General features: G+C 33.6%; 1 protein-coding gene and 1 pseudogene across 4 annotated transcripts; one reads left to right on the top strand and one right to left on the bottom strand.

Moving 5' to 3' along the window:
- Positions 1-28,887: 28,887 nt before the first annotated feature.
- BCHE (butyrylcholinesterase) lies at positions 28,888-137,196 on the bottom strand. 3 transcript variants are annotated; one of them, XM_079154982.1, is made up of 5 exons: positions 100,833-100,878; positions 98,656-100,180; positions 38,380-38,546; positions 36,039-36,081; positions 30,605-30,741 (listed from the first exon to the last, which is right to left on the bottom strand). In XM_079154982.1, exons 1-4 carry the CDS (start codon positions 100,861-100,863, stop codon positions 36,071-36,073), a joined length of 1,734 nt encoding a protein of 577 aa, XP_079011108.1. In that variant the 5' UTR covers positions 100,864-100,878; the 3' UTR covers positions 30,605-30,741; positions 36,039-36,070. The 3 variants fall into 3 exon arrangements, with proteins under 3 accessions (XP_079011107.1, XP_079011109.1, XP_079011108.1); XM_079154981.1 differs by lacking the exon at positions 36,039-36,081 and having other exon boundaries at positions 28,888-30,741; XM_079154983.1 differs by lacking the exons at positions 36,039-36,081; positions 100,833-100,878 and adding an exon at positions 136,921-137,196 and having other exon boundaries at positions 28,889-30,741.
- On the top strand, positions 62,234-63,390 carry LOC306670914 (glyceraldehyde-3-phosphate dehydrogenase-like; annotated as a pseudogene). Its single transcript has one exon. The product of its transcript is annotated as a glyceraldehyde-3-phosphate dehydrogenase-like (transcript).
- Positions 137,197-144,179: the final 6,983 nt, after the last annotated feature.

Raw genomic sequence — 144,179 nt, 5'->3', positions numbered from 1 at the left:
AAAAAAAATAAAATTATGACATTTGCTGATAAATGGATGGAGTTGGAGAATATCATGCTAAGTGAAATAAGTCAATCCCAAAAAACTAAAGGTCAAATGTTTTCTCTGATAAGTGGATGATGATACATAGTTGGAGGTTGCAGGGGGAACTTCAGAAGAGAAGAGTGGAGGAACTTTGGATTGTGTAGAGGGAAACCAGGAGGGAGGTACTGGGGAAAGAAAAGATAGTGGACTGAGACAGACATTATTACCCTATGTACATGTATGATTACACGAATGGTGTGAATCTACATTGTGTACAACCTTAATAATGAAAAGTTGTACCCCATTTGTGTGCAATGAATCAAAATACAGTCTGTAAAAAAAAAAATAAAAATAAATAATGGTGATGAGATAAGATGGTTCAGGATACATGTGAAATCTCTTTAAAAAAATACCAGACAGAACTTTTAGAAGAGAATGTGCATAATATTTGAAATGAATATATTGGATGTATCGAGAATGGATAGGTGCATACAGAGAAAAGAATCAGGGTACTTGAAGATCAGTTAATAGAAACTATCTAATTTGAAGCACAGTATGATGATTAATTTTCGGTGTCAAATTTACTGGATTAAGAAATACCTAAATGGCAGTCAGGCATTATTTCTGGGTTTTCTGAGGATGTATCCAGAAGAGACTGACGCACACTTTAGTTAACTCAATGGGGAAGATCTTCCTTCAATGTGAGAGGATGCCATCCACTCTGCTGGGGTTCTGGATTAATGAAAAGGCAGAAGAAAAGAAAATTAACTCCTTCACTTCTGAAGCTGGGACATTCTTCTTCCCCCTGCCCTTGGATATCAGAACTTCAGATTCTTTGTCCTTAGGAGTCTTTGACTTACACCAGTGGCAACTGAAGTTCTCAGGCTTTGGGTTTTAGATTGAGAATTACCTCATCAGCTTTCTTTGCCCTGAGGCCACTAGATATAGACTGAGTCACTACCAGACTCCAAGGGTCTCTAGCCTGCAAATGATCTGGTGTGGGAATCCTCAGCCTTCCTGATCACATAAATCAATTATTCTTATCTTATCAATTATTCCATCTATCTATCATCTATCCATCTATTTATTTATCTATCCATCTTAGTGGATCTGTCACCATGGAGAACCCTGATCATAGTATACAAATAGAAAAATATTGAAAAGAATGAATAAAGTCACAATGACTTTAGAGATAATAACAAACTTAAAATTGATATCACAGTCACAGAAGAAGGATAGAAAATGAGGAAAAATAGTAATACTAACTAGAAATTTCAAATGTTTTAAAAATCATTAACCTGCACATCTAAGAAGAAAGAAAATCCCAAATTGAATAACTACAATGGAAATAACATCAGATAACAGCATGGTCAAACTATTAAAAATCTGATCACCAGATCATCTTGAAAGAAGCCAATAAAAAATAAGGAGGAGGAAGAGGTAAAATAAACAAAAGAAAAAAGCTAGTGAATTTCTCAGCACAATGGATGGAAGAAGGAAGTGATGGAATGGCATCTGCAAAGTACTTATCAAAAAAATTCCTATTTTACAAGAATTTATATAGAATGAAAATGTTATTCATGAATGAAGAAAGAATAAGGAAATTTTCAGCTAAAAAAAGCCCAAGAAAATTAATTGCTAGCTGACCAATGCCATAACACTTCCTATAGAAAGTGAATTGTTTCGACCAAAAATAAGACTGAAAGGAATTATGATTGATAAAATTTGAATTTTATATGAAATGGTATGATATTAATTCAAAATAGATGAAAAGTTAAGAAAGCATTTTGTAATCCCTGAAATAATTACAACAAAACTTGTTTAAAGTTAACAAAATTTCATACAGCAGATAAAATGAAATGGTAAGAAGAGTCCAATATTTCTTTTAAAAAAAGAGGGGAGGAGGAAGATTGGGACAAGGAACAATATTGAAAATTGAAGAAAAATAACAATAATATCTAATTAAATTCAAACAGACCAATAATAAATTTAAATAATGTTCAATGTAGGTGAACTTAAATATCCAAATAAGAATCAAAGACTGTCAAGTAGGATAAATAATATAGACACATTTATTTTCGGTTTATAAGAGATGCATTTTAAATATATAAACATAAAAAATTGAAAATAAAAACAGGAAAATATATGTAAACTCATTCTAATCAAGCTGATATAGCTTTAGATTAAAAAGATTAAATAGACTTACAGACATGGTATATATTACCAGGTATTAGAACCATTCTTAATGATATGGACCAATCAAACAATAGGATCTAAAAAGATGAACTTGCATATACATAAAAAACTGTATATTCACCAAAACAGGAAGTAATAGCTAGCAGAACTGAAGAAGAGAGTATAGAAATTCACAATTATGTTGATTCTTTTTATTATAAACAAATGGGATACATGTTGTTTCTCTGTACATGGAATAAAGGCGTACTATTTGTATAATCATAAATTAACATAGGGTAATGTTGTTTGATTCATTCTGCTATTTTTTTCCCTTCCCCCCACCCCTCCCACCCCTCTTTTCCCTCTATACAGTCCTTCCTTCCTCCATTTTTGGCCCCCTCCCTAACCTAACTCTAACCCTAACACTAACCTCTCCCACCCCCCATTATGTGTCATCATCCATTTATTAGCGGTATCATTCATCCTTTGGTTTTTTGAAATTGGCTTATCTCACTTAGCATGATATTCTCCAATTTCATCCATTTGCCTGCAAATGCCATAATTTTATCATTCTTTATGACTGAATAATATTCCATTGTATATATATACCACAGTTTCTTTACTCATTCATCAATTGAAGGACATCTAGGTTGGTTCCACAATCTGGCTATTGTGAATTGAGCAGCTATGAACATTGATAAGACTGTATCTCTGTAGTATGCTGATTTTAAGTCCTTTGGGTATAGGCCAAGGAGTGGGATAGTGGATCAAATGGTGGTTCCATTCCAAATTTTCTAGAATCTCCACACTGCTTTCCAGAGTGGCTGCAATAATTTGCAGCCCCACCAGCAATGTATGAGTGTACCTTTCTCCCCACATTCCCACCAACACCTATTGTTGCTTGTATTCTTAATAATCGCCATTCTAATTGGGGTGAGATGGAATCTTAAGGTGGTTTTGATTTGCATTTCTCTTATTACTAGAGACGTTGAACTTTTTTCCATATGTTTGTTGATTTCTTGTAGATCTTCTGTGAAGTGTCTATTCATTTCCTTAGCCCATTTGTCCATTGGATTATTTGCATTCTTGGGTGTAGAGTTTTTTGAGTTCTTTATAGATTCTAGAGATTAGTGCTCTATCTGAAGTATGATTGGCAAAGATTTTCTCCCACTCTGTAGGCACTTTCTTTGCATTGCTGATAGTTTCCTTTGCTGAGAGAAAGCTTTTTAGTTTCAATCTATCCCAGTTATTGATTCTTGCTTTTATTTCTTGTGCTATGGAAGTCCTGTTGAGGAAGTCTGGTCCTAAGCCGACATGTTAAAGATCTCGACCTACTTTTTCTTCTCTAAGATGCAGAGTCTCTGGTCTGGTCTTGATCCATTTTGAGTTGATTTTTGTGCATGGTGAGAGATATGGGTTTAATTTCATTCTGTTGCATATGGATTTCCAATTCTCCTAGCACCATTTGTTGAAGAGGGTATCTTTTCTCCATTGCATATTTTTGGCTCCTTTGTCTAGTATGAGAAAATTGTATTTATTTGGGTTTGTGTCTGTGTCCTCTATTCTGTACCATTGATCTACCTGTCTATTTTGGTACCAATACTATGCTGTTTTTGTTACTATTGCTTTGTAGTAGAGTTGAAGATCTGGTATTGCGATACCCCCTGTTTCACTCTTTCTGCTAAAGATTACTTTAGCTATTCTGGGTTTCTTATTCTTCCAGATGAATTTCAGGATTGCTTGCTCTATTTCTGTAAGGTACATCATTGGGATTTTAATTGGAATTGCATTGAATCTGTATAGCATTTTTGGTAGAATGGCCATTTTGACAATATTAGTTCTGCCTATCCAAGACCATGGGAGATCTTTCCATCTTCTAAGGTTTTCTTTAATTTCTTCCTTTAGTGTTCTGTAGTTCTCATTTTAGAGGTCTTTCACCTCTTTTGTGAGATTGATTCCCAAGTATTTTATTTTTTTTGAGGCTATTGTGAATGGGGTAGTTTTCCTAATTATTCTTTCAAAGATTCATCACTTATGTATAAAAATGCATTAGATTTATGTGCATTGATCTTATATCCTGCTACATTACTGAATTCACTTATGAGTTCTAAAAGTTTTCTGGTGGAATTTCCTGGTTCCGCTAAGTATATAATCATATCATCAGCAAATAGGGATAGTTTGAGTTCTTCTTTTCCTATTCGTATCCCTTTAATTTCTTTGGTCTGTCTAATTGCTCTGGCTAGAGTTTCAAGGACGATATTGAATAGAAGTGGTGAAAGAGGGCATCCCTGCCTTGTTTCAGTTTTTAGGGGGAATGCTTTTAGTTTTTCACCATTTAGAATGATGTTAGCCATGGGTTTAGCATAGATGGCCTTAAAAATGTTAAGGAAAGTTCCCACTCTCCCTATTTTTTCTCGTGTTTTGAGCATGAAGGGGTGCTGTATTTTATCAAATGCTTTTTCTGCATTTATTGAAATAATCATGTGATTCTTGACTTTAAGTCTGTTGATATGGTGAATTACATTTATTGATTTCCTGATGTTGAACCAACCTTGCATCCCTGGGATGAAACCCACTTGATCATGGTGCACTATCTTTTTAATATGTTTTTGTATGCGATTTGCTAAAATTTTGTTGAGAATTTTTGCGTCGATGTTCATTAAGGATATTGGTCTGAAATTTTCTTTCCTTGATAAGTCTCTGTCTGGTTTAGGTATCAGTGTGATATTGGCTTCATAGAATGAGTTTGGGAGGGTTCCCTCCTCTTCTATTTTATGGAATACTTTGAGAAGTATTGGAATGAGCTCTTCTTTAAAGATTTTGTAGAACTCGGCTGAGAATCCATCTGGTCCCAGACATTTCTTTGTTGGTAGGTTTTTGATGACTTCTTCTATTTCATTACTTAAAATTGGTCTATTTAAATTGTGTATGTCCTCCTCGTTCAGGTTAGGTAATTCATATGTCTCTAGAAACCTGTCGATGTCTTTGAAATTTTCTATTTTGTTGGAGTATAGATTTTCAAAATAGCTTCTAATTATGTTTTGTATTTCAATCCTGTCTGTTGTGATATTTCCTTGTTCATTCCAAATTTTAGTGATTTGGTTTTTCTCTCATCTTCTTTTTGTTAGTGTGGCTAAAGGTTTATCAATGTTGTTTATTTTTTCGAAGAACCAACTATTTATTTTGTCAATTTTTTGTATTGTTTCTTTTGTTTCAATTTCGTTGATATCAGCTCTGAGTTTAACTATTTCCTGTCTTCTATTACTTTTGGTGTTGGTCTGTTCTTCTTCTTCTAGGGCTTTGAGCTGTAGTGTTAGGTCGTTTATTTGCTGCGTTTTATTTCTTTTATTAAATGCACTCTATGAAATATATTTTCCTCTAAGTACTGCTTTCATAGTGTCCCAGAGATTTTGATATGAAGTTTCTTTGTTCTCATTTACCTCTAAGAATTTTTAAATTTCCTTCCTAATGTCTTCTGTTATCCATTCAGCATATAATAGCATAGTGTTTAATCTCTAGGTGTTGGAGTAGTTTCTGTTTTTTACTCTTTCATTTATTTTTAACTTCAATCCATTATGATCTGATAGAATACAAGGTAGTGTCTCTATCTTCTTGTATTTGCTAACATTAGCTTTGTGACATAAAATATGGTCTATTTTAGAGAAGGATCCATGTGCTGCTGAGAAGAAAGTGTATTTGTTCTTTGTTGGATGGTATATTCTATATATGTCCGTTAAGTCTAAATTGTCGATTGTGTTATTGAGATCTATCGTTTCTTTGTTCAATTTTTGTTTGAAAGATCTGTCCAGTGGTGAAAGAGGTGTGTTAAAATCGCCTAGTATTACTGTGTTGTGGTCTATTTGATTTCTGGGATTGAGAAGGACTTGTTTGACATACATGGATGAGCCAATGTTTGGGGCATAGATATTTACAATTGTTATGTCTTGCTGATTTATGCTTCCCTTAAGCAGTATGAAATGTCCTTCTTTATCCCTTCTGACTACCTTTGGCTTAACGTCCACATTATCTGAAATGAGGATGGATACTCCAGCTTTTTTGCTGAGTCCATGGGCATGGTATGGTTTTCCCCATCCTTTCACCTTTAGTCTACGGGTATCTTTTTCTATGAGGTGAGTCTCTTGCAGGCAACATATTGTTGGGTCTTTCTTTTTAATCCAATCTGCCAGTCTATGTTTTTTGATTGATGAATTCAGGCCATTAACATTCAGGGTTATTATTGCCATATGATTTGTATTCCCGGTCATTTGGTTCATTTTTTTAGAATTTTATTTATTTATTTATTTTTTTTTTTGACACGACTTGGTTCCTCCTTTATTTGACAATTCCTTTAGGATAATTCCTCCCTTTGCTGGTTTGCTTCTTTGTTTTTCATCTCTTCCTCATGGAATATCTTGCTGAGAATGTTCTGTAATGCTGGCTTTCTTTTTGTAAATTCTTTTAGCTATTGTTTATCATGGAAGGATTTCATTTCATCGTCAAATTTGAAGGTAAGTTTTGCTGGGTATAAGATTCTTGGTTGGCATCCATTTTCTTTCAGGGCTTGAAAAATGTTGTTCCAGGCCCTTCTAGCTTTTAGGGTCTGGATTGAAAATCTGCTGATATTCTTATTGGTTTCCCCCTGAATGTAATTTGATTCTTTTCTCTCACAGCCTTTAAAATTCTGTCTTTATTTTGTATGTTAGGTATTTTCATTATAATGTGCCTTGGTGTGGATCTGTTGTAATTTTGTATATTTGGAGTTCTATAAGCCTCTTGAACTTGATTTTCCATTTCATTCTGCAGATTTGGGAAATTTTCTGATATTATTTCATTGAATAGATTGTTCATTCCTTTGGTTTGTTTCTCTAAGCCTTCCTCAATCCCAATAATTCTTAAATTTGGCCTTTCATGATATCCCATAGTTCTTAGAGATTGTGTTCATGATTTCTTACCATCTTCTTTGTTTGATCAACTTTGATTTCAGGGTTAAATATTTTGTCTTCAATATCTGAGGTTCTGTCTTCCAGGTGTTCTATCCTATTGGTTATGCTTTCTATGGAGTTCTTAATTTGGTTTATTGTTTCCTTCACTTCAAGGATTTCTGTTTGGTTTTTTTTTTTTCAATATCTCTAATTTTTATTGAAATGATCTTTTGCTTCCTGTATTTGCTCTTTTAACTGTTGATTGGTGTGATCATTCAATGCCTGCATTTGCTCTTTCATCTCATCGTTTGCTTCCCTGATCATTTTAATTATGTACCTTCTGAACTCCCTTTCTGTCATTTCTTCTGCTATGCTGTTGTTGGATTTTATTGATGTAATATCTAGATTTGTTTGGGGCATTTTCTTTCCTTGTTTTCTCATATTGTTCAGGTATCAGTGGACTGCTAAGATATTGCAGATTTCCTCTATTGACTTATAATGTCCCTGAAGATTTCTAGTATATCCCCTCTTAGCCATCAGTAGCCTGAAGTCTTGGAGGAAGTTGATAATGCGGTGCTCCACAAGGAAGCTGCCTCTCTAGGGGTGGTGGCCTTCAGGTGGGGTATATTCCCTGCTAGTGGGCAGAGGTGCCTTCACTTGTTGACCAATGGTCATCCAAAGGGGAACTAGGCTGCAGACTGAGGCAAGGCCTGTTTGGGCCTGTGTCTCTGGTTTTACCGTCCTTGTGGGAAAATCTCACCCGGCAGGGAAGACTCACCTGGTGGGAGGTCTCGCTGGTCAGTTCCCTTCCTAGAGGTTCCCCTCAATCCCCAACTACCACCTGGGCTGGGTTGCCTTCTTCTGCAACGTTCCCAGGGGCCCAGACCTACCTCCTGGGCCTGCGAGCCTCACCCTTCGCAGATGAGTCTCCTTAGTCTGCTCCTCCTCAGAGAATCTGCCCGCAATCCTGGATCCTTCTCTGAGCCCCTAAGCATGTCTCTGTGCGGCTCTTCCACCAAGAAGCCTCCTAGGTCCTGGAACCCTGCTCTACACCTAATCGCCTGGCTATGTGGCCCCTTCTCTGAGCGGCCACCTGGAGCCCCATACAGTCGCTCCAAGTCCTAGCGACCTGCCGCACGTCTCTTCCTCCGGACAGCTGCCCGGTGTTCCTGTGCGGTCACTAGGAGTCCAAGCAACTCACTGTATGCCTCCTCTTCCTGCCAACTGCCTGTAGCCCTGGGCAGTCACTCTGAGTCCAAATGCCCTGCCCCGTTCCTCCTCCTCCTCCAGGTAGCCCCCCGGTATACAGGAGCGGTCGCTTTGAGTCCAAACAACTCACCACTCGCCTCCTCCTCTGAGCAGCCACCTGTAGCTCTGATGCAGTCACTCGGAATCCAAGCGACCCGCCGCGCTCCTCCTCCTCCTCCTCCCAATTATGCTGATTTTAAGTCCTTCGTGTATAAACCAAGGAGTGGGTCAAATGGTGGTTCCATTCCAAGTTTTCTGAGGAATCTCTTTACTGTTTTCCATAGTGGATGCCCCAATTTGCAGTCCCACCATCAATATATGAGTGTACATTTTTCCCCACATCCTCACCAACACTGTTTCTTGTATTGCTGATAATTGCCATTCTGACTGGCATAAGATGAAATCTTAGTTTTGATTTGCTTTTCTCTAATTGCTAGAGGTGAACATTTTTTCACACGTTTGTTGAACAATTGTTTTTCTTCTTTTGTGAACTGTCTGTTCAGTACCTTAGCTAATTTATCTACATCAATGTTCATAGCAGCTCCATTCACAATAAGGAACCAACTTAGGTGTCCTTCAACAGATGAAAGGATAAAGAAACTGTGATACATATATTTTTATGTGATATGTGTGTGTGTGTGTGTGTATATATATATATATATACATATATATATATATATTCACAATGGAATATTACTTAGCCTTAAAGAGGAAAGAAATTATGGCATTTTGCATTTTTGTTAATGGATATAGTTGGAGAATATCATGCTAAGCAAAATAAGCCAAACCCAAAAATCCAAAGATGGAATATTTTCTCTGATAAGTGGATACTGATCCATAATGGAGGATGGGTGGGGAAGAATGAAGGAACTTTGGATTGGGCAGAGGGGAGTGATGGGAGGTGGGGTGTGGGAGTGGGAATGAAGGTGGAATGAGATGACATTATAACCCTATATACATACATGTCTACAATCCTGGTATGACACTGCAACATGTAGAGCCAAAGGAATGAGAAATTGTGCACCATTTGTGTACAACATGTCAAAATGCATTCTACACTCATGTACAACTAATTAGAAAAAATTTTAAGAATTAGAATTAATTTTCAAGGTGAACACTGTATGACTTTATTCGCATAAATTTCTAGAACATCAAGTACCAATTCTATCTGTGGGAAATCTGTTTTTAATTTAAATGCATCTTTAACTGACACATGAAAACATGGAAATTGTACATATTTGTGAGGTACCATGTGATGTTAGGCTGCATATATGCATTATGTTCAAATCAGGGTAAATTATTTAGCTCCTCAAATATTTCTGATGTCTTTGTGATAAAAACTTTCAAAATCTTTTGTTTTACATTTTTGAAATAAATCAGTACATTTTAATTATCTGTATCCACACTACTGTGCAATAGCACCTCAGAAGATCTTACTCCTTTCTGACTATAACTTGATAGTCATTGATCAACATGAGGAAAGTCTTGGTACTTGCACTTGGTAGAGATGTGACTTCAAAGAAACAACATTTTCTCAGGGTGATGGAAATTTTTTTTTATATTGATTGAAGCAGGGATTTCACATGTATACTTATTTGACAAATTCCTTGTGCTATACACTAAACCCTGTGCATTTTATTGTGTGTAAATTCTATCTTGACAACACTTCAAGAGTGCCCTTTCATTACTCAGCATATTTAATATTGGATTATCTATATATTTATATGTATTATTTTCCCTGCTGTAATTTTAGTGTTCTGCTAAGCTTATTTGCCTTTGCAATTATGCAGTATCTTTCCAAATTTTGACAAATGATAAATATCAATTGAGCAAATAAAATAAACTATAAGTATTGAATCCAACATGTGAAATCCAATTAATTTTATTTTGTGTTGTAGAGCAGGGGTTACCAGACTATGGTCCATGGGCTAAATTTTTCTGGCAGACTATTTTCATGTGACTCACAAGCTACAAATTATTTTTTTCATTTGAAATAACTAGGATAAAATTCAAAGAAAAAAATACTGTGTGACATAAACATAAAATTTTAACAAGATTTCACAAAGAAAATTTTTTATTAGAATTCAGGATATTTGAAAATAAGAAAAATGTGAAAAAAATACAATGCCAACACTGAGCATAATTAAGCAAATATGATTATGCTCATACAATATAAATAAGGAGAATTCCTAAAGGTTAAAGTTGAAAGTGCTTCTGTCAGTGGAAAGATGAACACAGAAAAATGGTTGGTAAAATATTCTCTCAGATCCGTTATAACAGAACCTGCTAGAAATTAATTAAAATATCAAAAAATGTATTTATAATCATTAGCCATGCAAACAATCAACTATTTTATGTTATGCAAATTAGTAGATGGGAGTTACACTATAGAATTAGTAAGTGGAATGTAAGTTATTATCTAGGTGACTGGAATGGATGTGATCTGGAAGTCTGTGAGATAAGGAGATAATGGTTTCTGCCTACACGATTTCAGCAGTTTTGCAAAGATGAGATTTATAAATACTTTATAAATTAAAGAAATTAACTATAGCATCACTAAACTGAAAGTACCACCTACACTTCTTTCACAATGTTCTATTAATAGTCCTTGAAGCATTAGCTGCCAAGGCCCCAGAATAAATTATTATGGAATTAGAGCTGGCTGAGATGAATTATTGCCTCTCATGTGCACATTACTTGTAGCAAGAAAATGCCATATTTGGAGTCAATCTCTTGTAAAGTCCAAAAGCTATGAGCAGTTACATTGACATAAGAGCTTAGACTTACAGTCTTATTAATGTTTTATAGAAACAGTGTGGAGAAGATAAAGTGGATAATAATTTAAATGAAAGAAAGATCGTTCTTTAATAGTTCTTGATCCCTTTTTGGTCTCATATATACTTTGAAGAGTGCAAACTGATGTTTATTCTTTGTTTTGTGAGAAATCATGGTACTATTCTATGGTACTATTTCTTAAGAAGGAAGATTCTAATTAAAAAATGTTGAGGTTCACAAGTTTTAATATATTGCTGCAATGTAGAGTGAAAATATACTTAAGATCAAAAATCGAATTGATATAATAACTTTAGCTTTTACTGGTAAATAAATGCATCGGGAATTGCTTAATTGAAAAGAAAAATTTATTACAGGAATAGTATATGAGGTAATTCACAGATTCCAAGGGCTTCATGTGGCTGTTTCTCTGAAATAATGGGGACCACTAAGATGTCTCCTGCCAGGGATCGCTGGTCAGTCATCGCTTTAGCCTGCTTCCTTGTTCACTTGTAATTCTGACCTATTTCTTCTCAAGACTGAAAAGGTTACCTTTAGCATTGAAGTTTAGGCTACTGTGTTTTAGAGGGCTCTGTAATGTGGGCTAAACATCCAGAATCTTTTTAAGTAACTGTTTGGCCAGTTTGTGTCCGTTGGGTACCATTCCTAGTCTAACCACAACAGGTCCTAGTAATAGCCTACCTAATGTACACGGAGGGGAAAATTTCATTATTCTACTCTGATAGGAACTTACTTTTCAAACCAGAAAGTATGATGAAGGTCGGGTTTACAAATATGAACTATCTAAAAAAGAGTTGTCATCTATTAAACAAGAATGCTTTACCAACCCTCCGTAAAGTAATTAAAAAAAACCCTGCTTTATCTCAGTTTATTATGTGTAGCTACAACAAAATATTTGATTCTGGGTTCTTTTTATAAAGAAAAGAGGTATTTTAGTTCACAGCGTTAAAGGTCTAAGAGCACAGTTCTAACATCAGCTTCTGATGCAGGTCTCATGATAGATAGCATCACATGTTGGGAACATTTATAAGGGAAGTTGCACAATGAGAAAAGTAGAGAGACAGAAATAGAGGTAGAGAAACAGAGATAGACCAGAACACAACACTTGTTTTATAATAGCCCATTCAAAAAAGCATTAATTATTTCTAATGTCCCAAATCAGCTCTTCATTTAATTTAGTTTTAATTGATAACAAAAATCATAAATATTGTACATGTTCGTGGGGTGTTATGTAATACTTTTGATACATGTATATATTGCATGTTATTTAAATTGGATCAAAACTATCTATCTCCTCAAATATTTATTGTTTATTTATGCTAAAAATTTTCAAAATCTTTCTGAAGTGTACAGATTATTATCTTTACTCACCCTACAATATAGGAATGTACCAGTTCCTAACTATAACTTAGTACCTGCTGATCGACCTACTCTCTTCAGCTTCTGGTAATTCCACTTTTTATAACTGTACTTTTATGAGATCAACATTTTTAGCCTCTCACCTCATATTAAAGGCACTACTTCCCCACACAACCATAATGGGGACCAAATTTTGGTGGGTCTAAACCAGTTCAAGTCAGAGCATACAATTGGTCTCTACCCCAGTACTTAGCACAGAGCTTAAAACACCAAATCAAACAGAACAAAAACCTAGTAATTACCTGAGTGATGGGATGCTAATATTTGATCTCTCCTATTCCTGAGTTAGTTTTCCTAATACCGTTGTAGATAGGGATACTGAGAAACACTTGTTTTCTAATATTTAGTATTTGACCACATTTTCTGACAGAGATCCCATATTCCTTGGAATTTCCTGAATATCAAGAGCATCTTGTGTTCTAAATTGGCAACTGGGTGGGTTCTTGGATGGAGGCTGGTTACCAGAAAGTTTGACATGATTTAAAGATTGGATTTCTCCCAATTCTCCAGAGAGAGAAGAGGAGCTGGGAATGGAATAATAATTGATTGTGCATACATGTGGAGGCCTCCATAAAAATACCTGAATTTTGGGTTTTGGAAAGCTTCTGAGAAGGCACACACCTTCATATTCCAGGAAGATGGTGCATTCCAACTCCATGGAGGCAGAAGCTCCTGCACTTGGGGCCATTGCCCTATGTATTTCCATCTGGCTGTTCATCTTTATCCTTTATTAGTCAACCATTACCATAAGCATTTCCTGACTTCTTTGAACCATCTTATGAAATTAATGAAGCACAAGGTAGTATTCAGATTACTTTCATGATAGTATTTCACATTGCTTTGAACTCATTTACTTTGGAGTGTGTAGTTTGATATGTATTTGCTCACTGTTTATCCTAAGTCATCTTCCTTCCATGTTTTTTAATGCACAGTGAATAGATGTACATTTTAAAAACACAGAACAAAATTCTGAAATATAAATTATCTGTACACTCAGTAGAACAAGATATTTGGTGTACATTCTTCTACATTTTTCTGATTTAATTAATTCTCTTTTAAAGGTTGAAGAGACAAAAGCAAATAGATAAAACATCTATTATCTTCATCATTTAATTGATCTGGCCAGAAACTCTGCTTCTTGAAATCCAAATTTGTCATTTTCCACCTGAGCTTTATCATGATAAATATTTGTTTTGATTCTTTAGATTTTTCATTGACCTATTCCATGGTACTTTATGTTCTATTGATTTTCTCAGCTAGTACAGTATTGTACATGTACTTCATAATACAATATTATTGGATTGTACTATCTCAATAGCTTGGGGACTGAGATGTTTATCAGGTACTGCTTAATAGAAATCACTATGAAGAGTGCCACAAAAATGATATAAAGAAAAGAAAACTTCCCTTAAGAAATTTTAAGTAGGCTTCCCCACTTCTTAACACATATTCAGTACATTTAAAGACTCTGATTTTAACTCAGAAGCATATTTCATTTTCTAACCTGAACTTTTTTTTCCATTTGTTTGTTTTTGCAGTACTAGGCATTGAACTGCTGTACCACAAAGCTATGTCCTCAGACCTTTTTATTTTATTTTGAGACATGGTTTCACTAAGTTGGTCAGACTGGCCTTGAACTTATAATCCTTCTACCTCCATTTCCCACGTTGCTGGAATTATAGGCCTACACCACCACATCTGGCTCTTATCTGAATTTTTAATATTATCTTTTAATATTTTAATTTTCAGTATTCGACTTTAGTATTTAATGATTATTTTTCAGGCCACAGTCATTCAAGTCAAAATCATAGGTCACTTCTCTGAACCTCAGTTTTCTTAACAACTTTAAAAGAATTAAAATAAATTACTTGTAGCACCTCATCAACACACAGCACATGCTCAATAAATCTAACTCATAATTTGTACAGTATATTATTTTTGACTTGAATATATTTAGAATAGTAACAAGGCCAAAATATGCAGAAAATATTTTTCCTCAAAGTTCAATATTTTTCTGTAAATATTTTTTATATTCCAGATATTTTTTTTTTTATTAAGGCTTCTTTCATTGATAATGTAGTTTTATCTTTAGCTAAGTTCTCACATTATGAAGGAGTTTTTCTGAGTTTCACTTGAGATTTTTGTTACTTAAGTATCTAAGATAACGAACTTCACCAAATGTTTTGCATTGTTTGGTAAGACAACATTCTTTTACCTCTTTACTAGATATTATGGTTTAGATCTTTCTTGTACCCCAGAAGTTCATGTGCTCAGGCCTCAGTGCACCCATGTTCAGCAGAGTCTTTGGGAGGTGACTGGATCATGAGGGCTTTGATTTCATGAATGGAGTAGTCCATTTATGGTTTCATAGCTTACTGTGCTTGGAGGGAGGGGTTTTGTTGTAGAAACTCTCTCTCTTTCTCTTCAGTAGATACTTGGCTGCCTGTCATGAGGTGGACAGCCTCTTCTTGCACTCCACCACCATGATTCTCTGCCTCATTATAAGACCCAAAGTAACAGGGCCAACCTGGACTGAAATCTATGAAACTATTAGCCAAAACAAAACTTCTCTTCTTTTAAGCTGTTGATATCAAGTATTTTTCAGAGCAACTTAAAGCTAATATACTGGACTAGAGACTCTGGTACTCCAATAAGAAGTCATTAAAGGAAGTAAAGACTTTGTTCTTCAATTAGACAAAATTATTTCATTTTTCTTCTTTATGAATTAAAGAAGAATGGCAGCTATGTTTTAAGGCAGCTATGTTCTATTCATTTGTGAAATGATTGCTTTTCACCAAATCCTGCTATATTTTTATATCACAAAGAATTAATTATGCATTCATTTTCTGTCCTCCTTTTCTAATGGAATTTCCCTTCTGATCCACTGTATAGAATCAACTGACATGTGGCAAGTATCAGCCTCACAGATGGATCCATAATGGCAATCACACAGTTGCTGAGTTTTGCAACACAGGTGCTTGGACTGGCTTTGCTTCCTGCCAACAATAAGCAGGATTTTGGCAGACCCTATAGTTGTAAAAAGAAGCAGAGACAGAGAATGTACTTTCTTAGGAGTATGTTGCAGATATTTATCTTTGTTTACCATGACCTCTAGGGTGGAGCCACACCCACTGCCATTATTGCTTCTTAGTCCCTGAGTCATTGTCAGACACTTGACCCATCCCTGCAACTTGGGAGGAAGCCATTTAGTTTAATTACAAACGTGTAAATTTGACATGGAAGTAATGTGTCCCTTTCTACAGTATCATCTACCAACAAAAGAATGAAAGTTGAGAGAACTTTCCTGTTCAAAATGAAATATTTCTATATAAAAATAAACTACATCTAAAAGGATAAATAGCCACGTTGTTACTGGTTTTTAACTTATACCTTTGGTCTTCCAACTACGCCTTTGTCCTTCCTACTTGAAGTTATATCTAGAGAGAATGATTGCCACTTTTATATGGAAGTAGATCTTATTATTGAAATATGAGTTGTCCCTCAAAAGTTCCTATATTAATGCAGAAATGTTCATAAATAAAGTGATTGGTTTGTGAGAGGTGTAACCTAATCAGTGTTTCCTAGTTTGAATGACTCAGTGGTGACTACAGGTAGGTTGAGTGTGGCTGGAGAAGCTAATTCACTGGAAGGGTGAAACTTCCTTGTGGCCCTTCTTCGCTTCCTATCCTGCCATTAGCTGAGCAGGTTTCTTCCACTGGGCCTTTTCCACATGATATACTGTCTCACCTTGAGCTCAGGATAATGGAGTTAACCATCTGTGGACTGAATTCTCTGAAACTGCGAGTCCCCAAATAAACTTTTCCTCCTCTAAGTTATTCTTGTTGGGGGTTTTGTTCACAGTGACACAAAAGTTGACTAAAACACTTCTGAATATATTACTGTGAGCTGTGTTTCAGCATTAGTGCATAGGAGCTTCTCTTTAGTGAGAAGATTTGCATTGAGCTAGTTTACAGAAACTCTAATGTGAATTAGTGACACTCATCCTTGAAGAACTCACGGTAGAGATAGCAAGAATGTCAGTATGATGACTTCTACTTAAAGATAAGAATAAAGTAAAATAATACTGTTTTAGTCAGTTTTTTCACTGCTGTGACTTACAGATCTGACCAGAACAATTGTCAAGTAGGAAAATTTATTTGGAGGCTTATGGTTTCAGAGGTCTCAATCCACAGACAGCAGGCTCCATTCCTCAGGGCTCGAGGTGAAGTAGAACATCAAGGCAGAAGAGTGTGGCAGAGGGAAATAGCTCACATGGTGATCAGGAAGCAGAGAGACTCCATTCTCTAGATACAAACTATATACCCCAAAGTCAGGCCCTAATTCCCACTTCTTCCAGTCACCACACCCCACCACTTAAATTACCACTCAATTAATCCCTATCAGGATATTAATTCACTGATTGGGTTAAGACTCTTATAACCCAATCGTTTCTCCTCTGAACCTTCTTCATGGTCTCACATGTGAGCTTTTGGGGGACACTACATCTAAACCATAATAAATACTTCTGGGGGAAAATAATTGCCTGATGAGGGTCAGGGAAAGCTATACAAAGAAACTGACATATTCTTACAATTCATAGGGTGAATGGTATTTCATTATGAAAGTATGCATATAGACTGTGGGGATGTAGATCAGTAATAGAGTGCTTGTCTGTCATATGCAAGTCTCTGGATTCAAACACTAGCATGGGGTTGGGTTAGAGAAAAAGAAAAGAAAGAAAAGAAAGGAAAGGGAAGAGAAAGAAAAGAAAAAAAAAGAAAGAAAGAGAAAGAAAGAAAGAAAGAAAGAAAGAAAGAAAGAAAGAAAGAAAGAAAGAAAGAAAGAAAGAAAGGGAAGAAAGAAAAATATGGTGATGTAAGTAGTTTGGATAGATGAATAGCAGTTTTCTTTTTTTTCCCTAAAATGGGATTCATGTATATTTATTTGGGTTAACCAATGAGAAGTGGTTGGAGAGATAGTCTTAAACCAAAATTAAACTTGTAATAATTTTTCTTAAGAAGTATGGAGGCTATCTTAATAATATAACCAAGGTAAATTATAAGCATGTTGAGAGCAGAATACTTGAATTATACCCTCAGCTATCAAATTTAGTCTACTTCCTGAGCTACTGCATATCAGTTTTCCTATCTCATCTCAGTGTACCACAATATGCTGAGCTGATCCAGTCAAAAATTTTAGTCATTTGCAGATACTCATTTTCTTCATGGCCATAGTCAACCTATTAAAAGGCTCTGATAATTTTAACTCCAAAGCATATTCCATTTTCTTACCTGAACTTTTAATATTACTATTCTCTTTGATGTCACAATCAGTGTAACCAAAATTATGTTTAGTCTCTATCATTTCAATGACTTCCTTATGGGTATCTCTGCTTCTGCTAGGACTAACTTTCCCAGGAATCTATTTGCCACATAGCAGTCACTGTGATCTTTTACATTCTAGTTGTATTATACCATTCCCCATGCATGTTATCCTCTCAGCAGCTCTCCATTGAGCTTAGAACAAAATGAAAAGGCCTTATGTTCTTGAGAGACCCTACGTCATTCAACTTTTCCACTGTGACTCTTCCCATCTTTTCTAAACTCCAATCATTTCCTCAAATATAATGTTTATTTTTGCTTTAGGATTTTTACACTAGCCTAGAATATTCTTCTCCAAATTTCTGCATGGCAATCTTATTATTGTCATTTTCATCTCAGATTTAATCATCACTGATTTGGGAGGCATTTCAAAACTCCCCTCAGCCCCTAGCACTACCCTGTAGGCATACTTTCACAGCAATCTTCTAAGTAAAGTCTTCTCTATGATGATTTGGAAATAGAAATAAGGAATGTGAGCCAGAATGTAAAACAAGGTACTGCTTACTATAATAAGAACATCTTACTGTGTAACAAACACCATCAGCTGAAAATATATTATATCTTAGAGTTTATTGGTTTATTCAGAAACTACAGAAGTCAGTACGGTGAAAATTCTCCAGAGAGGTAGGTCTATCATGTTGTAAAACAGATCTGGTAATCTGATGAAGAATCTGTCTTGGCATGTTATTTCATTTTTTTTTTTTTTTTCCTTTTTGGCTTCTTTCTAGTCTATCTTTTAATAGGGAAAAGGGGGAGTATGAACAGGTAAAATGAAGTTTAAAAGCACAATGTCTGAATGTGTCAATGATTCTAAAATTCTGGTTCTTCTTTTTCTCTATCTTATGAGAAGCAAAAATATCTTGAGCTTTAGACAGGTCTGCACATCCATTAATATAGATACATTCAGTTACTGACTGAAGCAAACTGTAAGTGGATATTTTAATATACATTTATAAAAGTAAGAGAAAATTAATTGCATTTTCATTGAAGGAGTCCTATTGTCTGTGTTTCTTTCCAATAACAAAATATATTCTTTGGTTGAAATCTCAGAGATCTGCCCCACAGCATGTGGAAACTCCATTTTGGCCTGGAAATGTTAAGAGAAGGTGTTTTTCATTCTTGAAAAACTTTAATACGATTCCTGCCAAATGTATAGTTTTTAGTATCACTCCCTTCACTGATCCTCCAGGATTTGTGAGCAGCAAGGATTTCTTTGAGTTCTTTTTAAATTATTTTTTTAGTTGTAGATGGACAGCATGCCTTTATTTTATGTTTATTTTTATGTGGTGCTAAGGATGGAACCCAGTGCCTTACACATGCTAGGCAAGTGCTCTGCTACTGAACTACAGTCCCAGTGAGTTCTTGAAGATATTAACAAGTCAGTTGGTATTATTTAGTATTATCCATTATCATGTTGAAAAATCCCTGCTCAAAACCATACTGGCATTCAATCGTCAATACATTGTTTTCCTCCTGAGAAGAATGAAATAACACGTAGACTGCAATTATAAAATTAAATTTTATTATTTGTTTTGAATAGATAATACATGCACATGCTACAATATATAAAAAGAACTGAAAGATAGAATAAAAGTTATGATTTCCAATTCTATATCTGTATCAGTTGTCCAGTTTTCTTCCCAGAGGTATTCACGCTTATGCTTTTTAAATGTTTCTACAGAGATAATCAATGGATATTTAAGCATATAAAGCTTGTCATTACCTAGAATTACCTCATCTAAGTACTGCATGATATTCCATTTTAAGAATTAGCCGGATTAATCTCATTTTTTTGTACTGGTGGATATTTAGGTTATTTTCTAGTTTTTCTTAATAAAAAAAATGTTTGTTAGATTTGGTAGCATCCTAGGATATATGAACTACATTAGCAGTATTTGTTCTTTGAGGAATGTTGCTCTTTTTCAATTTTCATACAAAAGAATACTACTTTTTTCTCAAATTACATCTTTAATTCTTTCTTTTGTCCTCCTTTTGCAATTTCAGTTTTTAATGAAATGATTGGGCTTCATTTCCTTTTAAATATTTTTTTAAAAATTTTATTTTATTTATTTATCTTTTTCAAATTTTCTTTACTTTCACTTTCTTCATTTATTTTTAATCTTGTCATATTCTCATTGTTTTCATCCTTGATTGTTCTCATTCATGTTGATCCAAATGTGAACTTCATACCTGATTTAAATTTGTTTGCCTTCTACTTTTTTGGAAGGCACTAACTCTGTTATCTACAGCACCCTTTCCAAATGTTCATATCTCTGCTTTGAGCCTGTGACTTGTGTAATTTCTTGCTTTATTATTAAGAATTTCATTTTTAATAGCAATATAATTAGTCATAATTTTTATCTGATCCATGGATTCATTTTTCTCTTTTTGTGAGTATTTTGTGTTTGTCCTTTATTATCCAGTGTTCTTCCTTTATCCACTGACATTTTTCTGTAAACCAATGCTGGTTTCTTGGCTTGAATTGAGTCTGGAATGAATAGCTGGCAGAAATACTGTGTGAGTGGGATTTTTCTAAGAACATTATTGAATTAGAACATTGTTTCCTTAATTTATTCTTGAAATAATTTATTTGATTCTTTTTAAAATTTGCACTGCAATTACATATAATTTCAATTTATACCTTTTCATGATTTTAAGTTTTAAAATTCTCTGTCACTGTATGATAGTACATGACTGCATGACTCTATCATTTTGACTAATTATATCCCTAATACTGAAAACTGATGCAGGTGAAAGCAAACAGACCTCTGAAGGTGCATTCAGTGACCAGGACCATGCAGGCTGAAATAAAATGGAATAAAATGAATAACACAATGAAACCATACTGAAGTGGGTTATTGTTTAGGCAAATTTCTGTAATAGATGTGACAGATTTCATGGAAAAGAAATTTCTGCAACCTAGATAAATACCCCTTCTGTGGCAAGGCCATTAGCTATAAATTCCTCTCAACCCCTACAAAATATTAGAAGTCCACACCAATAAATAAAATTAATATTTTTAAAAAAAATGTCTTTTCTCCCTTTACCTATCAATGTCTGAGGGATTTGACCAGAAATTTTCACCAGGTTTTACTAAAATTTACTTCAGTACTTATATCACATAACACTGTTAGCATATATTTATGGAAAAGTAATTTATTTAAACGTGTTGACTACAATAGAATAAAATTTATTTCTGAAATTCTTTTAGTGCAAGAATTATAGGAAATTTTTGAAGTACTTATGAATATGTAATAATAAGTTATTTTCAAGGAATTTACTTTTAGATTTCTGAAATTTTAACAAGATAAAAGATAATGAATTGAAATAAAATTTAAGAGTACAAAACAAAATTATAAAATTAAAGGAACATAAAAATGTAATAATGATTATGATAATGATAGTTTATATATAAAAGACAAATTGAGAGAAAGAGCAAACTCTAGAGAGAAATTTTCCCAAAATATAATTCTAAGGAAAGGAATAAATAAAAATTAAAGTAAGGCTAAGTTGGGGCAGATTCAGGTAATATTATCATTTGAAATATATCAAAAAAACCAAAGACATATATCTGAAAATTTTTACCAGCAGAAGATATATTCAAAAACACAGACAGAAAACCCTTTGAAAATCTAGGCAAAATAGTTAGATAAATTATATTCAGATATCTTTATGTTAGATAAATAATATTTAGATATCTTTATTTAGATTTATCTTCATGAAATTACACACACACACACACACACACACACATACACACACACACAGGGTAGAAACAAAGGTATTAGCAAGGCCATCTACTTTCCATAGACTCTGAAGGAAAATCAGTTCCTCGCCTTGTCTTGCATCTTGGTGGCTACCAGAATTCCTCAGTTTGTGACTGCATCTCTGTAATCTCTGCCTATACTCACACTGCCTTCTCTTCCTCTTTTGGTTACACCTCCCTTTTCATGTGATGACATTTGGCACCCAAGTGAGTAAGCCAAAATAGGGCTCCAGCCACTATATTTAACTTGCAAAATGCTTTCTACAATAGAATGTTCAAAAGTTCCACTGTTTAGGAAGTGAATCCCTTTTGAGTGACCATTATTCAGCCTATTCAACCTGCACATACATATGCATGTATATATAAAGAATGCAAGTACCCAAGCAGAAAGTGAACATTATATGAAAAGGAAAAAAATCTAGTTGCTCTTGTACTTCAAAAATTCTGTAGAGAATCCTATAGAATTGATGGAAATGTATTTTTATAGTGGTTATAAATTCAACCAAGTGTATTTATTTATTTGTGAAGGCAATCAAAAGAATTTTTCACCTATAAAAAGATTTCGTTTACTTTTCCTGAAAAAAAAGTTCTTAAATTGCTAATGAATTGGAGATGTGTCAAGGTTAAAAACTTAAAAGGACACTGCTTTATAAAGGTCTGGCAATAAACACTTAAGGCTTAACAGAGACTTAAATAGCAAATTGAGTCTCAATGCTGGAGTGCTGGCTTTGCATGATCCAGCTTTACACTCAATCTCTAGTTAATCTCCTCCATTCCTACAGCTTTATATACCATCTTAACTCCTAACTATATCTCTAATTTAGAAGTTGTCCCTTAACTGTACTCTCAAGAAAATGTTTTCTCTTTCTTAGTTAACCTGCTCTAAACAAAACTCTTGTTTCTCAAGTTACGCCTGCTGAAAAAAAAAATTTCTCTGTCTCAAAAAATGATAACTCAATTCTACAAATGATTTAGGCAGAAAATCTTGCAAGAATTTTTCTACTCATACTAGGAAAATCTTGTAAGATCTTGCTTAGAAATATATCCTCCACAGCCATCACTTAGTTCAAGCCACCATCCTCTCTTGCCTGAAATAGTAAAAGAGCTCCCTCCATTTCCCTACTTGCCTCCAATAGTCTAGCCTCAAAGAGTCAACATGATTCTTCTAAAATAAATTATTAGTATGATGATGTTACCTGTCTGCTCTATGCTCCCCCGGAGCTGCCAATTTCCTCCTCTCCTCACTTCATGAGCTCATCTCCTACCAGTCTCCCTTGCTCCCACAGCCAGATCTTTTACTTCTGCCTGAACTGACCTTCCTCTATGTACTTGCATGACAAGCTGCCTCACTTTCTTCAGCTATGATGTGTCATTTGTCATCTTATCAGACTGGCCCTACCCCATTATAAATCTCTATTTGCTTGTTTTACAATTTTATTTTACCCATGACCTTGACATTATGCAGTTTTATAGCTGTTTGTTGTTTCTTTGGGCATCCCATACCACTGGAATATGATATCAATGAGAGTAGAAACATTTTATGTTTTGAACACTGCTGTATGCCCAGAGTCTAAAAGCATACATGAAACTGTGGTATATATATATACACAATGGAATATTACTCAACCATAAAGAAGAATAAAATTATGGCATTTACAAGCAAATGGATGAAGTTGGAGAATATCATGCTCTGTGAGATAAGCCAATCCCAAAAAACCAAAGGATGAATGATCTCGCTGATAAGTGGATGATGATACATAATGGGGGGTGGGAGGTAGGCAAGAATGGAGGAAGGAGGGACTTTATAGAGGGAAAAGAGGGGTGGGAGGGGTGGGGTGGAAGGAAAAATAACACAATGAATCAAACATCATTACTCTATGTAAATGTATGAATACACAAATGGTACACCTCATTTTCATGTACAACCAGAGAAACAATTTGTACCCCATTTGTTCATAATAAATATAAAATAAAATAAAAGCATACATGAAAATTAATAATAGCTGCTAAACAATAAAATAAAAATGTGTCTTGGTATGTCCTGTGTTACAACTTGAAATAATTTGTACTATGTATTTTTATAAGGATACATATTTTTATATTATATATCACATGCACCATAGATATATGTACATGTGTGTGTTCATATACATAATATATGTGTGTGTATATGTCTATATATATGTATATATGTGTATATATATGTGTGTGTATATATATATATATATATAATCAGCTTTTTTTGTCACTGTGACCAAAACACTGAACAAGAACTACTAAGGAAAGGAAAAGTTTATCTGGGGCTCTCGTTTTCAGATATCTCAGTTCATAGATAGTTGACTCCATTGCTCTGGGACCAAGATGAGGCTGCTGCCTTATGAGTGAAGGGCCCAATGGAGTAAAACTGCTCAGCTCATGGTGGGGTTAGGAAGCAGAAAGAGGGAGGAAGGAAAGGGCCACGGAGAAGATGCACCCTTCTAGGGAATGTCTGATCTTCCTACAGTTACTATCCGGTCCATTCAAAGTAGGAGGGAATAGTTAAGTTATAGCTCTCATAATGATATCATTTCATCTCTGAATATTCCTGTATTGATATGGGATATTTTGGAGGATGCCTTATATCCAAGAGTACCTTATATGGGAAAAATACACTGAATTTATTTAGAAGGGAGGCATGCCACACTCACTTTACTAGAATTAAGACTCTGCATTGGAATGATAATAGTAATGTGATAAACCAAACGCTGCTCCTTAGGACCTTAGTATATGGTATTTTTTTCTTCTTCTTCTAATGGATAGTCACAGTTGGGAAAAAAAAAAAAAAAAAAAAAGCTAAAAGAGGTCCTAGCAAAGTTTTCCAGGCACTGAAAACTTAATGTGAATTCCATATGACTGTACCACCAATGATCAAGAAACTTAGGTAGCTTGGGACTTGAGACTTTCCTTCTTAACTTCCATTCAGTCCACAATAAGTAAACGGTACCTTCTTAACTGGTTGTTATACCAGATGAAGAGGGAGAGCACTGTCCTCACTTCCTGTCTCTTAAAAGCTCTTAAAACCTGAAAAGGCAGGAGAGAAGGAATAGTATTCTGTTGGAATTCTCACTTAATATTTCAAAGAGACAACTCCAAGGGAGACTATTAAAATTTTATCTTTCATGGTTGTGTGAAAATGATAATTCACTTACCAAGAGAATGATGCACAAATTTGATTTAATATTGAAATGCCACTGTGAATGTTAGCATTTGAATTTTAACTCTCTTATTTCCTTATACAAAGATAGTAACTTTCAAATTATACTACAATGATGTAAAACAAAGAACACATTTCAATTAATAAAACTAAGAAATTGTCTTCAAGAGCAGAGGGAGAGGAATTATGCTTTGAAACAAAAAAATATTATGCTGTTTCTGGAGTTAAAGACTAATGGCAGATTCACACATATGTGGTGAAAGACAGCTAAACTGTGTTTTGTACATCTTGAAACTTATATTCTTTTGGGAAATCTCTTTAAGATAAATAATGTGAAATTATGAAAACAAAATTTTCTGCAGTGTTTTTAAACTGGTGCTTGTAAATGTGCCTGAAGTTTAGGTTACACTAGCTTCATGATATGTCTTTCTTTGGGATGATCTTATTTCCTAAGATTTGTTCCCAAATGCCTAACAGTATATTAAAAATTTGCCTTCAGATGTAAATTTAAATCAACAGTGGTTTCTATACTACCACCCAAGGATCTATAGCAATTCTTTGGCATTAATGGGGAAAAAGAAGAGAAAAAGTAGAAGACAAAGCAAAAACAGAAACAAACAAAAAAACACATCCCTATGTACAAAATAAAAGAATCTATTTGGAGACATTCTAATAGAAAAATTGTGTAACCATGAAAATTTTATTTGATTTAGCAAGGAAGAAGGAAAAATTCTCTGAAAATATTAAGAAATGGCAAAATTGAAAAATGGCAACAATATGAGATTTATAGAGGCATGCAAATTATCTACCTGAAATCTAAAAGATACTAGGAAGATCACTAAAATATTCAACACTTTTTACAATTCAAATTCTACTGCTTCTTCAGATTTTCAAGAGAAGCACTATTTATTTATTTTATTATTAGAAAATATACAGAGTAGTTAGGTTCATTTTGATAAAATCATACATGCATGGAAATTGATTTCTATCATTTCAGTCCCCATTCTTCCCCCTTCCCTCCCCTCTACCTTCCTCTTCTTCTTCCTTTACTGATCTTCCTATCATTTATTTATTTATTTTTTATTACTGCTTTCTACAATACATAAAGGTAGAATTCCCCATGGAATTACATATATATTCACATAGTGTGATTTTGTTAAATTAATTCCACATTGCTTCCTTTGAATTTCTATTCCACATTGGCTTAGGCCAATCAGTAATGTTCCTCTATTTTCCCCCCTTATGGCTAAAATCGGGAGAGGCTATCCTAAATTGTTTATTAATAGGTCAATGGATAGAGAGATGGATGGATGGATGATGAGTGAGTAGTTTCCTTGCATATATTTTAAAAATGATTTTGGAGTACTTGACATTCTTAAATACATCCTAACCTTATTAAATTTCTTTGATACCTTTTTTTTTTTTTCTTGTCTTCTTGAACTGTCGAAAGATATCAAAGCAACTGAAGGAGAATGGAAGGTCTCTTTTCAAGAAAATGAGGCAACACAATAATTCCCTTGAGCAAAAAAACTTGGTCTTCATAAAGAAAATAATTCTTAGTATTTACCTACTTAGTTCAATAATAATTAGGTAATTAATATTAAGAACATCTCTTTATGAGCCTGGCAAGAAGTTTTACCTAAAGTTGTGAGAGTTCACAGGATAGTTGACATTTTTTACATGAGAAATGTACTGGAAAAGAATATTTGAATTATAATTATTTATCTTAAATCTGAATTAATGCCATTAATTATAATCAAGTGAGCAAATTCCAGATTAGCTCAAAGCAAACCAATATCTTCTTTAATAACATTATATAAACCACTATAAAATATTGTATATGCTTATAAAATTTAATATTTCTTAATTTTCATATACACCTCTTTCCAAAACATATACTTATTGGCAAAAAGTGATATTCTGAAAAGATAACTTGCTAGTGTTCAAGTCTTAGGACAAGAGTGTGTACTTTTAGTACCTGTTTACAGTTACTTGTTCAGGGAAATACAGTAAGTTTCCCACCCTCAGTAATAAGTGCATTTCTTTCTTACCTAAAATTGCAGATTTTGCAATCATTTCCTTGTGAGTACTACAGCAATATGAGAATTCCCCCAGAACTTTAACCTCTAGGATGGGTCATGGGTTTCCAAACTTTGTCACACATTCGAACTAACTAAGGATCTCTACCTTTTCCCACTTTTCCATTGTAATTTAATTAGTATGAGTGGTAGCATGTCTCCTGGAATTTTTCATTTCCTCTCAGCTGATTCAAATATATAACAAAGTTTTGGAACTATTGATCTAGGACTTCTAATTCCTTCACTAGAAAAAGCATTGACTTCAGATATGTCAAGACAAATAGTGCCATCATGGAAAATTAAGTTAGAACCACCAGAGAACCTTTTAAAAGTACCAATTTTTAGGCTTCATTGCAAGAAATTCTAGTCTAACTGGCCTGGTGTGTTTTAGGTCAAAGTTGTACCCAAGGATTCTAGTACATGATTAAGATTGAAGTTTGGGGATCATTGAGCTAAATTCTCCACATATCTATGTGAATTTCTGATGCACTGAATATATCTACAATTCCCTATCTAATCTCCTCTTCTACACTGAAATCCTCAAGAGTCTGGATGGCACATTTTGACAAATTCAGTTCCAGGTGGCTACAATATTATGTCTTCCTTATCTTTCTCCTAGTCCTTTGTTTTTCATGCTTCTTCCTAGTTCCCAAAGATTCACAATGCTATTTTCTTCTCATATAGAATTAAACTCTGTTGCCTCTTACCCCAACTCATCTACTCAATCAACAAGCATGGAGTCATTGTGCAAGCTATTGCTAAGTAAGATTCTTCCAAAGATGAATCTCATGATAGCAAAGTATTGACAGTTAATTGCCTTGAAAATTCAGTTTTGTTCATCATTAGGGTAACCAAAAAAATTACACTAACCTAAGAGAATAGTCAATGTTTAGGGGAAAAATCAACTTCTTTTGATTGGGTATATGAGTATATGTTGTCTGTGCATGACTATTTTAATTAGAGTCAACTGGTAAAATCATTATACCAGTTCTTTTTCCTTTTTCTCTCACCTCTCAGTAACAGTAAAATTTTTAAGGATAAGAAAGATCAAGGTAAGCTAATTTAGGGAAGCAGGAGTTAATCATGGAAGGAAATTTTTCTTTCTTTATTTCCAAAATTTGTGATTTTTAGATGATCAATTTGGATGTTAATGGTAGATTTGAGGCCTGGCAGTATAGCGCTTTTATCATTCTTTGCCCTAAAAACCTCCAACACTTCTCCATATTTGCTTAACAGTATTTTTCACTCAATTACTAACAATATAATTGATCTAATATTTCCATCTTTCAATTTATAAAAAAATTTCAAATTATAACATCACATGGAAACAAAAAATTCCTATTGTGTTTATCACAACCAACTCTAGTATATGTTAACTATTTTTATAATTACACATGCATAAATGATACATTGTAGAATATATTTATTGTGTCTAACTATAAATAGTTATTTATAATTCATTTTTGATGCTTAGATACATCTTGTACTCTCTCTCATATTCTGATTTTTCTTCTGCATGAGGTTACTTAGGGAATTTCTTTACTATCATTATGGGCTAGATGCTGATAAACTCCTGTATGTAGAAATGTATGTAAGTATGTGTGTGTGTGTGTGTGTGTGTGTGTGTGTGTGTGTGTGTGTGTGTGTTTATTTTTAAATCTGGTGCTTTTGCTTTAATTTTCCATAGTCTGAAAGTTGATAGTGCCTCGTTTGATTTACATTAGGTAGATCTAACAAAAACTAAGTTTCTTTTTCTTCCTGCACACCTTCATTTTAAAATAAACTCTATCTGAAAGAGAACAGTTTAAACTCAGTATTGCTAAAGCTGTAGCAGGAAATTTCACTAACTGTTGTTTATTACCCTATAGAAGGTTACATTTATTAGAATACTTTGCAAAACATGTCACAGGAGAAATTATGCTAAGATTTATTCATGAAATTTAGTTTAAAATTGGCCAGAAATTAATTAGTTTACTTTTACAATTATAATCTTTTTGCAGAAAATATTCCATAGCCAATTTTTTGAAAACTAAAACTTAGTTATAATTTTGTTTATTTTAAGGTTTATGACTTGTTACCTTAGTCGTTACAAGAATGTTGAATACCAAACCATAAAATATGTTTTTCAGTATATAAATAATTGATCAAGCTAATGTTCTGACACTAATAGGATTTACAATACTTGCTTTGTTGCAGACAGTTATAATTATCAGTTTTTGAGGCATGTACCAAAATTAATCAATAACTCCCATGAGTCTGTGTATATGCTGGTAAAAGGACTTTACATTAACCTTAATATTTCAACTTACCAAACCTTTTATCATAAGCCAGCTGAAATATAAACATCCAAGGAGAAGTCAATGATTTCTATATCTTCATGAACAAGGTTCTATTTTGTCTTTGGAGTCCCTGAATTATAATCTGCATCTAAATTGCCCTTTTAATGGCCATCACTCAGAGTCACTCAGAGTTCATGTTACATTAAAGATAATTGTGACAAAAGCCAGGTTAGTTTTGTTATCATGTAAGTTATATGATAAATGGACATTTTTGCTTTATATTTCCTTCCTCATTCTGATAAGAAATAATCACACAAAGGGAAGTTGAATCATCATGCTTTCTATTCTACACCAAAATCGTGGTTTCAGAGGTAATTCTTCCAGGATTCCAGTATTTTTTTTCTGAATCATTTAGGTCTTTTGGTGTAGAATTTTCTGATTGATGAAATAGGATAATGCCTGTTCATTAGCATCAAAGGCCCTTTAAGAGGACATCTGTGAGATGGGTGATTAGGGAAACATCATTAACATGTGCCTCATATGACAAATCCTAGGCACATGGAATTATCCCATGAACCACTCCTCCCACTTCGGATATCCAGTTTATTCTTGAATTAAAAAGATGAACTCCTTGATTTTGTCTCTTGGTGGCAACAGTTTGCTTTTATAGTTGGTGTTTCCAAGATAAGATGCTCAGCCTCTCATTTTAAGATTCTCTTGTCTTTGTAACACAAACAAGAGGGGCAATTTTTGTCTGTACTTATTTTGATACCTCACATTGACATTCTTTTTTTTTTTTTTTTTTTTTTTTTTTGTGATGCTGGGGATTTGAACCCAGGGCCTTGTGCTTGCGAGGCAAACATTCTACCAATTGAGCTATATCCCCAGCCCTCACATTGACATTAAGCTTGCCAACTGATTAGAAGAAACAGTACTGTAAATTATAGTATCCAGAGTTTCAAGATTTTATTCATTTTAAAGAGTTGTTTTTCATGAATAATAATGAAAATATATATGCCATTAAAAACAGAATACATACTTTTTAGGAAAATACTTAGTTATTCAGGAAGGAAAGATTAAAGCAGCACATTATTTTAATGTGCATATAATTAATTGTCAAACTTCATATGGTGAAATTTAATTAAACGTGGTCTAACCATTTGGGTTTTGAAATGCTAGGTAAAATACTAAGTGAAAGATGTGAGGAATCAATATTATCCTTCTGGCATTTTTGTTTCAGCTATATAATAGCTTTCTTAGAAGGTATATAGAGAGCTACTGATATTTTTGCCTTCATCTAGAGGAAAATGAACATTCTCTAAAGGGTAAATCTATTAATTAGAGACCCATACAGCTCTCTTTCTTGCTAGTGTAATCATTAAATTGATTTTTCCAGTCCATCATGTAATTGTTCCAGCGATGGAATCCTGCTTTCCACTCTTGTTCTGCTTCATCAATATTTCCTGTAGAACATGGAATAGGTTGCATTAATCTAAATTTTAATGTGTTTACATTAATTGAAAAATAATTTTGATTACAGATGCCATTTTCTCCAAGTACACCATCAAGCAACTCTGTATTCATTATTTAATATCAGCTTCTATCTCTACCTGATAAGTTTTTAATATGATTTTAATGCATATGTGCACATGTAAATAACATGTATAAAATGTATATTAAAGTAAAATAAAATGAAGAAATGGGTTCATATATAGTAATGTGTCAAATTTTCTTACATATATTTTCTTTAGCCTCCAAGACAATATGTAGATATTACTCTCATTAATCAATCCTTTTCAATATAACAAAACTCTCATGTAAAGCACTTTTTTAAAATGTAAAATTATATGCTTCATGTGAGTGTTTATTAATGCATAAAGATAACTCTGTAATTGTCATTCCACACAGAATTTACACTCATTACATTATATTTAAATTCTAAACAATGTTTAGTTGTTGTTCCAACTACCTACCATGTGAAAGAAGTTTACTAATTTCTTTGTAAAGCAGAAAGATAACACAAATCTCTTTTTTTAAGCATTTTGCAAAGTATACATACATGTTTGGAGAAAGGAGGGTTTGGCCAGAAATAATGTGAGACAGTGAGTGAATCAAAAAGAGTTGTATGTATGTCAAGAACCTCAAAATCCTGATTTATTTAAAAATATATTACAGTTTGTGAACATTAGAAACTCTAAAATTACAAAATTTTCAATTGCATATTTCTGATATAAATAGACAAAACTACAATGTCTTTAAATTGTATAAATCTACATTTTTAATCTACATTTTTAATCTACATTTTTAAATGTTTAAGATGCTGAGTCATAACCATTAAACCAAAAACAAAATTTGAAGTAATTTCAAGAATGCTGAAGATTGGTACTGACAATTTCTCTTAATATATACCTTTTAGTTTGAAAACTTTGAAATTAATGGTGATTTGTAAGAAATTAATTTGGAGAAGACAATTCAATGATCCATTTTCAGTCTATATGAAAATCAAAATCTGTGAAACATTTGCATAGTCATTAAATATCCTTTGTATTTTAAGATATATTTAGGTTTGGAATATTTATAATGCTTGGACATTGGACAAATATTTGAGCATTTATATAAAATATTTCACTGTTATATAAAAATAGCCTTTAAAAGGTCAAAGACAATAATTTTTTTTGTGAATAATAGAACTTTTCTAAAGGGTCAAAAACACAGTAAATGTGAAAAAAAGATTTTAAATATCATACCAAATGATCCCCTTTTATTCTCTTTTTAATGATAATTAAATGCTGTTTTAAATGTTACTGACAAAATGAGAACTCCAAAGTTCAAAAAAGAATACAATTTTTTATATAACAAATAAGTTATTGGTAATTTAGCATTTAGGCCATGAATTTTAGTACTTATAGAAAGGGTCCTGGATCTGATTTTCTTTTTTTATTTGTGGAATGGTACAAAATCTAGTGATTCATGTAAATGTAAATGTAAATTTATTTCCTTATGTTTTGTAATCAAATATATATACAATTTTTATGTTTTGAAAAACTTTAGTGCACAAATGCTGTGTAAACCTGAATACTTTTTGTTTTGCCTTTAAAAATAGTGTTGACTGATAACAATAAAATATGAAACATTTAATTATGTTCCAGCAAAATTCAAAAGACACCATAAGAAAAAAATGAAAGTTTTGAGGAGGCTCACTTATCCTTAAGAACATAAAAATTTAGTCATGGGACATCTCCACTATTTTCAATATCAGTGATAACCAGTGACAAATCCATTTAACTTAAGTAGGGTGGATTGTCACGGTTAAGGATTACACTTGTTTAGAAATTATCAATTTATTCATAAAACATAATTGTTAGTATGCACCTTCTCATTTATCATATAAACAATAGAGCAATGCTATTCACCCATTATCTTGAACTTATGTCATTGTAAATGAACATATGTAAAATAAAGTAAAATAGAAAAGTGAAAATTAAAGGAGCAGGGACAAATCTATGGCAGAAATAAAAACAAAAGAAAAAAAAAGTTGCAATATGAATAACCGACATGACATCAGTCAAGGTCAACATCTAAGTAAATATTTATAAATAGCATTAAAATCTTAATTATTAATAAAAGGAACAATTCCAATGATTTTTTTATACAAAGGAGGATCACACTGAAACACAGGAATGAAGAGTGCTATTGAAATATTAAATATACATTAAGAAAAAGAAATTGTTGTAGAATTTTACTCATCTCTATTGTTTCTTGAATATAAATTTCCAATCAGAGGTAAATTTAATTTGTCATACTGAAACAGGAAAAAGCACTCTTATGATAAATTTTAAAGAATATATAAAACAAATATAAATAAAATATCAAGTATAAATGAATTAAATGAGTATAAGAGAAACTAGCATATTCTTGATGTGATCAAGCAAACAAAAGCAGCTATTCGGATACACAGTATTGCCTCAGAAATGAAATTATTATGTTGATGCCATATAATACTTCTAGAAGCTCTAAGTAGACTAGATAGAAAAACTTGCATGCCATGAAAGTTGTTAATACTTTCAGAAATTAATAACCAGAACATGTCAGAATTCCATTTAAAATTGCTAAATGGCTTTGCTTAAGATAGAATTTAAATTCCTTTGCATGACACACGAGACACTTCATCTCTGGTCCCCGCTTATCTGGCTTCTCTCCACTTAGCCTTGGGATTAAGATTCAGTGCAGGTATCTTCTCTTAAAAGCTTTCTATGATCACGCCCCCTGACTCTACCACCTCACTGTGAGTAAGCAGACTCTATGATTTTTATTTGTGTAGCTCTAGCTGCTAGTGCAATTCTTAGGACACAGCAGCAGACAATAAGCTCTGTAAAAATTTATCAAATTAACTGATGAAAAAATAGAAAAAAATAGACATCATATTTCTACCTGATATTTTGTTATGCATATCATAACATGTTCTAGAAAATGCTCAGTAATTAGTTAACTGTTAACTACCTAGGAAAGATAGTCCAAAAACCTCCTACACCATCTAATTGTTTAAAAATTATTTTCTATTTATAAAATTGTCAGTTTCAGAGGCAATATTGTCCACTCACCAGTCACCAGGCATCCCCCCACCCCAAAATAAAAGAAACCTATGTTGGCTTTAACAAAAATGTTAAGTAATATTTTGAGGAGCGGGCTATATAATCATTACTTATACTAACTTATAATTTGACAACATATTAATCTCTTCATATAGATACAGGTACATTTTATCCTTTACAGGCAAAACAACTCTTCCAAAATCCAGCAAAGAGCCAATGGTTAGGCATGCATTAATAAAATTAAATTCTGGAAGATTATGAATTTTTATTATGTGGCATGAAAAAATAATAGATAATACAGTTTTTGTTTCCTGAAATATAATCGCTTAATGATAAAGTGACAAACACAGAGAACATGAATATTTATGATAATAAATGCATAACTGAATTGAATTGAACTTATGATTTTTACCTGAAATTTCCTTGGAAAAAGAATTATTCTTTATATTTATGATGACAATTTTAGTGTGACTATCTAAGGCATATTAATACAACACAAGTGTAATGAGTTCATATCATAAATATAAATACATTTAAAAGTGTTTTTATATATTCATGTATATATATATCTTGATAAATATGACCTATTAATTTGCTATTATTAACTTTCTTATTATGCCTAGTATTAAATCAATGAAATTGTTTCATTTTTTACCATTTTATTTATATGAGTGATTAAACTACTTTATGATTATTTCAAATGACACAAAATGTTTTTTTAAATGTAAAACTTAGACAACCTGCTTTGTGCATGTGGGTTTTGGGGAATATAAAAGAAGAGGATAAAGTTTTTACTTGACAAGCCATAAGATGAGAAAGAAATAGCAGTGGGAGAGTAATGAGAAATAAGAAAGTAATTTCATAAACATATGGACATAATTTTTTGAATTCACAGTTTTGTAATCTTTGTTTTGCCCATGCTTTTATAATAATTGAAAAAAAAGTGTGTTTTTTTTTCCTTATGAAAAGAATACTAATGATAAAGTTTTTTGTCTTGCTAATAAAATTAAGCAAATTTGTCAGCAGAACTTAAGTCTGTTTATTTAAAGTTGAGGAATTAAAAGATGCTTTAGTTCATTTTTACTTCTATAACAAAGTGACACACACTGGGTGGCCTGTGAGCAACAGAAATTTACTTCTTACAGTTATGGAGGATGAGAAGACCATCATCAAGGCACCCACAGATTTGAAGTCTGGTGAGATCCTACTTCCTCATTCATAGATTGGCATCTTATCATGTGTCCTCATATGTAGGAAAACGGAAGTTTTTTCAGGCCTTTCTTATATGGGCATTAATCCCATGATGACAGCTGTACTCTCATAACCTTATCACCTACCAAAAGTCTACATTGTAACACCACACTACCTTGTGGGTTAAGATTTCAGCTTATGAGATTTAGAAGGACACAAAAAAGTGGATCACCTCAAATTGCTACTGGAGATAAAGTTAGAAGAACAGACTAAATTGATGTTGAATTGTGCCGAGCATGATAATTAAAACACCGTAATTTATGTATTTGAAATTTCATTAAAAATATATTTCCATCTCCCACCTTGTTTATTTCTTCATCACAGAACATTTATGAAAATTATTATGGAATTAACATTTTTTATGTAGTAGATCACAAACTTATTATTTTCCTATTTTAGTTTTAATGTGGGATGAAATGATAGAATGAAGTACTTTAAATTTGGGTTGGGCATTGTGAAGACTTCTTGTACAATTAAAGTTAATTTAATTTCATTATCAAGTTTCTCATTATCAAGTTTTGATTTACTTTTAATGATGAATGGACAATTCATACATATTAATACCATAAAATCAGTTTGACTCTTTTATCTCCAAATCATCTGCCTGCTCTCATTTTTGGTTGTCAGTCTTGCTTATTAATTAGCAAATGGAAGTAAATAACTCTACAAAGTGACCAATTCAAAAGCTATCTGAGCTTTTCAATTTTTTATTTGGTCTTCTTCAATTTTGGCAAGCAATAATATTCCATGATTTATTCAAAGGTCAGTGGGGGAGGAAAAATATCTATAATATTTGTCTTTATTGGGATGATATAAAGGTCAGATAACTTTTTGCTTTAAATACATTCACTCTTTCACTTTTAAATGAAGGAAACCAATATCACTGATTACAAATAATGGATAATTTCTCTACTTACCTTTCTTTTTTCAGATAAGCATGAAATATTATTCAATGACATTCTGTAAAGCAGAATTTGATACCACTGGAAACAAATACTGTAACTCTATTTCTTGCAGGTGCATGCCGTAGTATCCAAGGCATGAACTGACATATAGCCTGGAAGTGAAATGCTAGAATTCATGTGCTTAAACAAGTTCTAAGAATCAGTCTATTTGAGAACGTTTATTGCTCAAATATAAACTATCACTGAAGTGGTACTCAAAAAGCTTACTGAACTTCCATATTACGTGAAGTAAACATTTCTGCTTTTAAGAAAGCCAGTCAGTTGTTATCCTCTGAAATTTTCTTTATTTGTAGTACTGCCTTAAGAAAAATACCTAAAACCTTCAGTCCAAGCCATCTTATTGACACTAATTTTCAAAATATTAAATGTGAAAATATTCAGTTTTGTGGCTTGAAAAATAAGGAATGGCAAGAACATGTGTTCTTAATCTTTTTAATCCCATACACTGTTTATTTATGAAACCTAAAACATGTAACTTGGTTTCATTTGTTTAAATGTAACAATTTTTAATTAATGAATCTATTGTTGATTTTACTACAATCAAAGCATGTATTTACTTTACAACTTATAAAGTATATTTAATATGAAAAGTGTTTTGAGGGAGGAATTTTGTTTTAGAAGAAAAATGGTGCTTAAATACAAAATTATATTTCTAAATCACCTTGGAACTAACCTTAGTGTGGTACTAGCCCAGAGCAAGTCATGGTATTTCTATAGAGCTCAGTGTCGCTCAAGCTTTGATGTTGCCCAGCATTGTCGGAAGCAGCAGCAGCTGGTCCAAAATACTGGAATGTGTTTATTCAACCTGTTTTGTAGCAGATTAGTATATTGACACAGAGATTTTTGAAGACTGTTTTCAAAGTTTTCTAGTATTTACACTTTATATCAACAAATAAATTACCATAGATAACTTATGTTTGAAATAGGATTCAGTTTTTCTTATAAAAAATAAGTCATTTAAAATCACCATTGCTCTCTCCCCCTACTTATTTTCCTTCAAATTAGGATGCACTTATTTAAAAATATTTTAAATAAAGATCAATATGTAATTTGTGATATGTTAAATAGTATCTGTTTGGGTCTCTTGGCAGAGCAAATGGGTTACCTCATTGTTATTCACATGTGGAGGACACAAGGGCTGCACTGTTGCTCTGCCAAGAGAGGCAGAGACCCATCTCTGGGTATGTATTATGTCACAGAACATTTGGCAATGCACAGAGCAGTGGTATGTCAGAAACATATCCCAAACAGATGGAGTACACAATCATTATATTGGTGAGTAATGTCTGATAATCAAAAGGCATATTAAACAATCCAGTGCACCTCTAGGATGTCCACATTTGTCTGAAACTAACCCCCAAAGTCGCTAAACAAGAACATAAAAACATACTATGTTGCAACATTCCTATCTGTATAATAGGAAAATTGTGACAATCGGCATGGTGGCACTCATCAGGTATAGTTCTGATTGAAAGTCAATTACCTTTATTTGAAAAAATAAAATTGAAAAATAGATTTGAGGACCAGCATGAATTATAAATGACTAGGTATTTTAAAACTTGGCAATGAGTTGAATGTGGATTTCATTCTTCTCAGAAACATCAAAGTAGGATGATACATGTCTGATCACTCAATCTAATTAAAATTTTCTTAGTAATGAATGTTGAATTAATATGATAATCAGAACTGATTTTCATAGTATTTCTTTATATAGTTTTAAGCAATTATATCTTGAAGATTAGTTAGCTAAATTTCCTGTGTATAATATTATGAAATTTACACAAGTGTATGTGTTCTTAGTTAAATATTTCCAATCTTAGATTCCTTAAAACATTTTGATTATGTTTTTGAATATGTAAATTTTGGAGTTCTTCCATCCCAAGAATTCTACTACTTAACAAATTTATTTTACCAATTTTTACTACTTACATTTTAGTTCTAGACATTATTTTATATATCTATCCATATATCCATTAATTAATTCCACATTGATGGTTGAATAATTAGAGCCCAATTTAAATTTTACACTCTTCCAGGAGCAAAGTTATATTTTATTTATTTATTTAATGACTAAAATATGACCAAGGTACTATTTGTATAGTTAATGCTCAAAACATACATCTAAACATGCTAGAAAAAAGTTATAAAATCATGTACTCATCGGAATCAAATTGCTGTAAAGTCATACTACTGAATATTAACATCATCACATGAATAACGCTTGGAATAATAGACCTCTCCTTATTTACATAATTTCAATCTATTATTTATCAAAATGATAACAAACACATACCTGTCATTTCCAAGACCTTGGGAAAAAACAGTGTCCAGAATCGGCATTGTTGAGCACGTAGTTTAGTGTGCACTCTTGGCGATCCTGTGTTCAAGGTTAGATACTTTTGTTCAGTGCTTTCGAAGACTGGCCACCTTGTGCTATTGTTCTGGGTCCCATTTGGATGCCTAAATATAGACATTATATTTACTTTAAAATAATTTTTAAATAAAAAAAGAATATTACTCTCTAAAACAGTCAACAAGCACTTTGAATCAGTCAAAAATAAGGATTTATTTCAGCAATCTCAAACATAATAAACTGGATTCATTATTTTTAGTACCTTGAAACACTATGTTAGTAAAAATTATAGAAATTAAGATTTAAAGACAAGTTTATTGTGTGCATTTATGTGTAATATACAAGGGAAAATATTTTCAATTTCAATAGAATATTTTATTTACACCTAAACATATCCAAAAGAACGGTGTTATTTTGTTCCATTGTCTACCCAGACTGAAACTTTTCACCATGAATATGAATACCATCTACTTAATGTCTTGCATCTATTTTTTTCTATTAATTCTTATCAACTGCACCTGAGTTTGAGAAACATATCCATATTAGGCAGTGGCCTCATTAATCTAGGAAACTGCTTCACCTTACTTTTAAGATCATCTTATATTCTTATAGATCTAATTAATTAAAAATTCTTCAATTATTCCACGTGGGTTCAGATTAAGGCTAAAAATGTGGTGCAAACCACAATGATGAAAATTATTTTCAAATATTCTTTTCATAAACTAGCCAATAGGAACTAGGGGCCACTCTCTATAATTCTCAGCTCTATTTCATTTCCTTGCCTTTGCTCCAGATTTTACTCCTCTTGAAATTTCTTTATTTCCCAGTATCATGGGTATAAATGTATTCAGAAACTTCAGAATATCTTTTTGTTTATATTTCCATATCTATAATAGTGATTTCAATAAAATTTTTCTTTTTTAGATATTGTTATTTTTAGGTTCATTTATACCTTTCTAGTACTCAATAATGATTACCAAAATAACATAAATGGAAAATCAGAGTTTCTTTAAAAAAAATGACTCTAAGTAATTATTGGCAAGTATATGGGTTTCTTACAATATATCTTTATGATTTTATTATTAGTTAGATACTAATCTAGGTTATAATGGTACAAATAAATATGGGAAATATAGTTTTCATCAGGGAATTTATAAGCAAAGACATTCATGGAGAAAAGAACCAACAATACAAGGTATCCTAAACCAAGTTTAAACAAAGGGATACTAATTGTCAGAAGAAGAAGAAGAATTCACTATATTCTTTAAAGGAAATTATCTGAAAGAAAGGAATTCTGGTTGAAGTAAGGAGAAATAATAAAGAACTGAATAAGAAAGGCAAGTAGGGAAGACTAGGGAAAAGAAACAGAATGAACATAGACATAAATAACAAATTTGCTTCTTGGTTCAAATAATGATAAAACAGTACTTCAAATTCTAAGGTAAAATAAGCTACTCTTAGAACTAAAAATTTAGGATATTTTTGTTATCACATTAACATGGTAGTCTAGGTAAATGATTTAGACTTTAGCTTGCAGGGATTTACTACTCTTAAAGGATATTTGATGAAACTGCTGTTGTGAATGTATTATTTTGTAAATATTAATCCAAAGGTGGTCTTTATAGTAATTTTTAAAAAGCCTATAGTTTATAGTTCCTTCTACCACAAACAGAACACTAAATTAATAAAGATAAGCAATGCATTCCTTTCTCTTAAGTTTATTCTATCTTAAGCAAAAATACATAAGAACTCCATTTGAAATTTTTTAAGTTTAGTACCCCAAATTCTTCATCATTCAAATAGATATGTAGATTATTAATACATAGAAATCTGGCAGTTTAGTAAATACATGGTTTTGGGGGATTTGGGGGAAGTTATTAAGCAAAAGTCTATGAAATCAGCAGAGTATGGAAAGAAAAGCATTCATCCAGCATGGTTCTCAAGAGGCAGGTTTTACCATCAAAAACTTGCATTGAACAAGCACCATAAATTCATATTTTGTCATAGAAGCAGGCATATTCAACCGTGAATTCAGGAGCTTTAGAGATAAATAGCTTCCTGATGGACTAGTTGATTTTATGTAGCAATTGGATGATTTAATAAGGATTATTAATAACCATAGCTATTCAAGCTAAACCAATATCATAGTAGGATTGAAACCTCCTGCTTTAGGGTGTTATTTGAGAGAGGTCAAGAAGAAAATTTCTCCAGATCACAGATGGCACACTTGTCTAGGAGAATTATGTAGTCTTTTTCTTTTCTTTTAAAGCTGTAGAAACTAACAAGTACAGCTGCTCGAGGCAGGATATTAAACCAGGAGAACCATTGGTCTGATTCGGTACAGCAATTCTAATGTTCCTAAATTGCCCACTTTCCTTCTAATTCCACACTAATTAACTTATGGCACCATTTTAACTGCACATTCATTTCTGGCTTCTACAAATGTGACTTAAACAGAGCTGACTTGTACTTGAATTCAAGAGCAAAGCACTAATGGCACTGCCAGTGTTCATTTAACAAACTTTGTCCTATCAAATAACTCATGACATTCCAAATTGTAATTCAAAGATAATAAAACTCCTTTTCCTATGGATGCAGATATAGTTTTCAAAAAATGATTGAAGTAGCTTTTGAAATGATACAGCATTGTATTCTATAAATTGAAGAAATCTCCTAAGAATTGAAAACTTAATGAGATACATTTCTCTTCCTGTCTGTATCAATTAAAATGTTATAAAATATAGCAGTTTTCCAGCTATACAACTCTGAATTCTGATCTCAAAACTATGTGATAAATTTTAATATCTTGAATTGGCTATTTCTCAAAAATATTTTCTGCTTTTGCCACAAAATAAGATATCAAAGTGATTATACCTGAAAATTTTGAAGAAATAGTGAAGATTATGCTGTATTTTTACTCTCAGGTTCTTTTTCTACTTTTTGTTATGCCAAAATGGTCTAAAGATTATCTATTGATCTATTACAATTTGTCTCTTATGTAGGTTTAAAAGGTTGTAAGACGCACCTATTTAAGACTATTAAAAAAGGCAGACATTATCATCCGACATCTGTGCTATAGAAAATTACATGCATGTCTTTGATATTTAAGCACATATTTAAGAACTAATTTTATGAATAAAGAAAAAGAAATTAGTTGTAAAAGAAATGAATTGATATAGGAAGCCATATGTATTAGTTTTATGTATAAATTTTCTTGGGATGATAGTTATCTGAATGTTTCTACCCAATTCTAACACAGGAATTAAGATTTTTCTTGACTTAGAATTCAGAGACTTATAATTTATAACTTACTTAACATACTTAATTCTAATTGTCACAACATATTAATTTTAAAATGAATATATTTCAATGTGATTTAAACTCTAGTACAGTGAAACCAGGTTTGATAGTTGTAAATTAAAAAAAAAAAAACACTTGAAATTTTTTGCTATCATAGAAAGGTTGACCAGAAACAGTTTATGTTGAATAATAACTTGAATTTGCTAATATTCTTGGATTCATACGTTATAACATATAAATAAAAATTTACCTTAGGGAGTAGAGGGACTGCAAGAGAATTGGAATTTAGGAAATAAATTCATTCATTAATTCAACTAATATTTATTATGTAAAAATTATTGAATCACAGGAGATTTAACAGATAAAATGAAATTATTTGATATTTCAGTTTTGATTCTATGAGAAGATGGAAAACAAACAAGAACAAAAATGTATATAATAAGATGGTAAGTGGTTCTAGAGATGATAAAAAATGCAGAATGGGTATAATAGGAATGCAAATAAGTGTCAGTGTTGGGGGAAGTTGATGGTGGAGTACATAATATAGATTTTGGAGCCAGTTGCAGTGGTACACAACTTTGGTTCCAGCTACTCAAGAGGCAAGAAGATCACAAGTTCAAGGCCAGCCTTGGCAACTAGTAACTTAGCAAGAGCTTGTATATATATATATATATATATAAATAGGACCGAGATGTAGCTTATTGATGAGTGATGGAACATTTGCCTACAAAACTTGAGGTCCAGTGTTCAATCCTCAGTACCACAAAATAAATAAAGACTGGCCATTTAAATTTTTTGAAGATGATATTTAAATAATTATCATACATATTATTGAGGTGCTATGTGATGTTTTGATACATGTATACATTTTAAAATGTCTATATCAAATTAAACATCTCCTGAAACATCTATCATTGCTTCATGGGTTTTACGGTATGGATCTGTAAAGTCCCCTAAAGGCTTATGTGTTACAGGCTTAGTGCTCAATGCAACAATATCCAGAAGTGGATTGATTGGATCATTAGGACTTTAACATCATAACTGAATTAATCCCATGATGAATTCATAGCTGTGTAGACTACTGGGAGGTGGGAGAACTGTAGGATATGGGACCTACTTGAAAGGAGTGGGTCCTTGGAGCATGCCCTTGAGAATTTTATCTTGTGACCTTGTGCCTCTCTCTGCTTCCTGGATGCCAGGAGGTGAGCAGTTTTGCTCTGCCATTCACTCCCAGAAATGATATTCTGCTTCCCCACAGGACCAGAAGCAACAGAGCCAAGTGATCATCTACTTGTCACTTTACTGCACATATCACACGAGAACTTGTTACTTCTAACGGTAACTTAGTATGCATTGATCAAGTCTTCTCCATCCCTTCATAGCCCCTTCTCCCTCCATTCTTCGCTAATCACCATTCCATAGTGAACTTCTTTCTTTGAGATCACCTTTGTTATGTTCTGCACATTTGGTTTTGTTTCTGGTTCCTTTGATGTAACCTCTAAGTCTTTGGAATCTCACATCAACCTGATAGATTTTACTAACGAGGAGCCTCATGGTAGTCACCAGATAGTTTTAGCTAATGAGATAACTGAGGATTGAGCTGGTTGCACTGATCATCTTAGGGTGGGAACTGACACTGTCAGAAAGACCAACCACATGATTACAGAGTTGAGACTGCCTTACTATGATGTAGAAGGAAGGAAGGGAGGTGAAAATTGAGCTCAACAATGTGAACAATAATTCAATAAATCATGACTACATAATAATATACCAATAAATATCATACACACCAATCTCTGATCAACTTCCTGGAATAGTGTGACATGTGGGTAATACATCTCTGAGAACAGAGAAACTTTGCATTTCAAATCTTCTATGCAAGGCCATGCTTCATTTATTCTTTCCTTGTTCATTTTGATTGCTATACTGTAACTACAGTTGTAATTAGCTTTCTGAGTTCTGTGAGAAGTTTAGGGAATGAATTATCAAATCTGAGAGAGTCTATAGGACTCCAAATTTGTAGCAGGCTAGTCTGAAGTGAGAGAAGCTATAGGGATCCTGAGCTTGTGAATGATGTCAGAAATCTTGGGTTGGGTTGAGTTGGCAATATGGATAACTATGCTTTTAAAATTCAGCTTTGGCTAACTTTACATTGAGAAGATTTGCAAAGTTTAAGAGGAAAAGAACTTTTAAATAGAGTCATGAAGAAGTAGAGTAGGAAGTACAGCTATTTCAGGGGAAAGTATTTCAGTAGGATAGAAAAGAAAGACTGGGAGATAAGTGAGAGGAAAGCTACTACATTTTTGTGTACCCTGAAGTTCTAGTCTTAAAGGAGAAAGAATTAGAGGGTTTGAACAAAGAAAAGATAAGATCACATTTGCCTTATTTATAAGATCATTTGGTGCAGTGTTGGGAAAAAATTATAGATGGCTCAAGGCTAGAAGCAGGAAGACCATTAAAAGATTACTGAAATAATTTGGGTGAGACATGATGATTGTTTGGAATAGGGAAGTACTAGTATAAATCAAGAGAAGTAATGAGCCCTTGAATATATTTTAAAGGTAGAGTTACTTATGATAGGTCAATAGAGTAGATATTGAGATAAAGAGAGCTGTCAATTTTAATGCTTCCAAGCATCCTTGTCTGGAATAATGAGTGGACCTACAATTACTGCAATAGGTAAGACTATAAGAAAAGCATGTCTGGAGGACAATAACAATAGCTCACATGTGGTAGATCTATTTTGTGTTTTATTTTTTAAAGTTATTTTTACCTGAGACCAAAACATAAACATTGTAATTATTGATTGGTAATGTGATATTTTGATACATGAATACATTGCATAATTTTAATTATTTTCTCAAACATTTGTCATTTATTTATGGTGAAACATTCAAAATGCCTTCTTATTCTTTTTGAACTGTACAGTACATTATTACCTATAATCACCCTACTATGAAATAACTCAACAGATATTCTAGCTCCTAATTGTAACTTAGTACCCATCAATCAACCCTTCCCCATCCCACTATGCTCCCCACATTTCCTGGTCTCTGTGAACCACCAACCTATTCTTAACTGCTATAAGATCAACTTTTTCACATTGCACAGATGAGTCAATTCATTCAGCACTTGTTTTTCTCTACCTGACTTATTTTACTTAATGATCTTCAGTTCCATCTATATTGCTAAAAATAACAGGATTTCCTTATTTTTTTATGGTTGAACAGAATTACCTTATGCATATGAATCACATTTTCTTTATCCATATTTGTGCATAGTGCATGGACAGTTATATTGTTTCTATTCCTTAGCTATTGTTAATAGGGATACAATAAACATGGAAGTGTGCATATCTTTTCAACAAACCCATTCCATTTACTTTGGATGTATACCCAGTAGATTGCTAGATTATATGGCAGTTCTATTTTTAATATTTGAGGTATCTCCATAATGGCCATTTTCCATAATAGTTAATACCAATTCACTTTCTCATCTGTAATGTATGAGTTCCCTTTTTTCACATTTTCAACAGTATCTACATATTTTTATATCTATCTATTAATCTACCTATCTGTCTATCCTTTTTGATAATAGCCATTCTAATAGGGGGCAAAGTTATTGCACTGTCGTTTTGATTCATATTTTTCTAATGCTAATGATGAGCATTTTTCTTAAGTTTGTTGGTCATTTGAATTTCTTCTTTTGAGAAGAATCTATATCATCTTCCTGTTTTAAATTGGTTTGCATTTTGTTATTGAATTTTTTAATTCCTTACATTCTGAATTTTAGTCCTTTGTCAGATGAACAGTTTGTACAAAAAAATAAATAAAAACCTGCTTTGTTCTGTAGGTTTTCTCTGGACTCTGTTGTTTCCTTTACCATGCAAAAATTTCTTAATTTGACATAATCCCACTTGTTTTTTTTTTGCTTTTTCCCCCCCATGCTATAAGATGTCTTACAAAAAATGTTGCATATATTGATGTCTCAAAGTGTTTGCCTTATGTTTTCCTCTAGTAGTTTCATAGTTTCAGGTCCTATATTTAAGTCTCTGATCCATTTTCAGTTTATGTTTGTTTCAGGTGAAATAAAAGAAAGTGGTGAAGTTTTAACAGTCTATATGCAAATGTTAAGTTTTCCAAACACTAGAGACAATGCCCTAGGTTGAATGATTAGTTTTATGAAATTTCATATAATGAAGCATAATACGAATTTGTGTGTATATGCATTCTGCAAGTTCAATATTAGGGATATCTAAAACAACTGACAAGATATCATTTATGAAAAATTGAATTCATATTCTAATATCACACTAGTGGAACACACTGTAATAATAGTAAATTTTATGAATAAGAATTGTATTTGGATCTTCAGAGAAAATCACATTTTATTTATTTTTGCATGCTCAGTATCTATCATAAGACTGGGTAGAAATTATATGTTCAAATATCTTGTTAAAATGAGAATTAAGTAGACAGCCTTCACAACTTTGGATGTATTTTTCATGATTCAGTATCAGTCATAAATTTTTAAAAAAAATAGAATAATAGTAGAGGAAAATTTTCCTTTATTCTTATGGGAAAGAATTTGGGAAAATAGACATAAATATTACTATTCTAACATTAAATTTAAAAATCATATTTATTCTTCAAGAGCCCTGAAGTAGTAATGCATTTGACTTCAGGCTTCATATGTATGATTTTTTCTGAAACTTGTTCACAAATTGAAACTTCACTCGTTTTACCAAGGCCCACTTATGTCCTCTATCATGGCTCAGTATGGTTTATAGTTTACAAGGAAGGTTTTTAATGACTGTACATTTTTTTCTTCTGTATATAATAAGGGCAAATGAATTAATTACCAAAGGAATATGGGCCATAAATAATGCAGTTGTGTGCAGAGAAATCTTATAGATGTATTATTTGCAATTTGGATTATATTTAAAATCAACATAAAAATCTAGTTCTCATTTGTTATTTGCTTCCCGACATCTCTTGATATTTTTGTTGCAAACTGTAGAAATGAGAAATATTTTTTGAAGAAAAATTTCCTAGATTCATTAGTGGGTAAGTTATTCCCCTTCCTTAGGTATGCATTAAGTTTCATTTTTATAAATAGGAATCTAGGTACCTATAAATACAGGATTGTTATAGCATACCTTAATAATTTTTAATAACTCAGGAGTTCACTAATGATGACTTCTTGGTTCTAAATATACCATTTCAACTGAGTTCCTGGACAAGTTAGTTAACAGAATTTTATGGTTTTTTTTTTAATCATCCTAACTACTGAGTTGGAAAAAAATCTCACCTTTACAGAGAAATAGAAATATAGCCGTTTGTGAGCAAGAAATGAGAAGAGAAGGGAAAGGAAAGGAGGAAGAGAAATATCATAATTGGTATGAGCTTGTTAACAAATTTAATCAAAGGGCAGTACACATTAATGTGGTAAACTGTCCAGGAAAAAAAAAAAACGAGGAGAATTTTTTTTCCCTAAGCTCTATTAAAAAGGAACAGATTACATTTCAGGTAAATAAATACTAGGAAGATGAGATACATTTAGCTGCATTTCATCATCTAGCTTAAGAATAATTAATTAATAGCCTTAGGAACTGGAAGCATGCAGAACATGGAGTGAAGTTTTAGCATTAATAATAAGAAAAGCAATGATATAATATAGTTAGATATGTGCTATGAAAATGTCGAATCTGAGGGATGGAAAGATATCCGTGAAACTCACCCCTATGTACAAGTTGAGAATTCTTGAGTGATCTTTGGTGTGAGGCACCTTATGTTACTACAATCTTTGTTTGTTTGTTTGTTTGTTTCATCAGAAAATCCTATCAAGCATCCTTGCACAGACATCCTTGCACAGATTGTGAATTGGTATTGTGGAACTCAATTATATTTAAGAAAATAATAAAATTTTTAAAATGCTTTCAACAGACACAAATATATTTCTCTTTTTAATCTAAAAATATTTCAACACATTTTTACCTTTTTGGAAAAAAAAATTTACTTTTAAAGGGCATCAAATAAATTCAATTCTAAGTTTATAACTGTGAATCAAGTTCCAATTTTAAAGAATTTGTCTATATTTTATGAAAACATTAAAATATTAATTCATATTTAAAGAGGGTAGTGAACTAAATACTGTCCTAAACACTTCGCTAAAGTAGGTGCATAGCATCGAGAAAACAAATTCATCTCTGGTGCTGCTCAGTTCTCACTCAGTAATTAGGTTGCATTGGATATCTTCAGTTGTTCATCAGCTGCAAGAAAGGGCAAAGGGTGGTCAGACAAAAGATCTCTAAGATTTTTAGTATACTGTTGGTGTGATGGATGAACAAAGCTTTCATAGTCTGGAAGATCATTCTTTCTTCTTTCCTATGTATTGTTTGTGTAATTTGTTGGAGAGTTAAAGAGAAATACCAGGCAATGTTTATCCTCCTCCAGCTCTCCAGAAAATGAACTAGGCTGAATACTAGATCATTTTAAAGAGAAGCAGAAACCCTTCCTCCATCTCTCCCATTTTTCTTTCTTTCCTCCCTCCCCGGTGCTCTTCCTCCCTGCCTTTCTACATTCTTTCCTTCCTTCTTTTGTTACCGCCTGCAGCAACAATTTCGCAGGTATTTATCGGAGGTGGACTGGAAACTGAGCTACTTCTATTATCTTTCTCTTTAGTGCGCTGCTTTCTTGCTTGTTCTCTAGCTTATAGAGGAAGAGAGGCTTATTTGCTTTTAGAGGAAGTTTTAGAGGAAGACAGGCTTTGCTTAGAGCTTAGAGGAAGAAAGACTTTGCTTATCAGAAAAAGAGACTTTCTACGCTTTCAGAGAGGCTACTATTATCAGAGGAGCTATTTCTTAAAGGTCTGCTGCTTCTTCTTAGAGGTGTGTCCTGCATCCTGCGATCTTTCTTCTGCGAGCTGCAACCTGCATTCTGCAATCTGCCATCATCCAGAGGTGCTGCTTATCCTTTGCCCAGCAATCTAGAGGTGTGGCTTATCCGTGGTGCTTCCTATAGGTGCGTGTCTTATATACCTAAGGCAGCCAATCAGCTTAGGATTAGCACAACTGAAGCACGACCCTTGGTATCAATCAAGAAAGAATGAGGAATATCTGTTGACCACTAGCACAGAGGAGACATTAATCAGGCAAAAGTAGATCACGCAGTGTTAACACTAACTATGCGCCACCTCTTGGTTCAACGCCAGCCACCATCTTAGGGTTACCCAAACATGTCTTCTGCATTCTTTTCCTTGCATTAGTTTGGCAAGTACATCCAGATGTCTTGCCTAATTTTTAAATGTGAAGATGCACTATATTTGTACCTACGTTTGTGTTCTAATGAGAGCAAAGCAAATACTGTCATTTGGAAGTAATCATGAATCCCAGAGGAACTATATCCCAATGATCTGCCAAAACTTCAAACGTATTTTCATACAATGGCAGCAGAACATTTATTTTAATAAGGGGACAAACTTTGCATTAAATATGGTTAAATGTGGATAAGAAAATAATTCCAAACTTGAAACAAATTGACTTTTCTTTTGAGCCTTCCAAGTTCTATCAGTTTTGCTCTATTCATGTCTCTTTGCTCTAGTCTGTGCCATAAAGTTGATGGCAGCAAGCCCACAGTTTCAGGAACAGACTGAGGAAATGCCAAGAAAAAATCCTGGAAACTTAGTTCTGGAGTAACATATACAAACCTTAAAATAGATTGATTTCAAAGGAATGCTTGAACATTCGAAGGACTTGGGAGATCGGATGATCCCAGAACATGATACAAAGGCTTAATTATATGCATTTTTAAGATGTATTTTAAGCATACCAAATAATTCTTGAATTCACAATTATTTTCGTTATACCACTATTCATGTGTGGTACTTGTATTTGAGTAATCACCTCCATTAGATTGTAAAGATCCATGGAAACAGATAATGTCATTTTAGTTCACTCTCACAACCTAGGTTATGAGAAAAGGCTGTTTCCATAAGGTTTTACCTACCTTAGCACTTGTGTAAGTACGAAAGCCATTGACTGTTTTTGAATGAAATTTTAAAGTGTTTGGAATGATACTGAATGAAATAATAAATTATATTCTGCTTATCTAAATGAAACAACCAAGTTGGGGTTTCTCCTCATAAAAATCTGGTGTGTATGCTAAGATATTTTGACATTATTTGAGATCTATTTTAGAGGTGTGTGAATAAATAAGAATGATATACTTCAGCAAACCTGTTTTGAAACTCTTTTTTTAACTTTTAGATACTGTTGTATGCACATTTTATACAATAATTCAATCCTCACAACTGTTCTTTGAAAGAGGTAACATTATTATTCATATTTAATAGAAAAGGAAGCTGAGGTACAGAGAGAAACTTGTCCCAGTTCACACAACTGGAATGGCTAACACTTCAAACTCAGAAAGCTGGATTCCATGATCCCAACGTCCACAGTTCCAAAAGCATAAATCTGTTGTTTTCATGGTTCAACTAAATGCCTCAAATGAACATTAAAATTTTTATATTGCTGTTTTCTAATGAAATGTAGTCTTATGCAGTTTTCAAAAACTAGATTATATAGGTGCATTCAGTGACACACACAAGGTATAAAAGCATTTGATTTTCAATGACAGAACCTGAAATATTAAAGTGTTTCTATAATATCCATGACTTTGGGTGACTATTTCATCTTCTTATTTATTTTTATTCATTACTTATTCAAAAGACATACCCATAATATCTTAGAGAATGTTGTTGGGTAAAATTTGATAAATGAAACATTTGCATCTTTCAAGTTGAGATGTTGTATCTCTTTTTCCTATTTAAGTCTTCACAAAAAATCCAACCCACTTTTGAAAATTTGTTCTCTCTAGATAGCGTTGTATTTTCCAAATGGCACAAATTTCACCTTGGACTCATGAGAATATTATTACCCTACATATTCTTCATGCTTTTGGAAAAGATATTGCTATTTGAGTGGAAATTTCTTTCTTAAACCTAGGCTTCTGATACTATTGATAAAATGTGAATTGCATTTAAGGAAAACATTAAGATGTTAAACCAAGTACAATCTTATGTATAAATATACATAATATCTAATGTGAAAAGAAATCTTTTAGGTAATGTAATAAAAATACAGTAAACAAAATTTTAAATACATTATGCATATTTGATTTTATTTGTACATCTACATATAAGACTGCTTCTAGTAAAAGAAATGTGACACAATCAAATGTGCTATGTTAAGGTGCACAGATAGCAATGACACTAATTTTGGGGAGAAAAATTTCAACACAGAAAATGCTTGCAGTTTCATTGAAGTATATCTGTGAACAGAATGGAAGCCAAGTCCTACTTAGTGAAGTTTAATGGTGAGCATCTAAGCAAAGGGAATTTCTAACCCTTAAAATGACAATACATATGAAATAAACTCATTTTCTTTTAATGATTAAGATACTTTACTAACTGGTGAAAACCTTCCATGCAAATAACACTAAATTGATATCAACAATATAAATTATAAAATGTCACTTATTTTTCCAATTATTCTTATATTAATTAATTGACTAATACTTAGCCAACTAAAAATTATCTTTTCTACATTTTCCATTATTTTAAAACTTTCATGATGTCCCATTTTAGTATTCAGTTTTTTTCTGAATCCTGTCTTATCACCATGTAATTAAAAGTATTTTAAAACCAAAGATTTTTTTACTTTCAAATCATTTCAGATAACAGTTTTCATAGTATTTCTTCTTCATTTTTCTACTATATAAATAATTTTACTTTTAGCTCAAAAATAAATATTATACCTTTTGAATAAAAAAGTGATTTCCTTGAAGTAATATAGCCTAATCTCCCACTTAGTTTTTTGTTTTCTCTGTAATGCCACTATTATACTTAGTGGCATAAAGCTAGTCGAACTTCTGTTTACTTTCCATAATGGGATGTGTGTCACTTGTTGGACAAGGTGATTCCAATCCCTGGAAAATGAATTCATTACTAAATGTAGTTGGAGAAACAGATCTATATCCAAGCCTTAAAAGAATCATTAGATGTTTTTTATTTGGTGGTTTATAGATATACATAAAGGTGGAATTCATTGTGTTACTACATAGTATAATTTTGTTAATTTCATTTGGCTGTTCTCTTGATGTGTGCGAAAATGAACCTATTCTTAGCTGGCATTGTCTCATATGCTTGTCAGTAATTGCTGCTTTTTAAAAATCCAAAATGAAATGCTAAGATTTTTTTTTTTCAGGAAGTTATTTGTTACTTATTAGATATTACTGTCTTTACTGTACCAGGAAATTGTCTGTAGGTAATGAATATAAGAGTGACGAAACAGGCTATTTAATCCCAGATATCTACAAATTGAATGACTGGAGATATAGAATAACGACACAAGTTATTAGATATCATAAATATGGGCAGTAACATTGTCCATGAAGAAAAGGCCAACAGGATAACCAAGTAATTTAAAAGATCATATAGTACTTTGGATCTGGTTACAGAGTCATAGGAGCTATGAGCTCAACTGAAGAAGGGTATTGGAAGCAAAGCTTCCTTCCTTCCCTTCTTGGCTTCAGTTATCTGGTTTATAATTGAAAACAGAAACATGAGAAGGATAACAGCCTGGACTTTGCAGTTCGCATTGATGCTAAATACAGCTCAGGCAATTCCTCTCAGACTCTTTTTTAGTGACAGTTATGAATGTGATTTCTGAATGACTTGCTAATTACAGCTAAAGCCATCGCAGAATTTTATTTCTTATGTCTGAAGCAGATGTGCCATAGTAAAAATTGCAAATACAATTACTTATTTATTTCTATGATTAAAAAATTATGAATCTAAAGGCATTACACCTTGGAAATTATCTCACGAATATTATGTAAAATTTTATATGAGGAAATGATAAAGAAAAACATGTTTTCTATGAAATTTGTACTGTTTTATGTTTAGAGCTATAGAAATATTTTTATGATCAGAAATTTCTTAACATTTTAACAGAGAAGAATGGAGTAAATTGTACATCAACACAGCGTAAATCATGAAACATAAAAATAAATGTAAAGAGTTTTTGAGACAGCGCTGGGACTCGGAGCAGCCACTGGGGCTCCGGCGGCTGCCCGGGGGAGGAGTGGCGGGGAGAACTGTGTGGACTCAGGACACCGGGGCCTGCCCTGAGGAGGAGGAGAGGAGCGTGGCCACTTGGATTCGGAGAGACTGCGCCAGAGCTGCAGGCGGTTGCCAGAGGAGAAGCCGCGCGGCGAGCTGTTTGGAATCAGAACGACGCTTCTGAACCCCGGGGCCTGCCCTGAGGACAAGGAGGAAGAGGAGCAGCCGCTTGGATTCGGGTGACTATACGGGAACTACAGGCGGTTGCCAGAGAAGGGGCTGCGTGGCGAGCTGTTTGGACCCTGACCACTTCTGAACCCCGGGGCCTGCCCGGAGGAGTAGGAGAAGGAGGAGAAGGAGCGCGGCGGGTCCTTTGGACTCGCAGTGACTGCATTAGCGCTCCAGGCGGCTGCTCAGAGGAGAAAGCGAGTGGTGAGTTGTTTGGTCTTAAAGTGACAGCTCCTGAACACAGGGGGGCTGCCTGGAGGAGAAGCGTGGTGGGACGCTTGGTCTTGAGGGACCACACCAGAGCCCCGGGCGGTTGCCCAGAGGACCCGTGCAGCGGGTCACGTGGATTCAGAGCCACTCAGAGGGACTGCTCCTGAACACCCGGGGGGTTATCTGGAGAAGGAGGAGGAACGGGCAGGGTCACTTCGACTCGGAGTGATTGATTGCCCCGGGCTACGGGTGGTTGGTGGGAGGAGGAGGCACGAAGTGAGTTTCTTGGACTCCTAGTGACCGCACCGGCATACTGGGCGGCTGTCTGGAGGAAGAGGCCTGTGGCGGGTCTCTGGGACTCAGAGCGATTGTTCGGGGCCACAGGTGGCTGCTCAGAGGAGGGGCCACGCAGCCAGGTGATTAGGTGCAGAACAGGGTCCCAGGATCTAGGAGGCTTCTGGGTGGAAGAGCCGCACAGAGACAGGCTTAGGGCGGAGCGAAGGTTCCAGGCCTATGGGCAAATTCTCTGAGGAGGGGCAGCCTATGGAGATTCATCTGCGAAGGGTGAGGCTCCCAGGCCCAGGAGGTAGGGCCGGGCCCCTGGAAACTTTGCAGAGGAAGGCAGCCCAGCCCAGGCAGTAGCTGTAAATTGAGGGGAACCTCTAGGAGGAAACTGACCAGCGAGACCTCCCCACCGGGTGAGTCTTCCCTGCTGGGTGAGGTTTCCCACAAGGACGGTAAAACCAGAGGCTCAGGCCCAAACAGGCCTTGCCTCAGCCCACAGCCTAGGTCCCCTTTGGATGACCATTGGTCAACAAGTGGAGGCACCTCTGCCCACTAGCAGGGAATATACCCCACCTGAAGGCCACCACTCCTAGAGAGGCAGCTTCCTTGTGGAGCACCGCATTATCAACCTCCTCCAAGACTTCAGCCTACTGAAGGCTAAGAGGGGATATATATAGAAATCTTCAGGGTCATTGTAAATCAACAGAGGAAATCTGCAATATCTCAGCGGTCCACTGATATCTGAACAACATGAGAAAACAAGGAAAGAAAATGCTGCAAACAAATCTAGATGTTACATCAATAAAACCCAATGACAGCATGGCAGAAGAAATGACAGAAAAGGAGTTCAGAATGTACATAATTAAAGTGATCAGAGAAGCAAACGAGGAGATGAAAGAGCAAATGCAAGCATTGAATGATGAGATGAAACAGCAAATGCAAGCATTGATTGATCGCACCAATCGACAGTTAAAAGAGCAAATACAGGAAGCAAAAGATCATTTCAATAAAGAGTTAGAGATATTGAAAAAAAAACCAAACAGAAATCCTTGACATGAAGGAAACAATAAACCAAATTAAGAACTCCATAGAAAGCATATCCAATAGGATAGAACACCTGGAAGACAGAACCTCAGACATTGAAGACAAAATATTTAACCTTGAAAACAAAGCTGAACAAACAGAGAAGATGGTAAGAAATCATGAACAGAATCTACAAGAACTATGGGATATCATGAAAAGGCCAAATTTAAGAATTATTGGGATTGAGGAAGGCCTAGAGAAACAAGCCAAAGGAATGAACAACCTATTCAATGAAATAATATCAGAAAATTTCCCAAATCTGAAGAATGAAATGGAAAATCAAGTTCAAGAGGCTTACAGGACTCCAAATACACAAAATTACAACAGACCCACACCAAGGCACATTATAATGAAAATACCTAACATACAAAATAAAGACAGAATTTTAAAGGCTGTGAGAGAAAAGAACCAAATTACATTCAGGGGGAAACCAATACGCATATCAGCAGATTTTTCAATCCAGACCCTAAAAGCTAGAAGGTCCTGGAACAACATTTTTCAAGCCCTGAAAGAAAATGGATGCCAACCAAGAATCTTATACCCAGCAAAACTTACCTTCAAATTTGACGATGAAATAAAATCCTTCCATGATAAACAAAAGCTAAAAGAATTTACAAAAAGAAAGCCAGCATTACAGAACATTCTCAACAAAATATTCCATGAGGAAGAGATGAAAAACAAAGAAGCAAATCAGCAAAGGGAGGAAATATCCTAAAGGAATTGTCAAATAATGGAGGAAACAAGTTGTGTCAAACAAATAAATAAACAAAATTTTAAAAATGAACCAAATGACCGGGAAACCAAATCATTTCTCTATAATAACCCTGAATGTTAATGGCCTGAATTCATCAATCAAAAGACATAGACTGGCAGACTGGATTAAAAAGAAAGATCCAACAATATGTTGCCTGCAAGAGACTCACCTCATAGAAAAAGATACCCATAGACTAAAGGTGAAAGGATGGGGAAAAACATACCATGCACATGGACTCAGCAAAAAAGCTGGAGTATCCATCCTCATTTCCGATAATGTGGACTTCAAGCCAAAGTTAGTCAGAAGGGATAAAGAAGGTCATTTCATACTGCTTAAGGGAAGCATAAATCAGCAAGATATAACAATCATAAACATCTATGCCCCAAACAGTGGCTCATCCATGTATGTCAAACAAATCCTTCTCAATTTCAGAAACCAAATAGACCACAACACAATAATACTAGGTGATTTTAACACGCCGCTCTCACCACTGGACAGATCTTCCAGACAAAAATTGAGCAAAGAAACCATAGATCTCAACAACACAATCAATAATTTAGACTTAACGGACATTTATAGAATATTCCATCCAACCAAGAGTGAATACACTTTCTTCTCAGCAGCACATGGATCCTTCTCTAAAATAGACCATATATTATGCCACAAAGCTAATGTTAGCAAATACAAGAAGATAGAGACACTAGCATGTATTCTATCAGATCATAATGGATTGAAGTTAGAAATAAATGAAAGAGTAAAACACAGAAACTATTCCAACATCTGGAGATTAAACAATATGCTATTATATGATGAATGGATAACAGAAGATATTAGGAAGGAAATTAAAAAATTCTTAGAGGTAAATGAGAACAAAGAAACATCATATCAAAACCTCTGGGACACTATGAAAGCAGTACTTAGAGGGAAATTTATTTCATGGAGCGCATTTAATAAAAGAAGTAAAACTCAACAAATAAACAACCTAACACTACAGCTCAAAGCCTTAGAAAAAGAAGAACAGAACAGCACCAAAAGTAGTAGAAGACAGGAAATTGTTAAACTCAGAGCTGAAATCAATGAAATTGAAACAAAAGAAACAATACAAAAAATTGACAAAATAAATAGTTGGTTCTTCGAAAAAATAAACAAAATTGATAAACCTTTAGCCACACTAACAAAGAGAAGACGAGAGAAAACCCAAATCACTAAAATTCGGAATGAACAAGGAAATATCACTACAGACAGGATGGAAATACAAAACATAATTAGAAGCTATTTTGAAAATCTATACTCCAACAAAATAGAAAATTTCGAAGACATCAACAGGTTTCTAGAGACATATGAATTGCCTAAACTGAATGAGGAGGACATAAACAATTTAAATAGACCAATTTCAAGTACTGAAATAGAAGAAGTCATCAAAAGCCTACCGACAAAGAAAAGTCCGGGACCAGATGGGTTCTCAGCCGAGTTCTACAAAACCTTTAAGGAAGAGCTCATTCCAATACTTCTCAAAGTATTCCATAAAATAGAAGAGGAGGGAACCCTCCCAAACTCATTCTATGAAGCCAATATCACACTGATACCTAAACCAGACAGAGACTCATCAAGGAAAGAAAATTTCAGACCAATATCCTTAATGAACATCGACGCAAAAATTCTCAACAAAATTTTAGCAAATCGCATACAAAAACATATTAAAAAGATAGTGCACCATGATCAAGTGGGTTTCATCCCAGGGATGCAAGGTTGGTTCAACATCAGGAAATCAATAAACGTAATTCACCATATTAATAGACTTAAAGTCAAGAATCACATGATTATTTCAATAGATGCAGAAAAAGCATTTGATAAAATACAGCATCCCTTCATGCTCAAAACACTAGAAAAAATAGGGATAGTGGGAACATTCCTTAATATTGTAAAGGCCATTTATGCTAAGCCCATGGCTAATATCATTCTAAATGGTGAAAAACTGAAAGCATTCCCCCTAAAAACTGGAACAAGGCAGGGATGCCCTCTTTCACCACTTCTATTCAACATCGTTCTTGAGATTCTGGCCAGAGCAATTAGACAAACCAAAGAAATTAAAGGGATACGAATTGGAAAAGAAGAACTCAAACTATCCCTGTTCGCTGATGACATGATTATATATTTAGAGGAACCTGGAAATTCCACCAGAAAACTCTTAGAACTCATAAGTGATTTCAGTAAAGTAGCAGGTTACAAGATCAATGCCAATAAATCCAACGCATTTTTATACATAAGTGATGAATCTTCAGAAAGAGAAATTAGGAAAACTACCCCATTCACAATAGCCTCGAAAAAAATAAAATACTTGGGAATCAATCTCACAAAAGAGGTGAAAGACCTCTACAATGAGAACTGTACAACACTAAAGAAAGAAATTAAAGAACACCTTAGAAGATGGAAAGATCTTCCATGTTCTTGGATAGGAAGAATTAATATTGTCAAAATGGCCATATTACCTAAAGTGCTATACAAATTCAATGCAATTCCAATTAAAATCCCAATGACGTACCTTACAGAAATAGAGCAGGCAATTATGAAATTCATCTGGAAGAATAAGAAACCCAGAATAGCTAAAGCAATCCTTAGCAGGAAGAGTGAAACAGGGGGTATTGCAATACCAGATCTTCAACTCTACTACAAAGCAATAGTAACAAAAACGGCATGGTATTGGTACCAAAATAGAAAGGTAGATCAATGGTACAGAATAGAGGACACGGACACAAACCCAAATAAATACAATTTCTCATACTAGAAAAAAGGGGCCAAAAATATGCAATGGAGAAAAGATAGCCTCTTCAACAAATGGTGCTGGGAGAATTGGAAATCCATATGCAACAGAATGAAACTAAACCCATATCTCTCACCATGCACGAAACTAAACTCAAAATGGATTAAGGACCTCGGAATCAGACCAGAGACCCTGCAGATTATAGAAGAAAAGGTAGGTCCAAATCTTCACCTTGTTGGTCTAGGATCAGACTTCCTTAACAGGACTCCCATAGCACAAGAAATAAAAGCTAGAATCAACCACTGGGATAGATTCAAACTAAAAAGCTTTCTCTCAGCAAAGGAAACTATCAGCAATGCGAAGAAAGAGCCTACAGAGTGGGAGAATATCTTTGCCAATCATACTTCAGATAGAGCACTAATCTCCAGAATCTATAAAGAACTCAAAAAACTCTACTCCAAGAATTCAAACAGTCCAGTCAACAAATGGGCTAAGGAAATGAATAGACACTTCACAGAAGAAGATCTACAAGCAATCAACAAACATATGGAAAAATGTTCAACATCTCTAGTAATAAGAGAAATGCAAATCAAAACCACCCTAAGGTTCCATCTCACCCCAATTAGAATGGCGATTATCAAGAATACGAGCAACAACAGGTGTTGGCGAGGATGTGGGGAGAAAGGTACACTCATACACTGCTGGTGGGGCTGCAAATTAGTGCAGCCGCTATGGAAAGCAGTGTGGAGATTCCTTAGAAAACTTGGAATGGAACCACCATTTGACCCAGCTATCCCACTCCTTGGCCTATACCCAAAGGACTTAAAATCTGCATACTACAGAAATACAGCCACATCAATGTTCATAGCTGCTCAATTCACAATAGCCAGACTGTGGAACCAACCTAGATGCCCTTCAATTGATGAGTGGATAAAGAAACTGTGGTATATATATACTATGGAATATTACTCAGCCATAAAGAATGATAAAATTATGACATTTGCAGGCAAATGGATGAAATTGGAGAATATCATGCTAAGTGAGATAAGCCAATCTCAAAAAGCCAAAGGACGAATGATATCGCTAATAAGTGGAGGTTGACACATAATGGGGGGGAGGGAAGGGTTAGAGTTAGGGTTAGGGAGGGGGGCAAGTATGGAGGAAGGAACTACTGTATAGAGGGTAAAGAGGGGTGGGAGGGATGGGGGGAAGGGAAAAAAATAACAGAATGAATCAAACAACATTGCTCTATGTAAATTTATGATTACACAAATGGTATGCCTTTATGCCATGTACAATCAGAGAAACAACATGTATCCCATTTGTTTACAATAAAAAAAAAAAAAAGAATAAAAAAAAAAAAAAAAAAAAAAGAGTTTTTGAAACTGAAAATCTTCAAATATCTTCATAAGAGATGGAATAAAAATTAATTTATAGTAACGATGGTGGAAGCCTTGTAAAGAAAATTAAAAGTATTTGTACCAAAAAACATTTAAGTTTTGAAGTTTAATAGTAATACAGTGAGTTCAGAACTGTTATTTTAGATACCATAGTTTAAAAGCAATTTTAAAATCAAGAAAAAGGTAGAATTTTTTTTTTTTTAGTTGTGTGGCTCTGGGAAATTTACTTAATTCTCCTATCATCAGTGATTTTATTTATAAAATAGAGCTATTAATGGTACACAACCATAGACTGTGCAGAATATGTGCAATTTGCATGTAAAATGTTTAAAACCTGTTCTGGATCTTAATAATAAACTTAATGAATGGATGAATGGAGAGAGAGAGAGAAAAGGAGACAAAGGCAATTATGATGATAGTAAAAACACTCCTTTGACCTTAAAGAAGAATGAAATTATGACATTTACTGGTAAATGAATGGAGCTAGAGAATGTTATGATATGCAAAATAGGGCAATCCCAAAGAACCAAAGGCTGAATGTTTTCTCTAATATGCAGATGATAATTCACAGTAAGGAGGCAGGGAAAATAGAGGTATTCTTGACCAGAAAGAGGAGAGTGAAGGGAGGGGAGGGGGCATGGGGGCAGGAATGATAGTAGAATGAATTGAACATTATTACCCTAAGTTGTATATGATTACCTGACCTGTGTAACTCAACATCATGTACAACCAGACGAAAGAGAAATTATACTCCATTTATATGTGTCAAAATGCATTCTACTGTCATGTATGACTAATTAGAACAAATAATAATTTAAAAAAAAATTCCTTTGAACACCACAGCCAGTCCAGAGGTTCCTTGCAACTATATCCATAACACTATATCCATAACACTATGTACTCATAGTGGGTATATATTACCCACTGGACAAATTTTTGCAATAAACTTGTCAGATGGCTTTTTATTAGGAAAATAGACACACAGAGGGATTAATTAGTTTGACAACTCCGCGGTAAACATGAACTTCAAAATCAAGTGTGTTCTCCCTCCAATGCATATTATGTTGCATCATAATATGCTGGAAGTTCAATTAAAAAGAAGCTTTTTTCCTGTGAATTTGAAAAACAAAAATAAGAAATCCTACTCCAGTGTATGTTCAGATTTTCAGCTTCTAACATAAATTATTTTGACATTTTTACTGTTCAAAAGTAATGAAAATGTAATTATTGCATCTGCTAAGAATGTTTATAATTATAAAAAATCATCATCCCAATCATATTTTAGGAAGTACATTCCTTTCCTTCACACATGCATCTGTCAGTAACCTGTATTATTATTCAAATGGCTTGTACAGTCATAAAAGTGTTCTCCACAAGGTAGATTTTAATTAAAGTCTTTATTTTTATACTGTATCTCTTTTACTACAACCATTATTTCCCTTTCTAAGTGTGTAGTTAAAAATATGTTTTTTAGGTAAATGTCTGCTTCTTATGCTATGGTTAAATTAAGTGAACAGAGGGACATTAGCCTGAGGTTATGTCTATACTTTGTATTACTAGGGAACAAAACACAACTTAATTTATTTAGTATGTAAAAAGGGTCAAATTTGAATTGGGAAAAAATGTACTTGTATGTGTATGTGTGTATCTGTGTGTGTATGTATTTTTTTTTTTTTTTTTTTACAAACAACAGCTATGCTTCAGACAAGCACAGGTAACCAACTTATAAGACTGTGTCCAAATAAGGCAAATGCTTCATTATAACATGTCCCAATAAGACAGATATCTAGCTATAGACAATCAAGTGGTTTCTCTAAATTATTTCCATGTTTAGCTTATAAAAGTTTGCTGCTTATACTGCTATCTGAATTTCCTGAACCTCCTTCTAGTTGTGATTGTTGCCCAATTCATGAACTGTTCTTTGTTCAGATAAACTCTGTTAAATTCTTTGTTCTACTCAGTGATTCTCAATGGGAAGGGAAATAAGAATGAGAAGACAGAAGTAGTGATAAGGAGACACATCCATACCATGAGTTGTACCCAACTTAGTTGTTGAACTTTATTTCATTATTTATTTATTTATTTATTTATTTATTTATTTATGTATGTATGTATGTATTTATTTATAACTATCAGGGAATTGAACTCAGGGTCATTGGAGGACTTTTAAATTGTGCATGCCTAACTAGAGATTTCAATAAAGATGTAAGCCCTTTAAAACTACTGTCTTTGTGATACAATATTCCAGAAGCGGTATAAATCCTCACCATCCCAGCCCCCACAAAAGCACACTACCTATCTCCTTCAGTTTTGCTAAGGTTCCTGACTTGTTCTTGTTACCACATTAAGCCCTAGAGAGGGGAACTGAATTATACATGATTTAGAATCACGGGCTTTGCTACTAGAGTCTGTTACTTAACAGTGATTGTTCTTACATGAAGTTATTCACCTTTGCAGAGCCAGTTTCTCCAATAATTTTTAATAATGATATCAAAAGACCTATTTGGCAGAAATATACTCAAAGAGGGAGAGAATCTCAACAGAGGTTGATTTTAAAAATATGTCTTAGAGGCCCTTTAGTTAATAGCAAAAAAATTGAGGCTCTCTGCTCTTCCCTGTTAGACAGACAGCCACTTCTCAACTTGTGTAGTGCCAGTCTGAGACACGATGGTGAAGGTCAGAGTGAGTGGATTTGGCCGTATCGGGTGCCTGGTCACCACGGCTACTTTCAACACTGGCAAAGTGGATGTTGTTGCCATCAACGACCCTTCATTGACCTCAACTACATGGTCTACATGCTCCGGTGTGATTCTACCCATGGTAAATTCCATGGCACAGTCAAGGCTGAGAATGGGAAGCTTGTCATCAATGGAAAGTCCATCTCCATCTTCCAGGAGCGAGATCCAACCAACAACAAGTGGGGTGGTGCTGGTGCTGAGTATGTTGTGGGGTCCACTGGTGTCTTCACCTCCATGGAGAAAGCCGGGGCTCATCTGAAGGGTGGTGCCAAAAGGGTCACCATCTCTGCCCCTTCTACAGATGCCCCCATGTTTGTGATGGGCGTGAACCATGAGAACTCTCTCAAGGTGGTCAGCAATGCCTCCTATGCCACCAACTGCTTAGCTCCCCTGGCCAAGGTCATCCATGACAACTCTGGCATTGTGGAAGGACTCATGACCACAGTCCATGCCATCACTGCTACTCAGAAGACTGTGGATGGCCCCTCTGGGAAACTGTGGCCTGATGGCTGTGGGGCTGCCCAGAATATCATCCCTGCATCCACTGGAGCTGCCAAGGCTGCACTGAATGGGAAGCTCACTGGCATGGCTTTCCGTGTGCCCACCCCCAGTGTGTCAGTGGTGGATCTGACCTATTGCCTGGAGAAAGCTGCCAAATATGATCAAGAAGGTGGTGAAGCAGGCATCACAGGGCCCCCTCAAGGGCATCCTGGGCTACATGGAGGACCAGATCTTCTCCTGTGACTTCAACAATGATACCCACTCTTCCACCTTCGATGCTGGGTCTGGCATTGCCCTCACGACCACTTCGTCGAGCTCATTTCTTGATATGACAATGAATTTGGCTACAGCAACAGGGTGGTGGACTTTATCGTTCACATGGCCTCCAAGGAGAAAGAGCACCTGGACCATCTGCCCCAGCAAGAACACAGAGGAAGAGAGAGGCCCTCAGCTGGGGAATCCCTGCCCCAACTCAGTCCCTCAACACACTGAGAATCTCCCCTCCTCCCAATTTCCATCCAGATCCCCTGAAGAAGGGGACGGGCTTGGGGAGCCCTACAGTCACATACATCAATAAAGTTCACTGTACCCAGCCAAAAAAAAAAAAAGTTGAATTTTATTCTCTACCACATTAGATGGTTATTATACACAGTGGTAAGATAAGGTTTACATTTTGAAAACATCACTCCAGTCAATGAAAAGAGTGAACTAGAGAAAGGAGGAGTGGGACCAGGGAGAATGACTATTGCAATAAAACAGAAAATACTCCTTGGTGGCTTAGATTAGAGTTGCAGCTGAGAACAGTGAGATCTAAATTATTTTCATATGTGTTTTGAAAGCTGCACTGATTGAACTTGCTTGTGTGGGGTGAGAAAGGATTAAAATATGGCAAAGATTTTGACTTTTGGTAACTAAATGAAAGTCATTTACAAAGCTACAAACAGAATTCATGAGTGTACATATGATATTTAATGTCATAGCAATAGGTGAGATGACTTAGGAACAAATACAGAAAAAGGGATCTAAGAAAGAAGCTCTGGGGAGTAGGAAAGAGGTAGGAAAGCAGAGAAGCATATTTTCAATGTTTTATTTACTCATTTATTCAACAATTATTTTCAAATACTGATTACATACCAAATAATGTTCAGGTACTGGTGTTGGGCTAATTTGAAAATTAGGTCAGGCTGACCCCATTTTGTTCAGACATCTCACCCTGTGTAAAATTGCCCGCACCCCTTTCCTCATAAGCCCACTCACACAGAAGCTAACACCTCTACCCTTACCCACTTGCACCCTGACCACAATGTCTTTGACGTATGGAACTAATGCAAACTTGCCTTCCTGAGTATGCACAAAAGGTGCATTTTCTGAGAATGTCCTTTCCACTTTATGAAATGTAATGTGATTATAACTGCCTCCCTCTCTCTTCCCATTTTCTTTATGGTTTTTCAGTTTTTAGCTACTCTCAACTCCCATTCGAGTTTGGGGACTGCAGAACTGTGGGCTTTCAGACTCCCTGGCCCTGTTTAGAGTAAATTCTTTATCTTTTACTACAAAAAGACCCGAAGTTCTTATTTGGGATTTTGGATTAACGCCTTAACACTAGGAATAAAATTTGGACAAAAGAAACAAACTAAAAAATCTTTCTGGAGTTCATATTTTGGAGATAGTCAGAGCTCATGATGAAGAAGTTCAATCAGCTAAGTAATATAAGTTAAGGGGACCAAAAGCATCAGAGAAGGGACATGTTACAAGTATAGAAAGCCTCAGTAAGCTTTTAACTCATTGCATTTATTTGTTTTATTCTGTAGTACAAAATCAAAGCATGACAACAGTAAGCAATTGAGCATGAATTTCAAGGACAGAGAATATGCTCCTATTCAGCCACAACTACAACATTGTCACATGTAATATATTTACCATTAATCTCTTTATATTACCTAATGCTAAGTCTATCATTAAAAATAAATAATGAACATAACAATTATAAGCAAGGTATATTTTCTTGAAGAGCATTATGGCTTATTTATTTTTGAAAGGTCAAAATTGATTGATAAACTGGCTGTGGAGAATGTTAAAAATAGAAGCAGCAATGTTGATCCCCAGAATTTCTGCATAAGCAAGTGGAAGAATGGAATTGTTTTTAACTGAGATGAGAAAGCCTGTAAAAAGAATATTAAAATTAAATTATAGATATATAAAGTTTGAGATATTCTTTAAATATGAAAGTGAATATATACATAAAGCCCAGGGTTTCATGGAGAAATTGAATCTGTATATAACTTTGGAAGGCATTAGTAATTAGATGGTAGTTAAAGCAGTATTACTGCATTACCTTCCCTATGGAATAAATACATAAAGAGATGTCTAAGCAATGAACTTGGGCATTGCAATATTCAGTGATGTGAAAAAGAGAAAAATACAGTAAAGAAAACTAAAAAGCAAGGCAAGAAAATTTAGAGTAAAGTTGGGGAGTTTGGGTTTTCCAAGACTCATCTGAAGAATTGATTTCAAGGAGGAGAGAAAGTGGAGATATCAAACACTGATGGAAGTTAATGAAGACGATTGAGCCATGATCATATGATTGGTCTTGTGGAAATAGTTGATAGGAGGTTATTGGGATAGTGAAATAGTTAGAAAATAAAATCAGAGGAGAAAAGTAGGTAACTGGTAGAGGTATTTCATTTAGCAACATTTCCTGTCAAGTAAAATAGAAAACTGGGGAAGCAGGTACAGAACAAGGTGAAGTCACATTTGTAAAAATGAATAATTGTTATATTGCATAAGTAAACCTGCAGGAGTGACTAAGCAGAGATTTAAAAACAGTGATAACATAGAAGAAAAGGAAAAGAATTTCAGCCAAGTGCTTACAGTGGTGAGTTCATGGGCTCTACGGAGTCCTGCCTGCAGGTGGAGATGGGCAATAAGGATGGGCCCAGAAGGATATGGAGAGGGCTCGTATGTGGATTTGATAAGTTTGTTGATGTTGCAGACTAATTGATCCTGAATTTTGTTGTTTTTATTGCTGTTTCAGTGTAAGAAGCAAGTTTACAAGTGAAAGTGTGATGGGAGAAGAAATATGTATGCTGTAAAGACAGAAAAGATATTGATATTCTTTAGAAAAGATGGAAAGAATGAACTAGCTAGGGACATATAATACTAGGTGCATTAAAGACTCTTAAGTTTAAGGTCTTTCTTGAATTTATTAGCACATTGTGGGTGTTGTGTTTGTTTCCATGTAAATTAAGCTGTTTGGCGATAATCACAAATTTAGACTTCAGTAAGGTGAGTCTCACTGGTGAGAAATATTGCCAAAGCATTGGACAAATTTTTGGCATGAACACTGAAATGATTTTAAATGCTTACAGGATTTACAGCAGAGAGAAAGAAAGCTAGATGCTAAAAATCTCCAATGAATGGTTAGGATTCAGCAAGATTTAAGAAGACAGCAGGAAGAAAGGGGTGTGACAGGTATTGTCTGATAGAATCTGCTCCAACAGAGTTTCTTATGAGAGAAGGAAGGAATAATGTTTTAGAAATGCTAAACAGCACTCAGACAGACATACATTACTCAGTGGTGCATGAGTAGAAGAACAAAAACACCTAGTACTTTTGAAGGAAGAAGGTTAAATGAAACCTTTAGGATCAGTCAGACATCAGTTAAAGCCAAGGACTAAGGAAAAGTTTAGAAGTTGAAACTGCCAAGAATATTCCTTCCAGACTGGGAATACCACCAGAAAGACCCATCTAAGGTCTTTTGGAAGTTTGGAAAATGTGGAAATTTGATTAATGCAGATTTCAGTTTCAGGTAGTAAGGATCACAAATATATTTCAAAATGATTTTTTTAATGTCTATCAGTGGCATAAGACATTTTATTACATAGTTTAATGTATATAGCACATGATGCTTGCACACTCATGTGTGTTGGTAGATAGAGAGAGAGTTCTCCTATCATAGTGCTGTACAATTGGCGATATAGCCGGGTGGATGACAGGAATGACTTCATATATAACCATACAGGTCATATTTTCAGTCCTTGCTTTGCCAAGGTTTTCCATTTCTTTTTGAAAATCTCACTTTCAAATTGCCTTCATAAACAACACATTTTTTTTCCTTCTAATTTTACTCTTTATGTTGATTTTCAGACCTCTATATGCTCTCAACTCAGTAAAAGGCCCTAATTCTTATTGAGGCAGAAAACTGATAACGTTCACTGTCTTTGTTTTTCACACTGTCCATATCCATCCAAGCGATCACCAAAACCTGTGGATTATATTTGCTAATCTGCTCAAATACATTGTCTTTTTTGTTTTTTGTTTTTTTTTTTAAATACACAACATTATCCCCTGATATAGACCATTATTAGTGCTGCCCTGGATCATGCAACCTGTTTCCAAATTGTTCCTCCTCTCACCTTGCTTGCTCCCTTCCAGAACTTTTTATTTTCAGACAGAATTAATGTTCTAAAATCAAAATATGATAGCATTCTCCCTTGACATTAATAAGAAAAAAAAGTTCCACCAGGCACCTTTGGCATGTAATCCCAAACTAGCATAGTTTCTAAATTTATAACCTATTTCTTCAAAACTCTCCAGATTCATGTCTCCCCACACCCACCTTATTATTTTTCTTGCTTGTTTTATCACCTATAGGTCTTTGTATATACTGTCAATCTTCGCAAAGAAATTTTTACCTCCCTGAGAAAAGTTTCTTTATTCTTCTAGGACAGAATTGAGGTTGACCAAGTTTGAGTTCCCCAGTCTGGAGTTAACCACAGTATGATCCTCATTGTAGTGGTAAGTTATTTGCTGCTATTCTCCATCAGTAAATGGTAAGTTCTATGATATAGGACTTTCCTTCATTCTGCAATATATTTATGCTGACTCAGCAGCATGTAGTCCAGTACCTGGTTTATTATTGGTACTCTACAAATATTTGCTAAATTAATGAAAATTTAAAATACTATAGAGATGTGAGATAAATTTAATATGAAATTCAATTTTTAGAATTATCATTTAGGTTCATAATGTTGGATAAAACAAAAAGGGACTAGAACCAGATGCCCACATAATAGTATAATTATGTCTTTATAATTATTATGTATTTTATTTAATCTGTTGAAATAATGGAAAAATTGATTATTTTAATTACCAAATTGGGTCTTTTGGGGGGCAGTATTGATTGTGCACAACTCAATAAAAAATAACAAGATGAATGATTTGATTTTATAGAAACAACTACAAATAATGTCATCATCTCTTTGGGAGTATGTTAAATAAATAGAATCAAAACCTCTTTTTTGTGGTACTAGGGATAGAACCCAGGGTCTTATACATGCTAGGCAAGCATGCCATCACTGAGTTACTTTCCAAACCCTAAAACCTGTTCTTTTAAAAAACTCTACATATTTCCTTTAGAGATTATTTGTTTATCTCATTTCTTTGGTGAAGAATAAAACTTAAAAAGTTCATAATTTTCATTTCTATTTGAGTTAAAAGTTTACAGAACCAAATGAAAATGTTTAATTGGGTTCCTCACATTAATTATTATAAATTTCCAACATCTACCATTTTTTGTAAGTTCAGAAAAAAACACCCTGAATATTGAGGTAAATTATAATTGAACTACAATGTTTGTCTAATTTATGTCATACAAGATGTAATTTTTATGCAATGTCTCACAATAATGGACACCTCTAAAAGGAAAGTAATATTTTCCCTAATTCTAATGTCCAATAAGTTTCCATAAGAAATATAGCTGAAGTTTTCTCTCCCTGGACCACAATAATATTTTAATACATTTTAAACACTTAAGTTGTTTTAAAAACAGCTATCATCAACTGTATAATAAGTATAATGAAATATTCATTTAAAGATAATTGAGATCAAATGGAAATTTTTATTAAATTCTTTTATGTAACTCATAGTGAACTGTGAACTTTAATGCTTAACATTTTTTGAGTTGAACTTCTTTAAGACAAACTAATAACCTGGTATAATCTTGCCCACTTTAAGTAATGCTAAGTATTTCAGCTGCAACTATTGTAAAGGAGTGATGGAGTGATATCTCCGACAGATGCCATTTGTGAATTCATATATGCTGATGAGAAACAGATTTCAAAATTTCTTTTAACTCCTCAAATACCTAAATTTTGTATAAGAGTTACATAAGCAATGAGAAAAGTTGCATGCTATTTTTAGAACTTTAGGAACAAATGCTACCTAATTCAGTATGTGATAATATTATCTTCAAAAAATGTCTTCTATTTGAATTAGTATTAATTTAGTCTTCTTTTTAAAATATTAAATCATTTGATCTTAACAGCTATGACTGTACTGCAGTTACTTTCTTTTATAACTCAAAAGATCATTTTTTAAAAGAATTTCATTTTTTAAAAAACTTTATTCTACTTAGTTTTGTATATGGTGCTGAGAATCAAACCCAGTTTCTCATGCATGCTAGGCAAGTGCTCTACCACTGAGCCACAATCCCAGCACCGAAAGACCAATCTTTGAATAGCATTTATACTGCTATACATATTCTTCTAAAATACTTTCATATCAACAAAACAAAGGCCTAAGTACAGAATAAAATCTTATCTCTGAATTCATTTTGAAAGTAAAATCTAATAAAAAAGTTATCAACCATTATGTGTGACATAATACAAAAGTTAGCACTAATATATGGTGATATAGTTATTTATTCCTTTTGATTTTATATGTAATATTATATAAATATTTAAAAGTACAAAGATTATTTTACATATTTTAAAAGCAAATAATTTGTATAATATTTAAATTTATTCTAAGTGGTTATGATTTATTTTTAATGGGTGCTCATATTTTTGACATTCAGTTCATGAAAGAAAATTGTTACAAACTTTTATTATTCTATATTTTAAAAATGTTTAGCCTTGATTTTGTTGCACTTTTTGTGGGACTGCATGGATAAAATTAACACAATATAACAAAAATATTGATATCTAGATAAAAACAATAGACAAACCCAATTTAAATTTTAAAACTTCTAAGATTCTCGATTTTATGTCATGACATCACACTTGACAAATTTGAGTGTTCCTGGGTTTGTTGTATGGCATCCAAAATAAAACTTAAATCCAATGTATATTTTATTATTTCATTTTTGGATGAATGAATAGAACTTAAGGATGTTTTAACACTTAAGATATTCTAAAATACATTATTTTCCATTTTGTATATGCCTAAATAATAACATCTACAAAAGTGTTGTAGATCACTTGTTCTTACTTGGCAAAAGTGTATAAAAAATATTAAAGTAGATGTTCGTTAGATATATTCTCCCCTAATAACTCACCCACATAACCTTATACTTTTTTTTTTTCTTTTTTTTTTCTTTTTTTTTTTTGTAGTGCTGGGGATCAAACCCAGTACCTTGTGCCCAGCCCTATCCATGTACTTTTGTAATACAAGAGTAACATGCTTTTAAATCATAGTACTTTCTAAAGAAAAGTGCACAATATGATAATGTAGCCAAGTTGCTAAAGTGAAATGCCATGGTTTTTATGATAATTAAACTTGCAACAATTTAAGAAGCTGAGGATAAATATTTCTAGTACAGCATTGTTTTTAGTTTTAACTATCAAACTTTAAAAGAAGCTGTTTTCATGCTAAATTATTTTATCATAATTTATTGGAAAATGCCCCCATTTCTTTAGTATTTTACAGTAATCACAAGAATGTACATATTCTTAGGAGTTTTTAATTTTTATGATTATTAACAATATGTTCTCATTAAAATTATCATTCATACTTATCATGCTTGCTGTGACATCCATAATATTTAAATTGTGATTTACAAACTTTATTTTTAAACCAACTGAAGAAGCTGAGGTTTATTTTAAAGGGATAAAAAGCAATCTGAGGTAGTATGCATTTTTACTTAAGAATGCTTAAATATAGATAACTGAGCATGGAATTAATTGTTATCTATAGTTATACTCAGTGTGTGCTAAATTCTATTTCTGTGCATATTGTGATTTTCTAGTAGCAGATTCCAAGGCAGAGAAAATATCTATGAAAGTTATGTATATTGTCCTTGCTGCAAAGACTATGCCCACTCAAAATATTTCAATAGATACCCTATATATAATGTTCCAGAAGAAAGCAAATTCTCATAATGAGCATTTCCTTCATTTATGAGCTGATGACTCTTTTTTAAGGGATTCACTGAACACTTTGTATAGGTTTATTACTGTATAATTTTCCCCTTGTTAGTGGGGTGTTATATTGTTGCCAGCTTTCCATTTGAGGTTAGGCTAAAATATTGAGCCATTCAGATCATCTACTAAAAGCATGATGAATACCACAGGAAACCAGAAAATTAGAAAAACAAATAATACTATTTAGATTATCACTGGAAGTGAGGATGCAACCTGTTCATTAGCTTTACTTTGTAGCCATCTAGAGGATCAAGTTCCCCACCTGAAAAAATGCTATGCTGTTAGACTCAGTTTCCTTACCAGTATTTGAGGTAAACAATTACTCCCTTTAAGCTTAACGTTTTTTTAGTCTACCTTTAAATGAAGAACTTGTATGGTGCTTTTATCTCAAAGAACACACTGGGCAAGAATGGTAGATTACATGGAAGAGACACTTGAAAGAACAGAAGATTTTAGCTCAAAATTAATATATTAAGACTCTAACTAAAACATGTTGAGTAATGTGTTCTCTTTAGAATTTTGTTTACATTAAAATGAATGAAATTTATTGAAAGTGTTCCCAAAAATGAAGCTGGAAGTACTATATGGGATTTGAAATACAATAAATATTTTATTTCTAAATTTAGTTATGAAGATAGCATTGATATTAAGTCTTAATTATTAGACAATAACAACCCAAGAATTGAAACAATATTTCTCAATAGTGGAAATGTAAATTGCAAATGTCTTAAACTATGGTATTTAGACCTTCTAATTAGTAAGCACTTATAACCCCAATGGGAGGGGCAAAACTGGAAGTGATTCTGCACCTTCAGGTGAAAATTGAAAGGCTTCTTCAAACTAAACTTCCATGTAATTCTAAAGGACACTAACCAGAAGTAAAAGTAAAGCATACATGCATACATATTCATGAGCGAATATGTATGCAAACTTGCCTAATGGAGGGGTATAAGTGTGTGTGTATGTGTGTGTGTGTGTGTGTGTGAGTGTGTGTGAGACATGCAAGAATGTGGGATAAGGGGAAAATGATAAAATAATTAAAAATTTAAACACGAGGTAGGGTGTGTGTCAACAGGCGATAGCAATGTCACAGGAGTAAGTGAACTATCTGCATCTGCAAAGGAACACAAAGCTCAGTTGACAAAAATATATTAGCTTAATTTGCATAAAGAAAAGTCAATCTGATAATTTGACTTGATATTTTCTCTACAAGGAACATGAAAAACCATTATTTCACCATTCTATTGGGTAGAGTTCCAACCTAGCCAAGAAAAAGCGAATAAATGCTAAACACCGTAGTGGTTAAAAAATAGTAAAAGTATTAGCATTGAGTATATCATTGTGGCTCAGTGATACTGTGGAAATAGTTAAGTCAGAACCTGTTTCAAAATGGATCTAGTAATTGGACCTTGGTCAATTTAACTAACACTGTTCAACTAATAGATATTTTCTGCATTATGGGTTAATATTTTACCCAATTGTAATGGTTAATTTGAATGATCAACTTTATTGGATTAAGAGATTCCAATGATTGAGAGGCTTCTGGGTGTGTCCATGAGGGCATGTGTAGAACGATCAGAATGTGGGATAGGAACTGAAGTGGAGCCCCTCCCTAAGTGTGGGCAGCACCACCCAATAGCATGGTGGCTCGGATGGAATAAAAGAACAAGGAAGCAGATGCAGATGCAAGCTTGACTCTTTTTGAACTGGTACTTGATTGCTGCTTCGATCCGACTCTTGCTTCTTAATTCTTCCAAAGTGAACTCTGCCAGTGATTCTCCAGGTAGTTTCCAGAAGCCTTGGTCTCAGACTAGGGTAGCAATGTTGATCCTTCTTGTTCTGGGACTTCTGCCTCTTGGACTGCACAACTATTGGTTCTTCCAGCTCCCAACCTGCAGACTGCCATTGTGGACTATCCAGCTGCTGGTCAAGTAAGCCAATCTAATAAATTCCCTTTTTATAATCTGTTGATTATGTTCCTACAGAGACCACTGACTAATACACCAATATATTATCTAATGCTAGAATGTCAGTAAATTTATCTTGTCTTATTTTTCCCTTTTCTTTGCTTTCTGTTCTCATCCTTCAACTTCTAGAGATGTCTTTTAGTGTAGATCAGTTCAATAGTTCAGAATATTTGCAAGCTGTATCCTAAATACTGTGAACACTGACTTTAAAGAACAGATAAAGAACTACCTTAATTCTATTAAGAACAGGCATTATTTATAAAAATAATTTGTTTTGAATCTTTTTCCAGTCTCAACACATTGGAATCAAATCTGAGATATACAATTGTATCAATAGTTGAAAAGTGTTGAAAAACAAAAGAAGTATTATTATATTCTTACACAATGATTTCTTAGAAATGGATCCATAATTGGATAATAATTGGGACCCACATAAATATTTTTCTAAAATTTCAAGTTGCACTCTGATAATACATAATAGAGAAAGTGTTCATTACCATTCATATTCTGTGTTTAAGTTTAAGGAATTATCTGGTCTTGTATAACTATTTATTTCATGTGTTAGGCACAAGGAAACCATACAATAATTATGGTGTACTTTCAAATAAATGTATAGTCAAACTCTTAAAAGGGGTTTTAAATTGACATTTTTAACTTCATGGACTAAAATATTTTATTTTAAGGTTCATCTCATTTGAATTTAGAACTCAACTCTTTCAAAATACCAGAAAAATAAAGATAAAATTCAATACTTTACATAAAAATTTCCCATAGTTTTTGCCAGTTTCCAATATTATACTTTTTATTTATTTGGATTGTTTTCTTTTGTGGTACTTCCCCCTTAATGGAAAAGTGTTTAAACATCAATGTATAGAAGAAAGCATAATGCTGGGAGTGGTTACAAACCCTAATAAGAAGTGGGTGTAGGACAGGTGCCTTCTGAATTACTACTTCCTGTGTACAAAAATCCAGGTTAGCCATTGAGGGACTTGGCTCCAGTGCCCTTTTCATTGGTATTAGTTCTTCCAGACATTTTTTGAGACTCCTTCCTCTGTCGTCTATTATTTCAAGCTACTAGATGCCCATCATAAGGTAATAGGGGTTCCATTATTCTCTAACTTGATCTTTCATTCTTAGCTACCCTATGAATGTTCACAACATTTTGGGGGTTGTCAGGATTATTGTCTAAAATTTTTACCAGAAAATCAAATATGGTAAAAAGAGACGCTACAGAGAATTCAACAACATGAGTTGCAAAATTATAATAAATCAGATTTCTATGAAATGCTGCTAAATGAAATTATCAAAAAATTTAAAAGTTACTTTAATTTGTAGATGGAATTTTCCTCATGTTAAACTAATTTTTTAAATTTCTATGTATTAAATGACTAAATAATTATGTTCATTTTAATACATCTAAATCTTTTCCCCTTTTCACTTTCTCCCTTATTAAATAAATGATTTCTAATTCTTAAATAAGTAAAGGTGAGTATATATTGTTATTTTTCCTGATCTTTTTATCTTCCATTTTTATATATGCATATTTATCTAATTATATGTTTATATCTGTAGTATATATTATATGTATATGATATATAATATATAATAGTATTATATATATTATAAGAACACTTTTATGTGGTATACCAATGTTTTGTAAAGTACTACTTTAACAAATGGTAATTATTGATATTCTTACTTAGTCACATTGAAAGTTAGTTGAGAGCACATCCTTTGTACTGTAATTTATTCTATATCTGAACTCCCTTACTTACACCAAAATCCTCCCTAGTTCAAAGTTAAAAAAGAAATGAATACAATAAAAAGAAATTTCTGAGTTTAAATCAAATACCTATAAATGTTGACAGTGTAAGAAAAGGAAATATAAAAGATGAAGTTCAATTTCATATTCAAAAGTTAATAATGTCTTATTTTAATGCTACCTATTCATTATACGTAAATGATTTTCATTGTACTAAAAGTAGAAAAAGACTATAATTAAATAGAGAAGGAAAGCAATTGAGGTGGCTCTCTGCAATAATTTAAGACTGAGATTAAAGAAAACCTGTTTTAATTTACACATGGCCTATTTTTTTAATTAATGTTTTTTTATTTTTACAGACTGCATTTTGATTCATTGTACACAAATGGGGTACAATTTTTGGTCCTATGGTTGTACACAATGTAGATTCACACCATTCGTGTAATCATACAAGTATATAGAGTAATGTCTCATTCTACCATCTTTCATCCCCCGTTCCCTCCCCCCTCTCATTTCCCTCTACTTAATCAAAGTTATTCTATTCTTCTCTTACCTCCCACCCCTCCATCCCCATCATGTATCATCATTCGATTATCAGAGAGAACATTCAGTCTTTGGTTTTGGGGGACTGGCTTATTTCATTTAGCATGATATTATCCAATTACATCCATTTACTTGCAAATGCCATTATTTTATTCTTCTTTATGGATGAATAATATTCCATTGTGTATATATACCACAGTTTCTTTATCCCTTCATCAATTGAAGGGCATCTAGGTTGGTTCCACAATCTAGCTATTGTGAATTGAGCTACTATAAACATTGCATTATGCTGATTTTAAGTTCCTTAGGTATAAACTGAGGAGAGGGATAACTGGGTCAAGAGGTGGGTCAATTCCATGTTTTCTGAGTAATCTCCATATTGCTTTCCAGAGTGGCTTCACCAATTTGCAGCTCTACCAGCAAGTGTGCCTTTTTCCCCATATCCATGCCAACACATAATATTGCTTGTGTTCTTGATAATAACCATTCTCATTGGAGGAAGATGAAATTTTTCAATGGTTTTAATTGACAATTCTCTAATTACTAGAGATGTTGAACACTTTTTCATATATTTGTTAATCACCTGTATATCATCTTCTGTAAAGTGTCCAGTTCCTTAGCCCATGTATTGATTGGTTCTTGTATTTTTTGTGTAAAGTTTTGTAAGTTCTTGAAAAATTTTGGAGATTTGTGCTCTATCTGAAGTGCATGTGGAAAAGATTTTTCTCCCACTCTGTAGGATCTCTTTTCACATTGTAGATTGTATCCTTTGCAGAGAAAAATCTTTTTAGTTTGAATTCATCCCATTTATTGATTCTTGCTTTCATTTCTTGCACTTTAGGAGTTGTGTTAAGGAACTCTGGTCCCAAAGCAAAGATGATGAAGATTTGGACCTATTTTTTCTTCTATTTGGTGCAGGGTCTCTGGTCTAATTCCTAGGTCCTTGATTCATTTTGAGTTGAGTTTTGCATAGGGTGAGAGATAGAAGTTTAATTTCATTTTACTGCATGTGGATTTTCGGTTTTCCCAGCACCTTTCCTTGAACAGGCTATCTTTTCTCCATTGTATGTTTTTGATACCTTTGTCCAGTATGAGGTGTCTGTATTTATGTGGGTTTGTCTCTATTTCTTCTATTCTGTACCATTGGTCTACCTGTCTATTTTGGTGCCTAAACCATGCCATTTTTGTTACTATTGTTCTGTAGTATAGTTTAAGGTCTGGTATTGTGATACCTCCTGCTTCATTCTTCCTTCTCAGGACTGCTTTGGCTATTCAAGGTCTCTTATTCTTCCAGATGAATTTCATGATTGCTTTCTCTATTACTCTGAGGAATGTCATTGGGATTTTAATTGGAATTGTGCTGAATCTATATGGCTCCTTTGGTCGTATGACCATTTTGACATAATTCTGCCTATCCAAGAACATGGGAGGCCTTTTCATCTTCTAAGGTTTTCCTTAATTTCTTTCTTTAGTTTTCATTGTAGAGCTCTTTCACCTCTTTTATTAGATTAATTCCCAAGGTTTTTTTTTTTTGTTTGTTTGTTTGTTTTTAGGCAATGGTGAATGGAGTGTTTTTCCTAATATCTCTTTCAGAGGAGTCTTCACTTATGAATAGAATGCATTAGATTTATGCATATTGATTTTATATCCTGCTACTTTGCTAAATTAATTTATTAGTTCTAGAAATTTTCTGGTGGAGTTTTTTGGATCTTCTAATATAGAACCATGTCATCAGCAAATAGTGATGGCTTGATTTCTTCTTTTCCTATTTGTATTCCTTTAATTTCTTTGGTCTGTCTGATTGCTCTGACTAGTGTTTCAAGGATGATGTTGAACAGAAGTGAAATAGGGCATCCCCTGCCTTATTCCAGTTTTTAGAGGGAATGCTTTCAGTTTTTCTCCATTATGAATGATTTTGGCCGTGGGCTTAGCACAAATAGCCTTTACAATGTTGAGGTATATTCCTACTACCCCTATTTTTTCTGATGTTTTGAGCATGAAGCATTATTGTATTTTATCAAATACTTTCTCTGCATCTATTGAAATAATCTTACGATTCTTAACCTTAAGTCTATTGATGTGATGAATTGCATTTATTGATTTCCAGATGTTGAACCAACCTTATATCCCTGGGATGAACCCCACTTGATTATGGTACACTATGTTTTTAATATGTCATTGTATGCAATATGCCAGAATTTTGTTAAGAATTTTTGTGTCTATGTTCATCAGAGATATTGGGCTAAAGTTTTTTTTTTCCTTGATGTGTCTTTGTCTGGTTTGGGTATCAGAGTGAATGGAGTGTTTTTCCTAATATCTCTTTCAGAGGAGTCTTCACTTATGAATAGAAATGCATTAGATTTATGCATATTGATTTTATATCCTGCTACTTTGCTAAATTAATTTATTAGTTCTAGAAATTTTCTGGTGGAGTTTTTTGGATCTTCTAATATAGAATCATGTCATCAGCAAATAGTGATGGCTAGCTTCATGGAATGAGTTTGGAAGGGTTCCCTCCTTTTCTATCTCATGGAATACTTTGAGGAGTATTGGTATTTGTTCTTCTTTGAAGGTCTTGTAGAACTTTGCTCAGAATCCATCTGGTCCTGGACTTTTCTTGGTTAGTAGGCTTTTGATGGCAGTTTCCATTTCGTTACTTGAAATTAATCAGTTTAAATTGTGTATGTCCTCCTGATTCAGTTTCACATAATCTATTATAGGCCTATATAATTCATCTCTCAATCTAAACTTGTTGGGGCATATAGATGAATTAAGACATGAATATGTTGGAATTTTAGTCATTCTTGTAATTGTCAGGGTTTTTATTTACTTTCACAATAAATTTTTTGTAATAAATGTAGCTTGTTCTCATATTACAAGGTCTAAATATTTGTTTTCTAAGAATTCGAATTTGATAAGTATAGAGTATTATAAGGAGTTGTTTTAGTAATAGAGCATTTGAAAATTAAATCCAAGGATGCAAAGTGTAGTGCTAGAATTAGTTTAAAGATTCTACAAATAAAATGCTTTCTGATTTATAATATTTCTTTTTCATTCTTTATTTTGGGGTTTCACTAACATGATTCAATATATTTTTAGTATAGTTTAAGAAACACTCATATCCAGATGTTACCACTTCTGAATCAGAAAACAAAAACCCCCAAATAATGAGATATATACAAACACATGTTTAGAGTTTTAGACACTCAGACTAAGGGGAAGGAAATCCTATTGCTATCATAATGTTAACAGCTTTTATTAACCTTCACCCTTGTGATGTTTATTCTTATTTTACTCAACTCACTGACCATTAAGGGAAAACCAGAAACCTGCATGCTGAGCATTGCTTAGCCTGGAGGTACTGTTCTGGAATAGTCAGTAACTCAGAAATTCAGTGTGTCCCTTGAGAACCCACCTCTTTGATCCCTGCCAACCTCAATAGGTTGTCAAAATAACTCATTCTGATGTCTTGATCCTTACTTCTTTTCTTCCTACTAACCTGCTTACCCTTTGCTGATCTTCCCTCAGACCCATTTGTTGGCTTGCATCAAACCCCTCAACCTAGGGCTATTTTTTGTCCTCTCTCAAGGCCATTAATTTGGAGTTAGAATAATCAGACTCAGCAAAAACAGAAAAAGGACAGCTCAGTTAAATTTGAAGTTCAAGTTTGGGGATGAACCTCATTGGTTGTATGCTTGCTTAGCATGTGTGAGGCACTGGATTCAATCCCTAGCACTATAAAAAATGAAAGAAGGAAGGAAGGAAGGAAGGAAGGAAGGAAGGAAGGAAGGAAGGAAAGAAGGAAGGAAGGAAGGAAGGAAGGAGAGAGAGAGAAAGAAAGAAAGAAAGAAAGAAAGAAAGAAAGAAAGAAAGAAAGAAAGAAAGAAAGAAAGAAAGAGAAAGAAAGAGAGAGAGAAAGAAAGAAAATCAGTCTGTCTAGGTCAGTTCGATAAAAATATTTTTTTAGTCCAAAGATGCCCTGTGAAGATTTATTAGAATGTTATACTCAAAAATTATTCCTTTTATAGCTGACTTTCACATTTAACAAGATGTCCTAATTTTATGTGGCAATGCCACTTACAATTCTCCATCTCTCTCTCTCTTTCTCTCTCTCTCTCTCTCACACACACACACACACACACACACACACACACACACACACACATGCACACATTCTAGTACATATAGTTTCTCAAATTCACATCTCTCAGGAGATAGGTAATTAAATCACCTATTTTAGAAAGAAGGAAACTAAGGGCAAGAGGCACGAATCATTGTTCTTTCCTTTTGCCAATGGTATACAAAAATTCTAAAGGAGAGCATTATGGTTTGGATCTGGAATGTCCTTTGAATGTCCCCAAAAGCTCATGTGCTGGAAGCACAGTCCCCAGTGTAACCAGGTTTGGAGTTGGGGCTTTTAGGCAATAATTGGATTATGGGGACTAACAGCTAAATAATCTACTGGGAGGTGTCACCGATTTGGAGAAAGGAGGTCACTGGGGGCATGTCCTGTACGGGTCCATCTTTTTCCCAGTCCCTTCTCCCTTCCCCTTCCCCTTTTCTTTTCCCTTCCCTTTCCCCATCTCTCAGCTGAGAAGCTTTCCTCTGCTATATCCTTCCACCATGATGATTCTGTTTAGGAGCCAGCAGACCATGCACTGAATCCTTTTGAAACCATGAAAAAAAACAAAAATTTTTCTCCTCTAAATTGTTCTTATCTGGTATTTTGATCACACTGATGAAAACTCAACCTACATAGAAAGAGCAAAGTTTAAGAATAATGTACCTGGGTTCCTCCAGTTCAGTTTGAAGTTCTGCTTTATGAAATTTTCTGTAGAATTAGCTCACTTTCTCCTTCCACCTGTTGAAGTTTATTGTACTTCCATGAAGTGCTGTGTGATAATGAAAATGAACTACTGAGCAGGGAGCTAGCGTGTTAACTGTAGATAAATTCTAATTATTGTTATTAATATCAACAATACTATAGGTTTAAAATTACTAATGTAAAGACTACTTAGTATCTGAGTACATTCTACCATTCAATAAGGTAAATTATTTCTCTTATATTTTACATGAAAAGTAAATTCTTTTAGGGCTGAGTTATTTTTATTAAGACCATATTTATTTTAACAAATGGATTTTCTCACGCATCATATAATGCTTCCCTGAACATTCAAGTACATAAAGAAAGTACTACATATTATATGGTCTCAGGTCAATATTCTGTCACTGCTTCTACCAACATACCTAAGATAGGTCATTTCTAAGCCTCTCCCCAGTTTCTTATCTTCCTGTTAGTTTAAGATCCTTACATTTCTATTGTAAAGTTTCTTGTCGCCTTCCTAAACCTTTATACAAAGTTATTACTTATTTTTCATGCATCTTTAAAAATAAAGGAATATCTAAGTAGAGTGGTATGTGCTTATACTTCCAACAATTTGGGTGACTAAGGCAAGAGGGTCACTTGAGATCATTAACTGGAGATAAGCCTGAGCAACATAGAGAGCCCCATCGCAAAAGAAAATAATAATAAAAGAGTAATTATTCTGAAATGTAGGGCACATTACAAGTCAAGATTTTCCAATACATCTTTCTCTGTGGAATAAATATCAGTGAACTATTTCTGGGATAGCTCTTTCTGATGTTTAGAATACATGGGTGGCTATTTTATTTTTCCTTTGCTTCCTGTGATGGTTAATCTGGATTGTCAACCTGATTGGATTAAGAGAAGCCTAAGATTATGAGACTTCTGTGTCACTGAGGGTGTTTCCAGAAATGATTGGTATGTAGAACAGCAAACTGAGAGTTGACTCCCCTGAATGTGGATGGCACAGTCCAATAGGCGAGGGGCTTGTTTGCAATAAAGGTGGAGAAAAGAAGAAACCAACACATATGCAAGCTCTTGAGGGAGTTCTTCCCTTGCCTCTGCGATCACCAGAAGACATCAGACTCTAGCACCTTCACTCATCTACATTGCATTAACTGTGACCAGTGATTCTCTTGAGAGCTTCCTGGCCTTCAGTCTCAGACAGGGGCTACTTCATTACCCTTCTTCTGAAGCTCCATCTTCTTCACCCCAGCAGCTACTGGTTCTTCCAGCTCTCCAGCCTGCAGACAACCATGCGGGGCTCTCTCTTTTCTGATCTAGTAAACCAATCAATAAATACTCAAATCTCCTTTTATATAATATAATATAATATAATATAATATAATATAATATAATATAATATATATGTGTTCTATTCCTCTAGAGATCCCTAACTAGTACATTTCTTGTCTCCTGATTTCTCTTATTTGGACTTCACATAGTCTAAGTTACTGACAGTCTAAGTTCTAATTAAATGCCTTGCCGTGTTTTTACAAGTATCATTTTCTTAAATAAATAAATAAATAAGGCAGGCAGTTATGATGCTGGTTTTAAACCAAATTACTCACAATTGTCACTGTACAATTCCCATCAGTACATAAATTTGTTGCAATATCTCTCATAAACAATATCTCTCAAAAACAATCAGAAGTCTCCCACTTGCTGGTGTCTACGTCCTTTGACCTGACTTCCCTGCTCCACATCAGAATAAAGATCTTTGAAAGAGTTACTAAAAATCACAGTTTCTGATTCTTCTCCTCTTATTCTTATTTGAATCTCCATTAAGGTCTTAGGTCCCATTATGCCATCCAAACTTCACAGATCTTTGTTACTAATAATCACATTTTTAAACCCACGATTACATAGTTTCACATAATTTTCATTGTGATCATTCTATATTTGATGCAAAAATTTACTTCTTTCTTGAAATGCTTTCTTCATTTGGTCTTGGGGGATATTTTAAGTCCATTTTTATTACTATAACAAAATACTGGAAACCAGCTGACCATATAAGAAGTTTATTCAGTTCATAGTTGTGGAGGTTCAAAGGGATGGAGCTTATATCAGTTTGGGTTTGGTGAGACTCTCATGGATGGCAAAAGTAGGATATCATAGGTAGCCAGAAAGTGATTCAGGGTCAGTCTTGCTCATTTAACAATTTACTTTCAAGAGAAATATTTTACTTTCTTCTGAGCAGGGAAGTGACCCAATGACCTCTACATTGCCATAGTGAGGATCAACCCTCAAACACATGACCCCTTGGGTGACAAACCATATGATACCATGGCAGGAATATACCTTGATCTCCTAGTTTCCCTTCTAACTTATTTGGTCAATCCCTTTTCCATGCTGGTTCCTTTCTCTGCTCCTGCCCTCTATCCTTGGAGTGCACATACAATTGATCTCTCTACAATTTTTTCCAAGTGATATAATCCTGTGTCATGGCTTTAAATGTTATATTCATGGGCAAGTTTGTATCTCTAGCTCATACTTCATTTTGGAATTCCAGACTTTGTCAGAACAGTGATCTTAATGTTTGATGTGTCTGCAAATGAGGCAACTTAAAAAGTCTAAAATAGCTCTTCTAATTACAGTGTCTTAACCACATCCTCCCATAATGGTCCTTATCTAATAAGGGAATACCTCTGCTCCTACAGTGGCTCAGGTCAAAAACCTTTCTGCTCCTCATTTGTTTTCTTGTATTCTACATCCAGTCTACCAGAAAATCATGTTAGATCTTCCTTTGAAGTGTATCCTGAATGTGACCATCTCATTTCATTTATACCTAATACCAAACATCATTGTTTCTCAACTGAAATGTTTTTAACAACCTTCTAGCTCTTCTAGAGCATACTTCATTACTGTGCACTTACCAGTCAGAGAACTATTTATAAAGTTTGAGCCAAATTATGACATCAACCTTCCAGGATTAACATTACACTCAGACTGAGTTACAATGATTAACCTGAATTTGAAATTGTATATGACTCAGCCCTCTGTACATCTCTGACCTTATCATGTATCACTTTTCTTTCACATACCTATTCCAGTCACATCAGCAACATTGTTCCTCAAGCATTTAAATACCTCAGTTTGAGGTCTGCTCTCTGCTAAGAAAACTTTCCCCCTAGGTATCCACATAATTTACTCTCATTCCACTCTCTGTAACTTTGTCATAGGCTCTGTATGACCCCTTTATAAAATATTAGACATTTAATTCACGTCACAGTCTATGACCTTGCCTGTGAACATGCTTTTTTTTCAGAGATTTTGTCACATTAATACATATTTTGCAAGTTTCACCTCATTCCTGGGGAATACATTCCAATACCCCCAGTTGATGTCTGGAATTAAGGATAATACTGAACCCTATATGTTGTCCTCTTTCTTACAACTGAATCCCTATGATAAGGTTTAATTTAGAAATTAGGCACAGCAGAGCAGTAGATACAGCTCCTTAGTAGTTTGCCCAGAATTGTGAGATCCTTAGTTCAATCCCCAACATAATAAATAAATCACAGAGAGTAACAATAACTAATACTAAATAGCATTATTAAAATAATATACTATAATAAAAGTGATGTGTTTATGATCTCTCTCTCTCTCCCTCTGGAAATATCTTTTTGTACTGTATTCCCCTTACTCTTATGATAAACGAGATGATAGAATGCCTACAGGACAGGATGAAGGGACATGATTAGCATCGCCACTTTGATATTGAGTTAGGCTATTACATAACGAGGACTTAAACACAAGTAGTATGATATTGTGACAGTGGATCTGACAACCAAGAAGACTACGAGATGACTAATGATAGGATATTATATACAGCATGGCAACAGTGGGCAGAACTGGTGGACATCATGGAGGAACAGAGTTGGATTGCATGGGACTCCATCATGCTACTAGACATATTAGGTATGCACCCTAAGACAAATAAGTTTTATTTCTGGATTTTTTCACCTAATATTTTTGGGTGGCAGGTGATTGTGGTAACTGAAATTTCAGAAAGTGGAACCACAGATAAGTGGGAACTGCAGTATATGATTATTTGTTTATTTATTTTTTTCTTCTAGATTCTAAGTTCCTTCAAGGTGGAAATTTTGTTTCTTCCTTTCTACTGTTTGTCACTTGCTTTTTCCTCTTTTCCTATTTATGTTTTGTTTATTTCTGTAATACTATTACCTTAGTAGTATTTGATACATATAGGCTTTCAAAAATAGTTGGAGGAATAAATGAAATATTAAAAACACAAATTACTATAATATGGGACTTAATAATGTAAACAATTTTTATCTTGTGATTATTAGCACTTGAAAAGAAGGCATGTTTTATTTCAAGGGCTTTGATAAAACATGCAGTTTTTGTGCTTCCAAAAAAATTATCAAATCAAAAAAAGTCTGACTGATGGTATAGCTTTTAAGCAAACTCTGAAATTCTAACATTTGTGATAACATTGAATTATTATCATGCATTTTAAAGGTTGATTACAAAAATATAGTTTCTATTTCTATTTATACTTCATTTGCAATAAACCAATTGATAATCCCACTGGTTAATAGCACCTTTGCTGTTGTTGTAAAGGAGTATTAACATAAAAATAAAAGGGAAGCTATGCTTTTGGACTATGGTCTTGAATGCTATCAACTAGGAAGAAACATTGTTGGAACTCATCAATGTCCACATTTTAGTTATATCTGATTGCAAAGGTCAGAAAACCATCTGCAGTAAAATATTTAAAGTCATGTTTGGCTACTGTATTTTGTTACTTTGTAATATTTGAAGATATTACTTTGTGTCTGAAAGATCTTTGGAAGCATATTCCTAAGATTATTCTTTTGATTTCTAAAAAAAGATTGATTGTTCTAATATTAGACTGAAAAGATGTCCAAGTGGGTTGAATGTTATAATTTTTCCAAATACAGAAAACATTTGAGGAAACATAAGAAACAAATCACATTAAGTAATTTCCAAGTAAATGGATGCAATAAATGTATTTTTCCATATTTTAATGTGCCCTCTTATGCTAAGAAAGCATTAGTTTTCCCCTGCCGTGCCACGAGAGAGTATTCTGAAATATTTGGTCAAACATACTTCATCTTATAAATCTGTTCCTTTGGGGACATCTGATTTTTCCATCTATTCTACTGTCATTGATGGTAAAATACTGCTGCGTTTTGAAGTAGTTTTATAAGTGATCTTATTAAGTATGCTTTAAATTGTCTCATAATGTAATTCTTCCTTTTCAAATAAGTTGTACTAATGCATCAGGTTTTTTCACCTACATTTATATTCTATCTGTTGAAGTAAGTTACAGGAATGCTGCAGTTAGCATTTATTGTTTTATTCATGTCTGAGCAATTACTCATCTAATTCCTAAGGATGGAAAAGGGATTTGAAGTGATAGAACATTGATGCTGTCATGATAGCAATAAAATAAATCCATGGAGATTTAAGTCTGGATCATTCTGCAAAGTCATCAAAATGTTCCAGTTGGTTTAATTACAGTAATGTACCACAAATAATTATAGAATCAGAGGGTAAGGATTTTTTTTTTCTTCATGCTGGAAACCACATAAACTATTATCTGTCAAAAAATTTAATTATAAGTCTGGTAAGAATTGGACTATGTGGTCAGATGACAGTCTTTCACATACTTAAACTTATCTCTGTAGTTCATGCTATCTAATTTTAGTCTGCCCTCAGCCCCTACCTATGAAACACTAACCAGACAGGTATCAGCATGCTAACATGTTAATATCACAAGTTTGTAACTAAATATATTTCCTAAGCACACTTAATAACTGATTTTAATAACCAGTTATTAACCCTGAAAGCAGTTGGTGAATGTATAACATGAGGAAATGGTAGTTAATAGTTTAAAGTCATAGTTAATCTTTGTTCCGTCACCTATTAGCTGCAATTTTTCTATGGCCCCTAATTTTCTCATATGAAAAGCTGTGGGATACTCTCATCATTTCAGCATTTTTTCATCTTAATAATAGACTCTATATGTTTAATACCTCCTTAGTGTGATGGTAATATTCATGTTAAAAGTAACTTCAACAGCTATTCCTCTGGTATATTTTAAATGCCTCCTATTAAAAAGGTGTAGTGAAGTGACAGAATATTTACTTTTTTTTTTTTTTTTTTTTTTTTTGATGGTGCTGGGGATTAATCCCAGGGCCTTGAACTTGCAAGGCAAGCACTCTACCAACTGAGCTATAGCCCTGGCCCAAATATTTACTTTTAATTGAAATATATAATAAAAGTAAATATATGTGTAATATAAAAATTTACTTATTGATAAAGTAATTTATATGAATGCTATGTAATGAAAATAAATACATGTGAAATTACTGTATAGTAATTAATAAAGAAGTAACACTGGTTCTCCATTTATAATTTTCTTGAATTTCCCATTTTTTCTGTTGCCTGTTAAAAACAAAAAATGATTCCAAGAGAAAAACCAAAGGGCATGCCAAGATAACTATTCATTTGGAAAATAAGTGGAGTTGAAATATTTTAATCATTTTATTTCTTGTGACATATAAGTAAATAAAATAAAAATATTTCAATTTAATAGTAAATATTATTAAATTAATTTTATATTATAAATATTAAAAATGCATTGTTATTGAGTTTATTCCAGTACTACAATTTATATGAAGCATGCTTCTTGTGTGTGTGTGTTTGGGTGCATTATAAACCAAAGACAATGTTTATTGCTTTATAAATCTGTAAAATCTATAATTTCTTATTACAGTGTCAGTTTAGCACACTGAATTATGCCCATTTTTAAATTGTCGTAATTATTTTTAAAAAGTGCATTAACAAAATATGGTTCAGAATTTAATCTCACCTACTCCTCATTGCAAAAGTTAAGATTAGTTCCTATTTATTTTTTCCAGGTCAGTTATCCATGGCATTGAACAGTTTAATAGTGTGTTTTATTCATATTTAATAATTTGTTCCTTTGTGATAAATTCCTTAAAATGTAATGGGGTACACAATAAATAAGAAAATGTTGTTCTATGGAACAGCAGTAGAATGCTGTGATGTTACTTACATGTTACTTTGCTAAATAAATTTTTAAGAAAAAACAAAAACTGTATGTCTTAACATTTATCAGACAAAAAGCATTAGGAAAGATTAACCTTTATAGAGGGGATCTGAATAAATGACTTATTATTACTAAAATATAGAAAGAAGATAATGGCCTTAATTTTGAGGTTTACTGTTATTTGCTTAAAAATGTAATTGGTGAGTTAATTAGTTCTAAACCAGGAAAGTAAACATTTGTACATTTGGGGTGGGGGAAGCCATGTTTAATATTAGATGTGATTAAATTTAAGCATTTTATGCCTGGTAAGGGGAAAATTATTCTCCAGTGGAGAGGATGAATACAATCCCCTGTCTTCAATATGTAAATGGGGCAGGTATATTTATATTCACATTTAACTGATAAGAAAAATATCAGAGAATTTTAAGTAACTTTCCAGAGTTTGTATATGCAAAGGATCTGTAGAAAGATTAACATGAGGCACAGCAAGGTAGTCATCACATTCAATCTGGAAGATTCTGTAAATGTATTGTAAATGGCTTCCCCAGAGGTTTCACACTGTAGAAACTCTGCATATAGTACTCAGTGAGGACATAGGAAACAAACAAACAAAAAAATCTCTGCAAGAGTAGGAAGCAACTAGAGGCCTTCTGGAATAAGAATTGTCTCTATTTTATGCTACTAATTGTATTTTGTGCTACTAACTATATTTTGGCTTATTTTTCTTCTTTAGTCTTCTGTTTCCTGTAATAAACCAAGTTTGATTAACCAATTTCTTTTATCACTTGGATAGTGCTCACAGTATCATTAAGTGCTGCTAACAAATTTTATTTTTGTGACCACCAAGTTATTGCTTGGATGACTACTTGGTGGGAAAACATGTTTTCTTGCTATTAAACATAGATTATTATAAGGTACTGGCTGTAACACACATATGGAACATGTGCTATTTGGACAAAGTTTTAAGTTCATGTTTACAGATGGGATTAGCAGAAGAACAGGAGTGAGCAAAGTACAAATAGGTAACAGTCACACTTAGGAAAGGTCTAAATTATGTTGTGTATTCTATTTGTAAGAAATCTACAACTAATTAGAACAAATAAAAAATTTAATATTAAAAAATCTACAACAGAGTCACTAAAGATACAAAATTTGAATACTATTTCATATTATCACATAATAATTTTAAAATTTCTGCCAAGAAACATAATTTAAATATTTCCATATCTTTTCTTTATTTCTCTTTTCTTTTTTTGGTGTTTTTGATGCTAGAAGTTGAACTGAGGTCCTCATGCATACCAAGCATGCACTCTACCACTGAGCTTCACTTCCAACCCCCATGAAATCTTTTAATGTAATAAAAAATGAGTTTTGAAAAACTGACTGAAATATATAAGGGTTAAAATTACCTGAAATTACAAATGGGGACAGAGGATGTTGGGCTTTCATTAATATGGACTGATTAAATCTACAGTAGTATTTGATTATATTATTGTAAATATTTATGCCAAGAAAATTAGTTTATAGAACTTCACTAAACAAATGTTACTCAGTTTAAAAGGATTGAGAGACCCTAGTACAACGAAAGGAAGGGACTTCAAATCATAACTCTCAATGACAGGACATGCAAAAAGAAAATCAGCAAAGACACACCAGATTTAAACTACGTTATCAACAAATGGTCTTAAGAGAAACCTACAGACTAGTTTATTTATAATAGCTGAATACAGTTTTGTTTTCAGAAACTCATAATACTTTTCTTCTCCAAAACTGATCACATAATAAGCCATAAAGCAAGTCTTAGTAAACACAGAAATACTTCAATAACTCCTTACATATTTTCAGAAAACAATTAATAAAATTAGAAATCTACAGCAAGAAAATCAACAGAAATTATACTAATATATGAAGATGAAGTAATATATTTTGAATGGTGAGTAGATCATTAAAGAAGTCCAAGGGAAATTTTAAAATTCTTAGAATCAAATATATACAAGTACAATCTATCAGAATCTATGGGATAGAGAGAGTTTACTGCTCTGTACACCCACATTGAGAGAGAGAGAGAGAGAGAGAGAGAGAGAGAGAGAGAAAGGTCTTAGAGGAAACAAGAACAAATCAATTCTAAAGCCAGTAGAAGAAAATAAATGATAAATATTAGAGCTGAAATTAATGAAATATAACTAAAAAAGTAGTATGAGAAGTAAATGAAACACAGAGTTGGTTCTTAAAAAAATTAAAAAAAAAAGACTTATAAGTCCACAAAGAAACCAAAAGAAAAAAAAAGGAAGAAGAAATTCAAATTAATAAAATAGAAGGTAAATGTGGATATTACAACGGACATACTGAAATCAGGAGGATTTTTAGGAACTATTTTGAAAACTTATATTCCAGTAAATTAGAAAAATCTAGAAGAAATGGGTGCATTTCTAGACACATACGGCTTACCAAGACTGAACCAAGAGGATATAGAACACCTAAACAGACCAATGTGCAATGCAAAGGAAGGAGGAACAAAAAACCTCCAAAGAAAGACAATCTCAGGAACAGGTGGATTCACAGATGAATTTTAACAGATCTTTAAGGAAAAACTAATACCAAAGTTCCTCAAATTATTGCATGAAACAGAAAGTGAGGGAATCATAAAACCTAATTTCAAATTATACTGCTGAGCCTTAGTAACAAAACTAGCATGATCCTTTCATGAATACAGACATATAGAACAATGGAACAGAAGTGAAGGAACAGAGGCAAACCCACATAGTTACAGCCACCTTATTTTTGACAAAGTTGCCAAAAAATATATGCTAGAGAAAAGACAGTCTCTTTAACAAATTGTTTTGAAAAAACGGGATATCCATCTATAGGAGAATAAAACTATGTCCCTATTTTTCAACCAGTATGAAAGTAAGCCCAAAATGGATCCAGAAGCCTTAAACTGTTTAGAAGAAAGCACAGAGCAATTCTTTAATATACAGGCACAAGCAATAATTTCCTGGATAGGAATTCTATAACTCAGGGAATAATAGCTTGAATTAATAAATAGTATAACGACAAACTACTTTTTCACAGTAAAGGAAGTAACAGCATAGACTGCCTACAGAAATTCTTTGCCAGTCACCCTTCTCACAGAGGATTAGTATCTCCAATATAAAATTAATTCAAAAATTCAATACAAAAAATACATCAAATAATCCACTCAATTGACTTGAACATCCTTTTCAAAAGAAGAAATACAATTGACTAGCAATTACGTGAAAAAAATGATCAACATCTTTAGCTATCATGGAAATACAAATCAAAACTACAATGAGATTCCATTTCACTCCATTCAGAATGGCTATTATCAAATGACAATAAATGCTGGTGAGGATGTAGGGAAAAAGGAATGCTTATATATTGCTTGTTGGAATGTACATTAGTGAACACACTAGGAAGTCACCTTGGAGCTTCCTCAACAAAGTAAAATTGAACTACTATATAATCCAGTTATTCCATGCCTGGGTATTTAGCCAAAAGAATTAAAGTCCTCATACTTTAGAAATAGATACATATATAACTATGTTCATTATGACACCATTCGCAATAGTCAAGTTATGGAACCAGCCTAGGTGTCTGCCAACAAAGAATTATAAACAAAATGTGGTATATTTACACATTGGAGTTTTATTCAGTCATAAAAAACAATGGAAATTGGTCATTTGCAGAAAAATGGGTAGAATTGGAAAGACTCCTATTAAATGGAATAAGCCAGACTCTGAAAGAAAATCCTATATATTTTCTCTCATGTACATAATTGTTTGGTGGCATAAAAGAAAAGGAAAAAAAGAGAATAGAAGAGAGATCTACAGGGTGGGAAAAGGGGGGTTGGGGAAGGGAGGAGGAGGAGTCAAGGGGAGATACTGGGAATAAAATTGGTCAAATTATGTTATATGTATGTATTAATACTGAAAAATGAAATTCATCATATATAGTTACTGACCCACAAAATACTAGAAACCACAGAAAAAAAGTAAGAACTTTGGCAATAGAAAATATATGGATAAATACGAAAGACTTTGTTTATTAATTTGCTTATATAGAATTGACTACTGAAGTCCAAAATGTTGTGAGGATAGGCTTACTTTAAATTTTGTCATAAACACACAGCAGTGATAAAGAAAACATAGAAGAGAATACATGAATTGCAAGTTTCATACATATGTGAAGTGGTGAGACAGAAGAAATCAGGAAGAGTGACTTAGAAAATAGAAAACGGGATGTGTTGGAGTGAAGCTTTAAGTGTCCAAAGTCAGCTCCAGCCTGCTGCAAGAAACAGTTGTTGACTCTTAAGTCATCACTGAAGAGAGGTTAAAGGTAGAATTAAAAAGTCTATATAATACAAAATACAATATTAAAAATGCTCAATAAATTAAAAAAACTGCAAATAGAAAAGATGAATTCAATAATAGCACAATGATAGACTTTAACAACCTATATTGATAATTACATTAGAAATCAAAAACATTAAAAACAACAAATAAAAAAGGGTTTCTAGAATATATAGATAGGTTTAACATAAAAGAATGTAATAAAATGTTATGCAAATAGAAGCATGGAAAATTGGCATGCCTCTTCATATTAGAATTATCTAGACAACAGGACATTTTACATTGATGAAGCAGTCAATTAATCAGGAATGCATGATTCTAAAATGATCACTGAAAATATAACCTAGATTTAAAATACTAACAGGAAATTAGAGACAAATAAATAAGACCACAATTGTAACTGGGAATCTAAACACTTGTCTCTGAGTATTTGAAACATGTACACAAAAAAAATATTAGTACACATAGAAGATCTGAAGAATCATGAAATATTTAAATTGCAGTATTAATCATAAGAAACAATGAAAGAGTATATATAATTTTCAAAAGGGAGAAATTTTATAGAATATATTATCTTATAAGAATTGATTTAAACTAGAAGACCATGACAGTAAGGGTCCTAGAAATTCCCCAAATATTGGAAATTAATTCAGACTACCAAAGAACCCATAGGTAAAATAAATACTAAAGAAACATGAAATATTATTTAAAAGTTAATTATAATGAAAAATATAATGTGTCATAATTGCTGGAAGAATCTGAAGTAAATGCTTAGAAGGAAACATAATTTAAAGGCCTGTATTAGAAAAGAAAAAAGTACTTAAAAATTTACTTACTTATGAAGAACTCAAAAAAGAGAATTAAAATTAACCCTAGTAGGCATAAAGAAGAAAATTACTGAACAAAAGTTGAAAAAGATAAAATTAGAAAAGACTAAAAATAATTTTTGAAAAGACTAAAAAACATTTAAGTAAAAGTAATTAAGAGATTAAAAAGAGCAAATAAAATTAGCAATTTTAAGAAGGAAACACTTTATTCAATATTATACTACTAATAAGGGAATGTTATGTACAATTTAATGCCAAGAGATTTGATAACTTTGATTATTGGAAAAGCATCATAAAAATGCAAACTACCAAAAAGTGAATGAGAAGAGAGGGAATATCTATATATTCCTGTATTGATTGAAGTGCTAGATTTATAATAAAAAACTTAACCACAAAGAAGACCACAGAACAAATGGCTTCACCAATGAAGCATATTAAATATCAAAGGAATAATGCCTATGATATTGTAATGTCCTAAACTCGGAAGCAGAAGGAAGAGTATTCTGGATACTTCAGTCTTAGTTATTAAAGAAAAGAAAAAAGTATATGGGTATTCCTCACAAATAAAAGGAAATCTTATCAACAAATTATATTTATTATTGTCAAAACAATCCAGAAATTCATTAAAAGGATAGTATATTGTGACAAAGTTGTTTGTATCCCTGGAATGCAAGACTGTTTCAGTATTTGAAAGATACTCACCACCTTACTCACCACATAACTCACCACCTTAATAGAATTAAGATGAAAATAAAACAACAAAAATGCGTAGCCCTCTAAACAGAAGGAGGCAGAGCATTTACCACCATTTAATGTTCTTAAAGACTTTCAAAAAACTAGGACTAGAGGGGAAAATCTTAAATTTGTTGAAAAGAAAAACTCATTATTACTGAAAAGATTCACCACTCTTTTATGTACTGAAGATACATTCCAAAAATGCCAATGGATGCCCAAATGACAATTCCTAAATTTTAAATTGTCATTCTGAGTAACATTATGAAATCTCACTTTGTTCTCCTCTGTCCCACCTGGGGAAGTATCCACATGGTGTGTTTTCTACCTTGTGGCAGTTGAGAAAGCAGGAGACCACATTCACATAGCATTATATAGTATATTGTTATACTTGTTCTATTTATTAGTTATTAATCTGTCTGTGTATATTAATAAATTAACATCTAGCATAGATGTGTAAATAAGAAAAAATATATTATATACAAATGTTTATATAATAATAATATGTATTATATTATGTTATGTGATATATATGACATCATAATATATTAATACAATATATTACAAATATTCATTTTTATTATAATATCTATATTATAATAATCATGTTTTAATATATGTATTATATATTATACAAAATATATAATGTTATATATGTATATTATATGTTGTATTATATTGATACATATTTTCCTATCTACACATATTAATAATTAGCCTTAGTTTATTAATTTATATATATCACCATGTTAATACAAAGGGATGATTCATGTCTCAGGTTAGAGCAGAACAGAGTGAGATTTCATCATGTTAGTCAGAACGACAATTTAAAACTTAGGAGTTCTTATTTCTGGATTTTCTATTAATATTTTAATTCTATGAGTTATTGTGGATAAATGAAACCTTGAAAAGCAAAACTGGATAAAGTAGTACTACTGTAGGGAAACAATAAACACACATCCTTTAAGATTTAAATAAAGATTATATACTGTCACCTCTATTATTACTATTGCTTTAAAATCATAATAACAAATTAGCACCAAGAAAAAAAAACATAAATATTGATAAGGAAAAAGCAAACTGTCTACCAAAATGCAGAAAATATAGGTTTTTATCACCAATGTGGCAATTCTTAACTCTATAAAAGAATTGAAATTACTAGGCTTAGAAGCACATGCCTATAATCTTAGCTACTCAAGGGGCTGAGGAAGCAGAATCACAAGTTCTAGGGTAGCTTATATACCGCAGTGAGATACTGTCTCAAAATAAATGAAAAAGAAAAGAGGCATAGTTCAGTCCTTGCTTAACATGTATAGGTCCAGGGCTCCATCGCAGTACCAAAAAAACGAAAAACAACTAAAATTAGTATGTGACATTGCTGAGGGTTCATGGTATAATATCAACATAAAAATCAATTATATTTCCAGATATTCCAAAACCTAAATTGACAAATGAAATTTAAAAATACATGAAATCCTTATTAATAAATGTAAACATACATAAGACCTCTATACATAAACCTTTCAAATTGTATTTCAAAGCTAAAGAACAAAACAATATTAAAGACACTATGTTCATGAATTTGGAAAGCCATAATGTTAAGGTGACCATTCTCTTCAAATTTATCAATAACTGTAATGTTCTATGTATGTTTTTATTGAGAATGTGAAGCTAATTAAGAAATTCAAACCTAAGACAGACTTGCTTTACAATCAAATTTTTATTTTGAAATTAAATTGTATACTTTTAAATGATCCAATTTAAAAACATACTGTGTAGACATATTGTTGAAGACATACTGGCAAAAAAAAGAGATATTGGCTACTTACTAGAAAAGAGCAAAGTGTCCTCAGTTATATCCACACCCATATGGTCAACTGATTTTGAAGAAAATTTCCAACATAATTAAATAGGTAAAGAAGTATATTTTCCAATAAATAATAATGGAATGTCTAAGCATTTATATGAAAAAATACTGAAATTAAAATTTCTGCTTTTTAAATTATTAAGAAAATCATTTAAAAATTTGAAGTCAAGATGCAGATTAGGAGAAAGTGTTCAAAATAAATAGAATTTTTATACTAAATATATAAGACACAATTCCTTGATAAGTAAAATCTAATTAAAAATAGGCAATACACTGAGTTCAAAATATATGTATACAAAACCTACAAGTGACCAGTAAATATATGAAAAGATGTTCTATTTCATTAGCCACCAGTAAATAGTAAAACCACAATGGTATCACAGTACAAAGCCACCAGAAGAGCTAACATTAAAGACTGAGAATTGCAAATGTTGCTAAGGGTATGAAACTATTAGGGCTTTGGTATGTTGTTTCTGGAAGTGTAATATTCTCAACTAAAGAAAACTAAAGAAAGACAGCTCCTAGAATAGATAGACATGTATTTGTTTATTTTCCAGAAATCCCTTTCCTAGTGCTTTATTACTCCAAAACAGGAAAGAATACATATTGACAAAAGTCTTTTGCAAAAATATTTATGGACACGTTATTTGTAATATTCCCAAGCAGGAAACAAATTACAGGTGAATGACCAAACAATGGCATGATCTCCCATGGGTAATAGCAATCACTGTGAGTAACAAATGAACTTCTGCTAAATAGACACAGATGAGTTGCAAATATAGCATGCTAACAAAAGATGTCAGATACGAGATTACACCCTGCTAGAACCACTTGGCCTGAAGGTGAAATACTCAAAATGAACTCCAGGCATGGGATGGATGGGTGATAATTTCCCCTTGAGCTACAGATTTGGAACATCATGTATGTGGTCAAATTTCCAAACTCAACATTTACAAACATTTTTTCCACTGAAGTTCTTTTATTATTATTATTTTGCTTGCCATAAAGTCAACTCTCAACACATATGACAAATTATTATTTTCTCTGTTCAATTATGCAAATATAAACCAGACAGAAACTCCTTTATTAAACTAACATCTTTTTATGGTTATGCTAATATACAAAGTTGACTTTAAACTTCAGTGGTTTATAATGTCTATTTTATAAATTTATCATTGTAATTAAAAAAGTAAACCTTTCACTTCCTTTTAAAGTGTTAATAATACCTACCCTTCAGGGAGGGTTAAAAATTTTATTTTATTATGTCAAAGATTCTCTTATTCATCTGCTCTTATGTGTATATAAAATAGGTGTTTAACATATCTCATTCTTACTGTTTTCCACTGTGAGAAAATACAGATTCTTCATAATTTCAAAATGTAAAATATTAAGTCCTTTACAAATTATGAACATGAATAATTTAAGGAACATTTCTCTTTAAATAATTTACAAATTCTATTGTAAGAAAAATCAAAACATTCAAATGATTCCATATGGATATAGCCTTTAGGTAGTGAACAGAATGAGACATAAATAATTCTAATGTAGATCTAAAAATAACATAATCTTTCTTGTCTTTTCTTAAGTAGAAATTTGGACTAACGTTGAGAAGACATAAAATATTTCACAGTAACAGAAAATATAATAACCCATATATCTTGAAAAAATTTTTGAAACTTTTATACTAGTTTTTACCATCATTCATTCAATCATTAACCAAATCTTTAAAAATGATATACCCATTTCAGTTCTTTAGTAAGTATTCACCAAAAGCACACTTTCTATTTCAAGAAGCTAACTTAGTATAGTTTAGAAGGATTGTCTTACATTGAAAGAAAGGACATAAACAATTTATAATTAATCTCCATAAGTACAGAAAAGATGTCTGAAGAAATTGCTCTAGGAAGTATAGAAACACTGGATGACATGTGTAGTTGATCAGGGTCTCAGAATAAGGAGGACTTGTGTCATTGAAAATGAAAACTATAGGCATTTTAATGGGGACACACAGCAAAAGCACAGCTGCAGGGCACAGTTCTGGTAGGACTCTGCATCCCTGAGAAACAGGTCTATCTCATAGCTAGCCACTGTTAGATAATGTGTGTTGCAGCAAGATTACAGAAGCCCTAAAAAACTACATGGAAAAATTTAACTTTATACACAGTGGATACATACCACACAATTTTGAGAACAATATCATGCAACTGATATTGCAGAATGATCCATATAGTAACATAGTACAAAAAATTCCGAATGGAAGGAAAATTAAGAACACCAGAAAGCAATTATATAAACACTATGTTTAATTGTTAAAGAAGTTATCATAGATTAACGTAATGAAGCAATCAATTTATGATTGATACATGTACTTGCATTCCCTTTAAAAATAGGTTCTGGAAATTTACATTTTTTTTTATTATTCACATTGATACAAATTATTCCAATGTATAAAATTCCTTTGAGTATATACATGTAGTGAAAAAGAAGATTCTGATTTTACATGAATGCACACCCATTTAAAAATATATTCCTACAGATTACAGATGCTCCTTGATTTATGAATGGGTTATTTCCTGAGAGCACCTTGATTTATGATGGGGTACAGGCTGATAAAGCCATTGTAAATTGAAAATATCATTAATCAAAGAATGCATTGAATACACCTAACCTATTGAACATTATGGTTTAGCAACACAGTGCCCTACAGTATTTTCCCTGTTTACCCTTGCTATCTTGTGTCTGCCTGGAAGCTGTGACTTGCTGCCGCTGTCCAGCATCCTGAAAAAGTAACCTGCCTCATACTGCTGGCATAGGAAGACATCAAAATTCAAAATTCAAAATACAGTTTCTATTGAATGGTATCACATTTGTATCATTATAAAGTTAAAAAGAAACACAGCATTAGTGGAACCAACTATAAATCAGGAACCATGTGTACTTTCTTCTGACACCTGAGGACATAATATTGCAATATTTATAATACATGAGGAAAATATGTTCTAGTGTAAAGTCTATAACCATCAGACCTCTCAGGAGAACAGCTGAGCTAAACATGAAGATTCTCATAGGTCCTTTCAAACACAGACTATCTGAGAGCTGTAACAAACCTGTTAGGGGAAAACAATTTATAGAACGAACAATACCATGTATTTTGGGTAATCTGAGTGCAAATTCCATCACCACATTATCCCTTTATTTTCCTGAGCAAAGATTGTCTCTTATGTATCAGGAACAACTTTACCAGGTTTAAAAGTGTATAAAAGATGTATTTCTACTCTTTCTTAAATCTGTGAACGTTATAAACTTGAGGCTTAAAAAGTACTATAAAAAATTTTTAGTTGTTCAGACAAGCATCTATTTCCATGCAAACTTCAACTAATATTATTAAAGTATTTCGCAATACTTTGGAAATGTAATCAAGAAATACTGTTATGAAAATTCTGTGATGATTTCTGTTAAGCACTATAACACAAAGAATTGAAATTTGCTACATGATACAAAACAAAACTATTTCTGCTACAAAGAGACTAAATTATCAAAACATTCCTATGCCCGTAAGAAAGTCTATACCCAAGATCAAGAGATTAAACAAAACAAAACAGATTAAAGCAGAGAATAACAAAAATCATCACTTACCCATATTTTGCAAAATTTGCCCAACATTTCATTATAAATCTACTCAAAATTTCCTCAGCTCTTGTGTAGTTAGCTCTTCTTTCCAGAGGTAAACCAAAAACAAATTCAATTTCATAGCCATGCATCACTCCCATCCATTCTGGCCAAGGAAGTTTAGAAGATCGGTGTTCAAAATAGTAGAAAAAGGCATTATTTCCCAATTCTGAGAATTTCTTGGTGAACTCCAAGGCAGGACATATGATATTGTAATCGCCAACAACATCGTCCAAGGCCTCGCGGTAGTTTTCAGGTCTCTGATCATCTAACCAATCCGCATAGTGGAAAAGAATTGATTCCTTTGCAAATTCACTCACTCCTTCAAAAAATATTTTTAAACCTTCTTGAAATTCCCTCCTGTTTATGATGCTATTGTTATCTTTGCTGAAACCAGGAACACCATATACTAGAAAAGCTGTCCCTTCATCTTTATTAACACCCACTAATATCTGAGTTTTTTTGAATTGTCCAAGTTGGAGTAATGTGTCTGGCATGTCAGTGAGAAAATCACCATCCACAGTGGGACCAAATTTTACTGACAAGAGAGTATCATAGGGGAGAACAAATACTTCATTGAGAAGAATTTCCTGGGGATCTTTATTTTGAAGGCATTTTATTATCTCAGTCTCATTCTCTCTGGAGCAACCAATAAATTTAGCTAAGGTCAAGGTCCTATTTCTGGCTTCATAAAGAGACATTACCGCCCAAGGGGCGTTGGAGGATCCACTTTGAAGAATAGCTCTGGTGAACAAAGGGTGGCTTCTAGGAGAGAGCAAATGAAGGCTCACTGAAGCTGCACCTGCACTTTCTCCAAAGAGAGTCACACTTTTAGGATTTCCACCAAAGGCTGCTATATTTTTATGGACCCACTGAAGAGCCAATTGTTGATCAAATAAGCCCATGTTTCCTGGAGCCTCTGGGTTTCCAGGTAAGGCCAAGAATCCTAGTGCACCCACCCTATAGTTCATTGAAACTACAATAACTCTTTCAACCCGAGCCAGAAACTTGCCATCATAGACATGTAAAGAGGATGTCCCAGTTTGAAAACCACCACCATAGATCCATATCATTACAGTGGCATTCTTTGGTTTAGGTGCCGGAATCCACACATTCAGATATAAGCAGTCTTCACTGAGGTCTGTGTTTGGATTCCACATCTCTGATCCAGGGAAGCCCGGGAAGCTTTGATCAATGTTCTGATAGCAAGAATTTGCATATTTTGTGGCATTCCAAATGTCAGACCACTTATTCAGGGGTTGTGGCTTTTTGAATCGAAGTGTACCAAGAGGTGGCTGGGCATAAGGAATTCCAAGAAAAGCAGTGACAGTGCCACCAAGAACTGATAAGCTCATCCCTCTGACTTTCCCAGTCTTGGTTGTAATTATCATATCTTCTTCAGCATGTGACTTCCTAATAAGCATGCAGAGCAGAAGAAACCACAAGAGAAACTGAATACCAACAACTGAGTGCTTGTTCTGCATATTGATTTCTGAAAGAGAGGTAAGTAGAAATTTTGATCAGCCTATGTATAAAGTGCTATGTGTACTTTTACTGATGATAATTTACTAAAATATATTGCTTCTCATTATTCCAAGAACTATGAACACGAAAAAGTCTGCTCTCAGTAGGGCATATGTTGAAAAAAAAAGAAAATGAAGATTTAATTTTCAATTTAGAAAAAAAAATAAGTAGAATGGAAAGTAGAAGTAACTTTGTTTTTGATAGTTAGGATCAAACTTCTGTAAAGATTTCATATTTTAAAGAGAAAGTTTATCCTAAGCATATAAAATATCAATTCTGCACCATGTATAGCCACATTAAATATAGCATTGAAGGGGTACTCGTGTCAGATATAATTTCTGTCTTAATACAAAACACAAGCTCATATATTTTTTGAAATATTGCTGGTCGGTTCATGACAAAACTGTAAAGTACGTTAAGCCTTTTTTAAGGCTCCACAGATTTCTACTATTGCCCTTTTTTTGTAACATGGTCCCTTTTGTGGTCTTTTCACTTACTAATTTCCTGTATACAATCTTAGTATATTGTCAAAAAGTGATTTATACAATATATTCATAGAATGTTACATAACAAAAATATAATAGTTGCAATTTATTTTATAAATTATAAAAAAAACAAACCTGCTCCCATCACCAAAGCCGAAAGGGCCATGTATGCATCCAGGAAATTTCTCTGAAATTTGATAGGGATGAGGGGCTTCTGTCTGAATTGCAAACCCAATGGTGAGAGCAATAAGGTATTATAATGCATGGAAGAAGATACTGTCTTAGGAGCAATTTTACACAATGCATATCTGCTAATTTGTTAATTTCTTGAAGCACATGCAACTGATTAAATGTGTTATCATAGTCAGAGGTTTTCTGTTTTGATGGTGGATAAAATGATTGGAATTAGAGGATCATAACTGAGAAATTAAGGGAATAAGTGAAAGAAGCAAAATAATCTTTGCAAAGTACAAAATAATAAATATTTAACATTTTGTTAAATACTATTTTTGATCATTTGGATAGGTCTAAGTTTTATCAAACAATTTTAATGGATATCTGAGTTTCTTTTACATAGCAATATTTTTAAACCACATCTAAAACTCCATGTTCTAAAGAGGAATTGAAATATGTAGTGCAAATATCATTTAAAAAAACTTTATATAACTACAAGAAATGCAATTAAAATATTCATTTACAAATAGCAGTTCTCATCTATATAATGAAAATAAAGGTCCAGAATATACAAAATCTTTATTTTTTTCTGATACTATAATTATAAATCCAACCTGTGTGACCAAAAAACTAATCCTGTCAGCCTTGAGCATTAGTATTTACTTTGAATATTGGTTTTTACTTTGTTTGTTTAATTTAGATTGTTTCAGAAGGCAGAGAATGAGGAGCTGTCCTGGTATGTTTTTCTAGAACAGTCATATTTAAAATCAGCCTAATTCACCACTGTTCATAGCACAGCTAGAAATCAAAAAACTTTTGATTCAAATATATATCTGCATAAATTAAACCATGGTTTATATCACTTGGTTTGGAGCTTACTACACCATATCAATATATAATTTCGTCAATATCCATATATAAGTGCAAACACATATCTATAGAAAATGATAGTCACAATACGTTCTGTTTTTAAATCAAGTCACAAATTCTTTTTATGTTCTTTGATACTACTGAATGTGTACTAACATCAATAAAATTTTTATTACAGCAGAAATATTATAACATTATCTGTAGCCATGATATTTAAAATTTATTATGATTATAGTAAATGTTTTTGTTGCATTATAAATAATAATGGACAAATAGTATGTATTAATAATACATTGTTTCTGATAGCCTAATATTTACTGTGGGAATTATAAACTTTTATCAGGGGTTTTAGAGGTACTGCTATAATAGTTCTTTTATTCTTTTTTTCTTGGTAATTACTAAATCCTTTTACACAAATAAATGAATGAGATGAAGTACTGTGAGATGTTTCCCCCTTGCAAAAACCTACTTTGTCAAGGAAAAAGGAATGATATGAAGCAGGCTTAGTCTACACAACCTTTCAACAAATTAATTACAGGTTCCTGATTGTCATTTGTCCTTCTTACCTTGCTCAGTCAGTGTCCCTCTGACCAATGAAAAGATTCCCTATTATTTCTTTGATCTTATTCAAATACTGGTTTACTTTTAAAACTCAAACAGAATGCTAATTGTTTTTGGCCTCTGATAGTTTAAACATTTTTGTTCTACAAATATTTTACTAATTTTATTGCAAAGCAGATACAATTACTAAAAAGTGTATTCATTTCATATGCAACTAATTTAAAATTAATATGTAATTAATAAATATGGTAACTTTATTATGTTTAAAATAGCTGTTATTTCACCTGAAAGGTTGTAACTTAGATTAATTTACATACATATTACTTATACATTTTTATTTATATTTTGTGCCAAGTAGATCTTAATTTTATGCAGTACTATTCATGGGAATTAGAGTAATGTTTTTCAATAATTATATCTATGATTTTTCACCTCATAAATAATGTAATTCTTAACATTATAAACAAGTGTTCTAAGCACAGTTATTGCAAGGATAACTATAGTTTGGACTCAAATGCTACTTGTTGAAGATTGTTATATACCAAATAGGTAAATCTGTACCTTCATATGAAAATTTGCAAATGTTCACATACTTAATGTAGTTGGAGATTTTTACATTTGATCGCAGTGTTTTGTTTAAATAAACATCACTTTGTTGTCATAATCTGATATTCTGTATTCTAACACATTGCTATACAATTTTTTCATTTATGCTTTTTAAATATAAATAAATGAAAGAAGACTAACAAAATGCTACCAGCCTATATGTTTAAATTGTTAATAATCATTAAAATATTCAATAGAACTTCATGTTTCTCCTTCCATAAATTTTGGTACAATTGGCAACTGCCATTGACTACACATATACATACCCTGTGTATCATAAAAAAAAAAATGGGGCAAATTTTCACACCAAGTACAACAATAAAAGGAATTTAGATCAATTAACTTATTGAAGTAGTAGATAATATTGAAAGAAAGATGAGACTTTGGTTTATAATGGCAAGAGTAAATGAATAAATTCCAAGTTCATCAAATGTTTCAGGACATAAAAATGAAGTGGCAATTTTAGGGAAATTCTAAACTTTCAAAAATACAATTTTTAAAATAAAACTCAAAAACTGTTTTATTTTTGCATTTTAATTTCAAAATTCCCCAGCCAGTTATAAGAAATATACAGTGTTATACTATACGATGTGGATGCAATTAACTGATTGAAATAAAGAACTATTTATTTACTAAAGAACTGTTTATTGATTGATAATTGGATATCAACTAAGTATTCAAATTAATGGGCCAGCCAGTGCCTACATAAAGAAATGTCAGAAATGTTCCTAATAGTCTTCTCTGCATATAGTTTTTCTATCTTTAAAAAGTCACAATAAAATACATGTTTTTATTTGTAAATGAAGTCTGTTAAAATGTTGAGGAGAGCAATCTAGATAATATTGATATGATGTAGAACAAGAACCAATAAAATGATCTGGTCAAATTAAATAAATTCTTAAATCAAACCCCCAAATCTTGTTTCGTGTCATGTTAAGAAAAGTGGGAAAGTGAGAGAGACTATTTTACAGTATGTTACTGCCTCTTGGGGATCTTTCAGTTATCAGGCACTGAAAGACTGTGCACAGATAGGAGATACTATATTAGGTATGAGAAGCAAAAGATCTGTATCTGTCCTCAATCAAGAAGAGTGTTCACACACTCTTGAACACTTAATTTTTTGATCTCTTAGGTCTTCTTTGGAAGTTGACTTTGCTCTGAAGTTATCTCTTCTATTTCTCTAACATCTTTGACAGTCCAGTAAGAGTGAGCAAATTTTAACAAAGACATTAAAACAAAGATAATGTATGATCTAAATATGTATTATTGTTATCAATAAATAAATAGAAAAAGGTACTACATTTTTACATAAGATGTGACTTGTTAAAATATTACTAGCCTATATTTTTTAAAAATATAATATGGAATAGATGTTGGACAATTTTTACTTAATTTTTTTCTTTAAAAGTGGGACATTGCAAATAAACAAAAATAACAACTGGGAAAAGAAAACAGAACTTTGAAAATCCATTTAGAAATTATATTTGAGATTCAAAGACCATGTTATTTTATAGCTACAGAGAACTCTAAAGAATATCTTTCCAAGCAATATGCCACACTTCAAATGTTCGATCTTATCCTTAAGCAAAGAATTTTTTATAAATGAGAAATAAAGTTTCATTTATTACTGGTATTAGTTTATATTAAGGAAGCATTACATATAACCTTCTTAATGGACATATATTAATAAAAGAGCAGACCTCAAAAAATGAAAATATATAGAAAAATAGAAATCTAAAAAATGAAATAATTTTGTTCATATTTCAGTGTTCTTTCAATTTAATATACTTTATACTCTTAAAGTTTAATGCCCTGGTGAAACCGGTTACTGATGTCATAAAAATAATATTAAGTTTAGAAGATTAAAAAATGAGCAGAAAGTCTATATTTGTTTATTATTTCTACAATAATAAAATAACATTAAATGTAGGATATTTTGCTACAATTTAAACAGGACTCAAAAGAAAGAAGTCTCAAAAGGCAAAGGAGAAACATTTGTAAATCAATTTAGGAAACAGATTTTTGTTTTACATAAAAGAAAAGTTGAACTTCTCTTAGTTGATAATGTGAAAGTTTCAGATGACAACATATTGATTATGAAATTACCCTGCTAGGTAATCAGTAAGAGAACTATTAATGTTATGCCACTTCAAAAAGAGGAGAAAATAGATCAAACCTGGCCAAAGATCACTTGTATTACTCTTTTAAGGCAAGGGTCATTAATCAATGCATTTAAGAATAAAGTAGCGTAAAATATTTTTCCTTGAGGAGCTCACAAAGAACAAATATCACAGTGATTCCTCAAGTGATATGGGCCTTTATGCAAAGAAGAATAAATTCCTTATTCCCTCAACAGTTAAATAGACTAGATCTGCATTCCCAGGAAAAGAGAAAGATCTGATGCATGTGCCTGCTCACTTGCTTCATCTGTCCCATTTGCAAGCTTCAGTGACTGTTCCCCACAGAGCACCAAGGGGCAAACAAAATGTGAAGAAACCACACTCCTCCCACAAAATGAGTCTCACCTTCTCTCCAAAAAGTGTAAAATTCAGATCAACTTACCCCGCTTTCTGCCAAAAAAAAGATGATTAAAGTTTGCAAGGAGTAGAAATCATGCAATACTTCAGGGAAATGCAGGATGCAGCTGCCTGCTCCAGCCTGTAAATTGGACTGCACTGACATTACAATCAACTGTTACTGACAAAGCTCGCGAGAGTTGGCAGCAGCAACTTGATCTAGAGGCAGCCAATCTTTACTTTCTGACATCTGTTCAGAGGCTAATGGTATGAATGCAGTAGTGATTCATTTACAAAAGTATTACTGGATCATGCTTTATAATCACAGGCAGTCTTCTAAAACTGAAAAAAAAAAAAAAAAGATATGGAAGCTTTCTTAACAGAAAATGCACGATTTCCATCAGAACTTTTCTTGTATGGTTTTTCCTATGCTTAAGATTTAAAGATGTGCACTTTGTTTTAAAGAAATGCTGTTATTGAAATCTGCTGTTCAATCTGTGAAAATTATGTAGTTTTAAAGTATCATAAGAAAGAAAATGGGAAACAATCACCCTGTAGATATAAAGCTGTGCAAAAGATTCGTTTTTTTAACTGAGTGAAAATCTCTGATATGTATCCCTTTTCTTTCCCCACATCAAAACTTATTTAAGTCTTACAAATTTCACTGTTCTTAGTAATTTACTTTTTGAGGAGTCCTGCAAGCAGGTGTATGCAATGAAAAGCCACAATTTTCTGGCCAGGTTAAGGAAATACCATGAAAGAGCTTCAACACATGCTGTAGAAAAGACTTTTTGTAGTTGGTAACTGGCAGTTCATACGCAGGGGAGGATGTATTTTTATCTTTTGGGTTCATTGTTCCTGAAAGACATATTAGGGAAAAATTTAAAAGAAAAACTTCTAATGAACTCTTTAATGCCTGACTTCTCAGTGCCATTACATTCTTCATCTTTGGAAATAGATCTTTCACTTTTAATTCTCTTATTCTTTCACCTCATTGAGGACTAATCAGAAGGCATGTATTTGTAGAAAGGTTTATTTTCAGTATGCAATAATATTTTAAAATTTCAAACATGCAAATATAAAAACTAGTAATTTCTATTGTTATTTTACATTGTGACAAGAATTGTAACTAACAATTTACATGAACTATATTAAAAATATTTGATTAATATTATTAACCAAACTTTCAGCTAAGGCTTATAAAAATCAGGAATCAGAATTTTAATGTGGATTTGTCTGACATCATTTCAAGTCAACTAATTCTCAGATAATCGTCATTTTTGTCTTTTAAACATACCTTTTCTATGAAAATTACTACGTAGGCAGTATTGACTAGACAATAAATCACACAATCATGATTTATCATGTATTTGGAATATATTTTTTCTAATAACAACCTAGTTAAACAAAAGTTACAGGATGAATGTTGTATCTAAATGTAGGAAAAGTCTTTTTAAGAGGAAGTATGCTGACACTTTTGCTATGGGTTTCAAAGTAATGGCATTTCAGTTTAAAATGCATTAATTCTGGTGGCTCACAAGAGAGGCCATTAGTTCAATATAGTGATTTACTTATCCAAATGTCAAAATTCTTCTTCCCACACAACTCCATTGCATTGTTTTTCTGTGCTAGTATATAGTTAGTTTTATTTTCAAACCCTGCAATTATAGAGGATTTTTAATTTTAGTGAATTCAACAGAGCACTGGATGTTATACAAAATATATCACATTTTATACATATTTAATTTTCATCATTTAAAAGGATGCTAAAAACAAAATCAGATACAAGAAAATTTTTGAACTGATTATAAAACCTGACATTTTTTCCTGCTCAATGTTTTACTTGAGTGAGTCACCTTTAGCTCCTGCCCGTTTACTTCATCTCTGTCATGGTTTCAAAGCTATGCCCTGTTCAGATGCATTACTTTAGTTTTGTCCTTTAAGCATCTCTTCTTCCTGTCATACTTGAGTGGCTTCCCTTTGTGACTCTATATAGAGCAGCTGATCTGCTTAGATGGTGTCATTCTTTTCTGACACTTCCAGCAGGAGGATGTAGGTCACACACAGTGAGTGCGTGTTCAGGGTTAGTAGGCAAATGTTATTCACAGTCCTGATGGTTAGTGATCCTACTGTTAAATGTTAAGTATGCTGGTAAGTGACACTGATGAAATGCCACAAGACTCTTGACGTGGCATTAATACGGCTCAGGTTTTTGCAGCTACATATGCTGAAGCTTAGTCATGGCGACCATTATGGTCTTGTGTCTACAGTGGCTTCCAGTTACCCAGTCATGGTGTCTTCTGTTTTTAAGGTTTAATTGTGACTCAGTTACCAGGAGCTGGATGTTTTCTTGATAGTAGCACTCAAGAATATTTAAAACAGTGAGTCTAACATTACTCCTAGGATAGACAATGGTTATCCTTAGTTATGATGATGCCGTAAATATTATCCTTAGGTATGATGATGCCTTAAGTATGATAATGTCATAATATTTCTTTATTAATACATTTGTTAACAGGAGAAATGCATTTTCTGAAACAAGTAGTTTGCAAAGAAAATACATTTCTACATTTTATATGTCACCAAGCAGGAAAAGACCACTTTGGGGTATTTTATTTAATTTTTAAAAAATCTTGTACATAGTTATGGTTACATTGTTATATATAGCATTGCTCACATAATTTGTTATAATTTTTCCTTTATTTCATGGTATTAACTGCTTATTAAATCATTGTGTGATTGATATGTTATCATTCAGGTATAATTATTTTTCCTTTTGTTATTTATAGGATAATACTCTTAGAGAATAAATATTATTTACAAACACTATTCTACACCCTTTGTATTAATTCATTTGAAAATCATAATCACCTTTAAGAGTTAATATTTTTTATCCATAATTTTGGCTGAAGAAATTTAGCCACAAAGAGTTTAAGTAACTACCTCTCAAATCATGAAGGTATTATTTTCTAATATTCATTAGATCAGTAATTATAACAGGCACTTTATATATGAATATATCTTTTGCTTATCTTCTTCATTTATTATCCCAGAAGTATAATAAATGAATATGACTATAACAAGGAAGATTTCAATCTTCTGAAATTCTTCCTCCATAGACTATTTAATTTGGGAATGTTTCCAACAGTTCTGACAGGGGAAATGTTCTTAATCAGAATAAATCTCAACAAGTCTCTGGAGCCAAGGAACTAGACGCTCATTCCCAGATGTGTCAGGTGTTTGGAGATGGATTTCACAGCAGACATTTCAAAGTGGGCCTAAATATGCAAATAATAAAACACTTTGAGAATAAGGTAGCAACTAATATGAAAATGCCTGTAGGTGGGGCCTCAGTAAAGGATGGCAAGTTGCCCTTTTTGGAGGTAAAGGGAGAATGAGTGACAGGAAGTTGTGATGCTTTTTTGTACAAGGATGCAATGTAATTTACATGAAGTTCTTGAAAGAGGTTTAAAGACACCAAAAATTTAGAGAGAATCTAGAGTACTAGACTCTAAAAGCATAACCAAAATCAAGAAAACCCCACAGCTTCTAAGGAAATACGATACCAAGTTTTCAATGGAAGTGCAAAGTCAGGAGAAAGGGAAATTAGCACAGGGGCTTGAGAAAGGGAAGAGGAACTCCTTTTAAACACACATGAAAGAGAGATGAGAGTGAAGCTACAAGTTGCTTTGTATATAATTTACTTTGTTGGTTTGAATTTACTCTGGCAAAACACTTGATTAGTCTTGGAGTTCTACTTTCAGAAAAGAGTGTATTAGCAAGTCAGCAAATCAGAGTGCTATTTAGAAATCTAGATTCCAATGCCACATCCCAGGAATTTGACTTTAGTGAATCTGGAGAGAGATCTTTTAAACTGGTCTCCTAATTGAGATTATTTGGAGTAATTCCATACCACGAAGAGGCAAATCCTGGACCCTGACTCCAGAGGAAATTGTCCTATAAAATTCATTCTTTATCTTTCTTCTTTCCTTTGATCATGCATAATTAAGCAATTTGCCTTAATTTGGAGATGTGTCATGTACATGACACATTCATATAACCTATTGGTAATTGTCTTCAAAATAATCCTATCAAGTATTTTTCTTCAGTATGTTTTGTTGTCTGTATTAGCACCTTTAATGGATGTAACATAACAAATTATCTATCCTATTTTTATGGGAGAGATGGATTTGAAATTTTCCTGGGAAAAAATATGAAAATGGAATTTACTAAATATTTTGAACATCTCTTATTTTCCATGGGATAATCAATTAAACCAGAATTGTTCAAAGTTGTTTTACTATTATTAGCTACCTACAAAAGTGTAGGTCAGTCTTTTGCTCAAAGATAATTTATTATATATTTTTAAATTTTTTAAATAAATTTTATAAAATATGACTATTTATGATGATATTTATTATGAGGAATTCTTTTATTATTAAAGTCAACCATATTTTCATGTGTTTGTTGAGTTCCTGAAATTTAAGGTTTGATTTAATTTCAAATCAGTATAAACAGCTCATATGTAATCTTTACCATACTACTACATGTTAATATTTTGATACACTGTCATATTATCTTCATCAATATATATGAAAAATAAATATATAAAAATATGTATACCTTTATATATATTATATACATTTATAGACATATACACACATATACTGTTGTCCCTTGGTTAACAGGCAATTAGTTCCAGGTCCCCTGTGGACATCAAAATGTGCAGATTTTTAGTCTTTTATGTAAAATGGCAACATATTTACACATACCTTAGGCACAACCTCTTATATACTTTTAATCATCATTAAATTACTTATGGTATATAAAATAATTGTTAAACTATTGTTGAAGGGATAATAATAAAGAAAATATCTAAATATTCAGTACAAATGCAGTTTTTTAAAATTGTGTTTTATCTGCAGTTGGCTGAATCAGCTGATAAAGAACCTGCAAATGGAATCTGTCTCTATGTCTGTGTAGTGTGTGTGTGCGTGTGTGTATACACATGCATTTTTTTTTCTGAAATATTACAGTTATTTGCAGTACTGTGCTCTATCCCAAGATGCTCCAGAAAGATTTGTTTGTTTGTTCACTGGCAGTAAATGTAAGTAAATACAATCAGCAATCTGGGAAATAGAATATAAAACTAATAGTCTTCTTTAAGGGACAATTCTAATTTTAAAAAGATGAAAATTAATATATGTAGAAGGAATAATATATTAGAAACAAAGATTTCACAAACCTTGATGAAAATATTATCTCAGAGAAGAGCTAACCATAGGTGCTAAAGTCACTATGTGTACGACTCATGATGAATAAGATGTGTGAAATTCCTGAGAAACCACACAGATTACATTTGGAAAATCATAACCTAAGTGAAGGTCAATTTTACTATAATTAATGGTGGAATCTATAGGATATTAGGCATAAAATATCATTTTGTCTACTATTTTATTGGAATTTTTATCATTTTTTAAGGTATGATTGTATTTTACATGTAACAAAAGAAATAATGAAAGAAACAAACCATATCACAATGAAGCACTAGAGAAACTCTGGATGTAGAACTTTTTGGACTGGTCCTATCAGCAAAACAAGGACAAAGTTTTGCGTACAAAGTACTGGGGAGTGATATAAGACAAATTATATGTTATATTGTGTGCATGTGCAAATATGTACAAGTCTCACCATTATGAACAACTGCAAGGTACAAATAAAAATGTAGAAAGAGGGCTGGGGAGATAGCTCAGCTGGTAAAGTGCTTGCCTGCAAGCAACAAGGCCCTGAGTTCGATTCCCGGCTACTTGCAAAAAAAAAAAAAAAAAAAAAAAAAAAAAAAATTTAGAAATAGAAAAAATACACTGACCATGAAATTAAAAAAAAAAAAGAAATTTGTTTGTTTGTTGTTTTCATAAATAAAAAATGCATTTGTTATCAGAAAGGATGTTTGGGGGTCAATTTTGGAAATTGGAATAATTTCTGAATATTAGCTCTGAAAAGAATAACTGAGTTGAAAATTCTTGATTACTACAAGTATAATACAGAACTTTTGAAAAATATTGAGGGTTTCAAGATGGCAGACTAGAGGGTGGCTGCATTTCATGTTGCTTCCAGGACTCAGGATTCAAAAGAGGAGATATTGAGAGACTTGGGAACAACTCAAAGCAGCGGGGTGAGTCTCTCCCATTGGGGAGGTGTTCCGGATGGAACGGTAGTCCCATGAAAACAGGGAACTTTGTGAAGTAGAGCTGCCTGGCGAGACACCCCTCCCCCCGCTGGAGCAGTGAACTCGGACAACTGGGAGCGTCAGAGAGGAGGCCACTCAGCACAGCGCTTGGACTCGGAGCAACCACTGGGGCTCCGGCGGCTGCCCAGGGGAGAAGTGGCAAGGAGAGCTGTGTGGATTCAGAGCAACCACTCCTGAACACCGGGGCCTGCCTGAGGAGGAAGAGGAGGAGTGCGGCCACTTGGATTTGGAGTGGCTATACTAGAGCTATAGGCCGTTGCCCAGAGGAGTGTGCAGCGGTCACGTGGATTCAGAGCCACTCAGAGCGACCGCTCCAACACCTGGGGGGGTTACCTGGAGGAGTAGGAGGAACAGGGCTGGTCCTTCGACTCCGAGTGATTGCCCAGGGCTATGGGCGGTTGTGGGAGAAGTAGGGACGCAGTGAGTTGCTTGGACTCCTAGTGACCTCACCGGAATAGTGGGCGACTGTCTGGAGGAAGAGGCATGTTGCGGGTCTCTGGGACGCAGAGCGATTGTACGGGGCCCCAGGTGGCTGCTCAGAGGAAGGTCCCCATAGCCAGGGTGATTAGTGTGCAGAGCAGGGTTCCAGGATCTAGGAGGCTTCGTGTGGAAGAGCCTCACAGAGACAAGTTAGGGGCGGAGCAAAGGTTCCATGACTGTGGGCAGATTCTCTGAGGAGGGGCAGCCTAAGGAGATCATCTGCGAAGGGTGAGGCTCCCAGGCCCAGGAGGTAGGGCCAGGCCCCTGGGAACTTTGCAGAGGAAGGCAGCCCAGCCCAGGCAGTAGCTGTAATTGAGGGAACCTCTAGGAGGGACTGACCAGTGAGACCTCCCCACCAGGTGAGTCTTCCCTGCCAGGTGAGGTTTCCCCACAAGGATGGTAAAACCAGAGTAACAGGCCCAAACAGGCCTTGCCTCAGCCCGCAGCCTAGTTCCCCTTTGGATGACCATTGGTCAACAAGTGGAGACACCTCTGCCCACTAGCAGGGAATATACCCCACCTGAAAGCCACCATTCTTAGAGAGGCAGCTTCCTTGTGGAGACCACATTATCAACTTCCTCCAAGATTTCAGCCTACTGAAGAGTAAGAGGGGATATACTAGAAATCTTCAGGGACATTATAAGTCAATAGAGGAAATCTGCAATATCTCAGCTGTCCACTGATACCTGAACAATATGAAAAACAAGGGAAGAAAATGCCGCAAAACAAATCTAGATGTTACATCAATAAAATCCAATGACAGCATGGCAGAAAGAAAAGACAGAAAAGGAGGTTCAGAATGTACATAATTAAAATGATCAGGAAGCAAACGACTAGATGAAAGAGCAAATGCAGGCATTGAATGATCGCACCAATCGACAGTTAAAAGAGCAAATACAGGAAGCAAAAGATCATTTCAATAAAGAGTTAGAGATATTGAAGAAAAAAACAACAGAAATCCTTGACATGAATGAAACAATAACCCAAATTAAGAACTCCATAGAAAGCATATCCAGTAGGATAGAACACCTGGAAGATAGAACCTCAGACATTGAAGACAAAATATTTAACCTTGAAAACAAAGTTGAACAAACAGAGAAGATGGTAAGAAAATCATGAACAGAATCTAGAAGAACTATGTGATATCATGAAAAGGCCAAATTAAGAATTATTGGGATTGAGGAAGGCCTAGAGAAACAAACCAAAGGAATGAACAATCTATTCAATGAAATAATAACAGAAAATTTTCCCAAATCTGAAGAATGAAATGGAAAATCAAGTTCAAGAGGCTTATAGGACTCCAATACACATTTATAACAGACCCACACCAAGGCACATTATAATGAAAATACCTAACATACAAAATAAAGACAGAATCTTAAAGGCTGTGAGAGAAAAGAACCAAATTACATTCAGGGGGAAACCAATACGGATATCAGCAGATTTTTCAATCCAGACACTAAAAGATAGAAGGCCTGGAACAACATTTACCAAGCACTGAAAGAAAATGGATGCCAACCAAGAATCTTATACCCAGCAAAACTTACCTTCAAATTTGACAATGAAATAAAATCCTTCCATGATAAACAAAAGCTAAAAGAATTTACAAAAGGAAAGCCAGAATTACAGAACATTCTCAGCAAAATATTCCATGAGGAAGAGATGAAAAAAAAAGAAGCAAATCAGCAAAGGGAGGAATTATCCTAAAAGAATTGTCAAATAAAGGAGGAACCAAGTAGTTTCAAATAAATAAATAATAAAATTTAAAAAATGAACTAAATGACATGGAAACCAAATCATATCTCAATAATAACCCTGAATGTTAATGGCCTGAATTCATCAATCAAAAGACATAGACTGGCAGATTGGATTAAAAGAAAGATCCAACAATATGTTGCCTACAAGAGACTCACCTCATAGAAAAAGATACCCAGAGAGTAAAGGTGAAAGGATGGGAAAAAACATACCATGCACATGGACACAGCAAATAATCTGGAGTATCCATCCTCATTTCAGATAATGTTGACTTCAAGCATAAATCAGCAAGATATAACAATCATAAACATCTATGTCCCAAACAGTGACTAATCCATGTATGTCAAACAAATCCTTCTCATTTCAGAAACCAAATAGACCATAATACATAAAACTACGTGATTTTAACATGCCTCTCTCACCACTGGACAGATCTTCCAAACAAAAAAATGAACAAAGAAACCATAGATCTCAATAACACAACCAATAATTTAGACTTAACGGACATTTATAGAATATATCATCCAACCAAGAGCGAATACACTTTCTTCTCAGCAGCACATGGATCCTTCTCTAAAATAGACCTTATATTATGCCACAAAGCTAATGTTAGCAAATACAAAAAGATAGAGACACTACCTTGTATTCTATCAGATCATAATGGATTGAAGTTAGAAATAAATGAAAGAGTAAAACACAGAAACTATTCCAACATCTGGAGATTAAACAATATGCTATTATATGATGAATGGATAACAGAAGATATTAGGAAGGAAATTAAAAATTTCTTAGAGGTAAATGAGAACAAAGAAACATCATATCAAAATCTCTGGGACACTATGAAAGCAGTATTTAGAGGGAAATTTATTTCATGGAGCGCATTTAATAAAAGAAGTAAAATTCAACAAATAAATGACCTAAGACTACAGCTCAAAGCCCTAGAAAAAGAAGAACAGACCAGCACCAAAAGTAGTAGAAGACAGGAAATAGTTAAACTCAGAGCTGAAAACAATGAAATTGAAACAAAAGAAACAATACAAAAAATTGACAAAATAAATAGTTGGTGCTTAGAAAAAGTAAACAAAATTGATAAAACCTTTAGCCATACTAACAAAGAGAAGACGAGAGAAAAACCCAAATCACTAAAATTCGGAATGAACAAGGAAATATCACAACAGACAGGATTGAAATACAAAACATAATTAGAAGCTATTTTGAAAATCTATACTCCAACAAAATAGAAAATTTCGAAGGCATCAACAGGTTTCTAGAGACATATGAATTGCCTAAACTGAACGAGGAGGACATACACAATTTAAATAGACCAATTTCAAGTAATGAAATAGAAGAAGTCATCAAACGCCTACCAAGAAAGAAAAGTCCGGGACCAGATGGGTTCTCAGCTGAGTTCTACAAAACCTTTAAAGAAGAGCTCATTCCAATACTTCTCAAAGTATTCCATGAAATAGAAGAGGAGGGAACCCTCCCAAACTCATTCTGTGAAGCCAATATCACACTGATACCTAAACCAGACAGAGACTCATCAAGGAAAGAAAATTTCAGACCAATATCCTTAATGAACATCGATGCAAAATTCTCACAAAATTTTAGCAAATCGCATACAAAACATATTAAAAAGATAGTGCAACCATGATCAAGTGGGTTTCATCCCAGGGATGCAAGGTTGGTTCAACATCAGGAAATCAATAAATGTAATTCACCATATCAACAGACTTAAAGTCAAGAATCACATGATTATTTCAATAGATGCAGAAAAAGCATTTGATAAAATACAGCACCCCTTCATGCTCAAAACACTAGAAAAAATAGGGATAGTGGGAACATTCCTTAACATTGTAAAGGCCATTTATGCTAAGCTTATGGCTAATATCATTCTAAATGGTGAAAAACTGAAAGCATTCCCCCTAAAAACTGGAACAAGGCAGGGATGCCCTCTTTCACCACTTCTATTCACATCGTTCTTGAGACTCTAGCCAGAGCAATTAGACAAACCAAAGAAATTAAAGGGATACGAATTGGATAAGAAGAACTCAAACTATCCCTATTCGCTCATGATATGATTATATATTTAGAGGAACCTGGAAATTCCACCAGAAAACTCGTAGAACTCATAAGTGAATTCAGTAAAGTAGCAGGTTACAAGATCAATGCTCATAAATCCAACGCATTTTTATACATAAGTGATGAATCTTCAGAAAGAGAAATTAGGAAAACTACCCCATTCACAGTAGCCTGGAAAAAAATAAAATACTTGGGAATCAATCTCACAAAAGAGGTGAAAGACCTCTACAATGAGAACTACAGAACACTAAAGAAAGATATTAAAGAACACCTTAGAAGATGGAAAGATCTCCCATGTTCCTGGATAGGAAGAATTAATATTGTCAAAATGGCCATACTACCTAAAGTGCTATACAAATTCAATGCAATTCCAATTAAAATCCCAATGACGTACGTTACAGAAATAGAGCAAGCAATTATGAAATTCATCTGGAAGAATAAGAAACCCAGAATAGCAATCCTTAGCAGGAAGAGTGAAACAGGGGGTATTGCAATACCAGATCTTCGACTCTACTACAAAGCAATAGTAACAAAAACGGCATGGTATTGGTACCAAAATAGACAGGTAGATCAATGGTACAGAATAGAGGACACGGACACAGACCCAAATAAATACAATTTTCTCATACTAGACAAAGGTGCCAAAAATATGCAATGGAGAAAAGATACCCTCTTCAACAAATGGTGCTGGGAGAATTGGAAATCCATATGCAACAGAATGAAACTAAATGCATATCTCTCACCATGCAGGAAACTAAACTCAAAATGGATTAAGGACCTCGGAATCAGACCAGAGACCCTGCAGATTATATAGCACAAGAAATAAAAGCAAGGATCAATAACTGGGATAGATTCAAACTAAAAAGCTTTCTCTCAGGAAAGGAAACAACAAACATATGGAAAAATGTTCAACATCTCTAGTAATAAGAGAAATGCAAATCAAAACCACCCTAAGATTCCATCTCACCCCAATTAGAATGGCGATTATGAAGAATACAAGCAACAACAGGTGTTGTTGAGGATGTGGGGAGAAAGGTACACTCATACATTGCTAGTGGGGCTGCAAATTAGTGGAGCCACTCTGGAAAACAGTGTGGAGATTCCTTAGAAAACTTGGAATGGAACCACCATTTGATCCACTATCCTACTCCTTGGCCTATACCCAAAGGACTTAAGATCAGCATACTACAGAGATACAGCCACATCAATGTTCATAGCTGCTCAATTCACAATAGCCAGATTGTGGAACCAACCTAGATATCCTAAAATTGATGAGTGGATAAAGAAACTGTGGTATATATATATATATATATATATATATACAATGGAATATTACACAGCCATAAAGAATGATAAAATTATGGTATTTGCAGGTAAATGGATGAAATTGGAGAATATCATGCTAAGTGAGATAAGCCAATCTCAAATAGCCAAAGGACGAATGATATCGCTAATAAGTGGATGATGACACATAATGGGGGGAGGGAAGGGTTAGTGTTAGGGTTAGAGTTAGGGAGGGGGGCAAGAATGGAGGAAGGAAGGACTGTATAGAGGGAAAAGAGGGGTGGGAGGGGTGGGGGGAAGGGGAAAAATAACAATGAATCAAACATTACTCTATGTAAATTTATGATTACATAAATGGTATGCCTTTATGCCATGTACAAACAGAGAAACATGTATCCCATTTGTTTACAATAAAAAAAGTAAAAAAAAAAAGAAAGAAAAGAAAAATATTGCCCCATTTTTATATATGTAAACATGCACTTAGAAATATTTGGAAATATATATATTCTATGTTATATGTGATTATTGCTGTATAGTGAGTGCATAAAATAATCATTTCTACGTATTTGTTTATATTTCACAATTTTTATAATGCAAATATACTGATTATATAACCATTGTTTTGGTAAATAAATGTCTAAATAGAAAATCACACTTCAATAAATAACTAACATTTTTGTCCTGAACTTCATGCCCAGATGATTCAGCTTAAGATTTTCACCTGAAATTATGGAAAATAAATTAATTTTTAACATGACTTTGTTTCAGAGACTTTAGAAAAGACAAAGTTGCCCAATTCATGTCATTGAAATGATGTAAACTTCATGGCAAAACAGGTAAAGGACAGTTTATAAAGAAAATCAGGAAGAAAGAAAAGTTTTCATTTGAAGAAGCTGGTGCAAAGAGATTTTTAAGGTGTGAGAGGTAAATAAAGTGTGAGGCAGATAAAGTTTAAGAGAAGATGGTTTGGAGACATGTTGGGAAGACAGATGCATAAAAATGATTTCTAGGAATGAATTTGTGGTGAGGTGTAAATCCCTCCAGAGATTCCTCAAATTTGTCAGTAGAGACTAAGATTGCTTTTCATTGGTTCATGACAGATACACATGTGTGCATGTGTGAATACCTGTGAATTTATCTCAGTGTATATGGCCACGTTCTAGAGAGACACTGGCTGGGAAATTATACAGTTGACCCTAACATAGGGGAGACGGCAGAAGTTTGCTTAGTATAAAATGGAATGGTTTGCTACTATATTTGTGAGGTGAGAAATTGTAATGTTTTGAGAGGCTTTCTCCACTTTTAATTTCAAAATCGTCCTAATTTACATAAAATATGTTTAAATAAAAAGTAATCTTCTCATTAAGTAAATTTGATTATCATAATAACACATTCACACTAACTTTAGAGACAGGTTTTAAAGTTGGGCAACCAGTGTTGCTTTCCACAGCAGGATATGAACCCTGAAAACCAGGATTATGTGGCCCTATCTTCTTGGAGTTGTTCTTTTCCTCTGACAATCTTTCTCTCTTCTATATCTTATTTCCCTTTATCCTTGTGCAATATTTCCAGATATATGCTATACTTTTGCTTCTCTAAAATTTATTTTAACATGTCAGAATGCCCAAATTTAAATCTTATTTTTCTGGAGGAATAGGGTGTGAGAGAGTCAAAAGTCACAATAAAAAAAAAAAAAAAAGTGAACTTCTTTTGTTTTGGAACTGGATTACTAAAGTAATGCCAAATAGTCTGACATTTAGCTGAGCTCTGTATTGCTAATATTACTGCAGTTATTAAATACAATCAGGCAATAATAATTAATATTTCTCTATTTTAAGACTATCCATGACTTAACACTGTTTTTCAGTCTCTTAACATTGGGTGATTGCATTCACAGGATGATTTTATGATTCAAAGCAGATTTACTTAGAGCATATTCCTAAATACATAGAAGCTTATTTTCCCAAATATGAGAAAATGACATGATATCTTGCGTCCTCCTAGTAAGAATTTTACCTTTGAGCTCTTCCTTAAATCCATCAGATGGTACTTTAGCACTTATCTGCATGGTTACTCTTCTAAAGTTTTATTTTTGCATCTGCTTAAATGATTAAGAGACATAAAATAGAGATTAGAATTACAAGTCTCAAGAAACACAACTTGAAGGGTTAATCTGTTTGTAGACCTTACAAAGTATTTTTTGTACAAATTTATATATAAATATTTATATAAATATGTAACTGATTTTCATGTGTAAGTTGTTAAAACTAGGATTGTATCAGCATTTATAAATCTGTATCAGTGGACACAAATGGTCAATTTTTTAATCATCCTGCCTGTGTTAAAGGATGCCCCAATTGCTGATAAAATATTCTAGGTATGTCTGTGAGGGGGTTTCCAGAAAAGATTAGGATTTGAAATAGTAAGTTGGTTAAGGAAGATCTGGCTATACTAATAAGGAGGGCATGTCTTCCATTGATTGAAAACCTGTCCAAATAGAACAAAAAGGCCAGGGGAAGAGCACATTCAGTGTCTCTTCTCGAGTTAGGACTTTCATCTTCATCCCTTGGGCATGAAAGCTCCCAATTCTTGACCCTGAGACTTACATCATCCTCCATCTGATTCTCAGGCCTTTGACCTTGGACTGGAAATCACACCTTTGTTCGGATCACCTGGATCTGAGCATTCAGACTCAGTGTGAATCACACCCCCATCTCTCCTTGCTCTTCAGTTTGCAGATGGCATACTGCAGGAGTTCTTTGCTTTCATACCCATATGAGCCAATTTCCATAATTAATTTATTCTTATATATCTGTATATACTCTACTCGTTCTGTTTGTCTGAAGAACCCGAACACAAACCCTAAAGAGATAATATGAATTTCTTTCTTGCCAATTTTATTTCATATTGGGAAAAATAACATGAAGTAATGCAAGCAAAAGCTCGTTATAAATTATGATATTGTCATATTTTCTCAGTTAAATATGTATCATAGTTCATATGTCTGCTAGTTTCATTTCTAATAAATACTCTTATATTGTCAGGAAATTGTTGTAACTTGCTTATTGATGGTAGATTTAGGGCTTAAAATCTAGTCTTTTGACTCATATCCACCCTGATATTCTTGCATTAATACATTAGCTCCTTAAGTTTTTTCCTGCAGTGCTTTCTAAGAAAGGAAAGGTTGAATGTGTTCATTTCAAAACATTACAGTGGAGTCCTGATATTTTAAAAACTATGCTTTAGAAGAATATTTATCTTTGGTTCACATATCATCAGAAGCTAAAAGTGAGACTTTAAAGTACAGCTGGGAACTGAAATGAATATACTTTCAGTAGAAAATTGCCAGCATAAACTATACATACTGAAAAAGTAGCAAGTAGGTGTATTTGAACAATAACGAGTAGAGTAATATACTACCATAAAACACAAGGCAAGCTTGTGCTACAATTGCATGAGAAATTTGAATTTGTATTTTTTATTTGATGGTGGAATCTAAAGTCTAAGAAACATAAGAATTAGTTACTAACCAACAAACTCCTGAAGACTCCCAAAAGAAGCAAATGAAAATCTTAACATTTCTCTGAGAGACAGTCACCTCATCCAGAACACAAGGAATCATACATGAAGGTAAACACCAATAGAAACAAGGGTTGTTTCACATTTCAAAATTCACAATTCATATTTCAAAAGCACATTTGTTGCAAAAACAGTTTAATAGAGACTCAGCAAATCCAGATCAGGAATAGAATTCTAAGGAAGAGATTGAGATAATAGAAGATTCTGAAAGAATCTAAAATAAATACTCCTAAAATTAATGAGAGAAAATTGTGAGGAAATACACCACTATAGAAACAGAAAATCAAGATATGAATATTTAAGAGTCAAAAAGTCAGAATGGAAAATTATCAAGAATACAAGCAACAATAAATATTTGGGAAGATGTAGAGAGAAAAGGTACACTGATACATTCCTGGTGGGACTGCAAATTGGAGCAACCATTATGGAAAGCAGTATGAAATTTCCTCAGAAAACTTGGAATAGAAACACTATTTAACCCAGCTATTCCACTCTTTGGTTTATACCCAAAGGACTTAAAATTAGCATACTACAGTGACACAGCCACATCAGTGTTTATTGCAGCTTAATTCACAATAACTAATCTGAGGGACCAGCCTAGGTGCTCTTCAACAGATGAATGGATAAAGAAACTGTGGTACATATACACAATGGAATATTACTCAGCCTTAAAGAAGAATGAAATTATAGCATTTGCCAGTAAATGGATAGAGCTGGAGAATGTCATGCTAAGTAAAATAAACCAACCCCAAAGGACCAAAGTTAAAAGTTTTCTCTGATATGCGGGTGCAAATTCACAATAAGGGGGGTGGCTAGTGAAGAATAGAGGTACTTGGATTAGACAGAGGAAAGTGAAAGGAAGGGATGGGGCCTAAGGGTAGGAAGGACAGTAGAATTAATTGGACAATATTACCCTATGTGCATATATGATTAAATGACCAGTGTAATTTGATATCATGTACAGTTACAAGAATGAGAAGTTATACTCCATTTATGTATGATGTGTCAAAATGCATTCTACTGTCATGTATAACTAATTAGAACAAAAAAGAGAAAGTATCCATAAAAAGGAAAGTGGTATTAGTAAAATAAAAACACTAAATGAAAAGGAAAACAGCAAATCAAATACCAAGAAACACTTAGTTAAAAGAAAGATGGAAATAAATATTAAAAATAGAAAATAAAAGATAGATGTAAACGTATTAAGGAAGGGGAAGGTGTGGTATTTGAATATGATTAAACATATTGAAGCTATAGATTAAAATTATGCCATATATCACATAGGAATCTCAGAAGGAAATAACTGAAGAGAAAAAGAATATTTCCAAGAGAATTTTCCAGAATCGATGAAATAAAATTAATTGACTCTGATTTTGAAGAAAAATGATTCTAAGTCCAGAATGAAAATACAAATGCACTTATGAACAATCAGAAAACAATTAGACTGACAGTGAGCTTCCTGAAAAAAAGGACAAAACAATGTAACATACAAATTATTGAGAATGATAGTCTAGACTTTAGACTAGACTATGCCCACCTAAAGTTGTATTTAAGAAGGTGATCTTGGAATAACATTTGGTAAAATTCCCTCATTGTGTTTTCAGCCCAAATAACTTTATTTTTCAAGGTTATAAGCAATTTCTCAGAGATCAAAAATGAAAATTAGCCATTGTAAATACTGAGTAGATGTGAAATATTTATATTGTTGGAGAACAATGTAGTCAGATCTGCTCATAAAAAATAGACGTCGGTCATTTCTTACTGATTTATTTTTAGTTTATTGTAAGTTTAGTTTTAATTATTTCTGAAATTATAAGTAACATTTATTACCTCCTCTCTCTTATTCTAGATATATTTTACAATTTGCACAACTTGCTAAAACACATTGCACTACCAAACAAATTTGTATTTCTGAGAAACTCCAGAGAGAACAATTTGATATCAAAACATAGACAAGAATATACGAAACAGGAGATTATAGCCAAATTCAAACATCACAGAGAAAATGCACACAATTTAAAGGATAGTTGTAGGATTTAAAAATTAAAATACATGAAGTTTCTAAGTACATTAATTATTTATTTCATTATTATCTTAATTTTATATGTTGGAGTATACATTTAAGTTGGTTCAATGTAATATAGTCAATATGAAAGAGAAAGGATAAACCAATGGTCTGGATTAAAGTCCACATTACTTTTTTGTATAATATTTAGTTTACATAGGTAAAATTGATATACAAAAAGTTGACACATTTATCCTTTTTTTTTTTTTTTTTTTTTTTTTCTGGTACTGGGGATTAAACTCAGGGATACTTGACCACTGAGCCACATTCCCAGCCCTATTTTGTATTTTATTTGCAGACAGCATCTCACTGAGTTGCTTAGCACCTTGCTTTTGCTGAGGCTGACTTTGAACTTGACATCCCCCTTCCTCAGCCTCTGGAGCCACTGGGATTAGAGGTGTGAGCCACCACGCCCAGCTGACACATTTAACCTTAAAGAGTTTGGATGTATGCTTACGCCTGTGATACTATCACCACAACCAAAGTACTAAATATATCCATCACCTCCCCCGAGTTTCCTAATGTTCTTTTAGGTGTTGTTCCTTTGTTTACAAATATCTAACAGGAGATTCACTCTTTGAACACATTGTAAAGTGCACAAAGCTGTATTAAGTATAGACAATAGGTTGCCCAGTAGATCTATGGAAACTTTTCCTCTTGCATAACAGAAACTTAAGAAGTAATTCAGAAATAATTGCCATGTACCCCTTCTCCAGCCCCAGCCAACCACCTTGAATTCTGTGTTTCTATGAGTCTGACAATTGTATATAGCTCATATGCTATGGTCTGAATGTACCTCCAAAATTCAAATGTTGGAAACCGAATCACTAGTGCCAGAGCAGTGGGAGGTGTTCTGATCATGAGGGTTTTGCCCTCACAAATGCTGGAGCAATGCCTTTATAAAGGGGCTTAGGAGTGAGGGTTTTTCCCGTCTAGTTCCTTCATCAATGACCTGTGAAGACGTAGCATTCTTCCCATCTAGAGCACACAATATTTAAGATGCTATCTTGGAAGCACAGAGTACCACTCCTCAAATGTCACTCTTGATTTTGGACTTCTCAGCCTCCAAAATAATGAAATATAAATTTCTGTTCTTTATAAAACAGTCTGTGTTTGTTTTAGTCAGCTTTTTCACAGGTATGATTAAGAGACTGACTAGAACAACTTTAGAGGAGGAAAAGTTTATTTGAGGGCTCATAGTTTCTAAGGTCTCAGTCCTTACACAGTCAAATCCATGTGAGGCAGAACAGCATGAACATCAGTGGTGGAAGAGTGTGGCAGAGGGAAGTGGCTCACATGATGATAGAAAGCAGAGTAAGACTCTAGATATGGATTAGATATATAGGATATAATATCTTATCGTTTTGATCTATATTTTCTTGATGATCAATGATTACCTTTTCATATAACTGGTGACCAATTTTATGTCTTTCTTAAAAAAATGTGAATTTGTGCCATTAGCCGAGTTTTAATTTTTCCTCCAAAATGTTTCTTATTTAAGATGTAAAGTCAATTTTCTTTCTAAAATGCAACTATTGTTGTTATAATCGGAACTTCCTTCTTTTCAAAGAAGAGGCTTATATAATTTTAGTACCATAAAATTATATAAAACCCTTTATAGAGTTAAACTATTTTGCATCTCACAGATTGTTGTTGAAAGAATTATTAAATATACACTCTGAAAATGAGATTTTGATTCCAAAAAAAGGAGGAAGATACAAAAAACTCAAGTGAGGGAGTAAAGAAAATTATGGAGTGCAATACAACTTGCATATTAGAAGATAAATGACTATAAAACATCATAAACTAATATTAACAGACTAATTTTATGAGATTAAAACAATACAGTTTAACTTCTACACAGAAATAAACTTGAAAGATTGATCAAGTTAAACTAATGGAAGATCTATTAATTATCCTGGAAAACAGCAAAGATATCAATTTACCAGTTTTAGAAAAATAAAAATACAGAATTATAAATTATTATAATACAAAAGATACAGGCACAAATTTTTTTTAAAAGCAGAGAACATTTGATAAATCAAATTAAAAATTGGAAAGAACAAGCCGGGAGTAGTGGTGCATGCCTAATCCTAGTGGCTCTGGAGGCTGAAGCAGGAGGATCATGAGTTGAAAGCCAGCCTCAGCAACAGCAAGACACTCAGCAACTCAGTGAGACCCTGTCTCTAAATAAAATACAAAATAGGGCTGGGGGTGTGGCTCAGTGGTCGAGTGCCCCTGAGTTCAATTCCTGGTAACCCCTCCCCAAAAGCTGGAAAGAACAAAAAGCAGAGAAATTTGTAGTAAAATAGACACAAAATTTGTTGTCAAAAATAGATCCAATTGTAATTAAAACCTAAGAAAGGATCAAACTAGATCTATTTTAAAAACTGAATCAAATAACATTAAAACGAAAGATCTATAAATTGAATTTTTATTTTATTCTATTTTACATTTATTTATTTATTTTGTACGACTGGAGATTGAACCCAGTGGTACTCTACCACTGAGCTGTTCCTCCAGTCCCCCCTTTTTTAAATTATGAGAAAGGATCCCACTAAGTTGCCTAGGTTGCACTTGAACATGATATCCTCATACCTCTACTTCCCTACTAACTCGGATTAGAGGCCTGTGCCACTGTGCCTGGCTATAAATTGAATTTTTAAAAAGAAAATTTATTCCATTTACAAGATACATACCTAAATATGTTAAAATTTTTTGGAAGTAGAATGGAAAACTTTAGACCATACAAATACTAATTAAGGTACAGCTATGGAACAATAGATATAAGGGGTAAAATTAAAACTATAGATAAAAATGATAATTATATAATGATAGAATCATTAATTTCGTTGAAATATATAATAATTTAGAATCCACAGGTCCCATGAATAAAAGTTCAATAAATAAAAAGCATACACTGGTGGTACAAGATGGGATATTGGGCAAATATGTTTATACATATATCTCAGAAATCATTTCATTAAGCAGATTGAAATACAGGAATCTTGAATATTAGAAATATTATAATAAGAAAGCTAATCTAAACTGGATGCAATGGTGTATGCCTGTAATTCCAGGACCTCCGGTGGCTGAGGAAGGAGGAACACAAGTTCAAGGCCAGCCTCAGCAATTTAGCAAGACCCTAGGCAACTTAGTGAGATACTGTCTCAAAATAAAAAAATAAATAAATAAAATGAAGGTTTGGGACATGGCTTAGGGGGTTAAGCACCTGTGGGTTTAATCCCCACTACCAAAAAAAAAAAATAGCTAATCTAATAGAAATATATATATAGTCTGAGTCTCCAAAATAGAGAAATTCTGGGACCTCTTCCACATTTAGTTACTATTACATCACAAAAAAGATACATCAAAATACCAAATAATTTCTAGTACAGGCCAAGTTTTCTGATGGCAGTTCAATATAATTAAGAAATGGACCCCAAAATAATTACCTCATAGGATGGGAACTTAAAAACCACTGATAAACTATTCTGTGATCAAAAAAATGAGTCAAATAATAATACAAAATGTTTAGTGTGTAACAATAGCACCACAGACTGAACTATGGCAACTGAATTGATATATTAAAAGGAAATTCAGGGAGGTAGCAAAAGATGAGGGCTGAATGAGCGACTTCTGTGATCATCTCTTAGTAGTCACGTCAAATTAAACATCTCTTCATGCACCACACTACTTTCACAAGAACTAAGGAAATCAACTGAGAGAACATAATGTCTGTCTTTAGTATTAAAAAAAAATGTCCAAAGACATAATGAAGAAGGCAGGAAGTAAAGAGTTGCCCACTTGACTTGCCTACCAATACCAAGCAACCCAGATCAGAGATACCATATTCTGCTTGGGGGAAGAAGAGAGAATAAAGTTTGGGGCTTGGATTTGAAACACACTTCCAGGGCTACCACAGTGAAATTCAAGAGTGGGCAAAGATTCATGACCCCTACTGTCAAGACAATACTTACAGACTAAACTCATGGAATTTCTTTTAGTCAGGTGACTGACAGCCTCAACCACTTTTCTAACCATGGACATTAGAATGGGGAACAAAATTTTACCTTTTCTGGAACAGGGCAAAGAAGGTAGTATAGGACCTTACCTTGAGGCTCAGCAGCCTTTCCATGGTGAGATCAAGCACCCAGCACAAAATGAAGGCCAGGTCAAAACTCACAGACACAGCTTCTAGATCCATTCATCATCAGGCAGAAATGTGTGTACTGTTGGGACAGACTTACATTTGAATCTGTGTCATTTCCAGCCTTAGAATAGGTCTGGGACACACCTACTGTGATCCCATAACCATGATTGTCACTATGGTTGTGAGACTCAAGTTCAAACCAACTTAGCATCAGACTGGTGGCTAGGAGATTGCTTGTACCACTCTTCCACAACCTCAGGCAGTATAGCTATCATCAGACCAGTTCTCACAGATTCTCATAGAAGAGACATGTGCCATGGTGGGATGGAGTTGTGTTTTTACTTACATCACTAGCAGCTATGTTGTGGGCCTGAGTACACTACTGAGACTATGCAGTTCCTTGCAACTATGTGACTCAGTCACAACCCATTTTAGCATCAGCCTAGGTAGCCAAGGGACTTTCTTCACTAAAATAATCCAGAACTTAAGCAGAATAGTTCTTGTGCAAGAACTATATGCTGGAATAGGATAGGTTGTAAGCACATGGTTTTGTCCTGGAACTTAGTCCTGGGATGACAAAAACTAATATCAGATAGAGGCTGTGAACCCCATACCTCGGCCCGCATGTGGATGGAGCCTCTGAAACAGTTCCAGTGCCAGGGGAAGACCTGCAGCAATAATCTGTCAGACTTCTATTCCAATTAGCCTCTTATGTCATGACTCTATCTCAGCAATAGGCAGAACATAGCACCAGGGACCTTGGTCCTAAGGCTTGTGCCATTCTTGGTGGGCTTTTGGTTCAGGGTGTAACACAACTTGCAACATTACTGGATGTAGGTGTGATGTGGTAGCCCGAGGTTAATCCATCCAGGGTGATTCTGTTCAAAGATGGACAAAATCCTGCAATATCTGCTCACGGGATAGTAACCAACAACCAGGCATCTGGGTCTACCCTAGTTTAAGAGAGAGGTTTGTGAGAGCAGATTACTTTTTCTGGGTACTCACCCAGTTCTTCTACAATAACACACCAATAGTGTACTTGGGACAAACCTGAACTTGGATTACCATTTAGTACCAACTGACAAGTCACAAATAGTGGACTCCTGACAAACTTAGGCTTAGGGGTCATCTAATGCTGAAACTGTGGAAATGACTAAGGGCTAAATAGCTTATTTAGAATTTTTAGAGATAGGCACAAAAAAAAAATTCAGATTAGGAAGACTGGAATAAGTAAAAGATCCTTCAATTCCCCAACAATATGTATGCCACCAAGCATCAAGAACTCTCAGGAAAACATGGCCTCATCTACCACATAAAACAAGGAGAGAATAAAAGAATGGACAGGTAATAATTAGCATGGAAGAATTCTTAGAAAGAAAATTAAACCAGTTTAAGAAAAGTCGACAAGCTTGAAGAAAACAGAGATATATTTCATTATGCTGACAGAGAAGCATAGCAGAGTGGGATGATACTTTTCGCATTATTGAAAGAAAAATCTAGCGACTGAAAACATTATACTTAGCAAAGCTATCCTTTAGAAATGAAGAAAAAGCAGGATCCAAGATGGCGGACTAGAGGGTGATTGCATCACCCATTGCTCCGGAACTCAGGATTCAAGAAGGGGAGGTATTGAGAGACTCTGACCAACATAGAGATGTGGGGTGAGTCTCTCCCACCAGGTGAAGCTTGGCCAGAGCGGCAGGCCCGGACAGGGGGCAGCTTCTTGGAGGAGGGCAGGGCAGCGAGAGACTTCCCCAAGCAGCCCTGCTTCTTCCCGCAGCAGGTGCTATCCACAGCCAGCTTCTCGGAGCAGGCCCCCAGTGAGAGCTTTTCCACACAGAGCCAACCCCAAGCTCTGAACCCAGGGGCAGGCCCCGGCCCGCAGGCAGCTTCTGGGACCAAGGCAGGACAGCGAGAGGCTTTCCCTGAGCAACACAGCTACCTCTGGCAGCAACAGGCCCTGTCTACAGCCAGCTTCTCAGAGCAGGCCCGCCCAGTGAGAGGATTTCCACACAGAACCAGCCCACAGCCCTGGACCCAGTAGCGGGTTAGGGGCAGCTTTCTTCAGAAGCACTGCATTAACAAATTCCTCCAAGACTTCAGGCTACTGAAGGCTGGGAGGTGATATACTGGAAATCTACAGGGACACTATAAGCCAATAGAGGAAATCTGTAACATCTCAGAGTCCCACTGATATCTGACCAATATGAGAAACCAAGGGAAGAAAATGTCCCAAACAAACCTAGATACTATATCAATAACCCAATGACAGCACAGCAGAAGAAATGTCAGAAAGGGAGTTCAGAATGTACATAATTAAAACAATCAGGGAAGCAAACAAGGAGATGAAAGAGCAAATGCAGGCGTTGAAGGATGAGATGAAAGAGCAAATGCAGGCATTAAATGATTGCACCAATCAACACTTAAAAGAGCAAAAACAGGAAGCAAAAGATCATTTCAATAAAGAGTTAGAGATACTGAAAAAAAAAAAAAACAAAAAAAAACAGAAATCCTTGAAATGAAGGAAACAATAAACCAAGTTAAAAACTCCATAGAAAGCATAGCCAATAGGATAGAACACCTGGAAGACAGAACCTCAGACACTGATGTCAAAATATTTAATCTTGAAAACAAAATTGACCAAATAGAGAAGATGGTAAGAAATCATGAGCAGAATTTACAAGAATTATGGGATATCATAAAAAGGCCAAATTTAAGAATTATTGGAACTGAGGAAGGCTTAGAGAAGCAAACCAAAGGAATGAACAATATATTCAATGAAATAATATCAGAAAATTTCCCAAATCTGAAGAATGAAATGTAAAAACAAGGTCCAAGAGGCTTATAGGACTCCAAATATACAAAATTACAACAGATCCACACCAAGGCACATTATTATGAAAATACCTAACATACAAAATAAAGATAGAAATTAAAGGCTGTAAGAGAAAAGAATCAAATTACATTCAGGGGGAAACCAATAAGACTATCAGCAGATTTTTCAATCCAGACACTAAAAGCTAGAAGGGCCTGGAACAACATTTACCAAGCACTGAAAGAAAATGGATGCAAACCAAGAATATTATACCCAACAAAACTTACTTTCAGATTCGACGATGAAATAAAATCCTTCCATGATAAACAAAAGCTAAAAGAATTTACAAAAAGAAAGCCAGCATTACAGAACATTCTCAGCAAAATATTCCATGAGGAAGAGATGAAAAATAATGATGCAAATCAGCAATGGAAGGAACTAGCCTAAAGGAATAGCCAACTAAAGGAGAAACCAAATCATGTCAAAAAACAAAATTGAGTCAAATGACTGGGAATACAAATCATATCACAATAATAACCCTGAATTTTAATGGCCTGAACTCATCAATCAAAAGACATAGACTGGCAGAATGAATTAAAAAGAAAAGTCCAACAATATGCTGCCTGCAAGAGACTCATCTCATAGAAAGAGATACTAACAGACTAAACATTAAAGGATGGGAAAAAACATACCATGCACATGGACTCAGCAAAAAAGCTGGTGTATCCATCCTCATATCAGATAATGTGGATGTCAATCCAAAATTAGTCAGAAGAGATAAAGAAGGACATTACATACTGCTTAAGAGAAGCATAAATCAGCAAGACATAACAATCATAAACATCTATGCCCCGAATATTGGCTCATCCATGTACGTCAAACAAATCCTTCTCAATTCCAGAAATCAAATAGAGCACAACACAATAATACTAGGCGGTTTTAACACACCTCTCACACCACTGGATAGATCTTCCAAACAAAAATTGAATAAAGAAACCATAGATCTCAATAACACATCAACAATTTAGACTTTACAGACATATGTAGAATATACCATCCAACAAAGAACGAATACACTTTCTTCTCAGCAGCACATGGATCCTTCTCTAAAATAGACCATATATAATGCCACAAAGGTAATGTAAGCAAATACAAGAAGATAGAGACACTACCTTGTATTCTATCAGATCATAATGGATTGAAATTAGAAATAAATGAAAGAGTAAAAAACAGAAGCTACTTCAACACCTGGAGATTAAACAATATGCTATTACATGATGAATGGATAACAGAAGATATTAGGAAGGAAATTAAAAAATTCTTAGAGGTAAATGAGAACAAAGAAACATCATATCAAAATCTTTGGGACACTATGAGAGGAAAATTTATTTCATGGAGCGCATTCAATAAAAGAAGTAAAAATCAAGAAATAGACGACTTAACACTACAGCTCAAAGCCCTAGAAAAAGAAGAGCAGACCAACACCAATAGTAGTAGAAGACAGGAAATAGTTAAAATCAGAGCCGAAATCAATGAAATTGAAACAAAAGAAACAATCGAAAAAATTAACAAAATAAAGAGTTGGTTCTTTGAAAAAATAAACAAAATTGATAAACCCTTAGCCACACTAACAAAGAGAAAGAGAGAGAAAACTCAAATTACTAAAATTCGGAATGGACAAGGAAATATCACAACAGACACGAGTGAAAAACAAAACATAATTAGAAGCTATTTTGAAAATCTATACTCCAACAAAACAGAAAACCTCAAAGACATCAACAAGTTTCTAGAAATATATGAATTACCTAATCTGAATCAGGAGAACATACACAACTCAAATAAATCAATTTCAAGCAATGAAATAGAAGAAGTCATCAAAAGCCTACCAACAAAGAAAATTCTGGGATCAGATGCGTTCTCAGCCGAGTTCTACAAAACCTTTAAAGAAGAGCTCATTCCAATACTTCTCAAAGTATTCCATGAAATAGAAGAGGAGGGAACCCTCCCAATCTCATTCTGTGAAGCCAATATCACCCTGATACCTAAACCAGACAGAGACACATTGAGGAAAGAAAATTACAGACCAATATCCTTAATGATAATCGACACAAAATTTCTCAAGAAAATTTTAGCAAATCGCATACAAAAATATATTAAAAAGATAGTGCACCACGATCAACTGGGTTTCATCCCAGGGATGCAAGGATGGCTCAACATCTGGAAATCAATGAATGTCATTCACCATATCAACAGTCTTAAAGTTAAGAATCACATGATTATTTTGAAGATGCAGAAAAAGCATTTGATAAAATCAGCATCCCTTCATGCTCAAAACACTAAAAAAAATAGGAATAGTGGGAACATTCCTTAACATTGTAAAGACCATCTACGCTAATCCCATTGCCAATATCATTCTAAATGGTGGAAAACTGAAAGCATTCCCCTTAAAAAACTGGAACAAGGCAGGGATGCCCTCTTTCACCACTTCTATTCAACATCATCCTTGAAACTCTAGCCATAGCAATTAGACAAACCCAAGAAATTAAAGGGATACAGATAGGAAAAGAAGAACTCAAACTATCCCTGTTCGCTGATGACATAATTATATATTTAGAGGAACCAGGAAATTCCACCAGAAAACTTTTAGAACTCATAAATGAATTCAGTAAAGTAGCAGGTTACAAGATCAATGCTCATAAATCCAATGTATTTTTATACATAAGTGATGAATCTTCAAAAAGAGAAGTTAGGAAAACTACCCCATTCACAGTAGCCTGGAAAAAAATAAAATACTTGGGAATCAATCTCACAAAAGAGGTGAAAGACCTCTACAATGAGAACTACAGAACACTAAAGAAATTAAAGAAAACATTAGAAGATGGAAAGATCTCCCATGTCCTTGGATATGCAGAATTAATATTGTCAAAATGGCCATACTACCAAAAGTGCTATACAGATTCAATGCAATTCCAATTAAAATTCCAGTGACGTACCTTACAGAAATAGAGCAAGCAAGTATGAAATTCATCTGGAAGAATAAGAAACCCAGAATACCTAAAGCAATCCTTAGCTGGAAGAGTGAAGCAGGGGGTTTCTCAATACCAGATGTTCAACTATACTACAAACAATAGTAACAAAAATGGCATGGTACTAAAATAGACAGGTAGATCAATGGTACGAAATAGAGGCCATGGAAACAAACCCAAATAAATACAATTTTCTCATATTAGACAAAGGGGCCAAAAATATGCAATGGAGAAAAGATAGCCTCTTTGACAAATGGTGCTGGAAAAACTGGAAATCCATATGCAACAGAATGAAATTAAATCCCTATCTCTTACCCTGCACAAAACTCAACTCAAAATGGATCAAGGACCTCAGAATCAGACCAGAGACCCTGCATCTTATAGAAGAAAAAGTAGGTCCAAATCTTCAACATGTCGGCTTAGGATCAGACTTCCTTAACAGGACTCCCATAGTGCAAGAAATAAAAGCAAGAAGCAACAACTGGGATACATTCAAACTAAAAAGCTTTCTCTCAACAAAGGAAACTATCAGCAATGTGAAGAGAGAGAGCCTACAGAGTGGGAGAAAATCTTTGCCACTCATACTTCAGATAGAGCACAAATTTCCAGAATATATAAAGAACTCAAAAAAACGCTACACCAAGAATACAAATAATCCAATCAACAAATTGACTAAGGAAATGAACGGACACTTCACAGAAGAAGATCTATAAGCAATAAACAGATATATGAAAAAATGTTCAACATCTTTAGTAATAAGAGAAATGCAAATCAAAACCACACTAAGATTCCATCTCACCCCAATTAGAATGACAATCATCAAGAACACAAGCAACAATAGGAGTTGGCGAGGATGTGGGGAAAAAGGTACACTCATGCATTGCTGGTGGGGTTGCAAATTAGTGCAGCCACTCTGGAAAGCAGTATGGAGATTCCTCAGAAAGCTTGGAATGGACCCACCATTTGACCCAGCTATCCCACTCCTTGGCCTATACCCAAAGAACTTAAAATCAGCATACTGCAGAGATACAGCCACATCAATGTTCATAGCGGCTCAATTCACAGTAGCCAGATTATGGACCAACCTAGATATCCTTCAATTGATGAATGGATAAAGAAACTGTGGTATATATATACAATGGAGTATTACGCCACCATAAAGAATGATAAAATTATGGCATTTACAGGCAAATAGATGAAATTGGAGAATATCATGTTAAGTGAGATAAGCCAATCTCAAAAAACCAAAGGATAATGATCTCACTGATAAGTGGATGATGACACATAATGGGGGGTAGGAGGGGGGCAAGAATGGAGGAAGGAAAGACTATATAGAGGGAAAAGAGGGGTGGGAGGGGTGGGGGGAAGGGAAAAAATAACAGAATGAATCAAACAACATTGCCCTAGGTAAATTTATGTTTACACAAATGGTATGCCTTTACGCCATGTACAAACAGAGAAACAACATGTATCCCATTTGTTTACAATAAAAAAAAAAAAAAAGAAATGAAGAAAAGGAGATACGAAGGCACTCCCAGGCAAACAAAAGCATACAGAATTTATCTCCATCTGAACTGTTATACAAGAAATGTTAAAGGACAGTCTTCGAACAGAATGAAAGAAACATTAATGAGTAAGAGGAAAACACAGGAAGGTAAAAATCTCATGGTAGGTGTAATTATACAAACTCAGGTTGTTCTAATTTTGTAAGCATAGTGAGCAAACATTTACACTTTTAGTATGAAGACTAAAAAACAACAATTAAATTATAGTAAACAATTTGTATGTCAAGTAATTTAGAAAGGTATAAAATGAGATATCAAAAAATAAAAATGTGAGGAAGAATGGAATAGAAGCAACGAGCTTTTTTTTAATTAGGAAGCTTTTCCTCTTTTGTTTTTTGTTTCCTTTAAGACTAAGATCTTAAAATCATTTTAATTTTCTCTCATTTAAAAATCCCTTACTGTATTCCAATAACTAAAATGAACTAGAACATAAGAAATAGTATATATTGGAATCTAAATGAATTAAATAGAAGTAAGTGGGAACAAATAGAGAACAAGAACATCAGAATGAAGTTCTTTGAAATATATCTATAATGTATCTGGGAATAAATAAGTATGTTGAAGTATGAAATTTGTGAAATAAAGGTATTTTTACTTTATTAAGGATATACATAGAAGATTTTTCTTACTGAAAGTAGAAAAGTGTAGCTTGTCCAAATATGAATAACTCAATGCTGTAAAACTGACTGAAAAAACGCATTTGTTTAAGACACAATACTATTTTAATAAATTTTAAGTACATACTAGTTTTGGTTTATTGATACATATTTTTTGTTTAGATAAATTTAATATTTAGAGAATTGCTTTCTCTGGAGAGGGAAATAATATATATTTATTGAATTTGTTCTTGATTCCACCACAGCCCATTTAAAATTTTAAATTATAAACATATTTGTAAACTTATTTATTTATTTTTTACCTCTGTTTTTCTCTCAGGGAAAGACCGTAAAAAATGAAAATGGGACCAAGTCTGTTTATTTGGCTTCTTGCATTCAGCACTAACAGCACATCGCTAGTGTTCATTACATATGTAAAAAATTGAGTAAATGCTTGTATCCCCTCAAACACATTTATTTTATTTTTCTAAATTATTTAAATTATTTAGAATTATAAATTATTATATAAATTAAATTATAAATTATATAAAATTTATCTTTTTAAATTTTCATTTATAAAAATTTCTATTTTCCATTTAACTATTTATTGACACATTTATGCTTTAGATATTCAATGCAGACTTTCCCTATTCCATTCCAATTAAATCACATTGTATATTTTCTTCTATTGTCATGTATTTAAAAATCTGTATAAAATTACTTTCTCCCCCTGGTGTTCTGAAGTTTAGAGCAAAATAGTTGGCATAAGTAACTTTCTAATTTTAATTTAACCACCATTCCCTTTAGTATGTACACTCATCATACAAAATGCAAATTGCTATTGATTCCCTTTTCTGCTTTACTGTTCTGTATTTTCTCTCGCATCTACCACACTATTTTATTATATGGATCTTCAAAATATATCTGAGGATACATTTTAACAAAGGAATCTGGGCTTCTGGTTTTTTTTTTTTTTTTTTTTTTTTTTTTTACCAGTGAAATTTCAATTAGTTTTCAAGCTTAAAAAATAATCTAATGATATAGCTATCCATTAGAATTGATCCTATTCAAGAGCAACAGAAAACCTAATATCAGCTTAAGTCAGTATGTGTTTTATTTTTTCTTACATAATAGAGAAGATGGAGGTACAAAACCATGGAAGATGTTTTTAGCATTCCATGTTGCTGCCCTAAACAAAATGAGAGTTTTGTTAGTAAGGAAAAGGCCAAATTTATATGGAAAAGGAAACTATTTTATTGATGCATATTAATTACAGAGAATGATGAATTTATTGTGGCATATTCATGCATACATAGAAACATAATTTGATAAATTTAACTGCCCAATACCTTTCCTCTCCCCACTCCTCCTTCCCCAAACCCCTTTCTCTATCCTACTGTTCTCCCTTCTAGTTTTACGAAGTCCATCTTTTTAATTTTCTTTTTAGCTTTCCTATATAAGAAAAACATGATATTTTTCCCTTCAAATCTAAGTAATGTCTTTCACACAGCATAGTCATTTCCAAAATTCCATCAATTCGTTTCATTAATTAAGAAAAAAAAACTTTGCTTTTTTGCAACCAGAGATTTTGCATAAGAAAATGGGATACTTCTCCATTTATTTATTAAGATACCTTAGTAAGAGATAATGTAAGACAGTAATATATATTTAAAGTTGTATCTTGGATTCTGTACATTTTCTGTGTTGTCTGGTAATATCTTACCTATTACTAATAGTTTATAAATATAAATAGCCACAGAAATATTTAGATTGCTTTTGTTAATCACATTTCTTATTCCCAAAACACAAATTGTAGTGTCAATGATGATTAGATTCCTCTTCTCACCTGGATTTAAGTAAGAGCATCAGTGAGACATACTTCTGTTTCTGTTGTGACAAGATGCAAACTGAAGGTGGTCCAAGCAGCAACTTTCAACGCAGGGGTGAGCAGGTGCTTGTTGAAGGCCAGTCACTCTTGTCCTGTGTCCCTCATGGGCAAGGGAAAGGGTTACTGTAGAAGGGATGGGCTGGCCATGAAATAAAAGGCTAATGAAATTTATCAAGAAAACTGTCAGGCAACAAAATTATCTTTGAAGCAGGGGCATGACAATTGAGCCGTCTATCAGGGTCTGGCTCTAACAAAGGAAGGAGCCTGTGCTTGGTTTATTTATAGTGGTACAGATCAAAAGGGGGAGGGTGGGAACGTCTTCCGTGAAAAACAGGATAAGGGGTGGAGTCAAGCAAGCCATTTGGCTCTAAGGGGTCGTTCCCACATCCAGGGCCTGCATTTGAACTTCCCACGTGGACCAATGCAGGGAATCCACATGACTCAGGCAATTTCTAAGCCCAGATTTTCCTCTCTAATAGCTCAACCAAGCTTGGTCCCTATCCAGGACATGGGTGGCTTCCTACCAGTCGCAGTAATGCTGAGGAAGAATGACCATATCACAACAGCTCTTTGCTTTTGAAGCAAAATATGATTAGTCCTATTTCCATTTTTTCCTTTTTGTCTGTATCACTCAAAAAAGAATAGGCATTCTTAAGTGAAAATTGTACTCTGTCCATGCTTATTTCAGGTAAAATATTGAATAGAGTGGGGCAAGTGGAGGAAAAATGAAGAAACGCTCTTGAGTCAATACCCTTACCACTTCCTAAGGGCCCACCATCTCGTATCTGAGTTTACAGAATGGACTTCATTTTTGTTCACCTTTGTATTCACAGCACTTTGCAAATGCCTTGACAGAGAGTAGATACATAGTAGAAAAATTTGGTAGTTGCTTGAATATATTAATGAATGTGTACAATGTGTGGATCATTTTTCTTTGAACTACTTTAAATGTACAGTGCCTCTTTCTCTAAGTTTCATCCTTAGGAAGGGAACTCACACATTTTTAAAAGATGTTTCTCATCACTCGGGACTTCTTTTGAAGCTATTCATCTGTTCGAGGTGGTTATCTACTATGGGGATGTATCAGTACTGTTTTCTGAGCCAGTTTTATTCCAGCTGGAGACACACAGAGAAGCAATTTATTTGAAGGTTAGACATGTCCCTTTTGTCTAAGAGAAACAATACAGGAAGTGTAATATCAAATTCAGGAAGGATATTTTGAACTAGTCTCATATATTCACAGGATGTGTTGTACTGATGGTGGTAACCATGAGGTACAATGGTAGAGAGCCTGTTCATGAGATGGATGGGTTTGCTTATGCATTATGTAATTATTTAATTGCAGCTGCAATCAACATCTTATCATTTTTGGTTTGAAGAAAGTTTGCATAAAATTCCACTGCAAATTATTTATGATATTTTCAAAGTTTATCCTTCCTAATATTTGAGAACTATTTTAATCAGAATTCAAGTTAATTGAATTTACAATATTTAATGGGTCTCAGTTTTTAAATTACAGACTTAAAAATACATTTGTCTAGGACGCTCCTTGTGTATGCTTATTTATCTGTGTAATTATTAATAATATCGGCTTTTTTCTCTAATAAATTTAGTGACAAATTTCATAGGCCCTAACTAATTGGTGAAAAGAAGTCAATGAGAGAGAATACTTCTAAGTGATGAAAACACATATGAACTCAGTTTTCAGTAACATCTTTTTAATGTGAGGATGCAGCTGTTAGTGATCTGCTCATATTCTGTCCTAAAAATGAACAATATTATTCCTCATAAGATCACTCTGTAAACAAGACAAGGTCTTCAAAACCTCCTCAGTGTGGTTACTTTTCACCCATAGTTTCTTAAACAAGTTGCCAAGACATTTCATCACCTCTTACAATGAAGCAACTCATGGCACTGGCCTGGCATGGGAAGGATTTATTGACCATGAAGTCTGAACTGCCTACATATTGATGAACATGAACTCTGCTTCTTGCCACTCAAACCTCACCTTACAGTGTTGCAGCCTGTGTTCGGCAGCAGAATACCAGATGGCACCAAGACATCAATTGATTACCACTCAGGAACAATGTCACCTGCCAGGACGGATGGCAGACAAATTGACAAAGACAATGTGAGGTTTGCAGGTCTGAATAAAGAAGGCCCTTTAAATAGATTTATAGCTGCATTTTTTAATAATGTGAACCATTTAGCAACCTTCAGGATAAGCCACAGATTTAATATATATAACCATGCACATTTTGCTAGACTCTTTTAACATCAGATTCCTTACTTGCCTCCAAGGCTAGAAGGGATAATATAACGTATTCTATGTTGCATGCCATTGCAAATCCAAAGCTATCTAAACTCTGCTTTTTAAAATTGCATCCTTAGCTGCCTTTTTTGATGATCAGTTAACATTATAAACTTGGGCCAGAAAGAAAGCCAGTAGAAAACTGCCTGAAGAATACTGGAATTCATAAGCTGTCAGCATGAGTTATTTGTCCACAAAGAATGCCTTTTATGAGTAAGTCTTGTTTTTATAGAAGCATTTATTATCACATTTGGCATCATTTTATGTAGCATATCTTGGATTGTTTGCACTCAAACTTTGGCTATATGCTGTATCTGATGACTTGGAATGGATGCCAGTATTTGAAAAAGCCACATGCCATGTTACTCAGTTTAGCTTTGGTAAAGTCCTGTAGGTTTTTAAAAAAATATTCCTGTGAAACTTCTTGTTTGTTGTAGCTTATTTTCAAGTTTATTTGAAGAGATTCTAGTATGATACCAAAAACTCTATTTCAACAAAATACAGCTTATTATTTCTTTTATTTAGTACATGGATGGCCCATAATTATTGTTTCTGATAAAGGAGCATGCATTTACTTAAGTGCACATATAAAATTGTCTTGGAGAAGAAATTGTTCTACTCACCTGAGCTGTTACCGAAGTACTTCATTTGCTGCAAGAAAGGCTTTACTTTGAACACACGATATTACTGGAAAACACAGGTGCATGGACCCTGAATCCTTGTTGAGTTACATATTTTAACTCTGAAAATATAAGTTTATTGTCTATAACTGACATCACAGACTCTTGGAGCACACATTCCTCTTGATGGTGGGGACAGAGGAATGGACCTTAAATTTTCTTATAAATATAATTTAATATTTTCTTGTACAGTATAGTCACTTTTACTTAAATATTCTGTAAATATAAAGTTAAGGTATACTATCAGGACTATTCTTTGCTTCATGTCAGGTTTCTTCCTGATATAACTTTCCAGAGTTTGGTACCCTGTGTTATGCTTTGGTTCTTAAATGTTTCTCAAATGCTGTATGTTAAAGGCTTGGTCCCTGATGAAAAGTGTTCAGTTGGGACAATTGTGAGGTGATTGATCATGAGGTCTCTCACCTCATGAATGCATTAATTCATAGCTTAATTGACTCTTGGGGGAGGGAAATTTTAATGAAAACTCTCCCTATTTTTTTTTTTTTTTTTTAACTTCCTGGTCACCATGAGGTGAGCAGCTTTCTTTTCCATGGGTTTCTGCCGTGATGTACTGCCTTACCAAAGGACTAAAAGCAACAGGGCCAAGCAACTGTAGACTAAAACCTATAAAAGTACAAGCCAAAATTTATCTTTCTTTCTTTCCAGTTTTCCCAGGTGTTTTGCCACAGCCATAGATAATAGATTAACACACCTTGGTTCAAGGTAAATCTTTCTAATTCTCTTAAAATGTATTTGCCCTGACAGTCAATCCTAAACTGCTGTCTGCTGATGTCCCCTGAGTTCCTCCTGGTTTAGGCCCTTAGGTTGGCATTCATTGATGGTGATTCTATAGCTTCTATTGCCTTGGATCCAAAACTTTTAGATTCTGTTGGTCCATTTTTTCCAACCTGGGGAACTTTGTAGGCCTTCTTGACATTGCTACATCTTCAGCTAGGGAACAAAGAACCTGCCCAGTTCCTTCATGTTTCAAGCAAGTGTTGAGATTCCTGTGCCCTCTTCTGCCTCTCTTTCTGCCTGTGCATGGCAAAGTTCTACTTCTAGTCTTCTGTGATTACCATCCACCTAGTGAGAAAAGGTGGTTCTTCTCTTCCAGTCTGTTCCCTACCCTACCATTTTTAAAATTTTGTCTTTTCCATATTTCCAATTGGGGTTCAGGTCCCTTCTCAGAGACCTCCTCCATATCTTAACAAACTTCTATTCTGTGTATTTATATTTCTGTCATTGCTAAATCATATATTTCCTAAATCAAAGTAAAGCTATCCTGATATCATTTATATATAACACCTTCCCTATAGTTCGATTTTGGCAAATAGTTATGCTCAGACCTCTAGATTTCATCTCAATGTTTGAAAAGAATCTTCTAAAATGTAGGAAAAATAACAATGTCTATTATGTCTCTATAGTCTACAAAGTGTCCATTTTTAAATGAAACCTCAAGCTTGATTTTTCTATCACTTGCTTTTCATCTCTCCTGGTTTGGCGAGGTAAAATCTGGGAGCTGACTGTTATTTGTATATGTGAACACTAGAGGGCAGTATGTCTTACCTGAGAACAATCATTTTCTAATCATGCAACAGAATCACCTGAGGGCATATTAAAATTGATTTCTGTTTTTTTCCTCAATGTCTCTAATTTAGTAGGTCTTACATGGACCAAAGAATTTTCACTTCTTTGACTAATAACTTTGCCACCAGCACAAACTTCTTTGAGGAGTGCTGCATCCAGTTTGTCCAGTTGTGAGTTGTAAATGCATTTGTTCAAGAGTGACAAGAATGTCCTCATAGCTGAAATAATGGAAAGACTCATTGTGATATGCTTCTCTGAATTCCAAAGACACAATTCAAATGACTCACTAGCCACATTTGCAATTGCAAATTTTACTTCTAGTCTAGATATTGAGTCCAGCAATTTCCTAGAAATTCTTGGGTTTCAAAGATTCCCTAGGACACAACATAACACTTAAAACCCAGCTGTAACTGTGGAAATCTGTATTCTGAACACACAAAAAAAAAGAAGAAGAAGAAGAAGAAAAACACTTCATATATTGCAAATTCAGAGCCCAAGAAAGAAGATTAAAGATTATTTTCTATGTCCCTTCATTTAGCTTATTGCAGGGGGGGTGAACATGCATGTTTTTTCTAAGCGTCATGACCTTGTGTTCAAATGCCTAGAGTTTTCTACTGGGGATTAGTCATAACTCGTGCTATGGATATAAATCCTCAGGTGTAAAAGATCCTGAGCTTAGACTTATTGTTCAGTCTCTAAGTTCTTTCCTGTATGTTATCAATCTACCTTGTGAACTCTGGTGTTATTTAGAGGACTTGCAAGAATTCTGTAGGTAAATATTAAATGTCCACAGTGGAAATTTTGAATGAAGCTCAGAAAAATCTTGCAACGTAGGTGAAAATCACTTCTGTGGATGATTCATGGGCAAACTGGAGAAATCTGTTAAACAAGATCCTTACCAGGCAAAGATGAGAAGCATAACTTATATGCCTCCAGATTCCACTATGTGTGAGGCAAGTGCTCATGTGGGAACTCATGTGCTTAAGCTTTGTCATGGATCTCATTCATCTCTGAGAGCATTCCATGGCCCTTGCTAGCTAGATCTGTGATACGGTGTTTGTTTCTGCATATGCAATGTCCATAAACTTCATCTCTTAATCTAGATTTCATTCTCTTCTGCTAACCTCCTTTCTGGCCAGATGAGCCACATCTTCCTAGAACCAAGTCACTTGTCTTTATCATCCTCTAATCTTGTCTTGACTTAAACTTATGTCCTCCTGTTTAGTGACTTGCTTTTTGCTTTTCAAGAATATTTTATTTTCATTCAGCACGGTGTTGCATGCCTTTAATCCCAGCAGTTTGGGAGGCTGAAGCAGGAGTTTCACGAGTTCAAAGCCTGCCTCAGCAATTTAGCAATGGTTCTGAGCATCTTAGTGAGACCCTGCCTCAAAAGTAAAAATAAAGCAATCTGGGATGTGGCTCTGTGGTTCAATTACTGGTACCAAACAAACAAAAAACCTTTTTTTATACCAAAGTTCAATTTATAAATCATGGATTTGATTTAAAAATAAACTTTTGAAATGTCTAGATTATAAGAAAAAATGTGAAAATTAATTTTTCTATTTCTTCCATATTAAACTTGAAATTTCTTGAGGCAGCATGCATAGTGCAGGATCAGGATCTTAGGTATGGAAATGCAGTCACTTGATTTTTTTTGGTATAATTCCATCCAAAGAAGAGTTAAGTTATAATAATTAACCTAAAAATTCAAAAAGCAACAAAAATACCTGCCAGTATTTAGTAAGTGATGCTGTATCAGAAACAATGTCATAAGAGGATGACCCCCCTTTTAGTTATTAGAAGAATATGACACCTCAAAATATTTACTAGTGAGATATACCATGGATTCTTACTGTTAATTTTAGCTCTAATACTTAGCACGGTGTTTTGAGTAGTAACATTCTTAATATGCTTTTATTAAATAGGTCAACACCAGGAAGATATGTAGATTCTAGAAAAACCAAATCACTTCACATATTTACACTCACAGAAATAGCAATTGATTTCAGGTATTAGTGGGGCTGGATCAAAAGTAGTCTTAAAACTTTAGGACTCAGACTCTTAAAAAATGTTGAGGATTTCCAAATTCTTTTTTATTGTGAACTATTCCTATTCATATTTACAGTATTAGGACTTAAAGAAATTTAAAATATTTTTATTTATTAATCCACTTAAAAATCACATAATAAACACATGTGTTTTTATAGACACACTTTTATGTAAAATGGCATTTTTCTTTTCTGATCAGAGATTCTTGTCAGAAGAGTGGCATTGCTCTACACATTGACAATTCTTTTCAATATCTGCCTTAACAGAAGTCAGCTGGGTGCTCACGCCTACTTCTGCATTTAGGCTGTGTGATGTCATGTGTCCTGCTGCAACCTCTGGAAATTCCATGGACTTCATGAGAAAATGAATGTGGAAAGGAAAACAAGGTCTCAATAATCTAGAAGTAATTTGATATTATGAATCTCCTGACCAGTTTCAGAAAAATCCTGGGATCCCCGGATACTTCTTTATAAGTAGTTTTCTTGTCTTGTTAGATTCACTAAACACAATAATGCAATAAAAGTAAAATAAGTTGTAGAAAAGTGAAGAAATGGAAACTGAGAAAAATACAGGGAGATACTGTTTCTTCT

Source organism: Sciurus vulgaris (genome assembly GCF_902686455.1).
Source record: "Sciurus vulgaris genome assembly, chromosome: 10".
Classification (NCBI taxonomy): Eukaryota; Metazoa; Chordata; class Mammalia; order Rodentia; family Sciuridae; genus Sciurus; species Sciurus vulgaris.
This window is presented reverse-complemented; position numbering and strand designations above follow the sequence as displayed.

Coding starts and splice junctions, on each gene's coding strand:
- BCHE (XM_079154981.1), bottom strand. CDS start 100,863: ATGGCCCTTTCGGCTTTGGTGATGGGAGCAG. Junction 38,547..98,655: donor GCAAATTTTGCAAAATATGG/GTAAGTGATGAT, acceptor GTCTATATTTAG/GCATCCAAATGGGACCCAGA. Junction 30,742..38,379: donor CAAGGTCTTGGAAATGACAG/GTATGTGTTTGT, acceptor CATGTTCTACAG/GAAATATTGATGAAGCAGAA.